The 110,583-nt window shown below is 37.2% G+C and overlaps 6 protein-coding genes across 6 annotated transcripts in view; 2 read left to right on the plus strand and 4 right to left on the minus strand.

Annotated features, from left to right (window-relative positions):
- LOC129246475 (CLIP domain-containing serine protease HP8-like) overlaps nt 1-12,173 on the plus strand; it is a 23,449-nt gene extending 11,276 nt beyond the window's left edge. The window contains exons 2-4 of the mRNA XM_054885333.1: nt 8,669-8,856; nt 8,948-9,113; nt 11,227-12,173. Of these exons, the coding sequence (XP_054741308.1) occupies nt 8,669-8,856; nt 8,948-9,113; nt 11,227-11,957 (1,085 nt within the window). The 3' untranslated portion in view covers nt 11,958-12,173. The remainder of the gene's footprint in view (nt 1-8,668; nt 8,857-8,947; nt 9,114-11,226) is intronic.
- A 1,203-nt stretch (nt 12,174-13,376) lies between these two features.
- LOC129246443 ((E3-independent) E2 ubiquitin-conjugating enzyme) lies at nt 13,377-20,093 on the minus strand. The gene is made up of 14 exons (XM_054885283.1): nt 19,664-20,093; nt 19,329-19,588; nt 18,659-18,912; nt 18,382-18,595; nt 18,020-18,269; nt 17,385-17,962; nt 17,182-17,330; nt 16,692-17,118; nt 16,535-16,624; nt 15,853-16,461; nt 15,126-15,784; nt 14,725-15,062; nt 14,384-14,659; nt 13,377-14,314 (listed from the first exon to the last, which is right to left on the minus strand). Exons 1-14 carry the CDS (start codon nt 19,890-19,892, stop codon nt 14,124-14,126), a joined length of 4,524 nt encoding a protein of 1,507 aa, XP_054741258.1. The 5' UTR covers nt 19,893-20,093; the 3' UTR covers nt 13,377-14,123.
- A 5,899-nt stretch (nt 20,094-25,992) lies between these two features.
- LOC129252052 (outer dense fiber protein 3-like protein 2) lies at nt 25,993-27,162 on the minus strand. The gene is made up of 4 exons (XM_054890897.1): nt 27,015-27,162; nt 26,725-26,943; nt 26,461-26,647; nt 25,993-26,396 (listed from the first exon to the last, which is right to left on the minus strand). The coding sequence occupies exons 1-4, from the start codon at nt 27,031-27,033 to the stop codon at nt 26,132-26,134; spliced, it is 690 nt and encodes a 229-aa protein (XP_054746872.1). The 5' UTR covers nt 27,034-27,162; the 3' UTR covers nt 25,993-26,131.
- A 24-nt stretch (nt 27,163-27,186) lies between these two features.
- Nucleotides 27,187-55,522, minus strand: LOC129252020 (synaptic vesicular amine transporter). The gene is made up of 9 exons (XM_054890895.1): nt 55,028-55,522; nt 46,445-47,107; nt 46,257-46,360; nt 46,008-46,170; nt 41,455-41,495; nt 31,919-32,221; nt 31,057-31,291; nt 30,856-30,980; nt 27,187-27,566 (listed from the first exon to the last, which is right to left on the minus strand). The coding sequence occupies exons 1-9, from the start codon at nt 55,221-55,223 to the stop codon at nt 27,474-27,476; spliced, it is 1,923 nt and encodes a 640-aa protein (XP_054746870.1). The 5' UTR covers nt 55,224-55,522; the 3' UTR covers nt 27,187-27,473.
- A 4,983-nt stretch (nt 55,523-60,505) lies between these two features.
- On the minus strand, nt 60,506-64,288 carry LOC129235716 (lysosomal acid glucosylceramidase-like). Its single transcript, XM_054869718.1, has 9 exons — nt 64,225-64,288; nt 63,938-64,083; nt 62,290-62,515; nt 62,093-62,228; nt 61,579-62,029; nt 61,399-61,509; nt 60,968-61,310; nt 60,687-60,852; nt 60,506-60,605 (listed from the first exon to the last, which is right to left on the minus strand). The coding sequence occupies exons 1-9, from the start codon at nt 64,286-64,288 to the stop codon at nt 60,506-60,508; spliced, it is 1,743 nt and encodes a 580-aa protein (XP_054725693.1).
- An 11,256-nt stretch (nt 64,289-75,544) lies between these two features.
- Nucleotides 75,545-87,879, plus strand: LOC129252036 (lysosomal acid glucosylceramidase-like). Its single transcript, XM_054890896.1, has 9 exons — nt 75,545-75,623; nt 82,290-82,435; nt 84,693-84,795; nt 85,453-85,591; nt 85,655-86,105; nt 86,185-86,295; nt 86,421-86,763; nt 87,454-87,619; nt 87,690-87,879. Exons 1-9 carry the CDS (start codon nt 75,560-75,562, stop codon nt 87,787-87,789), a joined length of 1,623 nt encoding a protein of 540 aa, XP_054746871.1. The 5' UTR covers nt 75,545-75,559; the 3' UTR covers nt 87,790-87,879.
- The last annotated feature ends 22,704 nt before the right edge of the window (nt 87,880-110,583 follow it).

Here is a 110,583-nt window from a genome sequence, read left to right on the forward strand (position 1 = left end):
CGAAATTCGACATTTTCAAGTGTGGTAAAAATATTGTTGTTTACGCTTCAAATAAAAAACTTATACTGACGTTTGTGCCTTACGACAGTAGCTCTCCAATGAATGTTTGGAAATGTGGATCGATGGAATAATAATCAAGTTACGCCATCTGTTGTAAAACCGCACGAACTTATTCATAGTCCTATTACTCCTGTCGCTGAACACGATTCTCGAATCCAATAATGTCTATCATAAAGTTGGTGGTAAAAATCCATAGAAACGTGTGTTTGCTTCTTTTTACTCCCTATTTTTTTTAAAAACCTGACCTATACTCAAGATATGGTAAAGCTTCACTTTTACACAACAATTTTATCTGCAAGTTCCAAAAAAATAAACAATTTTGAATAATACGGGGTTAATCCTTTATGGCCCAGTGATGACGAACAAACTGCAAATTATTGTATTCTAAGCTCATAAAAATTACTACTCAGTTTTTGGGGTAAGCTCATAAAAATTACTACTCAGTTTTTGGGGTAGCTGATTACGTATCTAATGTAAATTTTTCGAAATTCAGAAATACACCGGAAACTAGTATCAAATAAAACAAAAAAAAAATGTGTCACAAACTGAAGTGATCCACGACGGCACACCTTACACCCTTTATTAGGGTTTGGCCGAGCTGCTATTCCAATTTGGGGTGTGCATCTTGCTGGTTTTCACAAATGGAGGAACTTATAGTTTTTTCTGAGAAGCTTTTTCATAGCAGAAATACGCTCGGAGGTTTGCCATTGCTTGCTAAGGGGCGAAAGTTTCTATGCCTGACTAAATAAAAGCAAAAACATGTTCTCATCTCATGAGGTACTGTTAATAGATATTGCCATGAGGAAGATCATAAAAGAAGAGCTGATGCTAATTTTTTGCATGCTTATCAAACAAACCTTCTTTTTTTTGGCTATTACGTTATTCCAGTAAACGAGTGATATACAAGTGCATATGTATGTATGTAAATAGTTGTGATAGTATTGTTATCGCTCAAGAAATTAGTTTTATTTTCCATTAAAAAATGTTACTATTATTATTGTTATTATTTAATATGAACACCAGTACTAAATGATTAATTTTACAATTTTTACGAGCCCACCAATGCCAAATTATATAGTGGCGTTAGAAAATATAGCATCTTGAAAATATCATACTTAAGGTGCTTAACCAAAAGTGATGTTCAAGTCAATTTTAAATTTTAGGCACGTGGAAATATAACAAAACTAAAACTTATTTTTGAAATATTTAAAATTTGAAATTAAGTTACATTCATTAATTCAAGTATTTCTTAAAAAACGGCTATCCATCACAAAAAACTCATCTTTTAAGATAATTTAAAAGAAATTAAAATACTACTTAACATTTTGATATCTTTAAAATAGCGTACATATACATTTGGTTGAAAAAAAGTTCTACATAACTACCAAACTGTCAATCTCTGTCACTACCTCTGTCAATCCTTTATAAATATATATTGTATGTATTCGTGCGAAAATCGTGGTAACAAATTTTTCATTTCTGACATATTTGCCAATGATGCCCAATATTTTATTTCAAGGATAATGCATTTAATTCTTCTTTATAATAAATAATAATATATTGCCTTCAAATTATTTTCGCTGCCTCTTTGGTATTGAGGCTATACCGGGTCTAATTGAACATCTGGACATGAAAATGCTTTTTTAGCTTTCAAAAGTAAAAACATTAAATAATCAAATTGATCGGCTGAACCCTTGGACCAAACATAAATTATATAACGCATCTTACTTTAATAATCCAAAGTGTTTAAAATCGAAGTGTACATTTCAGCACATTTTATTTAAAAGCCAAAGTAGTGCAAAGAAAACAAAATAATTCTGAGGTGCTATTTTTTCAACCACAACTGTTGTAAAACCAGTTATATGCGAAAGATGCTTAAATGTGTATGTAAGCTGTGGTATATTAACGTAGGTAACCAAAATTAATTTTCATAAAAAAAAAATACTTATAAAATACTATCTATACCCGGCGTTCGTTGCTACAGTCAAACTTTTCGTGGCGAATTGCATTTAAAGTTTGCTTTGTTTCTAATAAAAATAGAGAAAAACAGTTTGAAAGCCTCCACATTGTAATTGGAAAAATGTTCACCTTTCTGTAAGCAAATGCGATAATCTGTGAAATTAACAAACCTTCATAATGTAAGATACTGCCCTATAGGTACCTCCATATATCACACATAAACATTTGTATGGACTATTTTAGACCTCTAACTCGTCAATTAGCCAGCGTAGCCGAATGCATTGGCACGTGGCTACCATTCTGAAGTGCCCCGGTCATGAAACACCAATCTGTGTACATATATTATTTATTTTGTTATTAAAAAATGAAGCTGTATCTGTAAGACTTCATAAAAAAAGTTTTTTTAAATATTCGAGTGTATTTCTGCCATGAAAAAGGTAAACATAAAGAACCATCTGCCGTTCGGAGACGACATACAATTGTAGGCCTCTCCATTTGTGGAATATCATCAAGACACACACCACAAATACGTCAGGAAAAGGGTGTAATCGCCAATTATTATTATTATTATTATTATTATTATTAACTCCTGGATAGATAGAACCTTTTTGTGTGAAACGACAAAAAATACTCATACTCATACACCCCCATGTAATGCCCAAAAATGTTCACAAAAATATTTACTATGTCTCTTAATACACCAAGGCTCAAATTCTAGCTAAACCCCTGAAAAGGGCTAATTTTGTTAAAGTGCAAAAGGGTGAAAACTAGGGGTGGGACTATTCGAATAAAAATTATTCGAATAATAAAATCTTTTATTCGAGAGGTATTCGTAATTCGAATAATATTTATTCGAATTTTTTATTCGTTTATTCGAATAATGCTATTCGAATACCTCACTATTCGAATACCACATCACAATTTCAAAGCAATCTGCATGTGTACATAAATAAGTATATATAATAATTATATCCTTTTATTGGCCTTGAATAACTTCTAAAACTGTAGATTAAGCAAAAGAAGATTTCAAGGCTCCATATTTATCGTTTGAGAGAAAACCATTATTTCGATCCGTTATCGTATAATACGATGCGGACATAGAAAATGTGAAATCATATTTCTCCATACAATTTATATGGGAAATTGAAAAGTGCGATGCGGGCCACCCTAATATTAATATTAAGGCGTCTAAACACAAGAATTGTTACGAGGGAAAACCAAATATTTTTTTAGAAACGGTCTGATGTTTTTATGCACATACATATAAATATGTTGGTTGGTTGGTTGGTTAGAGTGGTGATTCATCCTGAATCCAACTAGCGCTTCCGCACCATTTTGTTGCCACATCCTCGTTACCAACTTGTTATTTACGGCATGACTATACCCAGTCTGTGCGGTTCAGGAACCTTATTAGGTTGTTGACATCTAAGCCAGACAGTTGTTCGAGCTCCTCGAACAGCGGTTTCCCCAGGGTTAACATTCTGTCCTTCCATAGGGCAGGGCATTCACAGAGGAAATGGAAGATTGTTTCCTTTTTCTCCGGTTGTTTGCAACTGTGACAGTATGTGTTGTGAGGGATTCCCATTTTGGCTGCCTGTTCTCCGACAGACCAAAAGCCAGTTATGACTGCCGTTAGTCTCCAGGCATCCCGTCGTTTCATGTTTAACAATATTGATGATTGTTTAAGGTTGTAGGTGGGCCATAACGTTCTGCTGATTTTGCATTTCGTCTGGCCCCTCCATCTACACTCCGCCATTCGGAGGTATTTTGGGGAAATTGTACTCTTGACTGCACCTAATGGTGTGAATACCGGTTCTGCAAGAGCGTTATTCATGGCAGATCCCCCTCTTGCCAGTTCATCTGCTTTTTCGTTACCTTCAATATTCCGATGTCCTGGGACCCAGATTAAGGTAACATTATGTTTTTCGCTCAAGGTGGAAAGGCTATTCCTACTTTGTTCCACCACCATTGAGGTTGTAGTCGCTGAATGCAGTGCCTGGATTGCAGCTTGGCTATCCGAGAGAATAGCGATATTGCTCTTAAAAGAGAAGTCTGTGATTAGTAGCCTACAAGCTTCCCCAATTGCCAGTACTTCCGCCTGGAAGACACTGCAGGTATTGGGGAGGCGCACAGATTTTTCAATTTTAAGTCTATGAGAATATATACCAGCTCCAACACCACAATCCATTTTAGAACCATCTGTATAGACTGTAGTGTCGAAGTTGTTTAATGAGAATCCCTTATTCCACTCTTCCTTAGATGGAAAGAGAGTGGCAAAATTCCTATTGAATGTTACCGTCGGGACGATGTAGTCAGTCCTCACCGAGGTTAACTGAGTTTGCCGCAATAGTAGACTGGCATGACCATAAGTGTTTTCTTTCCAGCGGCCCGCTTCGTTTAACCTAAATGCACTCATGGTTGCCGTCTTCTTAATATGTAGGTCTATTGGAATAACGTGTGTCAGTGCGTTCAGAGCCTCCCTAGGACATGATCTGATTGCGCCGACCGTTATTGCACAAGCTGATCTTTATATTCTGCCGAGTAATTTGATGTTGTAATCTCTCCCTAGAGCTTTCCACCAAACTACCGAACCATACGATAAAATTGGTCGTATAACCGCCTTGTACAACCATAATGTATGCTTAGGTTGAAGACCCCATCTTCTTCCAAGCATACGTTTACAGGCATATAGAGCAATTTCAGCTTTCCTTACCCGTTCTTCGACGTTTAATTTCCAGCTAAGTTTGGAGTCCAAAATTACCCCTAAGTACTTTGCACTGGGTGAAAGTGAGAGGGTTTGTCCATTAATATTTGGTAGGGTAAAGCTTGGTACCTTGTATCTGGTGGTAAAGAGCATGAGTTCTGTTTTACGCGGGTTTAAACTTAAGCCACAGCCTGTTGCCCAAGAATTAAGCTCGCCTAACGCCCTTTGAATGATCCCACTGATCGTATTAGGACACAGTCCTGACGCCATTAGCACCACATCATCAGCGTACGCCACCGCTTTTACCCCTCCTCTATTAAGTTTTATTAGGATTTTGCTAATCACACATAACCAAAGAAGTGGAGATAGTACTCCCCCCTGTGGAATACCCCTGTGGACTCTCTTAGTTATGTTGATGTTACCCATATTAGCTCTAATGATCCTGGTTTCTAGCATAGAGATGATCCAATTGGTGATACAATTTTCCACCCCTAAGTCTATTAACGATAAATATGTATACCTTTCGATGTTTTATCAAGAACAATACCAAAGAAATCTTATCATATTAGCTGATTGAACTGAGGTATTCGAATAGTGAGGTATTCGAATAGTAAGGTATTCGAATAGTGAGGTATTCGAATAGTAAGGTATTCGAATAATGAACTATTCGAATTATTTGAAACGAATAGTATTATTCGTTTTATTCGAATAATGTTTATTCGAATATTATTCGAAAATAATCCCACTCCTAGTGAAAACTTTGAAATCACCAATACACGTATGTATATATTTTTTGACCGCTCCACCAGAATCCGTTCAAATGAAATATACGGCAATCATTTAACCAAGCCGCGATGTACATACATAGGTACGTATGTACGTGAAATCACTGCCGCCTATTAAGAGAATATGAGAATAATGAGATAGTGGAGCTGCGATAAGAGCTTGGAGAGCGAAGCGAGCGGAGCAGAGAAAATAGTAAATGGGTATGTATGTAAGTTTTAACGTTGGAGTAGAGCTGTGACCAAATATTAACGATAAGAGCCAAGAACAAAAAAAATCGTTGACCAAGTTTCCTCGAGATTCATCTTACTTAATTTAGCAAGTAAAAGGTGACCAGATAGAAGCATTCAAAGTACTCTCAAATGTTTTTGATTTCGTCGTGCATCGTATGAAAATAAATAAATAATAAAAAAATGTTATCAAAATTCTGGCTATGTTGTAAATACCCAACGGGAATTTTGTAGTAAGCTCGTCGTCATGAATTGCTATTGTCTCAGGGGCTATGGCACCAAGAGAAATTGCCAAGTGCTTGACCAGGCATCAATTCGTCCACAAAAGATTGATTATTTGGAGCGTTTTAAAGAATAACAGTATCATCGAACCTTATTTCTAGCAAGCACACTCGAGTAGTTCGAACGGAACTGAAGATATACTAGGACTATGAAGAATCTCTTGCATGGGTGGAAGAATAGTCTAAGCCTCAAACAAACTCTGCTTTTCATCTTTAGTCTCCAGCGACAAACAAGTCTTAGTCTTAATCTCCACAGTTGACCAAAATAATCCCAAAGTTCAAATTACGTACAACGTGAAAAGTGGCCATTTTCCAACTCAAACCCATCTTGCAATAGGCAGCGATCTTATACCCCAAATAATATTGGAAGGCATCAAAAAAATGTCTGAATTCTTAGCACAAAAATGTTCAGTTAGATTTTGGGTGATCGGTTCCCGAAGTGGCATCCACTTAAATTCCAACTAAGCAAAATCGCTTTAGATCAACCGCAAGCCACACTCTCCGGAAATTATTTAATAAAAAATGATTTAAAATCGTATTGGAAGAATATCTATTTCTTAATTGTGTTGAATAAAAAAATTCTAATAAGCAATTCTTTGATAAAGTTCGGAAAAAAACGATAAAACTGTAATTAATTTTCAATGCATCTCAGAATTCAGGCTCCAGTGACTCTCTCAAGCATAAGAGAACCTACCTACAAGTATACCACAAACCCACGATGTACCAAATACAAAAGTAGCGCCTCGTATGGATATTCCGTTATAGCTGCCTATAGTTATGGGTGCCTATCGGTAATGGCTAACCTCCGAATGGATTTCTGCTATGGAAAAGCTGCACATAGAAAACCATCTACAACTCGGGTATGTGGGTCTGTTGATTTGAGGAGCAACATGAATACGAACTCCACAAATAGGAGGAGGAGCTCGGTCAAACACCTAACAAGGGAAGTGTACGCCAATTTGCGTGAAGCCGATTTCGTCTTAAGGAAAAGTTGTGTTAGTGTATCCAAAAACACGATTCGAGGATGTTTACGTGCAAAAGACCTCAAATTCCGGATCACATGGGCCAAGGCAAACTCAGAACAGAATTGGGCAAATGTAATATTCACAGATGAATCTTGCTTTTGGACGAATAGTTGCAAATTTCGGTCCTGTTTTACTGCTGATAATCGACAACTTCCGCTAACTGTTAAGCATTCAGTTAATCTTCATGTTTGCAGCTCTGAAGGCTATAACGAAAATAAAGCTCCTGAAATGTTTCGAGGGCTGAATCAAACGCTGGCATAAGTTCGTTGCAATTGATAGGGGGTACTTCGAAGGCGATAATATCACTTTTGAGGAAGAAACTTTTATTTTGAATTTTCTGAATATATTTGGCGCACTTTTTGAACAAAGTGTATGTATTCTTTTTTCAGTGAGTTTGAAAATTCATCTCGCCTAAAAGACGGGATTAATTCGAGAATATTTTCGTGTAATGATTTATTATCATTTCCAACGTGGGTTATCGAGGCAATAGTGGATTGACCAGCCTACTTCTACTTCTGGCGTTAGCAATTGTGACACGATGGTACAACGTATAACGTGTTTCTTCGTAGCTATCGATCTTTGCAGGATGACTTTCGTGAAGGCCTTTCAAATACGGTTGTTGTGCCAAAAACAATCCATGCTGTGCGTCAATTTATAACGCAAGATAGAGAGGCATCCTTGGGTGTTAGTGGGACCAGCACACCCGTACATTCAATAATTCATGAAAATTTAATCTACAAGAAGTTTTGTTCTCGTTGGATATCGCATAATTTGACAATTGCGTGGAGAGGATTCGTATCGATTGGGGTAAAGAAATGGGGAAGAAATTCAGTCGAGGTGGTTCAAAGAACGTTTCTGACACCGCAACAGGCGCGAATCCTGTTTTAATGCATAAAAGCCGGAAACAAAATATCAATCGATAGTATGGGTGCCCCAAGAGGCGCTTAATCCAACAAAAGTTGCTCGTGGAAGAAGCACCTCAAAGCAAATGGTCCTTGTTTTTTGGGAAAACCTGGTTATGTCGCAGCTTGACCATTGGAGAAACTTAATTATGAGTGGCACATAACCATTTGTTTGTTAAACGTTTTCGGAGAACTAAGAAAAATCAACTGCCAAGACGAATCATCCTTCACCAAGACGATGCGAGCTTTCACGCATTACAAAATAGTTTCTGAGCTCAAACATCAAATTAATTGGTAATCTGCCTTACGGCCCTGATTTGGCGCTTTATCCTTTTCTTTTGTTCCTGAACATCAAAAATAAAAGTCTTTAAGCAGCTCGTTTTGGAGGTATCCACTTCTAAGTCTCAAAAGCGCTTTGAAACTTGGTTCAAGAAAATACAAAAGTGTATTGACTTCCAAGGAGAGAACAATAAGACCATTTTCATTATTATTTTACTGTATTTTCATTATTTGGCGCAAAATATATATTAGGTAACCCTCGTATTCAAAGAACATTAAAAAGGTTAATATGCTCTCAAACCCTTCTGCTATTGATTTCTTTTATACTAAATACAACTTCAATTAAGTTTAAAATGAATTACTAAACAGTACTTCACATATTTTTTAGTTTGTAAGAAATGCAATATTTTGTAGTTTGATTTATGGATCTATTTTTATTTTTTAGTGTTTGTTAGCTATGGAGTTTGCAACACACCCTTCGGATTGCAAGGTCATTGCGTCCCCCTATCGGATTGCCCAACGCTATACGGCTTAGTTACAGGTAAAAATTTGAACAATCAAATTATACAATTTCTGCGTCAAAGCTACTGCGGTTTTGATACCAATGCAACGTGGGGACAGGATAAAACACGCGTAGGTGCATCATAGTTGAACAGCTTTTGAATTCAATAATGTAAGCTCAGATTGAGATGGATCAAGTACATTACTGTATTTTCTGTTTTAGGTGTGCTGTTTAGATAATCCTAATGCAGAGAATCTGGAAGGGGACTCAGGTAAACTGCTGCCTTCAAAAGGAGTTTGTGGGGTCACTTTTAATACGCGTATTTTTGGTGGCGTTGATACAGAGCTGGGCGAATACCCGTGGTCAGCATTGATAAAGTATCAAAGGCGTAAGTACAGAAAAATATAAATTCTTTTGTAAGTTCACATACCCACTCACGTGTACAGATTCAATATAGGCTAGCTTTGAAAGGGTCAGTCTCATAAGTCATTGTTGTAGCAAAAATTATATAAATAATCTTAGCAGAGAATTAGTTCATAGCGCATCTGGCATCAATCCAAATAAAATCAATATTATCAGCTATGGTCATTTTTAAATCCGTGAATCCATGGATCCCTTGGGGTAGTCAGAACTTTATCTGCTGCAACAATACCGACAGTAGTTAGGGCACCTTCCTCTTCCTCTGCTACAACCTGCTGGTACTGCATCAAATACTTTCAGAGCCGGAGCGTTTGTACCCATTCGGACGACATGACCCAGCCAATGAGGCCGCTAGATCTTCATTCGCTGCGCTATGTCTACGTCGTCGTAAAGCTCATTGTTCTATCGGAGGATGGTTGCATATGTATGGTAGAAGTCTACGCAAGTGGTGAAAGTTCGTGATCGCTATTCACTTGGGAGTGGCCAGGACGATTCTTCTGCATACGGTCCATGGAGCTTAAAACTTCCGGGCTTCGTCTAAGTATTCTCGGCATAGTTTCCGAGCATTCTCGAACGGAGCTAATGTGAGGAGGAGAAATAGCCCAGGATATCTGGTTGTGCGCTTGGTTTTGAACCCGCCACGTTAAAATAGTTGTAACCTCGGGGATTCGCAACCAACTACGAGTCACGAATCATGCCATACTATCACGAGTCACCTTAGTACTCGTATTAACTTCTAATATCTTTGAAAAATGCGCTGAAGCGACAATCCTTGTTCGGTTATAAGTCGGGTCTACACCGGTACGTAGAACCCACCGCACGCTATACACGGTCCTTTCCATTTGAAAAGTATTAATAAATTTCCAGCAGAAATCGGGCGAAAACATTCTAGTTGTCATCGTCTATCTCATCGATAGGACCAGGAAACATGCTGTTTCGACAGGTTGGGTCAAATGGGAGGTGAGTGGGTTTAAGGGGTATATGAATAGGTTTAAGGAGGCATGTGCGGGGTACTTTCACATATATATTGTATATACATATATAATTGGCGCGTACACCCTTTTTGGGTGTTTGGGCGAGCTCCTCCTCCTATTGGTGGCAAACGTCTTGATGTTGTTCCACAAATGGAAGGACCTACAGTTTTAAGCCGACTCCGAACGGCAGATAATTTTTGGGGAGCTTTTTAATGGCAGAAATACACTCGGAGGTTTGCCATTGCCTGCCGAGGGGCGACCGCTATTAGAAAAATTTTTTTCTTAATTTTGGTGTTTCACCAAGATTCCAACCTACGTTATTTCTGTGAATTCTGAATGGTAGTCACGCACCAACCCATTTGGCTACGGCGGCCGGACATATATTGAGTACGTCTCTGTTGATTCTGGATGGGTAGAGGTTTTTAACCTACTACAACACTCGGCGACCGCCGTAGTCGAATGGGTTGGTGTGTGACTACCATTCGGGAGTGCGTAGGTTCGAGTCTTCGTGTATGAAACAGCAAACTGAAAAAGTTTCTAAAGAAGGTCGCCCCTCGGCAGGCAATGGCACACTTCCGAGTGTATTTCTGCCATGAAAAAGGTCCTCATAAAAAACCATTTCCCGTTCGGAGTAGATTTAAAACTATAGCTCCCTCAACATCAAGTCTCACGCCACAAATAGGAGGAAGAGTGCGGCCAAACACCTAACAGAAGTGTAAGCGCCAATTACATTATTTTCTATTTTTTTACAACACATTTTAGTTGTTGTTGTAGCAGCATAAATATTCCAAATACATGTGCGGAAAATGCTGCTGTAGTGACAGTCCTTGGCCGGAAACAAATCCAGGTCGTTCTGGTAACGTAGAACCGACTGTCTTGGGAACTGTGTCGTGTGAAACAGCACATTCTAGTATTCGTCTGGGGGTAACTCTAACTTTAAACACAGCGTGAAAGGTTTTCATTCAGAAAATTTTGTTGAAAAAATATTTCTTAAAACTTCCATGAGGCTTAACCACAACACATCAAATATCAATTCTCTAAAAATGTTCATAAATAAATCTACTTTTAACACTTTATTATTGATTTTGCGTTCTTCCCTTGCTATAGCTTATAACGCCATGGCTCTTAATTGTGCCGGCGTGCTCATCAACCGACGTTACGTGCTTAGCGCCGCACACTGCCTTAGAAATCCCAACATACCTACTAGTTGGAAACTCGACAGTGTACGCCTGGGCGAATGGAACATCAGTTCAAATCCCGATTGTATTCAAACTGCTGATGGACACAGTCGGTGCTCAGATCCATATGTAGAGGTGAAGATCGAACGCATCATTATCCATGAGAAATACATGCCACAATCACTATCCGAATTTTACGACATTGCATTGATTCGAATGGCGGAGAATGTGAACTACTCGGATATGATACGTCCCATCTGTCTACCAAGCACGAATGAATTACGACAGATGACATTTGAGAATGAATACGCAGACGTGGCCGGTTGGGGTCGCACGGAGGTGAGCTCCTACAGCACAGTGAAGAAGAAAATTTCGCTAATCATTTGGCATACGGATGCGTGTGAAGCGCAATTCAAAAAAATTAACATTCCGGTGAACCAAACCTTGCAATTATGTGCGGGTGGGCAAGCTAAGCAGGATACATGTCAAGGCGACTCTGGAGCGCCGCTGACGATGCGTGGCCGTGATATGAATGCGCCGTATTTTGTCGTTGGTATTGTGTCATTCGGTATGCAGCCATGCGGCTTAGAGTCTTGGCCAGGGATTTATACACGAGTTACACATTATATTGATTGGATTATGCAAAATTTGGAGGACTGATAGTCGTCGACTATGTGCAATAACCAGTGAAGTGCAATGTATGCATGTATGTATGTACATTATTGCCAGTAGTGCAGATGAAAACAGTATATTATTGTTTAACGAAAATAATGTGTTTATTTTAAAACTTTATTCATAGCTAAAGAAAATAAATTAAACATTTTAAGCTATGCTTTTGGTTGAGTTAAAGGTTTTAGCAACTGACTGGAGAGTTTTAAATTTATAAACATTTTTTTTGTTTTTAATTTTCTTCATTATAATAATAGTTGGTTTTTTTAATTACCATTATTCATTCTATTTATAAATGACTTAAGCTTCCACTAGTGAGTGTAATGGCATATTTTTATATATTCATTTGTATTCGGAAAGCTCTTCTCGTTCGTTTCAAAATTATTTTATTAATACTTGAATTGAATTTAGTTATACGTATGTATATATGTACGAGTTGATTAAATTATAGTTGCGAATTTTGCAGAAGGCAACGTTCTTTGGTATATTTTTCATTTTTAGCTTCAATCGCTCTTAAAAATACTGCCCTCAAGGCTGCAACTTATTAATACTAGTAATGTCAATAATTTCTGCTACCTGATAACTGATGCACAACTGAAATCTTGCAAAGCTGCTTGCAACTAGAGAACGTATTCTTTTTCACTAAGAATTTTAAAAATATATAAATTATCATACCGTCTCACAAGAGCGCCAAAGATTATCAATTTACTTAAATAATTTAAGTAAGCTGTGCTTTTGTACTTTTAACAATTCTGCCTTTTTTTCTCTTTTAATTTCATTCAATTTCACAATATGTAAGTGAGGGCGTTTAGTTTAATGTGCTTGCTAAGAAAGCAGTATCATGCATGTATTGCATACTGGGTTACAAGCATTTTTGGCAGAATGATAATAAATTTGAATGAGAATTCAATTGTTTTTGCAAATATTGAGATTTGAATGAATATTTTTAAATGTTAAGCGCTTCTCTTTTCAGAAAACATTAAATTCATAAATAATTGTGGAGCCACAAAGTTAAAGCAGTTACACTTTTAATATCTTACAACAAATAATTAAATACTCTACGTATTGCAAACAACAACACATCATTTAAGCTCACAGAAAACCGGCCAAGCTATACCACATTTTACAGACAAACGCGCGCATCTTCGAGGCTTAAGGTTGTTTTTTTGAAAGCTTTCTTTAAATTTGGTTATTATTGAAGTTTTCATAATATAATTAGGGGATTCATATAGTCTCATAAGGTTATAAGTCATAAAGCAAAGTCTTAAATATTACTACAGTCGTGACCACTCCTTCACGTTTTTTTCTTCTTTTTGGTTTGATTAATCCGCTCCTAAAATTATACACAAGAAATTTTTGCCTTACTCTGCACAGAAGCGCAATCGAAGTAAAGATAATTCAGCTGAGCAGTTACGACGTAGTACAAATAGCAATCACAGTTTGTATTTTTTAATTCCTTTTTCTGTGCAAGACAACAACAAAATTTTTAAACTATTATAAAGTACAATTTAGGATTTTATGGCTTTACAACTTGTGAATCCTCTAAATATATGTATAATCCATTTTCTGATCGACAATTGTATCTCATTTATTTTTGTTGTTTCAATAATTACAACTTAGTTTTTCTTAATAGTTACATGTCGATTAAAAATCTGATAAGGAAAATAATTGCAGATTTTCCCTGCTTATTTTACTGATAAAATGCACAACACTTTTTAGTACTAAATTTAGCCTGCGCTCGGCTTACATTTTCAATTTAGAATTTCTAGTAATTTATTTCCTTTTATGACTGATGCATATAATTATGTAGGTTGAGCTAGTTTTCTTTTTTGAGATTTATAATTTACACCATGTGTTTGAGTATTATTTCATGTAATTTAGACAAATGTTCTGCAAATATGTGAGTATGTGACTTAAATTAGTAATTTAATACTTTGTTTATAAAAAGTTAGTGTTAAATTCTTGTATGCATGTAAGAATTTGAATCGGCAATGCTTAAACGCAAATGTAACGTAAGTACCATACAATAGGCGAAAATTATTCAAATAAAATAATAAAAAATAGAATTTGATAAATTTCTCAATTTTACAGTCGTTACAGAAAGTCGTTTAGGCGAACAAAAAAAGCACGAGTCAAAATTGGTGCTAATTTCATGTTCTAATCCATGCCCTTTATAAGCGTGGCTGCATCATCTTTCTCCACCGACTGTTTACGTTCCGTACTTAGCGCTACTAATTTCATTTTAAATGTTTCTATGAGGTCCACTAATGTTAAACAAAAGCCACGGCTAGCAGGTACAAGTGGAAAATCGGGGGGAGCGTAGTGAATTCGAACATTTTCTGGGATAACTGAAAAATTAAGTAAGACGTTATTTTTGGTCACTTTACTAATGGGCACTGCTGAAAAACCTTTCTTACCGGCAGTCAAGTTTAATTGCTCTGGCTGATACACCTCTTCTTCTACTGCACATTTTGTTTTACCCACTTCAATTTGGTTACTTGGTGTTGATTTGGATAATTCCATCCAACCTTTGATGCGTTCGTACATTAAAAAACCACGTTGTTTCCAATGTTCGTATATTTCGCGTCGAAATAGTTCTGGTGGCTGCTGTAAAAGCTTCGTAGACGATTGCACCATTTTGATAATAACCATTTCATTGTACATGCGTGAGTTTTCGCTGCCCTGCTGTGAACCTAAATTGAAAGAGGTAATTTTCAAGGTATTTTTTTACTGTGGATGGATCAAATTATTTCTATACCCTTTTGTTTCTCATAACCAGCCTCATTAAAGTATGGTTCAGGTACCAGTATCAGACCTTGTATAGAAACAATCACCTGGAGTAGAGTGCTATTTGGACCCCAAACTTCTGAATCGCGCCCGGCCCAAGTGCCCAGCAAAGACACACATACTTTACCGTCTTCGTATAGGTTTGGATTTAAGCGATCTGAGCAATAACTTATGTAGTGGCATAGTGGCGGACTCTTTGGATAGTCGGGGCCAAGCTGAATATCGAAGAAAAACAAACCATCTTCGTATGGCGTCTTTTTTGGACCCTCAATCATGACACTGAGCAAATCAATGCGATCTTCAAAAATTCTACGGATTCATCAAATATGAATGTAACCTTTCTATTTAACTTAATAAAAAAAACCCACTTACTTAACCCAGACGCCAGGTGGCAGCGAAGACTTTAACATGCGATGCTCGCGTTGTACTGCTCTATAATATTGCTGAGTATTATGTGGGTGAAAAATGGTCAATTGATACTTGTGGCCCGATGGCGATAGCGGCAAAACTTGAAAACTTTCTGATGCTACATTTACGAGCGACATTGGTGAGACAGGTGAGCTTACAATGGAATCTTGTGATTCTGTTGCTGAATCTGTTCTTTCAACAGGTGCATCGGCTTTTTTCAAATTTTTAAACTTTTTCTCCACCACATTTGGTGTTCCTTCTTCGTTGCCTTTCGTTGACTTTTCCTCAGATAAGACCACTGCTTCTCCGGATAGCGACCTCTCATTGCCATCAAAACCGAATACTTCGTTCAAATTGAGATTATCGCCTTGGTAGAATTTTTCACGAATTTGTTGTATGCATTTAATTAACTGTTCCTTTAGCAACGAACAGAGGCGCACACAATCCATTTCAGGCGGCGCATCTTCATTAAATTCAATGCTGCTACAAGATATAGACTTTTGATCATCATTAACTTTCGTTAACGACCCATTTCCATCCGCATTTGTGAGATCTGAGTAGCTGGCATAGCTGGTTGAACTGCCATCACAGTTCTCATTACGCGAATAATTACCGGAGTCATCCTTCAATAATGAATACAACTTTGAAATTAAGATAAAATATATTTAATTTTATACAAACGAGGTTTTACCTGTGATGTTGCCGGTACTGATTTTATTTGGCAAGTTTTTTCGAATGCTTTTTCAATGTTAAGCATAGCTGAGTGGATCAGTTGACTATTCTGGGCAATAATGTTTTGTTGATGACTCAATACTGTCTTACTATCCGTGTTATGAACGGTTTGTGGCTCTTCATCGGCTACTGCCAACTGCGTACCTCCAGCTTTCTCAAACGAGCTGTGTGGTGATGATGCTAATGTCATAGTAGCGGTCGCTGTTGACGATTTTAACTTTACCACAGGAGGCAGCATAGGGAGACTGCCACTAGTAGTAGAGCCAGTAGCTGCCCCAGGAACATTACCAGTGTTTGATGGAGTTTTATACGGCGTTCGCGAAATGTTGAAGATAATTTTGGGTGCATATTTTTTGGATGCAGCTGCTGCTGCAAGGTTAGAGTGCGTGCTGGTGCTTGGGCATGTGCAAGAAACAATAGTCAGATGAGACGACTCTGCATGCGTTGTCATATGTTGTTTCACATTTGGTGAAGTAGCTGGCACATAATTATACAGGCGATTTTTTCGATCCTGCGTACGTTCCGCAACCGCTTGAGACCCACCTATACGTACACGTTCAATTAGGCCCTTAAATGGAAAAGAATGCGTTTATTAGTATTAATGGTACTCTCTTTTTGATACAGATCTATTCGACAGTTACCATGAAATTATCTTCATGAAAAAAGCTGGTGTTCATTAATCGATCTAAGTAACGACAACCTTTGTAAACATTTAACAAATTACGCATCACCTAAATATGAAAAAAAAAAAAAAAATATTTTTAATAGCGGTTAAATTTAAATCAATACAATACTAACTTCGGCATTTTGCAACTTTGGACTCAGACTGAAAATTTCTTCTAAACGCGCAATAGCAACTCGTGTGCGCTCAATGTTCCACATAACCTGTGATTCTTCCAGAGCTACCATGGGTGTACTGCCCCCCAGTTCGCTATTTTCCGATTCGGTTTCCCACGAATCCTCAGATTCTTGGCCCCAATCAGCGTACTCATTCTGGCCAACTTCAAACAAATCTTGTGGCCAGCACATACTTATATGTCCGTCCACCCACCACACCTTGGTTCGCCCATCAGTGTAATTATCTATGATTTGACCTGCTGTACAAGTGGCATCTTCTCCAACAAAATTTGCCACGCGTATAACCATGGTTCCAGGGCGATATTGAAAGTCAGCATGATCTTTTAAATCGTAAACACTTACTTCGGTTTCACCATTATATGTGGGTCTATGTATAATGGATTGTATGTATAAAATCTGAATGTAAATAATTCAAATTAATATCACGCACCTCGGTTCATCCGCCGATGTGTACGTTGTAAACCATTTTACACGCGCTGTACGTCCCTGGTGATCCACCATTTGTACGACACCATAATTACGATAGCTCGTATCAGCACCTTCTTTGCCGGACGTAACGAAATCTCCCGGGAAAAACTCCTAGAAATATTGTATTATAAGCTTATTTAAATGTAATTTATTCTGCCGGCGTACATGATTATCCAAATGGTGTATAGGGTACAATTGTGTGGATGGTATATCAGCCTCTACGGTGCCATCTTGCCAAACGACAGTAGCAGTGCTGAATACAACACCCACTTCAGTGACTAATTCATCGCCATCTTTTGGCTGAAACTCCGGAATCATGAAAGAAGGTGCACGTTTTGTGGGTGCTTTACTTTTCTTCTTTAAAAAGTGCCGTTTGATAGGTTTTGGACTGTGATGAGGCGAAGGAGTTGAACATGTTGTAGTGCTAACACCATCTTCATAGAAATCATCATTGAAGAAATATTCATCCTCATCATCCTCTTCATCTTCCTCATCTGTAACCCATTCTGGTTCTACATTTGACCCAGAAGTTTCTTTCGTTTGCAAATTGGATGCACTTTGTTCAACGGAAGTTTCGTGTGGGATCGTCTCGTCTTTGCTATCAGCGCTGCTCGGTTTATCTAATTTCGAAGTAGACTTTTTAGGTTTTGCCCTTTTCGAATCAACATTATTTTTTTTTCTTTGAATGTCTAAATCTTCAATTGTCTTTTGAATTTGTGCAAATTCTTCTTTAAATTTACTGGCTGAAAGATAGTATAATTAGCATAAAAACACCAAATTTGGTAAAGTAGTGAACCCACCTAAATCTTTTCCCCATTGCGATTTTTTTATACAGGTATCAAGACTGGAAAATTTTAAATAGTTGCGATCGCTTATCTGGGGCATGCATGACTCAAAGAGATTTAAACGTTTCAACCGTTGCAAGTCCTCACCACTCACACAAGGATTTGGTTGCTCAAGAAGGGCGGCGTCAATATCAGCTGCATCAGAGAGAGCTTTACATTGCCAGTCAACCCAAACTGATGTAGTCTCGACGGACTCAATTGTATACTATGCAAATATATACGATTTTTAGGTGGATTAAAAAATACGAATATATAACAACGTTAACAAGTTCTGCCTTATTTATAAATGCATAACCACATTTAGAATTTCTACTTACCCTTCCTTTTAATGCTTTTCCTTTTTTGTTTTTGTGTATCGGTATATTGGGCGTTAGCAATTTCACAGAATCTAATGATTGTAAACGGCCCACTACAACATTACCCGGAAAGAATACATGAGGATCAAAGATTCCTGTTGTATTAAGAGTATTATAGTCCGAAAAAGCGTGGAACATATTTGATGAGATTTCAATGCGGGCACCAGCGGCTGACCTGACAAATAAAATATCTAACAGTAAATAATTGTAAATGTATAGTTATAGCAATGTTAGTAACCTAAGCACAGCCTTCTCCTCCACATCTCTCGTGCTTCCAACCCAAGAATCTAGACATACGGCACTACCTCGTTGCCAATAGTTAATCGGACGCAGTCGTTCGGTCATAACATTTTTTATGACATACTTCGTGCCCAGCACTTTTACGTCTGCGTGCATTCTAATATCACGACAATAGCCACGTTGCGTTTCCTTGCCTGGCACTAAACGACGCACCACATCACTAGGAATTAGTGTGCGATCAGCTAATCCAATCTTTGGTATGTTAGAAAATAACAATTATGTTCTAATGATTTTTTAAGCAGTGGGTGTAAATTATACGTAAAAAATCAATACATTGTATCTTGCCGAGGGCCATGCCAACTGTTCAATTGCCAATCACTGATTTCATACAACGGCCAAAAAATATCACAAGCTTTACAAACATAACCTTACCATGGATAACACTTAAACGCCTTTTCTTATATGTATGTCTAAGTAATATTTACTGCATCAAATATTTATGTTGTATAATATTCCTTGCACAAAATATTCTCCATTTTACTATTTATTGTTCCCTATTTAACTTTAATCTACCGCAAATTATATAATTTTTCAAAAAATAAAAATAGTAAATTGCATTAAATATGGAACACTGCTTAACGCATATACATATACATCATATTACTTACCGCCCTTTCCTCTCGGACCTCCTCTTTGCCTTCAGAATACCACGCTACTCGCACTTCACCTTTCAATAACGCACCTTCAACGTCGTCTTCCTCATCACCATCATATGCCTCAGACGTTCCAATAACCAGTCCAAATTTGACACGGCCTTTTTTATCAATATGAAAAACTTCATCTTCATAGAAATATCGATTGTCTACAGATGAACCATGACGACCTCCACCCACAGGCACAGGAGTTTTCTGTTCTGTATTAGCGTCGTCTAATGGGGTGATTATTGGCATTTGTTTTATCGCTGATTTTACATTCAAAAAGTCGGAATCCCTTGACATGTTACCTTGCTTGATAGAGCTCCCTAATGGTTTAATGTCACAATCGCTTTCCCTTATTTTTACCGACTCGGAACTTGTTGGAGCTTCATCTGGGAATTCAGTCTTTGCAAATGAATGTTGCTCCGGCTCGTCGTTTCCTAACTTCTGCTCAATGTGGTCCATGTTATTCGTTGCTATTATAGAATAAATGCGGTTTTTCGTGCCTTGATCCTTAACTACAACTAACTTCCACATCCACTTCACTCTCTTTCACATCAAATTTCTTTTTCTAATTAAGGTGCACATGAGCGATCCTTAAATGTTTACCGTTTTGAACTGAGACGATTTTTTTATTTTTTATATTTTCCCCGTATTTACTATTTTTTTTGTCGTTTTTTTCGAGTTTTTTGGCCAAAATTAACGGAATTAAATTTTTTGCGTTTTTATACGAATGAAAATTAAAAGCGAATGCAATTGGCAACATAGGGTGATACACATGTCACGATTTCTTTAAATTGATTAAAATTATAACTATTTCTGTGAGGTTCTTCGGTAATGGATATATGCTTAAACTACTTAATATCGTTCAATTCAAAAGGTTTTCAAGTTATGATTAAAATGGTATAAACAGTGCGATGTGTTTATTACTTGAATTATTTAAAAATGTTTTGATAAGGGAATCGGATGTGGTATGTTTCGTATGCGGTATAGATTTTTCATGTTTGCTTTTCTTCGTGTAGGAGAGTCAGCTGTTCAAAATTCATGAAGTGCTCGATTAGTTATTGGGAAGTCTCATGGACTACGGAATAGTGTAAATTGTCAAACATGAAATTGAACGGCGAAAATAATTTCAAATTCTTAACAGAATTGAGTGCAATTATGCTCACTAATGTATATTGCTCTGCACAGTTTATGCATGGTGAAAGAATTCAGAAGTTATGGCCAACATCAGACAGTTAATCGGCTATCAGCGAATTTGAAGGAATCAGCTGTTTTGCCGACGTCAAATGCGAAGTAACGACGGTTTGTTTACGACAAAAGTGAGAAGGTGTTGGTGGCAAAAGAAAAAATCCACGCAGTTTTTACTTATGTTACTTACTTTCCGTATGAACAACAACTGATTGGACGCGCGATATACAGAAGGCAGAGGTGTGGCCAACATCAAACCGAAAGTCAGATCTCAGCAATTTTGAAGGCATCAGCTGATTTGCTGACGTCAAGTGGAAAGTAACGACGGTTTGTTTACCATACTGAGATTGTGTTGGTAATGTATAAAAAAATTTTCGCAACCATCGTTCCTATTAATTCGTGAATGGTGATAATTTTGCTGTTGCAAGATCCCGCAGGCTCATATATACCTATAAAATCACATACGAGTATATGTATGTATGGATGGGCATATGCCAAAAATTAAGGGAAAATTATTTTTGACGAACGGTGGTTTTGTTGGTGTTGTGTGTATGCTTGCAGAAATATAAATATTTATGTATGCGCATTTGATCTTTTGTAACTCTCCATGAATGATTTTTCATATGCAGATATTAATTTGATTTGGTTGAAGGAATTTCATGATTTTGTAATGAAGATCTAATTAATTTTTATCAAATTGTTAACTAGTTTTGAAAAATATTATTTACTTTTCATTTTATTAAACAAATAGTAAATAACGAATATATGTAAATAATAAATAAAAATAAAAAAATAAATACTAAATAGAAAATAACGAAAATAAATAAAAAATACAAATGAAAGAAATAAATAAAAAAAAGATTGGTTCATATCTACATATGTAATATGGGAAATCAAATTGATAATTAAATATGCAAACAACGAGATTCAACAAAATAATATGTAACATCAAATGCAAGGTGGATTTATTAAGGTGACAGCATTCACCCAGCTGAATTTTTCACCGTAGGTATGGCTTACGTCAAAATGATATGCTTTGTTTGTATGTATTGGTATGTTTGCATTTACTTGCTGATTTTGACGTGATGGTTTCACCAAACGCAACAACAAATACATGTAGGGTTTTACTTATATGTGTTTGCTGTCACCTGTAATAAATTCGCCTTGATCAAATGTAAGCAAACACTTTATTTCAGCGCCAACCGTGGTGAACATTTAATAAAAAATGTCTAAGGTGTTTTTCGTAGACAGGTTCTGTTCCTCCCAAGTGAGAACTGAACTTTTTTTTATCAAATCAACGTTCTCTGGTTATGGTTATGGTTATATTGAAAGCACAGTCACTAGCTGATAGGTCTCCATTACGGAATTGTAGTTTCTTCTTACCTTACCTAGACTAGGTTGGTAAACAGAATGCTGGTAACACTGGTGCTCAGCTTGCCTCAACTAATCAATGGCGCGATTTAGATGTTGGACCCCCGACCATATCACTCGGTCTGGGTCCAACAAATCCTGTTGGCTATAGGTAATTTAGTACTAGAATTCCAGCTGGACGTGAGTGGGTTGACAAAATAACTGGTCGGAAAAACTGCTTACGGTTCTATACCCATGACTCCAAGCTGGACGATGTTGGCCTTGGAGTAAGAAGCCAAAAGTCAGCGTTTCGGCTCGCCTTCCTAAGCACTGTAGGGTATTTCAGATTGAAATTCTCGCCCATAATGAGGTAGCTGCCTGGTTAGGCAAAAATGTTACTATCTTTAGAGAAACCTATATTTTTTCAGGGCATGGAGACATACAAGGGAATTGTAAGGCTGACAATTTAGCGAGAGAGAGCTCTACCATTCGCCTCCCTCTTGATATGGAGATTGAAGGATACCTCTCTCAACCTTCAAATTGCGTGCCACGCGGCCCATAAGTTTTGGTACTTTGGCTCATCGTTCTTGAATGATACTGATGGCTTTAGGGATATAAGTGTCAGCCATATAAGGAATTTGCACTTAAAACAATATGGTTTAATGAGGAGTAGCAGGTAAACTGCTATTGTGGTATCACAATAGATCGGCAATGGTCTAAATGAGTTGATAGGATAAAAAAAGAGAGATAGCACTCGATCAGACGTCACAAATATTTTCATGCCATAAATCAAGATAAATCAAATCAAATTATGGTTTCTGCGAAAGCAAACTTTTACAAAAAAATCGTTTTCCCCTTTATTAGTAATGTTAACGAAAAATTGTACATTTGAAGCCGAGCCCAAAAATCGTGTCAACCGTGTAATAGGCATACGCACATACAGACCGGTTCACTTTATAACGGTATTCACTTTTATGAAATAAAATCCAAATTAAAGCCACTGTATTTGACATAGCTTTGTTGCTTTTCTAATAATTCGTGATTAGGCTATACTTCAAACAAAAACAAATAAACCGAAAAATTGTAGCAGCAAAACTTTTACGTTTTCATAGAAGTTGGTTGCAACGGGGTATAGTGATTCTTCTGGGTATGCAGTTACATATTCCTACTATTGTATTTGAGCACTCTGGGCAACGTGAGCAAACTATGTGCAATATACGGGAACCAAACTGTGTGGAGCCATAGGTCGCGAGAAAAAGAGAGCGAGCTATAGCGGAGTCACTCTGACGCATTTGATTTGATTTTTGATAACGACTGTGGTAAACATTTTAAGAATTATGATTTGAGGATATACACTGGAATGTACGGTCCCTCCCATTCAAGAGTTTCGATGGTCGGGGTAAGGCAAAAATATCATTGGTTGTTGTGAGGTCTACTACAGCTGCCATGTAAATGATCGCCAATGTCGGATTTGTGATCGCAGCGAGACTTAGCGTTCAAATATTTTCGTGCTCACCGGTGGACAAGAGTCTCGCAATAATCCTCATCAAAGCGAGATTCTTCAAGATTTCGCTCATTGATCTCAAGATATCATCGAATTAACAACCTCGATGTTAGAGGAAATACGTCCTGTCCCCAAACAAACAGTCCGCGCTCTCGCTTATCAACACTCTCGCCACTGGTGACAGTGATAATTTCAAGGTAGTAAGAGACTTCGTTTATTTAGGAACTAGAATTAAAATTGATAATGTTCTCAGCCTGAAAGCCAAAGTAGAATGTCGCTTGCCAGCAAGAACTACTTTAGACTAAGTAGACAATTGAGAAATAAAGTTCTCTCTTGACAAACAAAAATCACACTTTATTGGTCTCATATCATACCCATCCTAGCGTATGTTGCAGAAGCTTGGACGATGGCACTATCCGATGTTGAAGAGTTTGAAGTGTTCGAGAAAAAGATTCTGCGGAAGCTTTTGGCCCTTTGCACGTTGGCAATGGCGAATATCGCAGACGATGGAACAATGAGCTGTAAAAGCTTTGCGGTGACATAAACATAGTGCAGGGAATAAAGATCCAGCGGATCTGCTGCCTCAGCCCTGAAAGTATTGGATGTGGTACTTACTGGTGATAGGAGAGAAGAAAAACATCTGCTTTGCGTTTTTTTTTTTTATTTTTTATTAGAAAAAAAATTTTTTCTATAATTTTTGTGTTTCGAGCCCACAGCGGGTTTTGAACTCCGGCACTCGCAACCAACCGATTCGGTTACGGCGGAAGCTTGTATGCATATACAATACTTATTTCTTTCCCTTAATCGCTCTTAATAAGGGCGCATACTATTAGAATACATATATTCGTAATTCCTAAAATTTAAGAGGTAAGAAGTCTAATTTCTACATAGCGTTCTACTAGTTCACTCCTTTTGGTCGGTTTCCGCTAACAAGGATACAAATTTACAAGTATATGTAAGCAACAACTATATCCCTTCTGACAAACATTTTCTTTTAACTTTACTTAACAGTGTTTGAGTATCATAAGCAAGATATATAATATTAAATAAGGTGTGATTGACGGCTCTCAATTTGACCTAGTAGAATGTTTCTTATAAGAGCACTGCTAGTACGACAGCTCATAAAATGTTTTAACAGTGTGTAAGAAAAATAATTGACAGTGAGACAGCACGAGAAAGAAATAAAGATTTTTGCGCTGTGTTGAGCTAAGTAAAAATCGCTCAGAGCCAATGAAGAAGTAGTAATAATATAATATGAAAAAGCGACACGTGCAGATTGCCCACCTTACGAATTCTCCTCATACCAAGCTAGGGCTTCTGAATGTTTATGTTCACAGCTATCTTAACGAAAAGAGATACTGGACTACTCGAGTATATTAACACATTGACTGCGACGTCGGCCATATATGTGTGACACTGTACTATGTGGTTTACGCCGCGTCGGACACATATGTCCGGCACGACTATTATTCTCTCTCGCCATGTCACACAGCAACGATTGACGATAAATATGATTTTATAACAATAATAAAATATATGGGTTCCCATGAAATTTCTGTTATAGTGGCCTCGGCGCAGCTCAAAAAAAAATTTCTTTTCGACATTCCGTAACACAAATATTATCAACCAATATAACGCGATCAAGTCTTCTTGTTTACTGAGCATGTAATAAGCTTTGATTTGTTTCTGTTTGCAAAAATAACGGAATCAAACATCAAAATACATTGTCGTCATATAACGTTATTTGGTGTTTGTTTGCAAAAACAACATACTCCCAATTGTTTTGTTTTTGCAAAACGAAGTAGAGCTTGTATGACGACGATGTATTTTGATGTTTAGCCAATGTTTTTGTCGTGCATATATGTCCGCCATGGCCCTGAGTTAAAAAAAGTCGGTAGGCGCCACGTCGAACATATGTGTATGACATACTAATTAGTTAAAAACTGCCTGTTTCTAAGCAGAAAATATTACCAGCACTACCCTAAATTCCAATTTTGACGTCTCTGATGAGATTTAAAAAAAAAATGCTGTGGCCCCAGAGTATCTTATTTGCTTTAGCCTTTATCTCGAAATAGACAGTTTGCTCTAGCGATTCTTGGAGATAGTTAATATAAGTCTTTTCTCACTACTGTATGAAAGAGTGAAAACGTGACAATTATTTGGCTAACTATAACTCTTACTTCGAGGGTAGGAGTTGTTTTCTCATACAGTTCGTAAATTAAGCTTTCACTCTATATAGCCAGCTGGGATTGGACCTATCATATATAAGTACATATTGTATATAAATAGTTTTCACTGTGCAAAATATCCAATCTTTTTTTGATGTTTGTTTGAATGGAGTTTGAATGTTGCAACTTATTTAAAATAAATGTCTTGACAGTGTCTGAAATGATCAAGTTCTCGAAATGTGATTTCCTGGTATTCTCATGCAGTCCTAGCAGTGCCATTTCCTTATCGCACACTAATTATTTACATTTTTCGGCGAAGTCTGGCTTTGGACAGTCCTGCCCCATCGACAATTTAGGATTTGTTCTCTAGATGGTAAACTTTCACCACGGACATTTAGGGAACTGAAGCCAATTGATGCGGAACTTTTTGACGTTGGTTTCGGTTGCCGAAAAATTTAACTTTTTTTATTTATATTAATTTTATATTCTTACAAAACTTGAGCATTTTTACTTAAAAATTAATAACCAAAAAAATTGTTTAAGATTTCATCTTAATATTGCAACTACATGTTATCACACTTAACAATCATTGGAGGCGCAAAGTCGTTGTGACGTATACCGAAGGAATATGCTTGCCCTGATTTGCCGGGACGGTAATATATGAGATTATAATTGTTTGGACCAGGTCCAATTTTTTTGTATGAGTACGGATTACGGCCGGAAATTGAAAATTCAGGGCTACGAGGTAGTTTCACCGATAAATTTCCAGCACCATAAGCCGCTGGTCCAGGTGATAGCGCTTTGCCAGTTAAACCGCACCGGATGCCCCTGGATCGATAAATAAATTAAAACTGCAGGAAACAAAGTAAACTCCTTAAAATGCATTACTTACATGCTGTAGGCTGGAAATGCTTGCTTAATTGGTGACACATCTACACCATACGCATTAGGCCCAGGTGTAGAGCTTTTGAAAGCATAGGCATTACGCCAAGACATTGAGTAAGCTGGCGCATCGGTGCCCTTGAAGAATGGTTTTAGATGCACATCGTGTGCACCCGGGCCTGGACCAATGTTCTTTTCTGAAAGTAGTGGAAATATACATTCATATATCTTTAGAGGCAAAATAAAAATATAAAAAGCCCACTCAAAACTTTACCTTTCACATACGTTCTGCCTTGGATTGTAAATTGATTGCTAGTACTTACGCCATAACGCGTCAAAGTATCTACCTTGTAGGCTCCGGCTCCTGGTCCCAGTAGTTTCTCGTGCCTATACGAGCGTGTACCGAACGAATACTGCGGCATACGTTGTTTTCGATTATCATGATTCTCATAGCCGACAGTGGGCGGTAACATGTAAGCACCGGGTCCGGGGCCTATGCAAGCCAGAAAAAAATATTATGAATATTTGATACCCGAAAACACCATTGAAATACGCTATACTTACCTAAAGGTCTTTTACTCATATTGCTGTTTTTGCAATATCAAAAGGAAATCAGTTGTAATAATTTAGAATTTTGAAATCAGGGAAATAAAAGATTTGTTAACTATTTTGAGGTGCCGAAAATTGGAAATGAATATTTTTCTACATTTTTGTGACATGTTTTTAATAGCTGACGTTGATATACAATACATATAAGCACTTGGGACATAAATCAAATAGTTTCACAGGTAAACAATTTTGGAAGATATGGCGGTCATCAGCCAGATCGAGGTCAAACTTATGTATGTACGTACATATATACGTATATTTTTAACATGTTGTAGCATATACTCAACAATGCGCATTTATTTTAATATTTACATATTGTTTTTTTATTGTAATAATAAATTGGTGGAGTGAATTCCAACATAATGCCATTGAAATATGCGTGCGGTCCATGGTTGACCCATCAAGCACAATTTTTTACTCAATATCGATGGAATTATAAAGCTGTTTATACTGGGAGTTGCGGCTACTGCTTTTTAGCAACAACTCGTTTCTTTTTTCGCGTATGGTCTAGTAAGAGAATTTCAAAACAAATTATTTATAATTAGTTTACAGTGAGATCTCGATATAACGAATTTAAAGGGCATATCTTTATTTTCTATTAGTATTATATTATTATTTGTATTAAGATTATTATAAAAAATATAGCTATAATTTATAAAATTTCTCTAAATTTTGTGTATGGGGTATTTTTTTAACTGCATGAGAATTATCGATATCGATGACTATAGGTTGTCAGCTGAGAATGGCAAACTATGTTGACATTTCTGTTCAGTAAGATTTGACAAGTCATCATAAATCATTTAACGCCGGAACAACGCTTCCAAATTGCGAAAATTTACTTAAAAAAAAAATAAATCTGAGCGCGAAGTTTATAGAGCACTGGCGGCATCATCGATTAAATAGCTAAACGCCGACGACGTTTTATTCCAACAAGACGGCGCAACGTGCCAGCCCACTTAACAATCGATTTATTGGAATATTTAAGCCGCCACTAACGCCATACGGTCAGATTTATTGGAAAAAGTAGACAGAACAATTGGACTTATCGAATACACCTTGTAACTCGTAGCCACGGCGGACAAATGTTTTATTTCATACATAAAAAATAAATGCCTTGGAATTATCGACCAGATTACAATTAGAAAAAAAAATCATTCAAATAATATTCTAGCTCATTCGACGCAAAATTAAATTTACTATAACAGTAGTGTACTAAAAAAAATCCTCAATATCGGATAATATCGAAAAAATTATGTCAAAGTTGAAAAAATAGAGAAAAAATAAAAAAATTCCAAATACTTCCGTCTACAGTCTCGTCAGTTGTCATTTCAGAAAAATTGTCAACACACTGTCAAAAAGGCTTGTTCTTGTTCTTTCGAACAAAAAAAACAAATTCGAAATCGGATAGAGATTGGCGAAGTTAGGAGTGATTCTTCACATCAACCTACTGAAAAACGGTTTTATGGCCATAAAACGAGATTTTGGGAGTGTATTGGAAATTTCTCCTACACCATTTTTCTTAGTTTTACTATACCTACAAGTTGTACTAGGTCTCCATAAAAGTATAAAATCACTGCCGCACAGTGTTATCATTCAATTCTATCTAAATTCGTAGCCTTGCTCACAGAGAAAATGGTCAGTGCTCAATGAATCCAATGGTAGTTATATGTTGACCTCATGGATTGTGTCCTGTAATACTACCGACCATCAATCGAGCGTCTTTTCTTCCAAGTTTTAGAAGAAAGTCCGACAATTTCCTGTTCGGGCTTGTCACAAAATACTTTGCAGTCCTGCAGCATTCCAGACCGGACCATCGCTCTTTAAGTAAATTTTATATACATATAATCGCTGATGCACTTCTTGATTCCTGTTGAACTGATTCCGATTGTTGGCTCTGGTCACTGTGGGGGAACCGCTGATCCACAGTTGGCCAATTCATCGGCAATTTCATTCCCTTGATCTCCGCAGTGTCCTGGAACTCATATAAGTTCGAGCTTATTCTGTCTTGCAAAAGAATTATTCTTCTTCTTACATTCTTGAACAATCTTGCAGCCTGACTGTCCCTAAAGACTCCAATCTGTTTCCCGCTCCATCTTCCATTCTGCTACTTTCAGGATGGCAAAAATTTCCGTTTGAAAAACAGTTGCCATTCCTCTCATAGCGCAATGGTACTTATTAGCCTCGTTTAAGTACCATCCGGCTCCAGAACCTATTTCATTGTTGGACCCATCGGTAAAGAAAATATCTCTCAAACCTCTTTGAATGCACTCGGGAGTACTGCATTGCTCACGCAATGGATATTTGACATCAAATTTCTTTCCAAAGAAAACTATGGGTATGAGGCACATACATCGTCCGCATATGCTTGGACATGAAATTCGAGTGCCTGCATCTCCGTTAGCAGAGAACCTACGACGAAGCACCACAGCAGCGGAGCGGTCCTTGTTTGGCCGTGACCGATAATTAGTTCGTCACTGTTCTCACCAGCGGTTAGCAGCTACTCAGAGAGCATGGAATGTATCCATTTTACAATGGTTTGATTAATTCCATATTGTTCGGCAGAGGAACATATTGTGTACTTGTCAGCTTCCAACCCGGTTTCAATCTTGCCAACATGATCGTGTAAGGTTGATTCGCATGATTTCGCCCTCTGGTAAGCATGTTGATTTCTACCAAGTGGGCTTTTCGGCAATACTCTCATTTAAATTTTCTTTTCTACTACTCGTTCTAGACTTTTCAATAAGAATAGTGTGAAACTGATTGATCTAAAACGTTTAGCTAAGGAATAGTCATCTTTTCCTGGTTTCGGAATCAATATTACTCTTACACGTCGCCATTGAGATGGTATGTGACCAAGAGCAAAACAGGCTCGCCATCAGGGCCTCAATCAGCATGTTTCCTCCTTTCTTTAGCATTGCTGGTCCAGGGTACTTAAGGTTTTCAAAGGAAGATATGGAAAAGCTTATCGATTCCTCTATCGCTATTTGACCAAAGGGTCAGACAGGTTCCACTATTGTTACCGTGAATGGCAATTCAGTTTTCTACTTCAGAAAGCGTTCTACTACCCAGAAAATGGGTTTCAAGTAGAGCATTAAACGTTTCCGATTTGGATATGGTATATGAACCGTTAGGTTTTCGAATGGAATACAGCTTTACTGAGCGCTCTAGTTGAAGCACCTCATAAAAAATTATTAAATAAAAATATTAAGTACATTAAATGCAAGGTGGCATATTTTTTTTTACTAAATAAAAAAAAATATTTTGGGTGATGGCAAATTTATTTGGAACTTTACAGTTATTTCTGTTAAGTGAAAATGATGATATCTGTTAAGTGGCTGCCACCAGTGTTGATACACATTTGCCCCCGTTTTATCGCATTTTTCAGCATTAATTGTTGCACGGGAACTTTTGACTGAGAAAGGAAAATGTTCAGCTGTGTCAGAGATGGGTGTGATTGCTACCCGATTTCAATCATTTTCTAAACCATGCTTACGAGTAGACTAAAAGCAATTTGCGTGCATGTACTCGATGTGGTATAGTTTGATAGAGAGATTTTATAAATATTTAAAATGGTGGTTGTCAGTTTGTCTAGTATTTTACTTTAAATACATTTACATTATAATAGAAGACTGAAAACCAAAAACTGTCTTCCTTATATCTACGGGCATTTTTGTATGACTTTGCGAAAACGAGTTTATTTTTAAGGAACACAGCAGGCTGCATGTTATTTTTTTTATATCGAGGTTTCACGGTGTATTCATATTTTTTTATAATAAGTAATTATTTTTTTATTTACCTTGGGATTATACTTTTGATGAAGAACAACCAATAAGGGACCGTAACATATATTGAAGAAACCGACAATACGCATTAGCCAAGGAAAACCGAATGTTTGCGCCAACTCACCACCCAGTAAAGGAGCTGAATGCATGTATATGTGTATAATTACCACCAACAAATTGTACTTATATATGTATTTCGACATAAAAGTGCTTACCCAAGCCATAAGCCAAACTAACGGATGTCTGCTGTATGGCATAAACGGTGCCATAACTTGACATGGAGTTTCCGCCGCCGCCGCCGCCACCATTGTCGCATTGTTCCTCCTGTGCTAAGGTGGCATCAACAAAGGTAGCTAGTAGCGGCACCAGTGCTGCATCAATTACACCAATACTCAGTCCCAAACCGAAATGTGGCAAAAATAGTTGACTGACTGTTGAAGCGCTGGGAATCTGTATATAAAGATAAATGGATAAATAGAACTTTTAACTATGTTTATTTTATTATGCGTCGGTTAAACGGGTGTCTAAATTAGTATACTCTAAAAACTTGTTTAAAAATTAAAATTATAAATACATTCACATACATATATGAGAAAGATCAGGTAGTTGATTTCGTTTGAAGTTACTCGATTTTAGCCCTTTAGCTTCTCTCTTATTACGCTGATTCTTCCAAATTGGCTTATATACCTACGTAAATTACTTTTATTGGTTGTTAAAATTCTTTAACTTATAATTTTATAATAGTTTAGATACACGAATTTGTAGAGACTTTTTAAAGAGACTTTTGATTTTTCTAACCTAAAAACTTTGTTAAAAAAGTGGAACTATACCGATGTACGGACGCACAAAAAATAAATATTCCAGACTTCCACATATTTTCAAAAAATTATATATCGGCGGTTTTAATGAATACCAAGATATATTAATAATTAAATAAAATCTCAACGCAAGAACTTTTTATTGAAAAACAATTTTAAAAAAGTGAAAATGAAAGGAAGTAAATTGCTTTAATTTGCTTTTAGTCATATAAATGTTATTTAATTTATGTATAATAATTTGGCCATCCTAATTACTTACTGAAATTGATGAAATCCCCACCAGCAACAATGCTATGCAAGAGATTTTTACTTGTCCGTATTTATATGCGAATGTGCCGAAGAAATTAGTGCCAATAAAATATCCCACAGAGTCTGGTATGAATACTGTACCCAACTGCCATTTGGTGGGATGCAGATGCTGTATTAGCCAAATGGGTAAGCACGGTTCCAATATGGCCATGGTGGAGGTTGAAAACCATATAGCGACCACAATTGCGAGTATCATTTTGCTTTCCAGTAATGGACGCCATTTTGGTAGTTGCTCGTCTGCATCAGTTGTGACCTACGCCCGAAGAATAAATTGCATACAAAGTGAGTATGAGACTTTTAAAAATAGAAAAAAAAATCGACTTTTTTTTAAATAGGCCAGAACCTTATAGTCTCATACATTCTTCCAAAACGATGGAAATCGCACAATATGCAAAAACGTGTGAACGAAGCTAAAACGGGGAACGAACTTTTGGCAAAGTTGACAAATGAAAAACCATAAAAATAGTAAACATTTTAGAACAACGCCACCTAGCTTAGGTTTCAGTTAAAAATAAATATGAAGAATTAATTCCTCGACCCCAAAAACAGTAAGATATGATAACTTTCCAAAATATGTATTTCCCGAAGAAAAACATTATTTGATCGATAAATTTTCCCATAATCTCCGTGTTTTGAAAATCATACTTTAAAATATTTTTTATTTATTTATTGTAGTAAAAAATAGTCAACAAAAACGAATTGTCTTACAGACTAATACAAATATTTTATATTAACAAAAAAATTAATAATAATCTTAATGAGTAAAAAGAAAAATAGTAAAATATAAATCAATTAATTATGATGAACACAAATTCCTGTTGGTTATTGTAGCGATGATATTGAGGCAGAAATTTCCAATTTAAAATATGTTGCTTCTGATTCAAAATTACAATTTTTTCTCTCTTTATTTTACAAAATGTTCCGTATTTATACACATTTCTTTACAAACAAAACCTACTTAATTCACAGAAAATTATAACAAATAACAAAAGTTGAAAAACATTAAAGTATTTTAACTAATATTAAATTGAACTCAACATACCGCCGCCCTTGAACTATCTGAATAAGTTCAAAACAAAATATTAAAAAGAAAATGAAAAGCCTTGAAAAACAGTTTGCATAATGCGGAGCCCAGCGTGCAAAGTGACCTTGTGTATTTCGCAGATTATTAACTTAGCAAGCGGACAATTCTTAGGCAAGATAATGGGATGCCTAACATCTGGAGCGATTTCATCATTTTTTATTCTTCCTCCAACACGTAGAACACAAGTCCCATCCAGAAAGGGCTGCAGACGCAAAAGACTACTTATTAGGCGAAGTTCAGCTTCAAATAACTCTTGGCAACTCGGTGTACCAAAACGCTTTATAACATTAAGCCGTCTGTTAGCCCGAATGTTAGTCAAAAAGCGTAAAACGTAGGAAATAACTCGACGCAGCTTAGAATACGATGAATATTTTGTCATCACGGACCAATAATCTGTAGAATTAGTCACATGGGCACGAATACTATTTCGTATGCCCAGCTCTGTAGTGTGCTCTTTAGATTTTTTCTGCTTCCACAATTGTTCAGTGCTTTTCAGGAAAATAGGACCAGCCCACCACAATTGATGACGTAATAATTCGGAGGGAGTTATACCTCTTGAAGCACAATCTGCAGGATTCTGTTCAGAACGAACGTGGTTCCAACATTCGGGAGGCAAAACTTCTTGAATATCAGCTACGCGGTTGGCTATAAATGTCACCCATCTGCTGGGGTGAGCTTGTAACCATGCCAATGTTATAGTAGAATCAGTCCAAGCGAAAAGCGGATAACGGAGTTCAGACCAGCAGTGCAGCACGCTTCGCACTAGTTTAGCAGCAAGATGAGCGGCGCATAATTCAAGTCGTGGCAACGTTGTCGGCTTAAGCGGAGCTACCTTGGTTTTCGACGAAATTAATGACACAGTAATGCTACCGTCGCTTTGTGTTGTTCGTGCATACAAGACGGCGGCGTAAGCGCGCTCCGACGCGTCTGCGAATACGTGCAATTGCGTAAATGACCCAGCTACTTCAGTACCAAACCAACGGTTCACCTTCAAATGTGCCAATTGCTTGAGCTCTATGCGATGCTCCAACCACTTCGTTACGATAGACTCAGGAATTATATCATCCCAACCTACCTTAGTGCGCCATATGTCTTGAAACCAAATTTTTGAATTTATAGTAGCGGGAGCAAGCAAGCCCAGAGGATCGAAGAGCGTACTTGCATCTGATAGAAACATGCGCTTGGTCAACTTAACTGGCGGTTCCCTCAAGTTAATAGCAAACGTGAGATAGTCTCCTTCTGTGTTCCAGATAAGACCTAAAGCGTGAACATCCTTATCGTCGACAATATAATGTGATATGTTCGTAGATGCATTAGAAATGCTTGCGATTAGTTCAGCGCAGTTCGATGCCCACTTACGAAGTTCAAACCCCCCTTCCCTCAATATTTCGGAAATATTTTGCTGCAACAATTGAAGTTCTTCTTTACTAGATGCACCAGTAAGTAGATCATCCATGTAAAAATCCTTGAGAATAACACCAACAGCCCTAGCACAACCATTCGACGAATCTCTTGCCGTCTGTTGAAGTGATCGGACAGCTAGATGAGACGCAGCTCCCACTCCGTACGTCACGCGAACCATGCGAAAATCTTGGATAGGCAGGGATGGGTGGCTACGCCATACGATGCGTTGTAAATCGGCGTGTTTTAAGGATACGCAGATTTGACGATACATTTTGGCGACATCTGCTGTTACAGCATAGCGGTGTGTTCTAAAGCGAAGTAAGATGGAGTATAAATCTTCCTGCAATTGAGGTCCTATAAATAATGCGTCATTCAGCGAATTCCCGGAAGTCGATTTTGCGGACGCGTTAAATACAACCCTCAATTTAGTCGTGGTACTATTTTCCTTTAAAACAGGATGATGAGGCATATAATACGTTGGATTCATAGTCTCTGACGTGACCTGCATATGTTTCATGTCAATGAGTTCATTCATGAATTCATTGTAGCGTAAACGAAGATCGGAGTCACAAGCGAGTCTTCTTTCAAATCGTAACAAATTCCGGATAGCAAAGTTTCGCGACTCTCCCAGAGCTACATCGGGCTTCAGCGGCAATTCGACGACAAACCGTCCGTTAGGTTCCCTTCGATGCGTTGTTTCAAAATGGTCTTCACAGTAACGCTCCTCATGCGTAAGATACGTTTTTTGCGGAGCTTCCTCTAACTCCCATAACTTGTTCAATGCTCGATCCAAATGAACATCGCAATGTAATGACTGTAAGCGTGGCATATCAGGCTCAGATCCATTCACACTTCCAAACAGAGTCCACCCAAAGACCGTCAGTTGAGCCATAGGAGCTTCTGATGGACCCTTACGAAGTTCTGTACAGATCAGTTGATCCATAACGTCCATTCCAATCAATATATCGACCCGTCCAGGCTTCATAAAATGGGGATCGGCTAAAAACAAACCTCGGATATGTGGCCACGATGACGTAGCTATAGTCTGTGTTGGCAAGTCGCTTGTAATTTTAGACAGAATTAACGTTTTGACAGTGAAGCATTGATTTGTAGAGAAAGAAGAAAGAGAAAGTGATACTTCACCTCTAGCTCGTCCTCCTTGCGCTGACCCAATTCCAGTAATGTTAACTTCAGATGTTGATCGCGGCAGGCCTAAGCGTTGCACACACGCTTCGGTTACAAAGGAAGCATGTGATCCAGAATCGAAAAGTGCACGTGCGGGCTGCCAATTACCAGAACAGTCGCGTACCTTCACTAATGCGGTGGATAACAGCACAACTCTTTCTACAGCTATGGGTGGATTGGAGCTCGAGTTCAAGCATGAAGAAACGCGTGGAACGTCGACGTTTGCTGGAAGTTCAAAAGCTTTTGCGCTTACCTTTGATGTGGCGTCAGCAGCGCATAACGAATGCGTCGCGTTGCCGATGTAATTGTTCACTGCGGTAACGGTCGTTGACTGCAAGGCACCGTGCAGCAGAGTGTGATGACGTTGTTTACACATGCGGCAAGTGGAAGCACTGTTACAACGGTCTTTATAGTGACCTAAACTTAAGCAGTTGAAGCATATGTGACCTTGCTTCACGAACTGTGATTTTGTAGACAAGTCCAATTCACGAAATTTTTCACAACTGTAAATTTTATGAGGTCCACTACAATATGCACACACGTTACATTGTTTTGATACCGCGTGGAACACATTTGTCGACTTGCTTGCTGATGCAGTTTTAACCTTAATTGGTACTGATGTAGTTGACGACGTAAACATAGATAACGATCGGCATCTTATCTCTAAAAATGTTATTAGTTGCTCAAAAGATGGAGGATCATCACTAACGAGCGATAACTCCCACTGCTTACGCGTTTCGAATGCCAACTTACTGACGACCTCATGTACCAACCAATCATCCCAAAAATCAATCGGACGACCCAACGCTTTAAGCTCGCGAATATGCTGTTGGAACGCATCAATTACACCTTTGATTGCGTCAGCATTGTCATGCGTAGCCCTTTTAATTTCAGCCAACGCGCGAAGATGAGATTCCACAATTACACGAATAACCTTATACCGCGATGTTAATAGACCCCAAGCTTCAACGTAATTTGCGTCACATATTTTAAAACCACTGATAATTTTCAACGCGTCACCTTTCAAGCAGCTTCGGAGATAGTGCAACTTTTGTCCATCTGATAAAGTAGAGTTACTATCAACTAACGAAGAAAACGCGTCGAAAAAACCAATCCATTCTGTAGAGTCACCGGAGAATGTGGGCAAGTCCATTTTCGGTAAACGTATAACCGTGGACACAGATGCCTTTGTGGAGCTATCTTGCGATTTAGTACGACAATTTTTCACGCGGCTAAAGTTAGCTGAAGCTGTAGAGTACCAAGTTTCGGCTTGGATACGCACATTTTCTTCAATTTCAATAACATCGGCACCACACGTAATTTCTACAGCGTCTTGAGCAACGTTAAAACGAACCCACTGTTCACTCAATAACTGGAGGTAGCTTGCAATATTCTCTGCATCCATAGTGAATGCCTCATCAATACTTTTTGCCATATACCGTTTAATGGCATTGAGAGCGGAATCGCGCGTTTTAGTAGAATTCGACATTTTTAATGTAACAGAAAATCAATCGACGGGTTTTTTAGAATTTTCGCGATGTTAAATGCAGGAACGGCTGCACAAACGTACACACGATTTAATGCACAAAAATAATTTTCTTAATATTCGTTGCGCCTTTTGCTACGCGTATGTATGTACACAAGCGAATGCGTATATGCAAAAGGCAAGCGGAGTGACTATATCCGGCTCGAAGGACCAAAAATGTTTTTTTTTTTTTTTTTTTCATTTATCTGGAACTGTTCATTTAGCTTGCGGATTTATCAGCAGCTGAGATAACAAATAAAGATACCGCCAAAAGAAGGAATCTGCCTACAATATTCACAATGACTTGTGCGCTAAGTGTTTTTCCTTAATTCTTTTGCAAAAGTATAATTCATGCAATAATATAATATAAACCATGTTGTTGCGGGGAGAATCCTGTATGCGGCTACAAATCTGTTGCGGGCAGAACAAATAATGTTGCGGGGAGAATCCTGTATGCGGCTACAAATCTGTTGCGGGAAGAACAAATAATGTTGCAGGAAGAACTAATAATGTTGCGGGAAGGACCAATAATGTTGCAGGAAGAACCAATAATGTTGCGGGAAGGACCAATAATGATTGAAGCGATGAAATATCCGGCTCGAAGGACCAAAAATGATGAACACAAATTCCTGTTGGTTATTGTAGCGATGATATTGAGGCAGAAATTCCCAATTTAAAATATGTTGCTTCTGATTCAAAATTACAATTTTTTCTCTCTTTATTTTACAAAATGTTCCGTATTTATACACATTTCTTTACAAACAAAACCTACTTAATTCACAGAAAATTATAACAAATAACAAAAGTTGAAAAACATTAAAGTATTTTAACTAATATTAAATTGAACTCAACAAATTAATTTAAAAGCATAATTAAGAAGACTAACAAAAGAGCGTTTGGAGAAAACAAAGTCAATCTCAACGATTTGTAGATAGTATTGAATTATATATTATCAGAGCTCTCTTGTTGGGAGCATTCCCTGCATACAGAGTGCTTATAAAGCTAATATGGAAAAAAATTAAATTACAAAGTGCTCTAGATGGGGCATTAAGATAGATTCCCTCCAGAAGGGGGTGTTAAGATAGATTCGTCCTTAAATAATATCAAAGACGAAAGATAAAGACAGAATAGATCGCCGAGCAGAGATTTCAATTTGATAAGCAGGTATCTAGAATATTATGATAATATTATTAAAAAACAATTGATTCCCAGTACACCAAGAAAGTACTATACCAAGCTCATTTTGGAGCATTTGTGAATCGACTCGAATCTTACAATACAATAGAAATATATTACTTTTTATGCACACGAGATCTAAACGCTAAACATTTTTATTTTGGGGGGATTTTGCTATAAGTGATGTAAAATTTCATACATTTTTGGGTTCATCATCTTGTTACCCTGTGCTATTAATGCCCGCAGTGGGTATCAAATTAGAAACCTTCAGCTTGTATATGTACTTCGCACAGGCTCACTTACCTACTGCATGTACGTAATAAATATGCTTATCTATATTCGTCAATGTAATTACCAATGGAGTATCTCAAAAGGAATTCCACTTTGCTGTTGAAGGCATGAAATTTGTGTATGCAAATCTATATACACTCGTGCTCACATAATTAAGTCACTTTATCTTTTTACAATGTTTGCAGTATTTTTCAGGCCAAATTTTATAAAAATACAGTTCATTGTACCAGGCGGCGCAAAATAAGTCACCGCATAAAAGATGTATAATTTTTGCAAATGGAGTCGTATGTCAACCATTTATGGCACTATCACTGAACTAGCTTGCGTGAAGGTTTAAATAAACATTTTCTTAAAAAAGTGACTCAAAAACAAAATTAGATGATGTGTAACAAAAGCCAAATACTTCGGAGGATGTGCTTTATATTAAAAAACATTTTCAACTTCGTATGCTTAGTTAGTCCTGCCATAGGTTCTGTTACAAGTTAAGTCCGTTGTAGATATGAAATTGTAATACTTTTTCTAATGAAGTTAGTTTTATTTAATCGTGGATATTGACGTCGCTGCTGGAACCAAAGATTGGTTAGACACTTCAAATTAACGTGAGGTCTTCGACAGGCCTTGTGCTCCAATTCTGACCACAAACTGTATTCCTATGGATCCAGATCTGGACTTCCAGACGACCAATCTTCTGCAGTTATGAACTCAGAAATATTGTTTTTCAGCCACAGCTGAATGGTTTTTGTCTTATGGGATGGAGCAGAATATTGCTGGAAGATTCCAACGCTCTTCATTAAATAGAGTACTGCTCAACTGCTTCACCACGCCGTCTAAGATATCGTCCTGGTACACTTTTGCTCCTGTCTGAACCCCTTTTTCGCAGAAATGAAGATATGTAACGCCTTTACAAGACACTTCGCACGAAAACATTACGGAGGCTGGATGGTGGCCACGCTGAGCACTTGGAACAACATTGTTTGCGCCTTTAGACATTTTAGCATAGATTTTGCCGTTTTGCTCATTAAAATCTGCTTGCATCTGTCGAGTCTAATTTTCTTCAAGCGCGTTGTCGAAAGATGACCAGTTGAGCGTCGCAAGGCTTTCATGTGGAGATCATCTTAATTAGTCTTGAAATGGATCTGGCCGATACATTCATTTCTGCGAATTTTTTCTCCGGATTTTATAGCTGTACTGGTTCGAACCACGCCAGGACGACACTTCTGTCTAACACTTCAGCAAACATTCTCGAAATATTAAGTTTTTTTGGAAATTCGCAAATCTCATTTGCACTTTTACCACGTTTATGTAATGCAAACACTGCAATGCGACTTTTTAGCTCCCCACTCTATGTTAACAAGCGAAATTTGCCACGAAACTGAGTATATTTTATGAGTAGACAATGCATACGAACAAAAGTAAAAATAAAAGAGCTTTTTTCTGCCGTATGCATTGTAAAATTTGGCACAGAATTTATGGCTAGACTAAGAATTACCATATTTTTTATTATACTAAAATTGAATGGGTTATAAAACTGCATACCCACAAGTTTTCTAAAGATTTTGATTAAAAAGATTAAAATTTTGTTGGCAAGTTTTTGAAACTCGTTAAATTTTTGTGAATTTTGTAGAATATTTGAAACTTTGATTTTTGAAATTTTTGTTGGACCATAAAAAAGATTGACTTCATTATGTGAATAAATTCATAAACATAGTATGCACAACTAACTTACAGTCCGTCTAAAAACGTGATCGCCATAACTTAGAAACTGTGACCGATTTGACCAATTCGATTTTAACAAACTGCATTGTAAGTATAATATTTTTAATACGCAATATATTCAATAAAATGTATAGTCACCACCATTAGCTAAATGGCTTCATATTTTCGAGCCATTCTTTGTGTTAATTTACGTGCAAGTTATGGAGATAATCGGCTCCAAATTAGCTGGTTTTGCCTTAATAACTGTTTGTGCGTCCACATTTCTTTTCCTTTGAGTTTTTGCTTAAGTCTTGTCCAAAAATTTTCAATAGGTTTGGCATCAGGCGACTGAGAAGTCCAATCCAATATTTCAATTCCATTTTGCCGCTTCCACACTACATCGGCTTCGATGCTTGGGATCCTTGTCTCCTTGTAATATCTAAGGTTGAGTAGTTCTTCCAAACACTTTCGCAGCTAATGATAATAATGTTTTTTAGTAAATTTTATTAATCAAAACTGAATTCAAATTGGCGATAAACACAAACGAACGGGCAAAACATTTTTCGGAATTTGACATTTTTTGTATGTAAGCGCCTCGATACATTAACATTACTTTTCCTCAAAACTGATTCAGTTTCGGCCTTGTCACAAATATATCAATGATCTTCTGATCTTGCTTTGGAGAGGTATTTTTTGGGCTTCGTCCGTGGAAGTCGTCAACATTTTTGGCTTCGGTATACCGTTACACCCATTTATTTATGAACGTCTTCGATTTCTTCAAATAGTTTACTGCACGTGACATTTTTGTACCTAGAAAAACTGCTTTAAATCGTATTTCATACACGGAACTTATTTTGTAAAAACAATGTACACTTTCTAAATTTCTCACAAAATTAACAAATCGCACAATGCAGCCTTTCATTTTTTTTTATATCGGTACTGTAAATTTGAAGTAGGTCGGCCACGCTTCTATTAGACAGACTGTATAATCAATAATGAATGACCTATAAAATCGAATTTTTTCTACGATTAAAAAAATATTTGTACATTATGTGTTGGTTCACAGTACAGAGTTTAAATATCTGAAACACCTTGAATAAAGCATTTTAAGCATTGCTAGAATTACCTCGGGTTGTACAGACAGATCCATACTCAATAGCTGCATTCCTTATGAATTAAGTGTTAAAATTAAAATATTAAAATTAAATATATTTAAATAATGGGAAAACATATGTGTTCGTAAGAATCACTGAAGAGTTGTAGATATTCCTTTAAAAAAAAATTAGGAAACTCAGGCCTTTAAAAGTGAAGCTATTAAGTCTGAGAGTGGTATAAAAAGTGTAAACTTTTTTGGTAAGTATTAAGTATTTTCAAACTTAAGGTACAGTTTAAGTTACTGTATAGCTTTTGTAATATAAATAAATCAAATATTATATAATATATCCACCATTCTAAAATCACAGGGAGACCAATGTCCTTAAAGTCCTTTGTAGTATTACAAAATTTGTCTAACCAAAATTCCAAAGCTGCATACGGTATTGCAGAATATACAAAGTTTTCCTGTCAATATGTTTAGTGCTACACACGAGCTACAAGTTCCCTGGTAACCTAAAATCTACGAAATTTTCCACGAGCCTCAAAACAAAAACTTTTAAGCTCAGTGCATGCCAAATCTTAACATTGCGTCTAATAAATGAAATTTATTAGTGTAGGAGGATAGCCTTGAGCTAAAACCTCGTTAAGAGTTTCACAACAATTATAACGAAATCTGCCATACTAGTTTTTTAATGTAATAAAAGTATAATACAGTTTGTCAAAAAAAGTGTTTTGATATCTACTAATGTAGCAAAATTCAGACAAATTGCTTAAGAAAATAAGTATTTTTTCATGGTTTTCTTTCTATTTTTGGTTTTATTTGACTAATATAAATAATTTATAAGCCAAAGTAGAAAATAAAGTTATTCCGTTCAAAAATAACACAAAAATGAAAAGCAAGAACAATATACTTTTCACATACAGCTGCCAATAAAGTCCAGTTACATTTGCAGTTAATAGCTTTAAGTTATATGTTTTAAAGGCTGAAATGCGAAGCAGAACTTTGTATGACGACCTCGGGCATATACGAGTATGTATAGTATAACACGTTGTAGTCTGCTTCTCATAACATGAGTCCCCGCTTTGGACTGGTGTACCCAATCTTTATATGTAAAAATGAATGTTTGTCTGTATGTCCTCGATGAACTCAAAAACTACTGGACCGATTATTATAAAAATTGGTATATACCATATTGGTATATGTACATGTTTTTCCACGGAAGTTTGTAGAATATGCTCATTGCTGCCACTCGCCACCAGGTGGCGCTGCAGAGTAGCAATTTCTGCGCCGTTCTACCGATTTTTTCGAAATAAACAAAATCAATAAAATGGTTTAGAATGAATTGAATATTTGTGTACTGATTTTTCTTTAAAGCTGTTTTTCTAAAATTTATTTTAGTTGTTGCCGTAGCAGCGCGCGCCGCGTACAGCTGGTACTTTATATAAATACATATATATACATATATATATATATATATATATATATATATAATTGGCGCTTACAACCGTCTTGGGTGTAATTCTTCGCCAATACTTTACCGCAATAAAAAAGCAGGCAAATTCTGAGCGTTATGTTTTGGATCGTTGTACCGGTTAGTAGAATTAAACTGAGGTTTGTTGTTAACAATGAAGCCAAATTTTTTTGCACTTTTCATCAAACGGATTTGCAGAATATTCAAATATTGTCGTGCATCCATTTTATCTTCTAATAAACGCTATTTCCCTTGCTGGATATGTATCCTCACATCCGCCTTTCCAGTGCTTTTAACGGCTGCTTCCACCCTCTATAGGGCCATCGCTGTTCATAATGCAGTATGATTTTAGTCTCATCGCAGAATATCACCCCAGTAGCTATCTAGTTTAGTTGGGTACGTTCTAGCGAAAGATTATCGCTTTTCAATATGCTGAGCAGAGAGCAAAGGATTCTTTCGAGCAACTCGTGAAGTATAATTGCCTCCACACAATTATCTTTACGCTCACTAGCAAAGATTTCTTGTCAAAATCTGCGGGTTCGCGGCTACATTTCAGATATTTTCCATAGCCTTCCATTTGCAGATTTTGGCTCCAACCTATTCTCATTTCTTGTACGATTTATTATGTTAGAAATAGTTTTCGGTTTAAATAAGATATTTATAATAACTGTTGCTCACTTTTTCCTATTGTATCTAGAATTATTTACAATGGACCGACTGAGTCACCTCATTGATGTCCGGTATCCACGCAATTTTCCGTTTGATATTTTGATCAACAAATCACTCTTACGGTCGTTTTATGACTGATTGACGACTATTGCATGTGTAACAACCCAGTGAGATAACGGCAAACGATGCCGAAAATAGATACATATGTAAAAACACTTTGATGACAGGCGAGAGAAACACTTGTTTTGTTTTTGTATTTTGTGTTTCTGTTTTCTTTGGTGGATTCAAAAACTTTACCATTAACAAGTACTGGTAACTATGTAAGTTAATGAAATAATTTTGAAAGGCTCTTCACAGGCGCTCCAATAAGGACATATAGGACATATGATAAATTCTTGCCGTTGAAATATTTGAATGAGAGAAAGTTAGTTTTGTGACAGCCTTGGGATGGTCTCATTTTGATTTCAGCGCAATTTTGTGCACTAGGTTTTTAAAAGAGGAGAAATATATATCATGGATTGTATGATAGGTAGGAAAAGAACTTTGTGCTTATTTTTTTCTATTATGAGGAACAGTGATGCTCATCACTTGTCGTTGTCTAAAATTATATATAAGATGGCGCATAATAGACAGCGCAGCGTACAAACCGGCAAGCAATGAAGCGCATAAAGGTAAACAACAAATCTAACACTCAAATTTTTTTTTGTTATTCAGTAAAGAAGTTATTCAAAACCCGAATTTTGCGGTACTTTGTACGTGAATTGTACGAAGCATGCCCCAGAGGATTGATGCTCCAAAAACAGGGTGGACATACTAAATACAGGGTGGCTGATGAATTTTGCTACATTAAGAAACTCAAATAACTTTTTTTTTAGTGTATGGAACTCATTTTTTTTTTTTTTTCAAGTTGAAGGTCATTAAATTTTATTAAATGTAGCTTAACTAGTTTTAAAAATAATTGAATTTAAATGCCCCCCATGCTCGTTGACACAAGTGCGGCATCTTAGTAAAAAGTTGTTCATTGCTGCTTTGAGAGTTGCGACAGGAATAGCCGCAATTGTTGCCCGAATGGATTGTTTTAGTTCATCCAAATTTGTTGGCTTTGTTTTATAAACTTCTTGTTTACATAAACCCCACAAGAAAAAGTCAGGTGCAGTAAGGTCAGGCGACCTGGGCGGCCAACGAAATTCGGAGTTTCTTGAAATCAGTTTATTGGGAAATTTTCGTCGCAACTCTGTCATAACAGTCTGGGCTATGTGAGACGTTGCCCCATCTTGTTGAAACCACACAGAGTTGAAAGGAATTCTCTTTCGGCGTAGTTCTGGATAGAAAAATTCTTTCAGCATTTTCAAATAACGGTCTCCAGTAACCGTAACGGTGTGACCATTTTCTTCAAAAAAAAGGCCCAACAATACAGCGTGAAGAAACCGCACACCACACTGTCACGCGAAGAGGATGCAATTCCGTCTCGTGGAGTATCTGTGGGTTAGAAGTACTCCATATTCGACAATTTTGTTTGTTCACATTGCCGTTTAAATCGAAATGGGCCTCATCAGACATGAAAAGGCAGTTTAACATGTTTTGGTCTTCTTCCACCATTTGCAGGATCTTCTGGCAAAATTCCAAGCGAATCGGCAAGTCTGCTGCATTCAGTTTGTTAACCATTTGAATTTTGTAGGGAAATAAGTCTAAATCTTTGTGCATTATTGTTTGCAAAGACTGTCGGCTGACACCAAGTTGAGCAGATAAGCTTCTTGTTGAAACCCTTGGATTGCTTTGTATAGCTGCAGCTACAGCAGCGATCGTTTCCTCCGTCCGAACTGGTGGGTTTCGATGATAAAGCCTTCTTGCGACTGTTCCTTGCTCAGCAAAATTATTCGCCAGTCTCATTATGGTCCATCTGCTCGGGGGATCGCTGCCAAACATCCGCCTGTACTCTCTCTGTACCAAAACTACGGACTCCAGTGCGTGATAGCGGCGGACTATCCAAATTCTTGTTTGCGTGTCCCAGTTATCCATTTTAATAAATTTTAAAGATCAATCTGCAAATTAAAACAAAAATGGAACAGATAACTTAAAAAGAAAAAAAGTTATTCAATTTTTTTTTGGTAGCGGCTTTCATCAGCCACCCTGTATTAATGTTTTTATCACTAATTCCTTGGATTTGCACTGATTTATTAATAAAAGATCATTTCTTCACTTTTTAAAACAAAAAAATCCGTAATAAATGGACTGCTTAATACTTTTGATTCTATATTTTCTATTTTTTATATTATAAATATTTATATTATACTTATTTTATATCTTTTACTTATTATATTTTTTTTTCGAAAAAAATCCTTTAAACTCAACAATTTTTTAAAAACAGTTATAAATATTCCTAGGTGCACTAATATCTACATAGTACATACGATATTTGTTGTGTTTGTGTTTACTCACGTACCCAAGTTCAGAAATATTACCGTAGAGAGTATTATAAAAGGAGCTGACTTTCCAATTAAATCATAGAGTATGCTACCAAAAGGATACCCAAGCAAAACACCCAAGGCTATGCTACCCAAAATGATGCCCATCACTTTAGAGCGGCGCTCCTCCTCTGGATAGTGCTGCAACATAAAATAAGATTATAAATATGTCTACTAACCAATAAAATAAACTTCTCATGCATATAGCCTTGTGTGTAAGTACTTGCCTGTGCCACCAAACTCATGCCACACACGCCAATGCATGCCGAGCCGACACCTTGTATAGAGCGCGCAATCAATAGTTCAATATATGTCTCACCCACAGAGAAAACTATGCATGATAAAAAGATACAAAAACAAAAAAAAAGGAATTTTTTCAATGTCCAAAATTAACTTTACCAATATTCACACATACCCAATGAAGATAAGAGTAGCAGAAATGTGCCTGCCACAATAGGCAATCGGTAACCAACTTTGGCAGTCATATTGCCGACAATTGGATTGAATATTAACTGAACTAAAGCCTTCATCGATAGTAGTATACCAATTGAGCTATTTTCACTGGTCAAGTTATCATATGTGCGTCTATCCGTACTTTTACCGACCTGATTGATGTCACTGACAGTGGTGGTTCTAGTCGTCGTTGTGACGGAATTTGGGGCAATACTAACATCCTTAACATTCGCTTCAATGAGCTCTTTTTGTATGCCGCTGGCGCCTGCGGTATTTCCGGTGGTTGAGCTTTTCGTCATTGTTCCAGCTGTTGCGCCTCCCGTACCTGCGTTAATGTAGCGCAATTGCTTGTGCTCAGCGGGCGCAAATATAGCTTTATCGTCGCTATGCAGCAACGTAAAATTCACCATTGATTTTCCGGGTATCGGATGTTTCGTCATGATTGTTTGTATGGGTTGTTGTGCACCATCAACATAACGATAAGCTAAGCTGGGTGATGATATAAAAGAACTGGCGATACCAACACTGAGAGCAGCGGTTGTAGCATTATAACTGTTGAACGCCTCCAACTGAGTGTGCGGTGTCCTGTTATTTATAGTCGCAAGATAATCGGGCAATATGGGCACTGAGTGAAGATTGAGTGTGAGTTTCAGTGTGTTTTTCAAAAATAACTTTAAAACAATTGTGAGACAAGGCAATAAATATGATAAAGGAATTTAACTCTAGAGCACTAAGGCTATTTTTTATATGTAAATACTAAATGTTAGTGAATTCGACTAAAATGTATTTAACATTGAGTTTTGCTGTTATTTATATACATATATATATATTGCATCAGCCATTAACAAAAGTTGTATATATTTGCTATTTTGAAAGGTTCTAAAGATAATAAAATAAAATGTGTGTATTTTTTAAAAATATGTTTATTAGGAATAGTTTTTTGGGATCGGATGTAAAATAAAAAAATAAATAAATACATGCAAAAAAAAAAAACAAAATAGCAAATAGCAAATACAAAATTTATTGAAATCAAAGCAAAATAAATTAAAAAAGCATATAATGTTTAATCAAATAATACATCATTTTCCGAGAAATTTTACGTCCTCCAAAAATGTAAATTTGTTTTTATTACACTTGGTACTTGTTGACTTGGTCATTCGGGACTTATTCTCATACAATCTATATATATAAAAGAAATTCATGTTAGTTACACTACTTATAACTCGAGAACGGCTGAACCGATTTGGCTGAAAATTGGTGGAGAGGTAGCCCAGAACCAGGAGACGGACATATCATACTTTTTATCCCATTCGAACGCGCTTCCGTGAAGTCACTGTAGTATAACAAAAACGCATCTGATATGGAATAACAAAACGCAAATGACAGCTAAACGTAGTTTTGTCTATGGTTAAGTAGAAAATTTTGTCAGAAATATATAATCACAGTAATTTGTATTCTATTTGAATCATCATTATCAATGCTGCGACCAAGACAATCGAATCTTTCCCGACAAAGCCGTAATGCAAGAAGGATACGAAACATTGCGAATGAAACGACTGAAGAAGCACAAGGGATTGCCCGTGAAGAGCGCCGCGTTAGTATGGCTCGACTTTGTGCTTCTCAATCATAAGAGGAAAGCGAGGCAGCACGTGAAACGGCCCGGTTGCCGCGTTAGTATGGCCCGACTTTGTGCTTCTCAATCACAAGAGCAAAGCGAGGCAGCCCGTGAAACGGCTCGGTTTTCAATGCGAAATCGTCGAGCGAATAACAGAGATCAACAAGTAGGTCATTTTCGACGCACAAGAAGAGAATTATCAAGTGCTGATTTGAATCGAGCAGCGTTTCGATATGATTGCAACACTGATTACTGCTTGCATCCTAGCGTTCGCATTGGGCCAATGAACGTTGTTTGCGAGTATTGTGGCGCATTGAAGTTTTCCGGAGAAGCGCCCGGATTGTGCTGCCTTAGTGGAAGAGTGAAGTTGCCATTATTGACTCCGCCACCTGAGCCATTGCATTCATTGCTTTGTGGCGAAACACCAGAATCACGTCATTTTATTGCAAACACTGAAAAATACAATGGTTGCTTCCAAATGACCTCATTTGGGGCAGACATTATCGAAGAACGAGGATTTAATTCGACATTCAAGGTATTTATTGATTTATTTTTGAACTTACTATAATTATTCATACGTATTATGTTTGCTGAGTATAAAAAAAGTGTTTATAAATAAAAAAACTGACTTTGCCTGCGGAACAAAGTTAGTCGGGCCAGCTAGTTGTCTATAAAGCTTTCTCGAAACTCATGTTTCCATTCTGAAATAATAAAAACACAAAAAACATAAACTTTCACCTCCAAACATATTACTAAGTTCGCGTTTCATGTGAAATGGCTGTCAAAATCCATACAAATTGCATTGCCCTGAAATATGCGTGAAATTATGTATGTATCTATCTCACGGCAAAGCATGGTAGTACGCCGTGAAAACTCCGCGGAATATGATGCAAGCAATATTTTTCCATATCTATTTAAAATGCACATGCCATTTAAAATTGAGCGAAAACTGGCAGTTCGTTCGTTCTGCGAAAACTTGTATTTTTAAGCGAAACGTCTTCGCAAAGAGTGTAATTAAATCTTCTTTATATTTTTTTGTGTCACATATAGGTATGTGTATTAATTTGTTTAAAAATACTTTTCTTAAATTTCTAAAAATTTGCCAATTGCTTCTGGGGCGACGCTCATAAATTTGACGTTTCTTCTCATTTGCCAATCAATGTTGCTGGCGAAATTTCACGGCTGTGAAGTTAACTCGCTAAAAAGATTTCTCGACTAACATGCGCTTCACAAGATGCGTTTGAAAAATATAGCATTTGTTTGGAAGCATTTAATGCGCATTATTAGGGCCGCGTTTATATAGGTAAACATTTGTTGCTTTAACCCGTTACTTGTGATGCTCGTGCTCTATCAACACCGTTAGTGTTCTCGTTCTTCTCAAAAACTAACAACACCAAAAGAGAATTCGCAATGTTGACGCAACAAAAGTCTGCCTGTATGAACACGTCCTAATTAAACTCTCTTGGAATGAAGTTGAAGGGCATTGCAAATAGTGAGTTATGACAATTTTATGAGGTATACCCTTACTCGATTGCTCGATAACTTTGCTGTTGCTTTCAGAGGAAAATTTTTCGTCAAGTGAAGCACTGAAGTCACGAATCGAAGGCGATTTGTGTTAATCAAATCGACTAACATTAAGCATTGCATATCTATAAATCTGAATACATAGAATTGTATGTAAAATGTGTACACAGAAAAAATTGGAAAAGCGCATGAAGTTTACATATTTTAAACATACATAAGAGTATATTTTAAGCTAATGACGTTTGCTTTTATTTTTATTTATTAAAACAATAAACTTAGTATACTACCAAAGTTACACAACAAAACCACAAACTGGGACAGCTTTAGAAAGATGGTTGACAACCCGCTAATCATCATAAGATACCGTCTTGCTAGTGATTTTGGCGCAATAACTACTTCGCATTTCTTTTTTCCATGTAAACAAATCATAGAAAATTTTACATGGCACATATACTATACGAGTCCATTTCCCTATACGATTTAATGAAGGCGGCATAAACGTCTTCTGCGGTTGGCAGAGTAATTATGTCGATGTCGTCAACATACGCTGACTCCTTTGTGCGCTAAGATGGTACCCCAGTCAATAATTTCTTCAGCTCAAATTATCCTCTTCAACATGATATTAAAGGAATTTCATGATAAAGAGTCATCTTCAGTAGCTGGTATTGCATAAGTTCTTCAATTATTTCAACTTCAGACCCAATTTTATAGGCTTTTTACGTGCTGTTGAAAGTGGACTTAAAGGTGACAATGAAATGAAGAGTGGCGATCCTTTTTTACAAGTATTTTCTCATAAACACCTGGCCGATGGTAGCTTTACCAGATTTAAAGCCACATGGATCAGGTGCAAATAGTTTATGCTTTCAGATAATATGATTTATAAGACGTTATATGACAAATTAAGAAGACTGAAGCAGTTCGCAGTATCACCTTTCTTACTTAATGGGCAGTACGGTGGCGTGGGATCTTCTAAAAATAATTCTAATAATTCATCTTTATTATACTGGCTGTCCAATAAGTTTTGCGCTTCGATAAGAAAGAGGAGAACTCACATAGTTTTTGCTCCCACTGCCTGCACTGACGTCAATGCGAAAAAAGAAATTAAGGTAAAAGGAGGTTTTTCCTCAAGCAATTCAAGACCGTTGGCGATTGAAAATTGTGTGAAATCATCAGTTGGACAAATATCATTATTATCAAAAACGTACTCGTAGTTCTGTTCGTAAGCGTTCTCATAACCATATATAATCCCATACCCATAATATTTAAGTACTTTGCTTCCTGTGGATTTCGCGTATCACGCACGATAAAAGCTCCTTAACACGTTCACGCCGGCGCGTACCACCGGTGGCCCGCACAAGTCTGCTTTATGGGGCGGCGTGTACCACCGGTGGCCCGCACAAGATTGCGTCATCTGGCAGCGTGTACCACCAATGGTACTTTATTAGACGGTACCTATGAGATGAGAAGCCATAAACGACTAGCCTTATGAAAAAATTTCGTTTTATAACCTGCAATCGCTTCCGATAGAGCGAAAAGATGTAAACATTGCCGTCTCTGGGCGAAGACCATGAATAACAGCGCTGGCGTGAACGTGTTAAGCAATATTAGTGAGGATAATTATATGGAAATTTGGTGGATTGGGTTAGTTCCTTTACTATGCATTTAACCTAAGTTTGCATATCTACGGCATGATCTCAAAGTTGTATTGGCGAGTTGTCAAATTTGGATTCGAAGGAAAAGAGAATAAATTTCGCTCATACGCCGGTTTTTTGTAGCCATTAGTATAACCAGTCTAATCAGTACTTTTCTTTTTGAGATATTCTTGATAAAATTCCCAAATATAATATCTGTAAGCCACTTGTTATTCTTGTAAGCGCCAAATTAGATATTTTCTTTCTTCCTCAAATCGGTGTCGAAGATATAATCACCTCCAGTTTATATATTATGTAGATTGCGTCAAGACAGACTCACTTCCCACTTAAGGGAAATAACAAATTGACTACTGGCTTGAGAACACGTGGACAATGATCTTAACAGATGACGAAAACGCACAAATTTAGCTCTAATCTGATTTTTATTACAAGTGATTATTCGATACCATCTTGGTATCGGTATTTACAATTATTTCTGGTATCGTAACAAAGAATCGGATACAGAACAAATATTGGTGGAAAGTATCGCGTTTATTCGAGTATGGAATAAAAAATGTATTTGTTCTTTTTTAATTTTATTATTGGCAGAAACTCATTTTTCATGGTTTGTTTGAAGATTACAAATGGATATGCACAAAAATTTTTATATTTAGCATAAATCGTCCTCGCTAGAAAGCAAGTTCTTTAATATTTGCCTGAAAGACGGTTTCTTTTCCGTGTGGCATTGGTTCTTCGTATATATTACATTGTCTGCCTTCGAGAAAAGTCTATCGCAGTGACTCAACTTTCCGAGCTCAATTATATTCAGAATTTACAAGAAAAGTAAACTTTAAAAAATAATGGCAAATTGAAACTTACATTGCCTACTTTGACATGATGGAATGAATTTATGCTGAATAATAGTTATACCCGAATGGATAAATAATTGGAATTGGTGCTTGAGGAACATTTCTTTTTCTCTAACCATCTATATCGGGGCTTTTTAGCTGCATGAGAACTATCAGTATGCATGGCCATGGTTTGACCAGCTGAGAATAGCAAACTGTGTTAACATACAGGGTGGCGCACGAATCGTGCTACAAAAACAAAACGTAATAACTTTTTTTCTGTGTGAGTAATCGGCTTTTTTTTTTATTTTGCAGATTAGTATTTAGATTTACAAAAAATGGAGGCTTGGGATACCGAAAAGAGGATTTGGATAGTGCAGCGGTACCATGCTTTGCAGTCCATCATTTCCGTCCAAAGGGAATTTAGGCGGGAGTTTGGCGGCACTCCCCCGAGCAGATGGACCATTATGAGGCTGGTGAACATGTTTGCTGAATCTGGAAGCATCGCACGCAGACCGTACCATCGAGATCCCCATGTTCGGGTCGAAGCCACAATCGCGGCTGTAGCATCGTCAATTCAGGCAAATCCAAGAGTTTCGACTCGTAACTAGTCGGCGCAAATTGGAGTTAGCAGACGGTCATTGCAGCGGATAGTTCATGATGACTTAAACTTGTTTCCGTACAAAGTTCAAATCACAAGCAAATTAAACCCTCTGGATTTGCCTATTCGCCTGGAATTTTGCCAAAAAATTATTGAAATGGCCGAAGAACACAACAACTTCATAAATTGCTTGTTTATGTCTGATGAGGCCCATTTTGATCTAAACGGCAATGTAAACAAGCAAAATTGCCGTATATGGAGTCAATCAAATCCGCAAATACTCCATGAGATGGAACTACACCCAGAACGAGTCACAGTGTGGTGCGCAGTTTCATCAAGGTGCATTGTCGGGCCATACTTCTTCGAAGAAAACGGTGTAACAGCGACTGTAAATGGGGACCGTTATTTAAACATGTTGAAGGAGTTTTTTTATCCAGAACTGCGGCGAAGACGAATCCCTTTTAACAGCATTTGGTTCCAGCAAGATGGAGCAACTGCACATATAGCCAGACCGGTTATGGAGGAGCTCCAACGAAAATTTAGAAATAAATTGATATCCAGAAATTCCACTTTCCGCTGGCCCCCAAGGTCACCTGACCTCACTGCACCAGATTTTTTTTTATGGGGTTATCTCAAACAAGGGGTGTATAAAGCAAAACCAAGTAATTTGACTGAATTGAAGCAGTCCATCACAACAATAATTGAGGCGATCCCGACTTCAAACCTTCAGTGCGCAATGAACAGTTTTCTCATCAGGTGTCGCATATGCGTGAATGAGCATGGAGGTCATTTACGTTCTATTATTTTCAAACTAATTAGTTACATAAAATAAAATTGAATTATCTATACAATAAAAAAACAAAAAGTTAAATACATTGATTAGAAAAAAGTTATTACGTTTTGTTTTTGTAGCACGATTCGTGCGCCACCCTGTGTTTGTTTAGTAAGGTTTGCCAAGTCATCATGAATGGTTTAATGCCAAAACAACGCTCCAAATTGTGGGAATTTATTTCGAAAAAAAAATCTGTTTGCACACTTCATAGAGCGAAGCGTTGAAGAAGAAACAGAAATGTCGATTCGTAATCGTTCTCAACTTGTTGGCCCTTATCCTTCGACTACGTGGAAACTTTTACGTAAGGTTCTTGGCTTAGTATTTTAGTTTGTGCACGAATTGAAGCCAAATGACCGTCCAAATGACCAATATAGGTATACGCCCATAGTTGTAAACAACCGGAAACTATCTTCCACTTCCTTTGTGAATGCCCTATGCAAGGCGAGAATGTTACCCCTTGGCAAGCCGCCTTTTGAAAACCTTGAAGAGCTAGCCGGCATAGACGTAAACAACCGTATAAGGTTTCTCAATCGCGATGGAATAATCATATAACTTGTTGGTATCGAAGATGTGGCAATAAAATAGTGCGATTCTTGGCGAATCGCTAATTGGATTCTTGGTGAATCACCACTGTAACCAGCCATCTACCCGACTATCATAAAAAAATCAGTAAACAACATTTCTGTTTTGTATTATCGTTTTACCTTCTCAAGCTCTTAAAAAAGCATCCCATACAATTTAAATAAGGCAGATCCACGCCACTTTCTAAATATATATTAAGAAATTAAAAAAATATGGCGCCACAAATATTGCTTCAAGTGCCATTGGAGTGGGGTTGGCTGATTGAACATTTTACGACGGCCTGCTGCAAAGTTTTACGTCAATTATATTACAAAAAGAAGCCTAAAGGAAGAAACAACTCGGGCTATACTCTTATAAAACTGCAGCAATTATTAGATTGCAGTGCGAAGAAATTGTATGAAAATAGTGATTTTAATCCACATATCCAGCAAATGGAAAGAGTCGAGGGTTAACTTCAGCGTATCAAGGCGGGGCAGATATCTCAGCTTCACAGCAAGGGACCACAGATCCACAAGTCTACATTGTTTTCAATTAAAAATACTGAACAACACTTCAAAACCAAAAAACAAAAATTGGATAATAGAACTGCACAACAGATACTCATTTCTGTGTGAGCTCGGAACAACTCAACAAGCACTTTCAACAATATTATCATTACACATTTTTTCAATTATTGTCAGTTATAAGGCCACAAATTACGGTTCTTTGACTTTTGACACACACACATGCATATTTCACTGATTCTAACCCAAGTACGAGCATTAGCAGTTGAATTAGACTAAGTATGATATAGGCATGCCCATAAATAGCATAAATATTTATTTATTTAATTTTTTTAATTAATTTTAAATTTTTTTTGTATTATTAACAAAAGGACATATTTTTGTATGAATAACACCGATAATATCCTACCAATCACAGTTAGCAGTACATTATCCAGTAGCAACGCGAAGTAAACAATAACTGCAATTACGCAACGATTTGTATTTCCGAAATTCGGTGTGGAGGACCTCCTTTCGTCACCCGCAGCATTCAGCACGGATGCTGTGCGCACAACGCTTTCATGCACGCGATCGCTGTTAATTTCCTCAACTTGTTGTTCGGACATATTGGTTTATATTCTAAATTGCAGCGCTTTTATTCTTAGAAAAACCATGCAAGTGAATCCACTTCGCTGTTGAACTCACCACACACACAAACACTTCGAATAATAAATACACACCCCCGCACACACGTTAATTGCCAACCTGCATTTTGATTGAGTTTGCGTCTCTGAATGCTACCATATGTTTAGCGAAAAATCCACTGCACACTAAACTCATTCACGAAAAACAACAAACACTAACTAGTAACGCAATTAACACACAATTATTACAGCAAAATTGTCGGTCGGAAGTGAAAAGATACGCGCGCTTATCCTTCTATGCTTGGTGTTCAACAGGTGCCACCGTTGCAGCCGATGACGAACAATTGAAAAGCTTCGACACTTTGCCGAGTCATTTTATAGTCACAAACATGTTGCTTATTGGCGCTGTTGATGCAGGCTGTCGTCACTCTTTTTGTGTTCAATCGGGTGTGCTTTTTATCCTTTTCATCCATTGACATCCCATGTCGCTGTAGCAACGACAAGCGCTGGGGGAAATGGAAACAAAATTGGAGCAATAGCAATATAGGCACTATGACATTCAATGGATATACATACGACTATTTATGTACTTCTACATGCATATATACATACTTACATACATACACACTTTTGTGTAAGCTTGGTCGCATGTTCACACATCGAGTTGCTTGCAAAATTGGCAGTAGAACATGGCTCTGAGGTCTGCCGCAACCTTGCTCTAGAGTCTAGACCCTCATCCTCTATCGAATTCATTGCTTATGGTAACACTGTCTTGTATGTTTGTTTGACTGAGGTTTGACAAAAATGTAGCTGCTTATAAACACTCCATCGCACTTTTCATCTGTGTTCTGGCCAACAAGGCAGATAAGTTGCATGCCGCCAGACGCATAACCCTACATTTATATATATATACATACATTGCTATGTACATTTACAAGTACACACCCTCTAGGAAAATTCACTACTTTCAAACTAGTAGGGTTCTAGCAAATTTGTAATCGTAAATACTAGCGTTCGTAATTTTTCTATATAAACCCTTGCTGGCTTTTATATGGCGATGTTCTAAGAAAAATCAATTTTTCTAATAATCATAATGCTTAAACCGAAATTTTACATACTGGTGCTGCTGCTTAAAATATATGTAGTTAATAGAGTTGTACCATTTAGGAGATCATAGGTTGAGTTCTTTAAAAAGGCAAACAAATTTTCATTATTCATCAAATGTGATTTCATTCAACTGGCTGCCTCGACTAGTTGCGCAGTTTTTGAAGTCCTTGGTAACGGTTTCTGGCCCTATCTCACGAACAGTTTGCCCAATGCACGCCCTAAGCACCTGAATCGTTAACACCAGTCCTTCACGGCATAACACGAGAAAAGTCTAACGACGTCAAATTGCAGCTCCGAGGTGTGCAATTGGCCGAGACGAGCTTGACGTTCAAAAGATCGAGTTTGGCATAGATTGATTGTATCCTATTGGTACCAAAGACTGTCCAAGTCCATGCCGTTAATTTATATATATGTATATAATTGGCGCGTACACCCTTTCTGGGTATTTCGCCGAGCACCTCCTCCTATTTGTGGTGTGCGTCTTGATGTTGTTCCACAAATGGAGGGGCAGTTACAGTTTCAAGCCGACTCCGAACGGCAGATATTTTTATGAGGAACTTTTTCATGGCAGAAATACAATCGCAGGTTTGCCATTGCCTGCCGAGGGGGGCCGCTATTAGAAAAATGTTTTTCTTAATTTTGTTGTTTCACCGAGATTCGATCCTACCCTCCCTCCGTGAGTTCCGAATGGTAGTCACGCACCAACACATTCGGCTACGGCGGCCGCCTGTTAATTTGCGGTCATAAAAAATCGTTTGACAGGCTTCTGTAGCGATTATCTTTGAGCGAATCGGTGTTTCTAGCAAAAGGCCAATCATGCCGCGCTTTAAAATCTGCGCTACCTTTCACTCTCTGAAGATAAATTGGTCACTCGACGATCACGTGCGCTTTTTCTAATCCCCTGATATGGCCCTTTTTCTTGTTAACATAGCCGCTGAGATGAAAATGCTCTTCGTAAGAAAATATTATGCTTAAGCTACACAACATTGACTTTGATTTTTCTACCAAAAATTTATATAAAAGCGTGCAGAAACTTAAAAAAACAAGCTATCCTGTTCGATTCCCCATATCCGAAACAGGGTGAAACCGACCTCTTCGCTCATGCAATTATAGAATATTTTCTAAGAAGAATAAAGATTTATTAGTTTTTGTTTTAAAACATTGAGGTAGATAAGTTTAATAAAATATTTTTGTTTTTTAAACTCGTGTCAATATTTTTCCATCCCGACTCGAGCAATTAAATCAATGTATCTGAAGCCGTAGATGGCCACAGTCAAGTCACAGTGCCATGTGCGAGAAGGTCGATTTTGTATTTTTACTCGCATCAAAACCAGTGAATACTCGTACTTAGTTTACAATTGGCAAAAAAAGTAATACTAGTGGCGATCCAGACACGTTTTTCTCTAGTGAATGCTTTTCCGGCATGGTCGATCTGTACATACCTATTTCCACTTGCGCACAATGGATCACAGTTGGCTACGCGTGTTTTTTTTCTTCAACTTTTTATTGGCAATTTTTCAGTTCATTTAATTTTTAAATTCGTTGCCTTAGATAGAAATAAATCAGGATGTATGTATGAAGAAGTTATTTAAGATATGTAAAAAAAGTCTTTAAACTGCTAATGATAGAATGAAAATTAGTACTATCGCTGAATTGAGTTGTATTGACTTTCAACATATTCCTTATTATCATTAGCGGGATTTAATAAAAGACATTGAATATCACTTTTGTTATATGGTTGAGCACCCGCCGGGCCAAGGTTGATAAATTTCCAAAAAATCTTTTCACGATTCCGATAGGCTATTTCTTAGAGCAAAGAGCATTTGGAAGCTTTTTTGGTTATTAGCTTGATGCTCTTTAAGATATCCTTTTATCCGGGGATGGAACGGTGGCGGTTGCAAAATATTTTGACATTATTTCGTAACACTTAATAAAATCAGCTCGATATGACCACCTTTTGCTTGTCTATGGCCTTGAGACGGTTCAGAAACGAATTGCAAGCTACCCGAATGTGACTTGATATTTTGGCCCACTCGCAGACAATGGCTTTTTTCAGCGCCTCGAGACTGGTGAATCTTTTAGGTCAGACCTTGCTCTCCAAAATGGCCCAAAGAGAATTCAAATTCGCGTCTGATGTGGGCGTTATGAAGTTCGGAACGTTGTTTTTTAACCATTCTTGGTTCACTCGAACTTTGTGAGACGGTGCCGAGTCCTGTTGAAACGTCCATGGTCTGCCACCGAAATATTTGTCTGCCCATGGCTTCAAAGCAACCTTCAGAATACTTTTCCGATAATATTTCGCATTTACGTTAGCGCCAAGCTCAATGAAAACGATTGGAGAGCGGTAATCTGCGGTTACAGTTTCCAAAACCATTACCTGTGGCGGATGCTGCCTCGTGGTGACCAATCGATGACTCAAATTCTCGTATGAACGGTCGGTCAAATAAACCCTATCGTTTTAGGAGTTTACGAATTGCTCAATTTGAAAAATTTTCTCGTCAGAAAACACATTGTTCGAAAATTGACCGCTTTCGGCCAAGAGAAGCAACTCCTTCGTTCTCTCAAATCTGACTTGCTGCTGCTTTGGTGTGACTTCATACGCCTTTTGGATCTTGTAAGGCTTGACTTTGATTTCGCTCAAGTCGCTTCATCACACTTTGAACCATTTCATGTGACTTTATTTACTTTAAAGTGCTTGAGGTCACGAACAATCGCTGTTTGTGACTTATTCTATCCAAATATAATGCAATCGTTTGAGATCCATTACTGATTGTCTTTTTTTGGACTGTCATTTCTGTCATTTCTTTCGAGCGGTCTGAAGTTGGTTACACTTCGATGGCAAAATGTGTTTATTTGCAGCACTACCGAGCATCCCACTATGGAACGACCAAATACAATACCTGAATATAAATATTGTAAATGCCACCAATTTATTATTTAGATTTCAAATAATATAATGTATAGGTTTTTTTATTTTTTTAAAGTTCGATGAACGTTGTGACAGTTAGCGACTCTTACACAAGAAGCCACCAGCTTCATGTATAATAACAAAAATTTTTTTGCTCAAGCTTGCACAATTTATAGTTAGGACGATTTATATTTCATTACTTGTCATTATAGGATTTCGTGGGCTACTCGTTTCTATGGGCTCTTAATTATTGTATTATTTTTGAATTAAAATATATTTCAATTATTAAATTACAATATTATATTTAAATTATTAAATTTTTAAATTTAAATATATTCATTAAAAATATACTTACATATGTATATAAAGCTTAGCAAAAAGTTTTTTTAATTGAGTTTTCGATATAGGTACCCAACTGCATCAAATCGAATTAGAATAATCAATAGAGAACGGCCGAAGATCGATTTTTAAGATTAAACCGAATCTAACCAACTAAAGCCGAAGCTCGGTCGTTCTCTAATCTGAAATATAAAGATGAATCGCAAATTGTGTTGGTAAGCGCATTACTCAACAACGCATTACTCAAAAAATCGATTTTTTGTTTTTTCGATATTTGGAATGTATAATATCTTAGGAATATACTGTGGAATTTTCATGCGGAAATTCCCAATATTATACCTTCTACAGCCCATCAACTACATAGGTAGAGAGCGGTCCGCGTGCTCCTGTACTTCAAACTTTAAACTCATTTATCTCGAAACGACTTTTTTCCATTAAGTAAGTGAATCAATATGCAAATCAAAAATACATTGAAAATTTAACAGACCCTCAAAGGGGCAATTATGAATTCTTATTCAGTTTGTAGGTTAAGCGTAGAGCAATAAGAACTGATTTACGCACCATGAATTACATTTTTATTATACTTCACTTGATTTGGCTTGACTTCAACTCTGCTTATGCACTCACATTAAAAAATAAAATAGGGCTTAACATTTTTCGTTTAAAGGTGCAGCATTAGATTAAGAAAGAAAGTTGGCTGACTTAGGCGTCCAGAGAAGATCAAGAAAAAATTGAATTTGTATTGTTTAGGGATGTAAGAAAACGTTAAACGAAATAACATTTCGCGATGGGAGCAATGGCTAACATTAAGGTATCAACATCGCATAAATACAATAAATAATTCAAAATAACCAGTTATAGGATTCTGAATGAATGTAGTCAAATGCAAATAAAATAATATTCAGTCTGTTTATTTGTAAAGAACGGTATGAATAGATTTCGGGGGTATTAGGAATAAGATTGAGCCGCGATAGGGATCCGTTATGTGAACATCAACGCTAGCGTAGCCACTAAAATAATAAAGATAAAATAAAAAAAAAATTATCAAGTAACGCCTGTAAACAATCATTGTAAATATAATATATGAATACCTATTAAAGATTACAAGTGCCACGCTGCTGTCTGGCCTCAAGAAAGCAACTGTGTCCACGTTAACATTGGTACGTTCCGCGGCGATACGAACCGAACCTTCTGGTATGAACTTTGAGAAATGGCCCATTGCGTAGAATATCGGTTGTTTGTAAACTTCTATACCATCTATTTGGGGAAAATATTATAAAATTACATTTATTTGTAGTTACATATGTATGTACTCGTATGTATGTATATAGATATTTAGTAAAATTTATAATAATCTTAAAGAAATCCTTACTTGTCATATTCGCAATTACTGGTGCATCGACAAAATTCTTCACATAATTCGGACCACCTTCTTCATCCAGCACAATATTCCAGTCGATCCAACCATTAAAATCATTTTGGAGATCTTGAAGAAAAGCTCGCGCATATTTCTCCCCACGCTCCCAAGAGCCCAAAACCGGTGCCGCTTTTTGCCATGGCTTATCACCAATGCACGATTCACTGGAAATTAATATTCTATCTGGCATCTCCTTTCGAGCGACTTCAATGAATTTCGGTTTGAAAATCTCATCCCAATACCAATGCACCGCCAGACCGCTAAGATAGTCGAGAGAGTCGCTGCGCGAGGCTTTCATCTAAGGAACCATGAGCATAGATGTAAGAAAAATTTGCATTTTCAAAACACATCCCTTTAATAATCCCAAAAGCCATATTTTAACAAACCTGCTTAAACCAGAAGGCGTAAGTGTAGCGTTGGTCATCATTACCAAATATAAGCATGTCTTTGTACTTGGAGCGTATTGTGGGACCAAGATTCTCCGACAACCAAACCGCCTACAAAGCAACAAATAATAATATGAAATCCCTTTACGTGCATATCTACCAATACTAAAGTCTGCTCACCTGCTGGCTTGGAGTCCAACCTAAACTCATGAATTTGATAAGTTTCATAAAAGCTACACCATTTAATGGTTCATTGCCGGTAGATATAGCCCAAATGGGTAAACCACTATCTTCCCATAACTCAAGCCAACGTAAATGATAATCAGCCCATGTCTGGTAGTATTCTTTCTTCAAACGACCCAGTCCAGTCCATGCATTATTGGTTTTCATCCAAGGTGGAGAGCTCCAGGCGGCAGCTTTAATACGCAAATTTTCTACATTCGATACCAGCTTCAAACGTTTAATTTGTTCAATTCTTTTCTCCTCGCGTGGATCTAACTTTGTTATATTGCTCAGAGCGGTATCGTTTTCGGGCAGTTCATTGTATGCCCATGCCTCCAAATCAAAATCGCAACCACCAATTGGGGTACGCATCAAATTGAAACCAATGCCGCTTGACGAGTAAAATGATCTGAAGATGTAATTATTTGTTTAATAGTTAATTTGAATAAATATTGTTGGCATATTTTCATACTTATATAAATGATCTTGCAGTTCTTGTGGCAACTTATCCAGAATATAACTTACGGAGCCCGTAAATGACCCACCGAAGCCAGTAATGTTCTGCAAACGTTTCTCACGATCAACTTTTATCTGCACACTTCGTGTTGCTAAAAGTAGATGATAAAATAAGGCCGTAATATAATAAAAAAAATAGTTAAAAATACTTACTAGCTTGCATAGTGCTGTCCAGTCGCTGATCATAGTCGAGAATGTAATATTTTTTGTAGAGATTAAACAAGCCATTTGTTGTTGCGAAGCGTAGCCCCGACTTTGAAAAAAAAAAAAAGATTATTTTTAAATGGATCCCTGATAATAAGATATATGGTGTATACCTATGAAACCGAAATTTGTTGAGAAAATTACTTCTTAATAAAGTATATACCAAAAGTGATGCCTAGATGTCAATAGCGAATAATTCCTATATACATAGTAACTTTTTTATGCCATCTTTGACATTTGCCAAGTAGACAGATGTACATACAGTTTAACGCGAAAGAACAAAGCGTTAAAATTATTTTAACAATCGTCCGAATGATTTGAAAATTCAAAGGTTGGGGAAAAATTTCAAGAAACCGGTTCTGTCGAGGATGGAAAAAGAACGGGCAGGTAAAGGTTAAAGGTAAAGTCTATGAGAATAAGCCAACAATGAATCCAGAGTTGAAACACAATATTCCGATCGAGATTGCTGAACTCAACGCGATATTGTGTGAGCGATTCCATGAAAATTTTAATTTTCCTATGACGGCCTGAAGACGTGCTCATAGTGTACATTAAAATTATGTAATTTTTCGATTATATAATTGTTAAGAGCCATATTTTAAATAAGAATAGTGAAGTCTGAAAGAATATAAATTTTTCTTTAAAATATTCACATTTTTTATTTCAGGCCGCGACAAAAAATTTGTAGACTTTGGAGCCAATTTGTCCATGATCCCGTGCTACATTGATAAAAACAGTGGTAATCATATGGTAGTCTGACGAAAAAGCCGCAAGGGGTAGTACTTTTCAATTACGAATAGACAAACGGCGGCGTTAATCGGGATTACCGGCTCAGTTAATTCTGAATAAAACTACGAGGATTTAGTGAACAGCTGATTTGCTTATTGGATAGTTTTGTCAGTAAAAGATGGACCGCGGTAACAGTTACGGGTATTAGGTGCCCTGATACTAAGAAATAATTATTTATTTAAAAGTTAACTTAAATTCCAATTTCTCAAACCGCTCCGAAATATCAAAACAATAACAAAACAAAACAATTAATATAGTTCCGAAAGTGTTAGTGCAAACTAATATAGCATTCATCCAATATTTCTTGTTATTCTCTTTAAAAGTATTATGTTTTATTCCCAATAGATATTAACTGTCTTCACCTAATCTGCTTAAATCTCATAATTTCGAAATAGGTCGTTAATCCCAATTAACGCCACAGCCTGTCTAGGCTATAAGTGTGTCTTGCATTGCCTGGGTACGCTTTGCTCAGCGTAACAATGCATTGCAATCAAGGAAACACAGTTTGGGTTGCCTCTTTAGAAAATTTGGTAATTTTTTGAGTAAAAATATTATAATTCAATTTATGTTCCAATTGGTTTTATAAGTTCATACTAGGTTATAAAATTACAAAAACGATTGCGCAGTTTGAAAGCAGAAAACACAATTGCGTTGCAAATACATACAAAGAAAAATGAGTTGGGTTCACAAATGGAGTGCGAACTTTAGCAGTGGTCAAAATCATAAAACAGTTCGAAAAGGTATACCTGTCGTCATTTGTGTGGTTTCACTTGTATTATCATAGTATTGCGTAATATCTGGTATGTACCTTTGTTGATGATACAATAGTGAATAAATATTCTTCGGTGGGCGTTGGATCATCCAGGTAATCACAATAGGTTGCATTGCAAACACATACAAGTCCAGTCTTATATTCTCTCAGGGCGCAAGGGGCACTTGCTTGATCAGAAGGCGCTGCATAAAGAATATCAAAGAAACACTTATCCAAATTGTAAATAAAAATATGAAGAATTATAATATTTTTGAGAGGAAAATGTTTGCATTTTTGATTGATTTTCTTGCCAATAAAAATATCCTTCGACTGTATTCTCTTACCAATAAGGCATGCAATTAGGTTGAGCGCAAATAAGTGCCAACCGTAATTAATTCTCCTTTCCATTTATGTAAGTATTAAATAATTCCCGTTATGTGACTATGCGATTAAGGTGCTTTTTGTATGACTCTCACTAATCAACTGCCAATGCAAATATGCTAAGTTAACTGGTTTTTAACGAAATGGTTCATTGTTCATTTTCGATCTTGATTTCATTTTGTGTACAAGAGTTTGATAAGTAAAAAAGTCAAACTGATGGGTACATAGAATATTAACTAATTCACGTAAACTTTTCCATGGAAAGGGGTGTTCGGTAAGGTATTCGAGTGGCACGCAGTAACGACAAGATCTTTCACACAGCAATAACAATAGCAAGAAAAAATCAATGAATCTATGAGTACCAAAGAGATAAGATATTTGACTTTCTAAATAAATCTGAAATAAATGAATTTTTGACGAATCTTTGAAATAGTGTTGGATGAAGTTGTCTAATGCTAACCTTTCTCTTATAGGTACAGCTCCCTACCCATTCTTTTGACTTTCAGCATGAATGGGACTTTGATTTAACCAAATCTCAAATTTTTTAGATAACGAAATCTAAATAATAAACAGCAGGAGGCTATTACGATTTCATTCAAATGGTGGTTGTATTAAAGTATTAGCTGATTGCATCATAAATACGATTATCGTTGGGTCGATTGGGGAGTTTGATAAACAGGGTGCTTTACTATCCTTAAAGTGGCCGATAACGATAAAGTGATAGTCACGATTATTGCGAATTGCTATGAATGTGAATGGATTAATCAAAATTACTCAACATTTATTTCCATTTGTACAAAGGCACTACTCTTTGCAAACTGTCAGTGTCCATATAACAGATTAGATAAGATTGGATTTGGGGGTGGCTTGAACAAGACCAGAAAGACCATTTACAACACCTGGATCGATTACAGTGGAATAATTAGAGAGATAAGATAGACATTATGTGAATCGTAAGACAGAAAAATTGGTTTGAGGTCACTCTTCCGCAAATCTTTTGGACTCATTGATGGATCTTAAAAGATTCAGAAGAGGAAGATTATGAACTTTATCAATACTCAGTCTGATTCTGCCAAACGCCGAACATTCTCAAGACGGGATAGGCAGCACTGACTAAAGGCGTTGTACCCTGCCATTACACCCATCAATACTGTCAGGTCCCACCTACTAAGTTTTAGGAGAAATGTCGTTCATTTCCTGTTGGGTTCTTTTACAAAGCACTTGACTACTCTGCAGGAACCCAACTTAGACCAACGTTTTTTGCCTAAGAGTACCTCATGAACTCGTCATATTTGAATCGATGCAGAATTGACACCTAGAAAGAGCTCAGGGCCTAGTGGTATGCTTGCAGAGCTAGTTTACCAACCAACTCGTTCACTGTAATATCACAATATCTAGGCACCCAAATAGGATATACTTTGTTGTATCATAGTTTGCAGCTTGACTGTCACTACAAATTCCAATAATAGTACTCCACCCATTTTTCTCTATTAGCCAGTATGCTACATTCAAGATGGCATAGACTTCTGTTAAGAATACCATAGCCATCTGCCCTGTAGCGTAAGATTACGTCTTCGTCTAGCGAAGCTAACGTAAAGCACAAAATTATTCGCTGGCATCGAGTACAGTATCCACCACTCTGACAACTGGTATCATATCTAACAGTGGCCAGTGTTTTCTTCGTTTCCACAGACTGCGTTTAACTTGATCCTTAGCCGCCTTCATTGTTTCTTTGCTAAATTGAAGATCTACACGGCAAAGGTGCTTTAGTACGATGAGTACCTTCCATTAGCTCCAAATTTTCGCTTTTCTGTTAAGTTAAAGCTTAAGGGGTAGTTTTTCAATACTTATAGAACATTCTTAAGCTGAGTGTGAAAATTCACCACAGTTAAACTAGCACTGAAAAATCGGCCGGCATTTAATAGGACAGCAAAGAGGGCATACTTTAAACCGAAACAAAACTTAGGAGGAAGTTGTGGTGTCCTGTGCTTTAACTACCATGTTCACGGGTAATCAAAGGCCAAGTTGGCTTAAATATATGCGAAATAGACGGCAGCGTAGATTAACAGCTTTTCTTACTGACTTATTTTACTTCTTTTACTTTTCTTCAAATACCGCAGTTCTTTATTTTAACCAGCTAAAACTCCGTTTAGGTAGTAGTAGAGCTGGTTCAAAACAAAGGATCAGTTTTTCAGTATTTGGGGTCCGAGATGAGAATTCAAACAAATTAGTAATAGATCGTTGATTTGCCTTTACAAAACCCATGTCAAAAATGTACAATCGCGGAAGATATTGAATAGGACAATTGATTAGTAGCAAGTGGTTCGATGACCTACTCTGTCGACCTATTCAGAATTAAATTGAAAGCAAATACCACTCTGGTCATATTAGAGGATACCAAATTTATAAATAAAATTTTTTAAATTTTCCATTTATCTTCCAAATCTGTGGCGTTCACTTTAAAGCAAATACAATACCAACTCAATTCGAAACCGTTATTAAACTCGATTTCCGAAATTGCCTTAAGTTCACACAGCGATTAGCTAGAAGGGATAAAATATGAGTTGTTTGCAAGAAAAAGTAATTTTTGTTGAATTTAAGAAAATTACGTCCCACAAAAAATTAAATACTTCCACAAATGGAGGGACTTACAGTTTTAAGCCGACTCCGAACGTTTGATTTTTTATGAGAAGCTTTTTCATGGCAGAAATACACTCGGAGGTGTGCCATTGCCTGTCGAGCGGCGACCGCTATTAGAAAAAAAAAGTTTTCTATAATTGTTACTGCTTCATGCACTCCCGAATGGTAGTCACTCACCAACCCATTCGGCTACGGCGGCAAAGATTGCAAAATACTGGCTGTAATTTCATAGTTTACGCGGCTGGCATTGCATTAACAATATATGGAAAGCATCACCAAGTTCTAAGCGAACTATTACAAAACGATCTCTACGTTATGGATAGCTATTGCAGTGAGAGTGAACTGAATGTCAACACCACAGAGACCGAAATACTGATATTCACAAAAATATATAAAATAAGCACTTTCAAGTACATCTCAACAAGAAGCGAAACATGGAAGCCATGCCCAGGAAATATGTACACAAAACAACTAACGGGGCTTAAAACCGGGCGTAGTACACTGATAGTACACCTCGGTTGTGAGAAATATCCTCTTCTGCGAGGCCACTGTTGGATGACTAACGTTGAAAATATTGGCGACGTTTCCAACGAACTGGAAAAGGTGCAGAAAGCAAAATCCATACTTATCATGCATTCCAAGATTCTTGAGACTCTCCTGGAACACCTGCCTTAAGGTATTTGTGGCGAATTCCGGACTAATGTGTAATTCAATCAGATTAACTTCCTTACCTTACCGTGGAAGGATTTCAGATTTGCAATAAGAAACAACAAGAATCTCAGAAAGGTCGCGAGATCCCACGAAGGGTCTTTACCGTCAGTTAAGTAGCTGCCTGTACTACCAGGCTCAGTAGCTATCTGCAGTGATGGCTCAGTACTAAATAAGGTAGTAAAGTTAGTAGTGTCAGCAGTGGTACTTGACCACTTCAGTGTCTTTCAACCAGAGCCTAGCTAAAAAAGACGCGGTATTGTGGGTAAGGGACTCAACGTGGTTGCATAACCGATCACCATCTACTCCATTCTTCTTGGTTGGCACGATAACCGCTTAAGCAATTTTAGTCGAACAGAAAAACAATGCCTCGTATGAGAAAAATACTTTCCCCAATGTGGAGCTATTTTAAATCAGTCGTATAAGTGTATGGTGTCTGCATCCCTGAAGACAGAGAGATTTTTGGAAATTGCATCGCGGGTGAGCTGGCTAGGAGGGGAACTGATCTTAAATCGGTCAACTCCGTCCAGTATGTGGACAAGCTTTGGATCAGGTCGGGTCGCACGGGTCAATAGAACCACGGATCGGAATTGTGACATTATGATATCATTTGTATGTATGTATAGCGTGATTCCGAGAGTGATACAGATTATTAGCAATTCTTTGTGATATGCTAATTTTTTCTTTTATATTTTCCAGATGCTACAGACTTTGGCAAACTTAGTCATGGAGCGACACTCAGTTAAATGATGCGTAAAAGTAATCCAAACGTACCACACCTGTACTAAAACTATACATGTTTCACATCAGGTTTTCCTGTAGGGCACATGAATGGTAACCGTAATTTTTATTGAGTTAAGTGTAGTACTCAATATTAATATTTTGATTGCTAGCAGCTGTGTGATATTTAAATTTGTTTTCGTTTTCTTTACACAACGCTCTTTATTCTAAAGATTTCGCTAAGGAATATCACTTGGTATGAAAATTCATGATGACATCGATTTTTAAGTTCCCACTAGCAAAAGAATTCAGTTCTGAAAATGGTAAGCGAGTAGGTAATAGATTGCGGGGCAAGAAACAAGAAAATTTCATTTTAAAATCGGAATATTATTTGTTTTGGTAGAGATTAAACCACCGTTACGTCAATGATACAATAAAGAAGGTAGTTTCATTGCCAGTTTTTTTTATTAAATAAAAAATGGATTTTTGGCAGTTGCCAAGATGTAAAAATTTCGCAATAGCGTTGTATTAGGAATTATTTATATAAAATGATGGTTTTAACTTAGGTTTTTGAGAAGGTGTATCCCTTCTTTATTGTGATAAAAAAATTGAATATTATTTTCCAAATCCTTGAAGAGGATACCTGAAAGAGTTCAAATTATTTAAAATTTCCTTTTTGCTTTATTTTTTTAGAAGCTTGGACGGTGTCAATATCCCACGAGGCGTCCCTTGAAGTGTTTTAGAAAAAGATTCTGCAGAAAATTTTTGGACTTTTGCACGTTGGTGACGGCGTGTATCATAGGCGATGGAACAATGAGCTGAATTAATTGGTGTGTCCAACTTGCGCCTGTTAGCACGAGAAAGAAACGACTGGTGCATTTTGTTAAACTCGGCAAAAATCGCGTAAGCGGTTATCGCGCCAATCAAGAAAGAGAAGATGACGTCGGTGAAAAATTGCTGCAAAAAAAAAAAGAATTTGGAATTTTTGTTTATCTAAATTAGGGACGGGCAGCAGCGTGGCACGCTCGCAGCAGAGCGTGCTAGCAAAGTGCTAGATGGGGGGGCGACAAACTTACATCAGAAGGGTAAGCAATAGGCATGTACGTATATTAATCACCTCTGAGCAACGCATATGTGTTTGTAAAAAAGAGAGTGAAGCTTTGCCAATAGCAAAGTTACCAGATAAGGGGACTTCATTCCATGTTAAGGGATTTCGAAGTGTTGATCGTTCATATTAAATAATAAAATGCTTTTGGTTTTTTTTTTATTGGAAACGCTTCTTTGAATATTAACATCATCTTTGCAAATTTCTATTTTATTTACTTTTATAATTTTTGTAACCAAGAAGCATAGGCGATTTTATAATCAAGAAGTTTGAACATTCGCATGTCAAAGTTTCATAGTTGCTAAACTATGTGGAGATAAATTAGTACTGACAAATCGGTGTATATTTTTCTGAATGAAAAAATTGTCTTCGTTTACATATAAGTATGTATGTATATCGTATGTTTTTATGTTAGTGCATTTTTTTTTAAAGAATGCTGGTCACAACAGCGAACAGTAATCTCAACCAGCCATGCTTTATTTAAACAATGGATGCTATACATTTTATTTTGTTTCCATTAAAAAAAATAGAGGATTTTTTCAAAAAACATTGAGGAAATTATCATAGCAGAGTGGGTATTCTTGGTGAGTACTTAGTTGCTCTCAAATTCAAATCACACGCATATGGCAATGCGCACAGTATGACAAAGTACACAAAAATTATTAGAGAAATTTATTTGCATCCGCTCATGGATTTCGCACCATCGGTGGCAACGCAAACCACTTTTCGTCATGATACACCCATACGTTCAGTACATTCATTAACACATTGCAATAAATCTTCACCTTTAGTCGTCCCTGTCACTGGAATAATGTCCAAAAGTTCTTCACATGTATTTAGGTGGGCATCAACTCCTCGGATAAAAATCGCTAATTGGGCTATGCCGGATATATCTGTACTTTTGTCAAATACATAATATACAAGACTTCACCAATTCGCCATCCGAAAATGCACGATTCTCAAAAGAAAGGTTTAACGCGATTTCATAGGTTGCACGCTTTGTAATCTTCGCTTTCCTAAGAAATTAAAAAAAAATTTTAGTAATTTGAATTTTTCCGACCTTCTGTAATTTGGCACATCGAATCGGGCTCTTCGTTTAGACTTAAGGATTTGTATATACTTTTCCTTTCTTCTCCTACATATTCATCATATTCACTCCTGTGCAGCTCATAATGTCTCATTATGTTAAAAACCTTACACACCACACGTTTTTCACATACAAGGCATTGTGATTCTCCGTCTACATATTTGCATAAAAAAGTTACACTCCACTTCGGATTCAAATTAAACAATGTTCTTATATTTTAGGTCATGCTGAACCAAATGTTTTATATTTAATATTTTATTTAACTTTGCTTATCTAAATTAAAAGTTAAAACAGAATAATATATTACACATTAGAAATAAATTTATGTTTTTGTCGGCAGTTGAACACTGTGCACTTTGTTTTGACGTTCGCCGTTTCAAATTTTTAAATAGAATTTTCAGCACTTTCACTGCATCCACACCATGCAAATACACTTAATATTAGTGGTTTTTTATGCGACAATAATATGTAACTTACGGTCTCAAAAAATATAGTCGAAAAATGAAGAAATCACGAAAAAACTGATTTTATTTATGAAATGTCAAAACTTATGAGTAAGAGTTGCCGCAGTTGTTAAATGTGGGAATCAATTTGGGAAATTGTTGATTTTATTATTCATGATTTATATACATATGTAAGTATATACTATTGGTTGTTTATTTGTATTTGCAGTTGTGCATTTCAGAGTGTATTGGATTTAGATAGGCGAAATTAGTTTTCAATCACGTCCACTTTTTATGAAAAATAAAAGAAAAAATGGTATCATTTGACAAACTTCGGTAGCTGAAGAGAGTTTGCAATTTTATAAAGTAATTTGCTAAAAAATTTGATTTTCTGGATTTCTTAGCTCAATTTAAAAAACATCAATTTAAAAAAATATATCCGATCTCAAAAAACATTTAAGTAATCATAAGGTAAGTGTAAATAATTTACAGATTCGTCAGTATATGCAGTGATCAATATTATTGAAGATTTAACTGTCATTGCTTTCCAATATGTAAGATTTTAATTTAATCTCAAATTGAATATTTTCAGAGGTCTTAATCTTCTTTACATATAGCAATTAAAAAACAGTATTACGCGAACTTTTGAAATGTTTAAATGCTTGTTTATTGTTCTTCATTATCTTAATTCATTATTATAATAGAAAGTTTAATATGTATTAAATTTAGTTATTGAAGAAAAATCTACTAAAAAAACCTATTTTTTTAGAAATTTGTTGATATGAAGTTAAAAGTTGGCATCCCTGGTAAGAACTCATGAATAATTGCTCTCTCATTCAGGATACAAACACAGACACAACTCGCTCAATTTTTCCGTTTCTTCCCTGTGCTTTGTTATCCCCCTTCACCTAGCACTTTTAAGCACGCAGAAGCACACGCTGCCGCACAGTGCAAATGTGCTGAGTTTGCCCATCACTAATCTAAATCTACTTAGATATTTGTGTTAAGTAACGAAATTTTGGGGAAAACCACACCACAAATAGAAGGAGGAACTCCGCCAAACACCCAAAAAGGGTGTAAACGTCAATTGTATATGTATATATACTTGCATAACAAGTTTTGTAGCTCGGAGTGCTGGTTAGTGAATCCGCATTAATTTTGAAAAACCCTTTCAAAAAACTCAAAAATGGTGTATGCGCCTCGAAATGAATATAAAATCACCACTTATTGACAAGTTTTGACTACTTACTTATTTTTTAATTTATGTAAAATTAAATTAGTCCATACATTTAATTTGGAAAATTACTTTTATTCAATTCAAAATAAAAAATGTGTGAAAATAATACAAAATTAAGAATCAATTTAGTTTTGCTCCATATGACCACCTTTTGCCTTGACCATGGCGTTGAGAAAGTCCAGAAACGAATTGCAAGCCGCCGAATGTGACTTGCAGGTATTTTGGCCCACTAACGGACAATGACTTTTTTCAGCGCCTTAAGACTGGAGAATCTTTTGGTTCAGACCTTACTCTCCAAAATGCCCAAAGAGAATTGTGTGGGCGTTATGAAGTTCGGAATGTTGTTTTTTTAACCATTCTTGGTTCGCTCGAACTTTGTGAGACGGTGCCGAGTACTGTTGAAACGTACTTGGTCCGCCACCGAAATGTTTGTCTGCACACGGCCTCAAAGCAATCTCCAGAAAACTTTCCCGCTAATATTTCGCATTTACATTGACGCCAGGCTCAATGAAAACGATTGGAGAGCGGCCATCTGCGGTCACAGTGGCCCAAACCATTACCTTGGCGGGTGCTGCCTCCTACTAGTCAATCAATGACTCAAATTTTTGTATAAACGGTCGATCAAATAAACCCTATCGTTTTGGGAGTTTACGAATTGGTCAATTTGAAAAATTTTCACGTCAGAAAACACAAGTTCGGAAATTGACCGCTTTCGGCCAAGCGAAGCAATTCCTTCGCTCTCAAATCTGACTTGTTGCTGCTTTGATCTGAAATCATGAGCCTTTTGGATCTTGTAAGGCTTGACTTTGACATTATTTTTCAGTATGCGGTTAGATATTTTCAGTTCTTTCGCCATTTGATTGGCACTTGGTCGAGGATTTCGCTCAAATCGCTTCTTCACTTTTAGAACCATTTCACGTGACGTTGCAATCTTTTGATGACCACCTCCAAGACGTTTCGCGATGCTGTCAGTACCACTGTAACGAGTAATGGTGCGATACCCAAAAACTTTATTTACTTTAAGGTGCTCGAGCTCACGAACAATCGCTGGTTGTGATTTTGCATCCAAATAAAATACAATTACACTATTACGTTTGAAATCCACTGATCCATACTGACTTTTTTCCCCCACTTACTCTCGGCAATATGCTTCCGCGCGCTTGTGCGAACGGTCTGGAGTTGGTTACACTTCGAGTGTAGGACCCTGTAGTGAAAAGTAATAATATAGTCCTTTAGATGTACTTCAACTTATATAAATTTTTACATGATGCAATTTTAAGAATAATTGACTTAACATAAATCTAAATTGCATTAAAATTGTAATAGTAATATTATATTAGAAAAGCTAATGAAAGATAAAATGACAATTAGTGCGGGAACAAAGAGAGCCTCTATATTCTATAATCACACTGTTTTAAAATATTTGTATAATTGTATATTTGTGTCCTGTAGTTGAGTCTGTCTAGTCTAGCCCCACGTCGTTAATGAGAAAAGGCTACAGAAGGTTAAGTGTATTTAATTGTATTTCGGTACAACTAGACTATGGTATTTCTGTGATCTTACTGATATCAGCCTCTCTAATAAATAAGTAGGTGTATAGTATTCCACATTAGAAGTTTGTGCATCAAAATATAATTCGTGGCAGACAAATAATTTCAAGGCAACCACCAAATATTCTAGTTCGTCAAACAGAAATGTGACCATATCTACCGATCTCATATACGTAAACTTATGCAAAACATAACTTTATTCAAAGGTACTAAATCCGTTTTACTGTGTACTACTTCAGAGTAGGTAATAAGTGGTATAATTAGCCGGAGCACTAATTTACGCCTGGTTTTTACTGGTGTAAATGGAGCTGAAACTCTCAGTTTTCGCAGTTTGTCGGACACATTCTAATCACTCTATTTATATGACTACTACATGAAAGAATGAATCCAAAATTATTTACTGTATACACAAAGTTAAGGGAATTGGGCAAATCCACAGCTTCACTAAATCAAACGCCTTACAGAAATCAAGTAAACAAATAAATGTTAAGTCGCCACTGTCAAAATTATTACGAATATCCTCCTATATTTTTATCATTGCTGTTAAGCAACTATGTTTTTGGCTGAAGCTAAATTGTAATGGAGAGAGTGGGCTTTTATTCTGTATAAAGACCGAAATTCGTATTGCCTTTAAATTTTCGCATGCTTTTGAAAAGGTGGCAATATGCTTATAGGCCAATAATCACAAATAGCTTTCGCCGTTTTTGCCACTGGCAGTATAATAACTTTTTTCCACATTGTTGGAAAACACGAGCTTGTAAAGCAGTGATTTATTATATGCGTTAGTGGGCCTATAAAAATGCCATAAAACTTTAATAAATGTTAGAGAAATGGTATCCTCCCCTATAGCTTTGGATTTGATGTTTAGCAGAGACCTCACTAACTGCTACAAAATGAAAATCCTCTTTAAGCTCAACACAATTGAAATTATTATTTTACAAAAATATCTTCGGATTATAAAATTTGAGATTTCGATGCAAATTTTTCGAATTTTTATAAATCTTGTATGAAATATGAAACTTGAATTGTTGCGGATTATATTGTTATAGAATGAACTATATAAATATTACCTCCTCAGGTGAGGCCCTCACTGCAGTTCTTACGAACTTATTTTTTAGCTACTACCTTTTGCACTGGGTTTTTGCAATTATTGCTGATTCCCTGCGTGTATTATCAGACAATTACGTTATCACGCAAATACAAAATAATCTGTAACATATGCGAGTGGAACTGAATAAATCGTCGAGCTTTTGATAACCTAATCTTATATTGAATGAGTGCGCGGGCTTTTCTTTTCAGTAGCTCGCGAAATAATTGATTTAGGAGACTACTGTTTTATTACAGCAAAAAATATTTCCGCTTCCCGCTTAGGCAGCAGGCTAGGAATTATGTTTGTATCCGCGCGCACTTTACTAAAAAGTACGCTTGTGAACAAAATTTTGCTTGCCCTATTCATTTTTGCATTGGGTATAAAATCTGTGCAAGCAACAGTTGTGTATACGTACGAATATTTATGCATACAGAAATGTCTGCTAACTGCTTCAGTAGATTAGTATTTGGTAGCTACATTTTGTACACCTGATCACAGTACCATAAAAGAATAAAAAAGTGAAATTCCGATGATCAATAAAATTATCAAGTAGTATTGATTTCGACTTTTGATACGAGTAAACCGATGTATTAGTATTAGGATAATAATAAAATTAGGTCTTAAAAATTAGATTTCCCCAAAAATTGGATTAGTACCAGTGTGACAGGCGTGGAAGAAACAAGCAATGGCCATATAGGTTTAAATAAATAACAGCAAAATGGAAAAAAGTTTGAGCTCTTTAAAGTGCTTAGTTGTAATTTGCTATGTAGCAAGTTTTGTGGGTAAGTATATTAGTGTTCCTTGTTTTTGAATAATGCAAACAAATGTGAAAAAAATAATATTATTTGTATTACAAATATAAAAGTTAATATAATGGAGATGGCGAGCTCTAAGGCCATCGACTCGTTGCCTGAAATACGAAAAATTAAAAATATGAGAAAAAATAAACCTTAAAATATACATATGCTTATTACAACACTTACCGTCAGTAAAATTTCGTCCGCCCAAGAGAGTTGTCCGCTCAAGGGGAGGTTCAGCTTATTTTAGAACTTTTTAATTTTTTATTTGAATGAAAGATATTGATATTATATCATTCAAACAAAAATGTGTATGTAGGTATTTTTTTCAAAAGTGCATATTTCATTAATGTGCATAAGTGCATATAAAGCAATAACGCAAATAATAATAATATTACACTATACAAAAAATAATAATAATATTACACTATATTTCAGTCAATAAACTACATAAAACTATATATATAATATTATATGGGCTTTGAATTTTTTAATAATAGCAAGCCTTTCCTTTGATAATTTGCATCCACCCAGTTTTTAAGTTCTGTTCGGCAATGCTCTGAAGAAAAGGCCTGTCTCGTCCGCATTATACAGTGATGACATTATACCAAATGTACTGAATCAATTACTTTTTATCGGGAAAAATTATGTTTGCAAGGTTTTACCTACTACTGGCTAATCCTCGGACAGTCAAAATGTTTTCCTCGTAAGCGTTAGTAATTTCAATATTTCCTTCAGGTTTGATCTCCCCATCATATTACGAACTTATAAAGAGCGATTTTTTAAGAGCTATAAGAAAGTTTTTCAAAAAAACACACGTAAAATGCAGAAAAATGCATGAAATTTTTATTTAAATCGATAGTACTGTCCATATAATTTAATCTTTGCAGATTATTTCATGCAAATGTTGACAGCGACTGCGCTTCAAATGGTCCATCCGCTTAGTCCAATTTTGGCATACTCTTTCCAATGTTTCGGCCGGTATCTCACATATAAATGCTTTAATGTTGCCTTCCAATGCGTTAATTGAAGCAGGCTTGTCTGAATAGACATGAGCTTTAACATAGCCCCACAAAAAATAATCTAAAGGCGTTATATCGCACGATCTGGGTGGCCAATTGACAGTTCCCGAACGTGAAATAAAATGTTCACCGAACTCGTTTCTCAACAAGCCCATTGTTACGCGTGCTGTGTGGTATGTGGCACCGTCTTGCTGAAACCATATGCCATGCAAGTCAAGTTCTTGCATTTTGGGCAAAAAAAAGTTGGATATCATTTCACGGTGGCGCTCACCATTCACAGTTACGTTACGATTCACAGCATCTTTGAAGAAGTACGGTCCAATGATACCTCCCATAAACCGCACCAAACTGTGATCTTTTCTGGATACATTGGTAGCTCTTGCAATTTTTCTGGCTGATCTTCACTCCAAAATCGACAATTCTGCTTATTTACGTACCCATTGATTCAAAAATGATAAAAAAGTGGATCTTCGGCCAACTTTCCAAGAGCGCATTCACCGAATATTCTGCGTTGCGGTAGGTCGTTCGGCTTCAATTCTTGCACCAGCTGTATTTTGAAAGGCTTCACACCTAAATACTTTCGCAAAATTTTCCACGTTGTTGAGTAACGGAGGCCGAATTGCTGCGAAAGGCGACGAATCGATAATTGATGATCATCATTAACACTGGCCGATACAGCTGCGATATTTTCTTCAGTTTGGTTCTAAATTTAGTCACAATAGCTCGAATAGCCGCTTCAGTGGGTCGATTAAACTGACCATAAAATGGAAGAAGCGCGCGATAAACTTTCTTAACAGAACACTCATTTTTATAATAAAATTCAATGATTTGCAAGCGTTGTTCGTTTGTAAGACGATTCATGGTTAAATCATAGACCTGACTGAAGATGTTTGACAGTGAATCAAAACACGAAACGTGCGTCAGCTGTTTAAACCAACTGTTTAAAAAGATAATAGCTAAAAAATAACCCGTTATATCCGCTATAACTGAACACAAAAAATACCGCGCAAACCAAACTAAATGTGTGCAAGAAAAAACATCACACTTTATCCAGGAAGTTCCCTTTTTTCCATTTTTTATATTTTGCCCGCCTATGATTGTTTGATTTTTTATGAGCATAAATCTTAATGCCTTTTGATAAGAGATTCGCGTCCGCTCAATAGAAGTTTTTGTGCCAATTTTATGAAAAATAACTGTCCGCGTCCGTGCAAGAGAGTGCCCGTTTGAGAGAGAGTAATTTGTTTTTGGTATAGGAAAAAATGTCCGCCTAAGGGGGATGTCCATCTAATAGACACACTTCGCCTGAAGTAGAAACAGGTTGACCTAAAATGCCAATAAAAACTGAAAGCGGCGATTTGTTGTCCATTAATAGTACATTAAAAATCCGCTTGAATTAAAATCCTAGCTGATCCTTTTTTCGAGATAGGTGGATTTTAGCATTTTCGAAAATTTTTGCATTACACAGGCCGACAAAATTTAACCAACATTCAGACCCAGAAACCTGACTATATATTTCCGAAGGTTTATGATGCGCTGCATCCAAATCTGGCCTCAGAATTGCTCTGTCAGCTCTGGTTTTCGAGATATCCTAACCTAAAAGTGCAAAAAACACCGTTTTTGCCCATATTTGAGGTTATGTAGCCTTGCAGGTGTTTTCTTTCACCAAAATTAAAGGATGGCATCTTTAAATACAAGCCTTCTTTTTTCAAATGGCGTTGAGTTTGCTCAAATATCATTTTTTTTCGCTGAGATATCGCATTTTGAAATGTTCATGTTTCCAAATTTTCCTACACCTGAAAATCGATTAAGATAACATAGACATGATATAGTCGATTACTAATTTTCTTGAATTGAGTCTTATTTTTCTTAAAATTTTGTCTCACACCATAAGTGTGCTAACTCACCACACCCTTACACTATCTAACCTTTGGGTACCGAGTCACACACAGCCCTAACCCCTAGAAACCACCCCTATCACACCGCAAGCAGGCTAACGCACCACTACGCAATTTTCCAAAACTTTGCAGTTCACTCAAAGTGATGAAACAGTAAGGGCAAGGATACGTTGCTGTTGCAGTTTGCTGTCCATTCATAATTAGTATAAGTTGTAAGTCAGAGCTGAGATTAAAGGGTATCTCGTTGACTTTTGTCAATTTAAATAAGGTCTTAACATTTTCGTAAGTTTCCTTAATTTGAGGAACAATTGATAATATAAGGTTGTCAAAAAAGTCCTGCGGTATTTTTATTGAATTTTCAATTGTTCATAAAATTGGTTCTAATAATGCGATTTAAGTCAAATATGCGCCGTTTTGTTCGATGACGAGTTCCCAACGAGATGCCAACTTCATAATGCCCCTCTTATAGAAGCTCGCTTCCCTATTGTCAAAAAACTCGGAGAGCCAATTTTCACAGGACTCTCTTGTGGACAACTTCCGACTACCAAGCTCGTTCGCCATGGACAGAAATAGGTGGTAATCACTTGGTTCGAGATCCGGACTATACGGTGGATGCAAAAGAACCTCCCGTCCGAGCTCCCGGAGCTTCTGGCGCGTCACCAAAGATGTGTGTGGCCTGGCGTTGTCCTGATGGAAGACAATTCGGCCTCTGTTGATCAAAGATGGCTTCTTCTGCATGAGTGCTGCATTCAAGCGGTCCAGTTGTTGGCAGTACAGGTCCGAATTGAGCGTTTGGCCATAGGGGAGCAGCTCATAGTGGATGATTCCTTGCCAATCCCACCAAACACACAGAAGAACCTTCTTGGCCGCCAATCCAGGCTTGGCCACCGTCTGGGCAGCTTCACCGCTTTTCGACCACGACCGTTTGCGCTTCACGTTGTCGTAAGTGACCCACTTTTCATCGCCAGTCACCATCCGCTTCAAAAACGGGTCGATTTTGTTGCGATTCAGAAGCGATTCGCATGCATCCATACGGGCAAAAATGTTTTTTTGCGTCAAGTCGTGTGGCACCCATACATCGAGTTTCTTTTTGAATCCAAGCTTCTTCAAATGGTTTATAACGGTTTGATGACTCATGCCCAGCTCTTGGCTGATGCTACGGCTGCTACTATGCTGGTCTCTTTCGATCAATTCAGTGATTTTATCGCAATTTTCGATGACAGGCCTTCCGGACCGTGGCGTATCTTCGATCACCTCTGCACCAGAACAAAAACGTTGAAACCATCGTTGTGGGGTGGAAATGGAAACTGTATCGGGTCCATAAACTGCACAAATTTTATTGGCAGCATGAGATGCATTTTTGCCTTTATCGTAGTAGTACTGTAAAATATGCCGTATTTTCTCTTTATTTTATTCCATGCTTGCGACGCTATAACTCACGAACGACTAAAAGCAAACAACAATTAATCACACACGTGTTAGCACGTGAAAAGAGCTTTCCAAAAAGCTCTAGCGTGAACCGATGCGACGAATACAACTACATAGAACTACGCGCTTGCAAAGACAAGCTTGCGGAAATACCGCAAGACTTTTTGGCCAACCTTATATAATTAATCTGTAAACGCTATTTATGGTAAATTCTGTTTCTTGGACATACTCCCACCAGTGGAGTATCGATATCTTTTACTTTCATTGAAATTCGAATCACATTCTTCTCCTTCTGTTAAAACTGTTATACATAATTTTAAAAACCTTGACCCCCATCTGCCAACAATTTTTATTTAGCGTTTTGGATTTCTTTAATATCCCGATGGTTAAAGATTGCGTTAATAAGATTTGATGCATTAACATATACAACAGGTCTATTAACCATATCTTCTTTGGATTCAAAAGTGCAAATAACTTCTTTATAAATATCTTCCAATAAATTCGATTTTTCACGCATATGTTGTTTATAGTTTTTTGGAATAGATTTTCTTCCAGCAAAACTTCTAATGAAATTGGTCATTTTATTCATTTGATTTTGAGATGCTCCAGTAGTCGATTGGAATGTGTCTAACCCTTCAGTATCATTTCCATTTTTCCATTTTTTTTTTCAAAGTTACCCTTATTTTAGACCTTGTTGTATTTCATAAAATATCACCATTGTTCGTACTTGCTTCGGACCTTTTTCGTAAAATCGATGTTACTACTTGGTTTTGTTGCTTTTCTGGTAGTTTTTCCACTAAACTCAAGGCGTTTTCACGAGCACGAGATGAAGCAGGACCTGCGCCACAAGAATGACGCACACCTTTGCCAATTTTTTGAAAACATTTACTGCAAATGTTCATGGACGTTCTCTTTTCAGCAGTACTATGTCCACTTGTAGAGGGAAGTTGAGCATTTCAAGCAGCTCCATAAAGACCACAACTTTCATCTATTATAGTATGGAAAGTGCGTACATGACCATTGCCCTTAACTATTTTAGAGTGACCTTTGTATCGTGCCGTTAGACATATAAAACAATTACAATCATAAGTTGTTCTGGTTTCTTTTGCTAACTTCATGTCGTCGTAGTTAGACATTGTTGGAAGTGGCCTTTTTGCATTACCCTTCTCTCGATCCATTATAGTTTTTCGTCAAGTACTACCAATGCTAATGGGAAATTTAGAATTGGACTCGTCAAAATTATCGTTGATATGCTTTTTAATTAAACCAGCAAGATTTTCAGTAATTAAAAATTCTGATCTTTGACGGTTGCCAAAAACGATTTTTTTACCACATTTTGCACATAATTTCAACCTAGTTTCTTCGTGATCGCATTTATGATCTAAGTGAGTTGAAAGAATATTTTTTTGATCTTGCAGACCATAAATAACAAAATTTCTGAAGAGATTACTTGTAACTGATGAACAAGGTACAAATGAAAATGAGCGGCTATGAAAAGAATAGGCTTCTATTTTCTGTTGCCGGAGTGCCCGGTATACAATGCGCTGCATAGCCGTGATTTTTTAAACTAATTTTATTTGATTAATCGAAATAGCGAGTTTAGTGCTTTATCACGTATGTATATGGACACACACACAAACACATACACTTGCACGCTTAAATAATAGCACCGCCAAGATACATTATCGCTTAATTATGAAAAAAATTTCGAAAATGCTAAAATCCACCTATCTCGAAAAAAGGATAAGCTAGGATTTTAATTCAAGCGGATTTTTAATGTATTGTACTATTAATGGACAACAAATCGCCGCTTTCAGTTTTTATTGGCATTTTAGGTCAACCTGTTTCTACTTCAGGCGAAGTGTGTAGAGGTGTCCGTTAGGAGAGGTTTCACAGTATTTTAAAATCATACAATATTATCTAATTTACATTCAATAATGAAATTAATTTTTTTTTATATTAGCAGAAGATACAGATTTTAATATAGTGTAGGGATTTGTAAAGCCAAAGTGATTTTCTCTGAATCTCTCTAAAAATTGATACTCAATAATGAGGTGTTTCATTCATGTGCTTTGGGAGCAAAATGGGCAAGAGGCAAAATAATGCCCGAACAGAAGGTAGGAGTTTTATTTAGAAGCCATACAAGTTGAAAAGTTTGTTATAATTTTTAAAATTATTCGTTCATGTAATCCCACCTGCCATTATCTCCATCTGTATCCATAAGTACAATCTTACATATTTTAATGTAACTATGACTGCTGCTTAAATGCCGATATTACTTTAAGTTATTAATTTTCCCATTTCAGCTATCTCATTTCAAGAAAGTACTCCATGTGATCGTAGAGAATATACAACTGGTTTAGTTTGTATTTGCAATGTCACCTATTGTGATTACCTAGACGATCCAACACCAACGAATATAAGCGAATTTGTTATTGTATCTACATCGAAGGTAAAGTACCAGTATTTAGAAAAAAACTGCGCAAGTGTCATACTTCGGGTGGAATAGTACTTTATAAAGGTCATATTTATAAAATTAAGATTGCAATTTTATAATACATACATGTGTATAAGGAGGGCAATACACCCAAATGTACCCGCCGAAAGACTTCATCTCTTCAATGTTGATGAAATTTGGTGAAGACGCTCTATACAGTTGCATAAATTGTGTAAAATGAGAGTGGAAATATTGAGTAGTTGCCGTACAGGTGTTACTAGAAAATATCAATTTTTTTATTGTAAATTTACGTTGATCGTTTGTACCACTTTAAGGCGGAAGATTTCGTTCAAGTTCAAAGAAAATTGCTAAGCTTTCATTTGTGCACAAATAATATAGAAAAATGAAAAATGTCGAAATTTGAACAAAATTGGTAATAAAATTCTTTTACTAACAAGATTTTTTGAATATTGTTTACATTATTTGTCGAAAAATTGAAAAAAAAACCGTTGGAAAAAGATCTTTTGTTTCCTCTTAGACTGAAAATCCTTTTACTTACAACGCAAAAAAAAAAAATTCTTTCACAGAAAAAAATTTAATTTGAAACCCTTAAAGCATATCTCGGCAATCATTCGATATTCCTTCTTCCCGTTTTGCACAGTGTAAGCTGTTGTAAAGTAAAGCATCTTCCCCAAATTTTACCAAGTCCGAAGCATTTTCCATATAGGTGGAAACTTTGCTTTAGATACTAAGTCGCTAATACGCGCCAGATTACATTGCGTGTACGAAGTTTGCAGAATTTGAGGGTGTAGATTGCATACATATATTTAGAAATAGTTATATACAAAAGCTTCTGTAAACATCTTTCCGTCTTTAAGATCATTTTACTTACCAATTTTCCTCAAATTTTTTAAAATTTATAAAGCTATCGTTAAATTGAAAGAGAGTTCGCCTATTTAATATGTCCACTTACTTTTTTTATCATTAACACACCTAAATTTTCTCTCTTGTTATTCACACCATGGCTTAACTCCATAAGCTCAATATTATCCCTTTGCACTTATAAATACGTAACACGGGTGTTTCCTTAAGAGCTTGAGAACATTTTAAGTAAAAAAAAATACATTTATTGTTGGAATGCATTTTATTTATTATAATCTGGTAGATAACTTTATGGCATTCGATTTTTGAATATGATAGCCGATATATATGCCAACCGTGGCTATGAGTTACATGGTCCATTCGATCAGTCCAATATTTCACTATTTTTTCCAACAAATCTAGAATCAATGGTGGCTTGAATATTGCAATAAAACGATTGCTAGGTGCAGTGTGTGACAAGTTACGCCCTCTTGTTGGAACCAAATGTCGTGGATGTTTAGGTGATTAATTTTGGAAATAAAAATTCAGTCGGAATGCCTCGGTTGCGCTCGCCATTCACTGCAATTGCAGCTTCTTCTTCACTTTGAAAGAAATAAGGATCGATGATGAACTTCGCGGCTTTATTATTTTTAAGAAAATTTACACAAAACGATTCAAGATTATTTGCCAACATAAATGGCAACAAAGTTTGCCATTCTCAGCTGTAAAATCATAGTTATCGATATCGATAGTCCTCATGCAGCTGAAAAAAAACTCCCGATAGTATATAGTAAGTACGTACTTAGGTACCAAATAATAAGTAATAACTAGCATAAATGCAGAGCGCAGATTGTAAATATTTCTGTGGTATATAAATCTTAAAAATTTTGGTAGATTCCAAAACAATGTGGTGTATTTACATACATGTATTAAAATGCGAAATTTCTAGGTTTATTAAAAGTAGAATACTAATGTATAAGAAAAATAAACTCATATTTAGCTGCTATATTGGTATGTCAAAAGCCATTGACACAACCACAAAAGATTATAATATTCAATTTGTCCAACCTAGTTGGAAAAAACAATACTGACAATACATAGTTGCGCATATTGGACCTTCGCATTTCCTATGATTTAGACATAAAATGGATTAGATTTCATTACATACGCAGCGTTTTCGTTTTCAGAGTTTTCGTACTACACATTTAAAAGATAATTTAAAAAACATTAAGAATAAAATCTGGTACTACTATTTTAAAATATTATTGTATTGTAAAATGTGGTAGATTTTAAGCTTATGGTGGAGCATAGCATACAAAAGCAACTTAGCAAAAAAACGATACATCTACCATAAAAGTGGCATAGTCCGCGTGCTGCATAAATGTGTATGAAAATTTGTTTATTCTTTTAGGCTGGTCTGCGATTTGAAACTACAACTGGTGTACTAAATGCCTCCGAAAGTATAAGCGTTCTAAATTACAATCAGAGCACAGACGCAGAAGGGGTTGGAAGAGGTAAGTATGCTCTATATTGCTAGTTCAACAATTGAATTTTTATGAATTTGTTACTAAACTTCACGATTATAAACCCACTACCGCACCCTAAGTTAATTTAAGAAGCAGCCCAGTAGGAGGTTGGAAGTAAGTTTACTGCCATGAGAATGAGATTTTGTTTGGTTAAAGTTCAATGGAAATTGACAAAAATATTATCAAAGTTGAAAAATCTAAAAAAAAAACAAAAAAAAAATTAAGGCCGATGGTATATTTCATCAAAATGAACAATGCCTAGCGGAAAGATCTACTTTAACTTTTTCAAAAAAAAAAAAAAATATATTGGCCTCAAGAGCCAAAGACGTGTTTGACGAGAAATAGAACTGACTCGACGTGGGTGTTTCATAATTCACATTCTGTGCCTCAATTTTAAGAAAAAGTTAAAGAAAGTGTGTGCTACAATGGTTTTGTTGGACATAGTGTGCAGCTCACTCCGCAGCCAACTACCGTCTCCCAAACTTAGTTTTATAGTATCTATATTCGTTTTCGGTTTTATTACATAACTACATGATAGAAAATATTTGGAAAGAATTCTTTGCGTTTTATTAAGCTTTTGTTTTAATCTTTCTTAAAGATATCAAACAATCAGAATGTTGATAAAGGTCCATATATTTCTTTTAGCGGCAGCTCGAAAGGTATCGCTTGTGGTCGATCGTGAGCAACGTTTGCAGAACATTACTGGCTTCGGTGGTTCATTTACGGGCTCCGTAAGTTATATTCTGGATAAGTTGCCACAAGAACTGCAAGATCATTTATATAAGTATGAAAACATGCCAACAATATTTATTCAAATTAACTATTAAACAAATAATTACATCTTCAGATCCTTTTACTCGTCAAGCGGCATTGGTTTCAATTTGATGCGTACTCCAATTGGTGGTTGCGATTTTGATTTGGAGGCCTGGGCGTATAATGAACTGCCCGAAAACGATACCGCCCTGAGCAATTTCACAAAGTTAGATCCACGCGAGGAGAAAAGAATTGAACAAATTAAACGTTTGAAGCTGGTATCGAATGTAGAAAATTTGCGTATTAAAGCTGCCGCCTGGAGCTCCCCACCTTGGATGAAAACTAATAACGCGTGGACTAGATGGAGTCGCTTAAGGCCAGAATACTATCAGACATGGGCTGATTATCATTTACGTTGGCTTGAATTATGGGAAGAGAGTGGTTTACCCATTTGGGCTGTATCTACCGGTAATGAACCCTCGAATGGCGTGATTTTTATGTCATTCGCCAAATTCATGAGTTTAGGTTGGACACCGAGGAAACAGGTGAGAGGCGTGAGATTGGAAAAATCAAGAGTTGAGAAGAGAAACAAAATGTTACTTATACTCTTAATCCGTGTTACAGGGTATTTGGTTATACGAGAACTTCGGCCCAACAATACGCTCCAAATATAAAGATATGCTTATATTCGGCAATGATGATCAGCGTTACTCGTTCCCTTTTTGGTTCAAATTGGTAGGTGTACTGTGCATGGAACTGTAATATTTGTATCCATATATGTAAATATACTATACATGCATGCATATGTATGTATTTTCGTATGTTCATTCAATCGCAAATTTGTACATTTGTGTTTCTAGATGAATTCTTCGCGCCCCAACTCAATCGACTATCTCGATGGATTGACAGTACATTTTTATTGGGATGAGATTTTAAGGCCTACGTTTATTGATATCGCTCATAGAGCGATGCCAGACAAAATCATGCTTGTTACAGAATCTTGTATTGGTGATAAGCCTTGGCAAAAAGCAGCACCTATTCTGGGCTCTTGGAAACGTGCTGAGAAATACGCCCGAGCTTTTCTTCAAGATTTCCAGCACAATTTTAATGGTTGGATCGATTGGAACATTGTGTTGGATGAAGAGGGTGGCCCGAATTACGTTAAGAATTTCGTTGACGCACCAGTGATTGCGAATATGACAAGTAAAGCCTTTTGTAATATTAGTTTGGGGAAAAAGAAATCCATTATCTCGCAAAGTATCGATCAAACAATTTACGCTCGTCGTCAAGGTGACATTCCATACTAAAAGATTTCTATTGCGGTTTTTTGTTTGCTCCATTCAGTTGTAAGTTACAGTGTGTTAACAATGGAAGTTAACAAAGCGAAAATTCAGTACATTTTACAGTTTTTCCTTGTTAAAGGCGAAAATGTAAGTCAGGTCGCTGAAATTGTTAATGGTGTTTATGGTGCCGGTACTGTAACAACCAATTATAAGCAGTTTTCGTTGATTCCGTTAAAGCAATTTTGATGTTAAAGAAGATTTCGATAATGTCAAAATGTCGCTAAAAATGCCGATTTCTTTTTCCCCAAGCTAATATTATTGCATTTGTATACATACATGCATACATACGCTTGTGGTCACATAATTAATTGACTTCATCTTACAAATTGGAAAATTTTTCATAAAAGTATAGTTCATTGTTAACAAAAATCGTATAAATCACAATTCCATTACCACAAAATTCACAAAAATTTAACGAGTTTGAAAAAGTTGCAATCAACTTTTTGATCAGAACCTTTAGAAATATGGTAAATAGACGAAGCGACTCAATTATGTGACCGCATGTGTATAATAGATTTGTAATTAATTGATATTAATGTGCTCCATGCAGACCTGGTCGAGGTATACAAACAACCGATATTCTATATTATGGGTCACTTCTCGAAGTTCGTACCGGAGGGTTCAGTACGTATTGCTGCTGAGGCTACAAACGTTAATGTAGATACGGTTGCATTCTTGAGGCCAGATGGCAGCGTGGCGATTATTGTTTTCAATAGGTTTGTATATTAGTTTGTATATACGTTTTTAATAGGACCTTTAATTGTTTCTGTTTTCATAACTATTCAGTGGTTACGCCAGCGTTGAAGTGAACATTTCGGATAAAAATAGTGGCTCAATTAAGTTCCAGATACCTCCAAAATCTATTCATACCGTTGTCTATAATTAAAATGTGTACTCGTATGTAAAACATAACGCACGGAAGATTGTTTTTCCTTGCAAGTCTTGACTATTTTTAGTTAATTGTTATGTAGAAGTACTTTAGGTTATTAAAAAGCTTTCAATATTATTTGAATAAACTAAAATAAGCTGTTTAGAAGCTATTTAAAGAAGAAGAAGCAAATACCTCAAAAACAAAACTAGAAGTTGTTTTATTTTTATTTTTGTTTGTGTCTGGCTGTGCATAAGACTGGTGACTTTTAAACTCTTATATATACAGGGTGCATACGATATTTGTGGGCATGCATATATGTGCCTATAACTTCCCGAAACCATATTTTTCTTTTTGCTCTTTTTCAGATAAGACATGGACGACTACAACTTAACTCAAAAAATGAAGAGACATGCCGTTATCGTCGTTGAAAATATCAGGCGGCGATGTAGAATCTGTTGTAAAACGCAAAAACCCTGTTCGATCTGCAGAATGTGTTCAGCAAGTGCAAGCAATCATTGACGAGGACCCTTAAAAATCAATCGAAGTTGAGTTGTTTATGAGGATCTCCGATAGAAATCCTACGTTATGCGCAGAATACAGTTTATGTCGGGGAAAAAACGAGAACAGCGAGTTATCCGATTAAAACGCCTTCTAAACAACCTTAACACCCTGAAGCACCTGAGGTGTTTTGGGTTTATCTGACGAAAAAAAATTTACAGAGACCCAAAGACCATCCGCAGAAATGACCAGAATGGCAGATGGCTATGTTCCAATCCTACAGAGGTTCCTATTGCTATGCACAAGGAATTTCCACCCAATGTTATGGTTTTAGGTGCTGTGAGCAACAAAGGACCACACTTCTTTACTCCAGGATTTCGTGTGAATTCTGCTGCATATATCGAGGTTCCACCAATAGGAGGAGGAGCTCGGCTAAACAATCTACAACGAGTGTAAGCCAATTATACAAACTTACATACTCATTTATTAATGGCATAACATTATTTTGAACGAATATTTGCTGCGTTTTTTTCACGCAGAAACATTTGTGTTTGCGCTTGCAATTTGTATGAAGTAATAAGGCACAGTTTTATATTCGTTCATGAAATCGGATATCTAGGCCAATGCCTGTGAGCGTTTTTTTCTTCAGTTTAATTACAGAGCTATCCCCATATATGACAAATCGATTCAGAATCTCTGAAGCCAAACTTTCTGTTCAACAAATGCCAAACCTTTGATGTGTGAAGAAGATTTTTTCACCAATAAATCTAAATTTCAAACCAAAATTACTTCAAGTTGATTAATAAATCAGTAAAACAACCGCTAAGCAGTTTCCCTCAAAAAAGATGTGAAGAATCGAAAAGGCGATTCTCTACATCGTCCAAGATTTTAATATTAATCCCGCACGAATATAAGAGGCATTTCAAAAGAATACAAATTGAGATGTTGAGTGTGGCTATTGAACGCGACGGGCACTGCAATAGAAGAAGCCTGTTTGACGTTTTGCGATTTCAATCTGTTTCATGATGTGATTTCCGTATTAAAAGGATCAACGAGACGTCCCATAGGGCGCAAGTCGACAAAGCCACATTCCAAGGTCCTTCAGCATCCGCCGTTTTCTCCGGACCTTGCACCGACCGATTATCATCTTTCCACTCCCAGACCAGGCGATTTTTGGCAGAACGGCAGGTGGGAAGAGATTGTAAACAGCGACGGCGAATATATAATTGATTAACTTATTGAAATAATTATTGTCCTTTGTTTAAATAAAAGTATTCGGTAAAACCCAAGCTCAATATATACTTATATACGTACTAAAGTAAGAACTAATAAGTATGCATGAAAATTATGTGTGCAGTCAGTCTATTTATTAATTAGTCACACCTCACATAAGTACGGTCCATAAATCTACTACTGACTTTTTAACACTTTTTGCGTAAAAATACTCATTTACTCAATACTCTGTCTCATTTTTGCGTGAAATAGAGAATGTGAGTATATTTCAGCCGTATTTGCTATTGTTCAAAAAAAGTGTAATAAATATAAGAAAATAACCTAGAGGTTGTTACTCAATAATTTAACTAAAAATCTTCAAATTTCCCACTTCATTTAAAAGAAACGTCATTCAATGATTCAAAGTTTGTTCGTTCAATAAACAAATGTAAAGTAATCAGTGGTCGAGCCACTTTCTCAAAAGAGAGCTCCGAACGCTTCCACCAAGTGGTAAATTATTAAAACTAAGTCGACTTAATAAGCTGCATGGGCCAGTTCTTCTCAGCTAAGTTTTATGAGTATTGTAATGAAGAAAATAACTTTGTGTCGCCTACTTTTATATTCTGGTAATTTTTGTTGTCGGTAGCATTGACTTATAATAGTTTTATCAATCACAAAGCATTCTCATTACAAAAGTGCCATCAGTATCCTATGCTGTCCACATGTGTAATTGCCATAAGTAGTAAGTTGTTGAAATTAAAGGGAGGCCCATATAGTGCTTTCTTTTGAAAAATTCGAAAAACCTATTTGCATGATATTTTATTAACTTATTCGAAAGAGTAAACACTCCTATTATTTATTAATGTGACTTTCTGAAAGCATTTTAAATTTGCAATATTTTGCTTAAGTGTTTTTAGAGAAAATGGAAAAAATAAATATCGGAGAGAAATACTTGTATATTGCTAAGATACATATGTTAAAATTTTGCGGGGTATAATTTTGCAGAACATTTTAAGCCATTAGACCTCTCACGAAGGAGACGTTTTGGGCTTTTTTATATTTTTATTTCCACATAAAATGGCATTTTGAAGGTCAGTGGAGGGTTAAAATGTTCTAGAAAATTACAAATTTTTACACTAAATATATCAACAATTTGTTATGATTTTTTATATTTCTTTATAATTTTATTTTATTTATTATTTATATTTTGTTCCATTTATTTTTATTATTTATACTTTATTCTATTTATTTGTATTATTTATACTTTATTCTATTTATTTTCATTATTTATATTTTATTTTATTTATCTATACTAATATTATTGTATAAAGAGGAAAACTTTGTTTGTTTGTTTGGTTGTAATGAATAGGCTCAAAAACTACTGGACCGATTTTAAAAATTCTTTCACCATTCGAAAGCTACATCATCCACGAGTAACGTGGACCCGGGTAACCTTCGGATGTGTATGTACAATATGGGTATCAAATGGAAGCTGTTGGTAGTCCAGAGTATTTTTCATGCCGCTCCGTGACTAAGGTCTCGAGATAGAGACCAAAACGTGGACCCTAGAATGTGTTTGTACAATATGGATATCAAATGAAAGCTGTTGATAAGTGCTTTGATACGGGGTAATTTTCATACCTATTGATGACTAGGGTCTCGAAATATATGCCAAAACGTGCACCCGCCGTGTCTTTGCACCGAATTAAACCAAACTTACGCACATTGTTAAGTAAGTATTGAAAATGGGTTTCGTAAAGTTTGGTTGCAATTCGGAGCACTGGCAACGGGTATAGCGTTCTTTTGAACCAGCCATAATGTCACTTACTTTTTTAACGCTTGAGGCGGAACTGAATTGTCAAATTGACAGTGTGAGTTACAATGTGTCAATATTTCTTTCTGATTTGGATGCCATAAGGAAAAAACGTAAGTGCAACCTGTAAAAATTTTTTGTGAATTTTTTTGGAGTGGATTCTGGAACAGTGAATAATTTCTTACGAAATTTGAGAATTTAATGTGAAATCCGAATGAAATTATGTGTTCGTGGAAAAAAATTTTTTTTTCGTTTTTTTTTTTTTTGAAAAATATAAATGGATAATGGTTAAAAAAGCTCCAATGCTTAATAAAACATATAAATTGAAACGAAAAATTCATGGATGATCAGGAAAAAAGACGATTGTTTCTTAGTTATTCATTTGCGTTGATTTGAAATTTAAAAACAATCTTCTTTTTTCCTGACTTTCAATTTATATTTGATATTTACTCAAAAACAAATAGAAAAACAAAAAATATTGTTTATGCCAAAGCGCTTGAATAAAGAATAAAGAAATAAATAATATGAAAATCATATATTTTCTGTTCTAAACCTTATCTATTCTATTTTAGTGCGCCCAGCGAAGGGGGCCGGGTTTCCTAGTTATTTATACAATAACAGGTGTTAGGTGTTAAGCAGGAAAGATGATTAACGATTTTTTATGGCCGGAATTGGATGGTATTGATCTAGACAACGTTTATTTTCAACAAGACGGCGCTACGTGCCACACAAGCAACGAAACCATTGATCTTTTACGGGAAAAGTTTCCGGAACGTGTTATCTCTCGAAGAGGTGATCACAATTGGGCTCCGAGATCTTGTGATTTAACACCTTGTGACTTTTTTCTTTAGAGCCACGTAAAAGAGAAGGTCTACGCCAACAGCCCAGGGTCGATTCAAGACCTCAAAGATGGAATTAGTGAGGCTATCGAGGACATTGGGCAGCCACTTTGCAATTCGGTTATGGAAAATTTCATGAAAAGGATATTGTCCTGTACGCGCGGACGTGGTGGTCATTTGCCTGATGTTATTTTCCACTATTAACGGCATACCTTCTTCTTTATAATGAAATAAACATCCGATAATTTATATTAAAAAATAGCATTTTTTTTTGAATATCAAAATAACACCTCTTACTGGAAAACCCTTTATATATACGTATATGTATAATTGGCGCGTACACTCTTTTTGGGTGTTTGGCCGAGCTCTTCCTCTTATTTGTGGCGTGCATCTTGATGTTGTTCCACAAATGGAGGAACCTGCAGTTTCAAGACGACTCCAACCGGCAGATTTTTTTATGAGGAGCTTTTTCATGTCAGAAATACACTCGAAGATTCGTAATTGCCTGCCGAGGGGCGACCGCTATTAAAAAAGTTTTACTTCATTTTGTTCTCTTTCAGAGATTCGATTTTACCGCTCCAAACTTAGCTGGAAATTAAACATTGAAGAACGGGTAAAGAAAGCAGAAATCGCTTTATATGCTTGGAAGAAGATGGGGTCTTCAACCCAAGTAAACATTATGGTTTTAAAAGGCGGTTATACGACCAATTTTATCGTATTGCTAGGTGGTTTGATGGAAAGCTCTAGAGAGAGAATACAACATCAAATTACTTGGCAGAATACAAAGATTAGCCTGCGCATTAACAGTCGGTGCAATCAGATCATGTCCAAGGGAGGCTCCCAACGCACTGGCACACGTTATTCCAATATACCTGCATATTAAGAGGACGGGAACTATGAGTGCATTTACGTTAATTGAAGCGGGTCGCTGGAAAGAAAAATCTCATACTATTACTGCGACAAACTCAGTTAACCTTGGAGAGGACTGAGTACATCGTCTCGACGGTAATATTCAATAGGAATTTTGCCACTCTCCTTCCATTTAAGGAGGAATGGAATAAACAACTTCGTAATTACAGGCGATACAGATGGTAGTAAAATGGATTGTGATGTTGAAGCTGGTATATATTCTCACATACTTAAAATTGAAAAGGCTGTGCATTTCCCCAACACCAACAGTGTATTCCAGGCGGAAGGTATTGGCAATTGTGGAAGCTTGCAGGCTACTAATCGCAGATTTCTCCTTTAAGGGCAATATCGCTATTCTTTCGGATAGCCAAGCTGCATTCCAGGCACTGGATTCGGCTAAAACAACCTCTAAAGTGGTGGAACAAAGTAGGAATAGCCTCACCACGTTGAGTGAAAACCATAAAGTTACCTTAATGTGAGTACCGGGACATCGGAACATTGAAGGTAACGAAAAAGCAGATGACCTGGTAAGAGGGGGATCTGCCATGAATAACCATAAATAAATAGGTGTAATTCCTTTAGTAATTCCCTAGAATACCTCCGGTTCGCATATTGTAAAGGGAGAGACCAAAGGACATGCAAAATTAGCCGAACATTATGGCTCACCTACAACTTCAAACAATCGTCAACATTGATAAACATGAAACGGCGGGACGCCTGTAGACTGACGGTAGTCATAACCGGCTTTTTGTCTGTGGGAGAACAAACAGCCAAAATGGGCATCCCGCACAACACGCACTGTCACAGTTGCAAACAACCGGAGAAAAAGAAAACAATCTTCCATTTCCTCTGTGAATTCCCTGTCTGCTTTTTTAAAAACCTAGAGGAGCTGGCAGTCATAGACGTAAACAACCTTATAAGGTTTCTCAATCACACAGACTGGATATTGTCATGCAGCAAATAACCGTTAAACAAGTTGGTAACGAGGATGTGACAACAAAATGGTGCGAATCACCACTTAAACCAACCAACCAACCAACCTTGCTCTATTCGGCGTGATGGTTCGGGAGTGTAATATCAGCATCAATTATCGTTGTTATCATAATTTGAGTCCTACATGATGTCCATGTGTGATTTCAATGCAGAAATAAGCCAGATGATGATGTAAATAGAGAATTTTTAAAGACATGTGGGCTTTTTGAGAATGATTTTATTACAAGTTTACCGCACTTGGAAATACATATAAATTTGATGCTCGTATGTGTAAACGTATAGTCATATGTGTGGACGTTAATCTCATGTGCTCGCCTGTAATTAGTAAACTGTAAAGGGTTACATAAATTGTACCAGTTTGCCAAAGCATTTTATGAAGTTTTTTAATTTCGCCCAAAAAAGACTTAACGTCTCATCTTGCCAAGCTTTTTTATATGTATTGTACGGCCTGACTTTATTGGCTTTCGCTGTACTCGCAATGAATCGTTAATTTATGTAAATTGACGGCGAAACAGATGAGTGAGAAGCTTAAGCTTCGAACACGAAGAAGACAATCAAAACAAAATTGAGCAAAGCAAACTACAATAATTTAACTAAAAGAAACGCATATAAGAGCAATATAAATAAAATAAGAAACAAATTTAAAGAGCGATTCGGTTTAACTTGTGTTCGATACACATGAAACATGAAATTATAGAAAAAGTTTATTTTAACCCTAGGACTTATATCCAAGTACAGGTGTGACCAGTAGCTACTTTGGAGTGATGTAGCTCCTAAATCGCTAAAGATATTGACTTGAAATTTTTGATATAGGAAAACGAAGTAAATATACGTCGATTGGTGTCTTATTTGTTATGCTAGGTCCATGCATTGATGAGATATAAGCTTTCAAAGTTGACACCTACGACTTCTTAAACCTGGGTACAGGTGTGGCCAGTAGCTTTTTTTCTCGTTTTTTCTCATTTTTTGAAGGAAAAACATTTTTATTTATTATTTTCTTTATAAAATATTATTTTATTGATTATTTCTTATAACTAAATATGCAAACAAATTTAAATTATTCAATTGTCTTCATTATTTTCACAATTATTACATGTAAATGTATTTGAAGAATGCTGTATGCATATTGGGCGCTGACATATTCTGCACATGTTACGCGTTCGTCTTCTGTGTGGTCATGGATGTAGCATAGAAAACAGCTTCCAACCTGCTGTTTCTTTGGTTTTGCACCAGCAGCTGCAGACGTTGATGGCCTATTGTCAGCACTTCCTTGCAAGGCCGTACTTATGAAACTCGCGACTGCAATTTTTGTGTTGAAGTTCCGCATAACTTGCTGATTCACCGACCGCTCTTCATTTATGGGCATAGACAGTTCCTTGGCGAGCTGGCGAAGAAATCTCTTACGATTCGCATTGGTGCATCTGATGTTGGGACTATTCTCATAATATATGATGTACGCTGCCAATGCCGTCAAATCAATCATATTGAAGAATAGGGACAACAGCCAACGCTTTGTCATCCTTTGGCAAGTATATTCTCCAAGCAATTGGTCCATCACGTCCTCTTGTCTTGTTATAAAACTCGATCATTTCTGGTTTGCCGCTTTCGCCAATGTGATCATCGTCATGCATTGATGATAGTAATATAACTGACTTGTTTTTTTCGGCACATAGGAGCATATGGATATGTTGGGCCTAAAACCGAATGTACTTGACCTCTCTGCACGATCTTTGTGTGCCAACATCTCCTTTGGTATGTAGGCCTTATTTTTCCGCAGAGTTCCAACTGCCGTCAAATTCATGGCAGTAGATTTAGGGATGTAAAAAAATTGTCCATCGTTATATTTCGGCCGGTTCCATGAAAGCGGCATACTAAATCCTTCACCACGCGTTCACCCTGGTTAGTTTCCCGTCCCGTAGGTGCTTGGCCAGTATATATTTGTCCATACAGTGGATATGCGTTTTTGGCATCACATACCCACCACACTTTGATGCCATATTTTGCCGGTTTCGATGGGATTTATTGCGTGAAACGGGTGCGGCCACGATATGGAAAGAGCTGCTCGTCTACCGTTAGATATTCACTTGGCTTATATGACTGCTCAAAGTTGTAGTTCATCATGGTCCACAGCTCGGATATTGCTGCAGCTTTGTCAGTTACCAAACGTTGTGCCCGTGTGTTGCCATCGTTAAACCTTATAAACCGCAGTATGGCCTGAACGCGGTTAATGGCCATTGACGCACGATATAATGGACAACTTTCCACCGACCACAAGTCCGGCACATTCGGCATTGCTGCGGTTAGCGCCAGTCATAATAAGCACTCCAATGAACGCATACATTTCGCTCAAAGTAACCTTCTTCCATATTTTTGGTTCCGCCTCTGGATGTTTTGCGTTTAATTCCGCATATGTAGCTTCTGCTTTTTTGTTGGTGCAGCGTACTATAATATCCACCATTTCTGGAGCCATAAAACATTTATATGTATTGACTATTGACATCATAGTAGTTGATCTTGCGGGCCCACTTCGCTGTCGCAAAATATTTTGTTGCCTAGTTTGGCGTGCAAGTCGTGGCTGTGAGCTTCAATATGGTACCATCACGTGCTACGAATTCAGCTGCACGCAAATTAATCTCCTCAGAATCATCTGCAGCATCGGATTCATTGTCAGATTCTTCGTAATCAGCCTCATCTACCTGGGCATTGTCAATTGTGTAATCAGGGCCTTCTACATCCGATTCAACCACGCCATCTGCTACTGCTACTTGTTCGCTTTCATCCCCTCAGGGTCGGAAAATTCAAATAATTCATCATCTGAGATTTCGTCAAACAGGTTTCGTATGTACTGCTCTTTTTCAGCGTCAGATAATCTATATAAAAATAATTAATTTTTATTCCATTTATGAAATTATATTTGAGTTATTTGTATTTACCTCATATATTGATTCGAAGACAAATATTCCATGTTCCTTCTGCTATCCATGTTGTAATATTTTAAATTTTTTCTGATTTGTTATTTTCACAAATATAAATCAACTTCACACTTGAAAAGAACGCTTTACAATGAATATAAACTGCCGTTAATATAGCTGCAACCCTTAAGTTTTTGGAAGCATTTCTTACCTGCCAGGTAGTTGGATTGGAGGATGGTTCCATGTGTAGAAGTCCACGCAAGTGGGGAAAGTTACTGATCGCCATTCACTTGGGAATGGCCAGGACGATTCTTCTGCATATGGTTCAAGCAGCTCACAACGGCCGGGATTAGCCCACGTATCCTCGGGGTAGCTTCCGAACACCCGTTCGGGAGTGAGCTAAAGTGAGAAGGCGAAACATTCCAGGATAGCTGGTTGTGCGTTGGGTTTGGGACCCGCCACTTAAAAATCCCCCCCAATGAAAACTTTAAAAAAGCCTCGGATGAGACCTCCCTATACTGATGACGACCCCTGCAAACGAACTAAGGACTATGATTTGAGGGCATGCACCTGGAATGTCCGGTCCCTTAATGGGGAAGGTGCCTCTGCCCGGCTGGTTGATGTCCTCGTGAGAGTAAAGGCTGCCATCCAAGAGATGCGATGGACGGGGCAAGGAAAGAAAACCATAGGACCTTGCGACGTCTACTACAGCTGCCATGTAAAGGAGCGCAAATTCGGTGTCGGATTTGTTGTGGGAGAGAGACTTCGTCGCCAAGTACTGTCGTTCACTCCGGTGGACGAGCGTCTCGCAACAATCCGCATCAAAGCCCGTTTTTTTAACATATCGCTAATTTGCGCCCACGCCCCGACGGAAGAGAAGTACGACGCGACCAAAGATTCTTTCTATGAGCGCCTGGAACGTTCCTATGAGCGCTGCCCCCGCCACGACTTAAAAATCGTGCTTGGCGACTTCAACGCCAGGGTGGGCAAGGAGGGAATTTTTGGTCCCACAGTCGGAAAATTCAGCCTGCACAACGAAGCATCCGGTAACGGACAGAGGCTGATCGACTTCGCCGGGGCCCGAAACATGGTAGTCTGCAGCACCAGATTCCAGCATAAGAAGATTCACCAAGCCACCTGGCTGTCTCCTGATCGAAAAACACGAAACCAGATCGATCATGTTGTGATAGATGGAAGACACGCTTCTAGTGTATTAGATGTACGTACGATCCGAGGACCCAACATTGACTCGGATCACTACCTTGTTGCAGCCAAACTGCGCACACGCCTCTGTGCAGCAAAAAACGTGCATCTACCTACGCAAAGAATGTTCGACATCGAAAAGCTGCAATCACAACAGACAGCCAGAAGATTCGTCACTCGACTCTCACTCCTGCTCTCTGAGAGTACTGCCCAACAAACCGGCATCCACGAACAATGGAGCAACATTTCTCGTTCTCTACGTACCGCCGCCGAAGAAGAAATCGGATTCCGGCGAGCCCGAAAAAACAATTGGTACGACGAGGAATGTCATGCTGCCGCAGAAAGAAAGGATGCCGCCTATAGAGCCACGCTGCGATCGGGCGCAACGCGAGCCATGTGGGATCGCTACAGAGAGCTGAAAAAGGAAGAGAGACGTATTATCCGAAAGAAGAAACGAGAGGCCGAAATACGTGAGTGCGAAGAGCTTGAGATGCTGGCCAACAGGAACAACGCCCGAAAATTCTACCAGAAAGTTCGGCGGCTTACAGAAGGTTTCAAGACCGGGGTGTTTTCCTGTAAGAACAAAGACGGCGAACTGGTAACTGACGTACAGAGCAATCTTAAATTATGGAGGGAACACTTCTCGAACCTATTAAACAGTGACAGCTGCGCATGTCACCGAGAAAGTGAAGATCCCGATACCCCAATCGTTGACGACGGAATTGTCGTTCCGCTACCCGATCATGACGAGGTGAGAATAGCGATAATGCGGCTAAAGAACAACAAAGCCGCGGGCGCCGACGGACTACCGGATGAGCTATTCAAACATGGCGGGGAGGAGCTGGTAAGGTGCATGCATCAGCTTCTATGCAAAATATGGTCGGATGAAAGCATGCCTACCGATTGGAATTTAAGTGTGCTCTGCCCAATCCATAAGAAGGGCGATCCTGCAATTTGTGCCAATTACCGCGGGATTAGTCTTCTAAATATCGCCTATAAGGTTTTAGCGAGCGTATTGTGTGAAAGGCTGAAGCCCACCGTCAACCAACTGATTGGACCTTATCAGTGTGGCTTCAGACCTGGAAAGTCTACCATCGACCAAATATTCTCAATACGCCAAATCTTGGAAAAGACCCATGAAAGGAGAATCGACACACACCATCTTTTCGTCGACTTCAAAGCTGCATTCGACAGTACGGAAAGGAGTTACCTGTATGCCGCGATGTCTGAATTTGGTATCCCCGCAAAACTAATACGGCTATGTAAGATGACGTTGCTCAACACCAGCAGCGCCGTCAGAATTGGGAAGGACCTCTCCGAGCCGTTTGATACCAAACGAGGTTTCAGACAGGGTGACTCGCTGTCGTGTGACTTCTTTAACCTGATGTTGGAGAGCATCGTAATTACGAGCCGCAGAACTTAATCGCTCAGGCACAATTTTTTATAAGAGCGTACAATTGTTGGCGTATGCCGATGATATTGACATCATCGGCCTTAACAACCGCGCTGTTAGTTCTGCCTTCTCCAAACTGGATAAAGAGGCAAAGCGAATGGGTCTGGTGGTGAACGAGGACAAAACGAAGTACCTCTTGTCTTCAAACAAACAGTCGGCGCACTAGCGTATCGGCACCCACGTCACTGTAGACAGTTATAATTTCGAGGTTGTAAAAGACTTCGTCTATTTAGGAACCAGCATTAACACCGATAACAATGTCAGCCTTGAAATCCAACGTAGAATCTCTCTTGCCAACAAGTGCTACTTTGGACTAAGTAGGCAATTGATTAGTAAAGTCCTCTCTCGGCGAACAAAACTAACACTCTACAAGACTCTCATCATGCCCGTCCTAACGTATGGCGCAGAAGCTTGGACGATGACAACATCCGATGAAGCGACGCTTGGAGTGTTCGAGAGAAAGATTCTGCGTAAGATTTTTGAACCTTTGCACGTTGGCAACGGCGAATATCGCAGACGATGGAACGATGAGCTGTATGAGCTTTACGACGACATAGACATAGCGCAGCGAATAAAGATCCAGCGGCTTCGTTGGCTGAGTCATGTCGTCCGAATGGATACAAACGCTCCGGCTTTGAAAGTATTCGATGCGGTACCAGCAGGTGGTAGCAGAGGAAGAGGGCGGCCTCCTCTACGTTGGAAAGATCAGGTGGAGAAGAACTTGGCTTCACTTGGTGTGTCCAATTGGCGCAGGTTAGCACGAGAAAGAAGCGACTGGCGCGCTTTGTTAAACTCGGCCAAAATCGCGTAAGCGGTTATAGCGCCAATTAAAAAAAAAAACAAAGGTAGTTGGATTATATCAAATGTTGTTTGTCAGCAAATTCTAGCAAGGGTACAATATAATATCTTCTACTAAATAATTAAGATTGCGCGAAAAAGGTTGCATTCTAAAAATTCTAACAACAATAGAAATTATTGACTTCTTAGAAAGAACTTAGAATGCGCGCAATTCTTAGAAGTAGGCTACAAATATATGTTTATAACTACTTAAAATGTTCGTAAGACAGTCAGCTACAACATTGCATTAAAAAAATAACTTGTTTCTCAGAAAAAATGAGAAAAAACGGGTAAAACAGGCTACTGGCCACACCTGTACCCGGGTATAAGAAGTCGTAGTAAAAGTTGGGTATAAGTCGTAGGGTTAAGAACGTTCTCTTCAAGTATGTAAGTACTGAGAGCAGCACATCTTTATATCTTATTTGAAACCAATTTTAAAACGGGTTGTGTAAAATAAAAAATGCTCTTTAGAATTCTTCTTTGCTGCTTCCATTCCAAGAAGTGGATATCCCATTAGCAAGAGGACGATGTTTGCAAGAAAATTACCTCCTTCCTTCCCGCAAATACGAGGCACATACGGAACGCTCCAGTGACAGTGTTTAAAAAACCTACTAATTTCAGGATATTGTATTTCCACTTCGATTCACGCTCTAGTGTGTCTTTTACCTTTCTAGTCTTTTTCTCCATACTTTCTCTGTCATGTTGGTTCTAAGCAAAAAGACGTTCCCACATTGTAAAATATACAAAGCCGCTTTTAAAGCGAGCACTTATTTTAATTATCCTCATAGAACAGCAGAAGCTTAGCAGCGAAGCTTAACTAAGGGCCGAACCATATCTTATCGCTTCATTATCTTGCCCGGTCGTGTTCTTGCGAAGGTGATAACTTCAGTCAAATAAAAATTTAGTGTCGTCCCAGCACTCAGTGCTCATTGATCTATCTCATACTCGTATTAACTATCCCTTCTGTTCTTTATAACCGGCTTCACTCCTCCTCAGAGATTACCTGGAAAGATCGTATTGGACACAGAATCCTGCATAGGGGATAAGCCATGGCAAACGCATGGTCCCGAACTCGGATCATGGGAGCGTGGTGAAATGTATGCGCTCGATTTTCTACGTAACTTACAACATTCCTACAATGGTTGGATCGATTGGAATATTGTTTTGGATGAGAAAGGGGACTAAATTATGTTCAAAATACTGTGGATGCGCCGGTAATTGTGAATGACATAAATGAGTGTGAAGTTTCATAAAGTTGTTAATTATATAAAAATTCATTACGTAAAAAATCAATATTTGATTGAAAGACCACGCCAATATTTTATGCGATTGGACACTTTTCGAAATTTGTGCCTGAAGGTTCGGTGCGCATTGAGGCGAAAATACGGAGTGCTCTAGTGGAAGCAGTGGCTTTCAAGAGGCCCGACGAGCGTATTGCACTGGTGTTGCTTAATCGGTATGTAGAGTAATTTTGTTTATCTTTTATGTAGTTTTAAAGTGAATTTACGTATACGTGATTGCGAGTGTGTGTGTATGCGTCCACCTTTAATGGCAGCTGTGTGTTTGTCACGCGTCTTGTGATCTTCTCAAATGAGGTGGCGCGTGCGCGTTGATACAAAAAAGGCCTTTTAACGCCCTAATGGTCTATTGTTAACGCATTTTTCAGAAAACTTTATTGAAGTGCGTTTCACATACATTCACATGCTTATAAATATACACATGGACATATATGTGGATGTATGTAGCTTACTGCGGTACTCACTTACTGTGGCATGCCGTCAATTATAAGTAGCTTCGATTTATTTTCATTGCACGGTATTTTCTTAAATGTGTTTGGTATTTTCGGTTGCTCAGCGGTGAAAGCGTTTAGGTGTTTCTTCTTGATGGCTGAGCGTTGGACGCGTCTTAATTGCTTATTAGACACATAGTTGCCGATATATACTTATATTCCCAATCTTCGCCTGCACTTTATGCCACTTCACACACATCTGCTTTCTGTATTTGTGAAGTGTGTATTTAGAAGTGCACATAAAGCGACCACCGACAGGGTGGTCCATATAGTGGTGTTTTATTCATATATTTTGACGGAGACAGCTCTCTCCCGCTGGAAATCTTGACAGAAACTCATTAACTTAAAAAACTTCGAAAAATATCGCAAACAACAACGCATTTATTGAAACGACATTAAATTATATTTTCTGACGAGCGCATTTTCCTCTCGGCGTCGGATCGCAAAACCCGCAGTTGATCGTCGAGAAGCCAATGCATCCTCAGAGAATGATAGTTAGGTGTCGATTTAGGAGCGGTGGCATCATTGGCACATTTTTCTTTGAAAGTGGACAAAGCTACGGTGAACAATTTTTTTGAGGTGAAAATTGAACACTTGGACTTGGACGATCTGTTATGCAAGCCATTCGTGAGATAGAGCAAGAAACTGTCTCCAAGCTTTTAGGAAGGTGCGTTAACAAGATGCGCTACTGCGAAGCGACCCGAAGCAGCTACATATGTATGTATATTTGCATCAAATAGTGCTTCATCAGTGAATAAATGAGAAATATTAATTTTTGTAATATTTTTAAATTAGGAACAAAACCACTGTATGGATTACCCTGCTCTTACATACACACTCCACATCCTTAAGCACATTCGTAATTCTCTAAATAATTGTATGCATCGAATTTTTTTATTTTATTTGCAGCGATAATGGCACACTATTGTCTACAATTAATTTTGCGGATTGCGTACACATTAACTCGAATCAGTACCTTGTGTCAATTTGACAACAGCATCACTTCATTTCGTGTGAAAAATGTAAAATTAATTATTTATTTTTATTTTGTATTTACTTTTCAATGTTCAATTTTGATTTGTTTTCTATAAATATGCGGACCTTCCGTTTTTTATTGTTTAAAGTTTGATATTTTGATGTTGAGTCATTTGAAAAAAATCAACACGCTTACCAGAGTGGAAAAGCATGTGAATTAGCCTTGCACCATCTTGTTAGCAAGATTGAAGCCGGGCTGGAAGCTGACGAATACACAATGGGCGTGTTTCTTGGAAATTGAGGGGCTTTTGGTAATGCCACTTTCGGCTCGATATGTTCTTCTGCCGGACGACACGGAGTTAATCAAACCATTGTAAAATGGATATGTTCAATGCTCTCTGAGAGGCTGTTAACCGCTGGTGGGAGCAGTGACGAACAAATCACAGCCAGGGTCAAGCAAGGATGTCCCCAAGGGGGTGTTCTTTCTCCGCTGCTGTGGTGCTTCGTCGTAGACTCTCTATTAGTGGAGATGCAGGAACTCGGTTTCACGTCCAAGCATATGCGGACGATGTCTGTGCGCTAACATCGGATAAATCCTTAAGGAGGCTTTGCACGAAAGTGCAGAGAATTCTTGACTTAATCGATGACTGGTGCATGAGACAAGGTCTTTCCGTTAATACGAACAAAACAACCATAGTCTTGGTTTACGAGAAGACGGAAATTGGATGGACTCAGTCTTCCAACACTGAAAGGTGTGACACTTGGTCTTTCCGATGAAGTTAAATATCTAGGAGTAATTTTGGATAAGAAGCTGACTTGGGAGACACACGTTTCACTGAAGGTGAATCGTGCATTGAAGATTTTTCAGCAATGCCGTGGAGCCTTTGGTAAAACCTGGGGTCTGAAACCTGCTGTGGTCCTATGGATATACACAGCACTTATCAGACCAATCGTCACTTACGCTTCTGTAGTCTGGTGGCGACGGAGCATGGTTAAGTCCACAATCCGGGAACTATACAGACTGCAAAGAAGTGTATGTTTATACATCACGGGTGCCATGAGTACAATCTCTGGTGATGCCCTAAATGCTATGCTTGATTTGCTCCCCCTGGATCTTAAGATACAACAGGAAGCAATAAAAGCAATGTGCATACTTCATAAATATGGTTTCTGGCACGAAGATGGAACTTCGGGACACAGGGAAATATTTAAGTTGCTATCGGGGCAGTATCCACTGTTTTTGGCACCTAAAGATGACCTGATACCAGTTTCATTTGGAAGGAAATTTGATGTCAGATGACCAGAATGCATGCAGGGAGGTTTGACGAAACATTTTCTTTACCGATGGGTCCAAGAATGAAATAGGGTCTGGAGCCAGATGGTATCTCAACGATAGTAATAAGTATCACTATGCTATGGGGGAAATGGCAACTGTTTTCCAAACAGAAGTTTATGCCATCCTGAAAGTAGCCGAACGGATAAACGAGAGGAGATGGAGCGGGAAACAGATTGGAGTCTTCAGTGACAGTCAGGTTGCACTGAAGGCCCTGGAGAACGCGAAGCAAACCTCAAAGATTGTTTAAGAATGTAAGAAGAAGCTTAATTAAGTCGCAAGACAAAACAGGCTTGTACTTATATGGGTTCCGGGACACTCCGGTGTTCAAGGAAACGAAGTTGCCGACGAATTGGCCAACCGTGGATCAGCGGTGCCCCCACAGGGGCCAGAGCCAATAATCGGAATCATGGTCCGATGGTCCGGTCTAGAACGCTGCAGATCTGCAAAGTGTTTTGTGACAAGTCCGAACAGAAAACTGTCAAACTTTCTACTAAAACTTAGAAGGAAAGACATTCGGTTGATGGTCGGCATCATTACAGGACACAACCCATGGGGTCAGCATATGACCACCATTGGAATCATCGAGGACCCGGTATGCCTGTCATGCTTGGAGGAGGCGGATAGCACTGAGCACTTTCTCTGTGAGTGTCCTGCCTTTGCTAGAGCACGGCTAAGAGTATTGGGTTCCGATGTCATGAGAATGAGTAATATTCGTTCTCTAAAACTGAAGGATATTTACAGCTCTGGAAAATTCTCACAGGACTAACTATCTCTATCTCTGTCTCTATTCTTTCCTATCTCTTTCTCTGTTACTTTTCTCCTTTCCTCCTTGACTATCTACCCCCTTTCCAGAGCTTCAAATACAATGGGCTTTTTAGCCTGAGTGTTTTAGGAGCCACCAAATCTCCTGGTGCTCCTTGGCTCGACCTTTTCAAATTTAAATTTTTTTCATTTGATTTAAAGTTGATATTTAACCTGTTAAACGATTAGTTTTTCTTAGACAGCTCGATTTACTGTGCTGAATTAATATTGGATTCACCGTGCACGTTGGCTGAACGATTATGATAACGATTATCAGGAAATTCAGTGTTCATGCTTACTTTATAATGTCAAAATAACAGGGAAATTTTCGTTTCTTGCTTAACTTTAAATTTCATAGCAAATGCAATTTCCTTTTTCGGCATGACGCACATATACGACATTAACTAAAAAATGAACTTTTGAAATTGACGCAATTTAAAAAATACAATTAAAATGGTGGATCCAAAATGCGGCCTAAGTTAATTATACTTTTATTGTTGTTGTTTGAGAACAATCGATATCGATGTGTTGACATTTCTATTCAGCAAGGTTTGGCAGGCGTCAGCGAAAAAAATTGTGAAAAATCAACGCGTCTTTTAAACTACTTAAAACTTGCATTTTATTAAACAAAAATACAATGGGTTATGAAATTGCATACTTAAAATTTTTCCATAGATACTGATTATAATGTTTGAAACTTTTATGAAAATTTCTTGCATTTGTTTTTTCAATCTTAACACTTTGAAACTTGGATGGTTTTTGAAGGAAAATGGACTATATTTGCACAAAAAAACTATTCAAATTAAAAAGTAAACAAATAAATTGTCAAAACTTGTCAATAAGTCCCTGTGCTATAGCTATTCAACTCACCTGTCCCGATTCCTTTACGGTTGCTACATACAACCGTTATACCATTAAAATGATAATACCCTTATGCACACACAATGCAATCATACTCGTAGTACCAAGAAAAATTTGCTGCAATGGCACGAGACTGTAGTTGGCACCCTTATACCATAACAAATTATCTTCCCTTGTCTTTTTACTTCGAATTACACAGTGTAACAATACGGAAAATGGTTTTAAAGTCTGGGTCTCATAGTATTTTTCTAATAGATTATGGATATAAGAAGACACATCTTTTACCAAATACTTTTGATTCATTTTATGCCACCTCAATAGTTCTTACAGTGGCGTCGTAGGGCTATCATATTTGGCTCTTGTGAACAAGCAGCTGCAGCATACAAACAGCCACGTAATGGAGCACGTAAAGATCAAAATAAAGATTCGCATCACTCAAAATCATTTTTATTTATTTAGTAAAAAACTAAAAGACAAAATTGTATTCAAAAACAAAATTGGATGATTATTTTTGCGCCACCTTGTACTTTGTATGAAATTCATAGCAGAAGCATATTCTTATGCCAAGTGAAAAAATTATTTTGACGTAATTACACTTAAAACTTTGGTTTATTAACAATTTCATAAAAGCTTTAGTTAAACAAGGTGAAGTATCTTTAAGAACCAGAGTTAAGTGCTGCAAAAATTATTGAATACACTTTTTTGTAATCTATTAAAATTTATAACATGTAGTTTATTAAAATTTATTACTTTATAAATCTAAATCGATGTTTTCATTGAACCCCAAATAAGGAATTTAATGAAAACTATAGTTTTCGAAAACGCTAAAAACAGAGCTTTACTTTCGTTAAAATCAGTTAGGTTAGGTTAGTCAAGTTGCTTGTTTAAGGCAAGCCACTCGGTGGCCTTTAGGCTCGTAGTTATACCTGCATTTAATTTCCATCCCCTAACTAATTTGTTTAAATCAGTGAAATATTTAGCAAACTCTTTACAGAAATAATCGCCAAGATATTTGGCACGGCTTCTTTGAAGTGCAGGACATTCAGAGAGGAGGGGTTGTAGCGATTCCATTTCTTCTTCATCTCCACAACTCCTGCAGAAGTCATTGTGAGGTACACCCATTCTACTGGCTAGGGTGCCAATAGTGCAGTGAACTGTTACAACACCTGTGAGAATGCTGGTACGAGGAGTGCCTTTTATATGTCAAGATTAGAAAACAAAAACAAATTTTAATCATCGAAAATCACATTGTTTTTCAAAATATTCTCCATGAAGATCTATACACTTTTGCCTGCGTTTGAACCAATTGTCGAAGCACTTTTGCCACTCTGAATGAGGTACCTCCAAAACATGCATTCTGAATGCCGCAACCGCTTTTTCAGGTGTCGAAAAACGTTGACCTCTCAGTTTTTTACATACGGGAATAAAAAGAAGTCATTCGGTGCCAAGTCAGGACTATACGGCGGATGACCAATTAATTCGATGTTTTGGGTGCTCAAAAATGCAGTTGTTTGAGCCGATGTGTGAGAGCTAGCATTGTCCTGGTGAAGAGTGATCCGTCTTTGGCGATTGGTTTTCCTAATTTCTTGGAAGACAACTGGCAAACAAATGGTTGTATACCACTCAGAATTTACTGTTCTGCGTTGTTCTAGTGGTACGGTTGCGACATGTCCAATTTTTCCGAAAAAACAGGCGACCATTTGCTTGGAAGTGCTTCGTGCGCGAACAACTTTTGTTCGATTTGGCTCATCTTGAAACACCCATACAGTCGACTGCTGTTTACTTTCGGGCTCATGCACGTAAATCCATGATTCATCACCTGTCACGATGTCATAGACGTGTTACGAAGCCTCGCGATCATATTTTTGAGCATTTCCTTCGACGAATCGACACGAGCCTTTTTTTGAGCGATTACAAATTGTGTGGGATCCAACGCGAACAAATTTTTTTGACAGTCAAATGTTTATGCAATATTGAATGTATGCTGGTCCCACTAATGCGTAAGATTGCCTCAATCTCACGATAGGTCACATGACGAACTTGCAATATCAGTTCGCGCACAGCATCAATGGTTTTCGGAACAACAACTGATTTTGGGTGACCTTCACGAAATTCTTCTTGGAGTGAACTACGACCACGATTGAATTCACCATACCATCGATAAACACTGGTCCTTGATGGAGCTTCATCGGCAAAAAATTAATTAAGTTCATCCATGCAATGTTGCTGAGTTAATCCACGTCGAAAGTTGTAAAAAATAATCGAAAATGTTCACGATTTAATTCCATTTTTGGACCGAGATTATTCTTTTAAGTTACTGTAAACAACACAAATAGCGCTGGTATTTCAAAACGTTCTGAGTACGTAAAAGCCAAAAATGTCAAACTTTGCGATACAGCTGTCAGTTGCCAAATTGCAACACCAGGGTTGCCAAATCCCGACACATAAAAGGCACCCCTCGTAGTTGATCAGTTGAATCCAAACAGATGTTTTGTCCTTTTAAGATTTAGTTTTGGCTACAACGCTTTGAAGACCTTGCAGTTAGTAGTTAAAGATCACCTTCTATTGGTGTCCGCTATTTCGCTTACAGTGTACACTTCGTTTAGAGGAATGCTTATGTCCTTTACCACTCGCTGAAGGTCAAGCTCAGAGTCTTCCCTTGCACACTCATCCGCTCTTTCATTTCCCTCCACTCCAGAGCGGCCGAGAACCCTACAAAGTGTGGTGTTCTGATATTGGATAAGCAAGAGCGATCTCCTGCATGCGCGTTAAGGCCAGTGCCTTGGTCAACAAATCTGGTAGGGCTTGCTGGAGGTAAGTCTATCGGTCTTATAATTTTTACTTCTGTATCTATAGCGTAGATCTCAGCTTGGAAGAACCAACACTACTCTGGGAGTCTAAAGGAGCAATTCAGGGATAATTGTTCCGAGTACACTCCTGATCCAGTGCCATTTTCCATCTTTGAGCCGTCAGTATAAGTATGGTGACCACTATGATCTGATATAATTCTAGTCTGACAATCTTTCCTGTCAGGAATTCGTATTTTATAGTCTCTGTTTAGATCTATCTTGAGACCCAGATAGTCTGTTTTCGATGCGTCTTGCGTCAATCTCCGCGCTGATAATATTAAACAGAAAACACAGCGACAAAAGCGATATTCTGCTTTCTGTTTGAGATTAATTAGAAGTAGGAGAGATTTACATATATGAAGGGTCAGAGAAATTTAGGAAAGAGAGGACATACTTAAGAAAAACTTTTTGAACTCGTTCAACTCGGCCGATAGAGAATTAGTGGTAAGACCTCCAAATAAACACGACATATTCTAATGCAGAACAAATGTTTTAAATACTAACTTAAGATACCCTTATCCTGCGAAATTCGAGCTATTCCATCTTATATAACCAAGTATAGAGTGCGCTTTAGATATCATAGAATCTATATGATTAAGAAATGTAAAACGTGCATCAAAAACAATATATTGGAGTAAATCATCCATCCCCAATGTTATAAGAAGTAGGAATTATATTAGTTATTTTTGACAACGAGAGTTTAAAACATTTTTTAATATTAAGCGATAATCGAGAGACGCAACACCAATTAACTAAACGGTTAACATGAGCTTGAGATTTATGTACATCCGCCGAGTTTGAAATAAGAGAATATATTTTTAAATCATACCCAAAAACAAGGAAGTTGGCAAAGGAAAACTACTACTTATATTGAGAAATAAAACAAAAAACATGAGACCCATATACTTCCTTAAGGTACACCAGACGACGCAGAGAAAGGTGCAGATGAAGTACCATCACCGGAAACTATACAATGTCTATTATATAAGTAAGATCGCATCCAATCTAGAAAAACTGAGCGGAACCCAGATATAGAAGTTTATCTAATAAAAGTGCGCAAATGGCTAAATTACCTGTAACAAAACCATACTGGTATGGTGATATCGTATCTTTAACTGCAAAATATTATATATCCTACCTTTCATAATATTTTAAATAATTTAGATACTGACGAGAGCTTTGAGATTGTTCTATAATTGAGGATGCCATTTTTTTACCACTTTTAAAAATTGGAGTAACAACTGTAATTTTCCATTCATCCATAAAGAGGGGCAGAGCAAAAGAAGAACAATGAAGAAAAAACAGCTTAAAGATCGTCAGCATCCGTTTTTGTGGAAACACCGTCTAAAACTCTAAAACACCTTTCTCAACATCTTCCAATGACAAACCCATGCACCCAAAGGTGAGAGACGAGGTAAGATCTATAGGACCAGCCCAGTTTGAACCAGGTTCATCATTCACAAAATTTACTTTAAAACAATTAGCTAAAGGGTTTACCACTTCCGAAGGGGTGGTAGCTAATTTTCATT

Source organism: Anastrepha obliqua, chromosome 1 (genome assembly GCF_027943255.1).
Source record: "Anastrepha obliqua isolate idAnaObli1 chromosome 1, idAnaObli1_1.0, whole genome shotgun sequence".
Classification (NCBI taxonomy): Eukaryota; Metazoa; Arthropoda; class Insecta; order Diptera; family Tephritidae; genus Anastrepha; species Anastrepha obliqua.

Coding starts and splice junctions, on each gene's coding strand:
- LOC129235716 (XM_054869718.1), bottom strand. CDS start 64,288: ATGGAAAGGAGAATTAATTACGGTTGGCACTTATTTGCGCTCAACCTA. Junction 64,084..64,224: donor CCTAATTGCATGCCTTATTG/GTAAGAGAATAC, acceptor TTCTTTATGCAG/CGCCTTCTGATCAAGCAAGT. Junction 62,030..62,092: donor CTGCAAGATCATTTATATAA/GTATGAAAATAT, acceptor TTACATCTTCAG/ATCATTTTACTCGTCAAGCG.
- LOC129252020 (XM_054890895.1), bottom strand. CDS start 55,223: ATGTCCGAACAACAAGTTGAGGAAATTAACAGCGATCGCGTGCATGAA. Junction 47,108..55,027: donor TGTACTGCTAACTGTGATTG/GTAGGATATTAT, acceptor ATCTTCACTCAG/TGCCCATATTGCCCGATTAT. Junction 30,981..31,056: donor TAGTTTGGCTTATGGCTTGG/GTAAGCACTTTT, acceptor ACATGCATTCAG/CTCCTTTACTGGGTGGTGAG.
- LOC129252036 (XM_054890896.1), top strand. CDS start 75,560: ATGGAAAAAAGTTTGAGCTCTTTAAAGTGCTTAGTTGTAATTTGCTAT. Junction 82,436..84,692: donor TTATTGTATCTACATCGAAG/GTAAAGTACCAG, acceptor TTATTCTTTTAG/GCTGGTCTGCGATTTGAAAC. Junction 86,106..86,184: donor GTTGGACACCGAGGAAACAG/GTGAGAGGCGTG, acceptor TCCGTGTTACAG/GGTATTTGGTTATACGAGAA.
- LOC129246443 (XM_054885283.1), bottom strand. CDS start 19,892: ATGTGGAAGTTAGTTGTAGTTAAGGATCAAGGCACGAAAAACCGCATT. Junction 17,963..18,019: donor GCAATGGGGAAAAGATTTAG/GTGGGTTCACTA, acceptor ACTATCTTTCAG/CCAGTAAATTTAAAGAAGAA. Junction 16,462..16,534: donor TTCATGAAGATAATTTCATG/GTAACTGTCGAA, acceptor TTTCCATTTAAG/GGCCTAATTGAACGTGTACG.
- LOC129252052 (XM_054890897.1), bottom strand. Junction 26,648..26,724: donor AGGCAGAACGTATGTGAAAG/GTAAAGTTTTGA, acceptor CACTACTTTCAG/AAAAGAACATTGGTCCAGGC. Junction 26,397..26,460: donor GCATTTCCAGCCTACAGCAT/GTAAGTAATGCA, acceptor TTATCGATCCAG/GGGCATCCGGTGCGGTTTAA.